This window comes from Rhododendron vialii, chromosome 7a (genome assembly GCF_030253575.1).
Source record: "Rhododendron vialii isolate Sample 1 chromosome 7a, ASM3025357v1".
Taxonomy (NCBI): domain Eukaryota; kingdom Viridiplantae; phylum Streptophyta; class Magnoliopsida; order Ericales; family Ericaceae; genus Rhododendron; species Rhododendron vialii.
This window is the reverse complement of record NC_080563.1, coordinates 32,055,549-32,199,016: the sequence shown is the minus strand read 5'-3', so window position 1 is coordinate 32,199,016 and position 143,468 is coordinate 32,055,549. Positions and strand designations below refer to the sequence as shown.

Sequence of the window (143,468 nt, the reverse complement as noted above, 5' to 3'; positions counted from 1 at the left end):
GATTGCGACCCTGATAAACTAGGTTATGACTTGTTAAAATGCAACATGGTACGTAACTAATCCCAATATATACCGTATTCCATTGTTTATGATGTGTGCCCCAATGTTATTTTGACTGAATGGTGGCCTATTATTTTGCAGCTTTTCTTGCCTGTGCTTGAAAGTGAACATTGGTTTTGCGTTTGCATATCCCTTGTTGAGTCACGCGTTTTTATTCTTGACTCAATGAAAAGCGCGGGACAAAACTTGGATCAATTGGACCAAGTTAAAATTTTAGTAAGTTGTCGCTCGACCTAATGGTTTATATCTTGATTGGCGCATTTTATGTTATACTTACAAACTTGTTTTCAATTTCGATTATAGCAAAAGAATCTTTTTGCACTCCTGAAGAAGAGACGTACGCGAAGTTCACGAAATGATTCCCGCATATTTGAAGTTCAATATGCGGATGTGCCACAACAGACAAACTTGTTAGTCATAACTTCCTTGACTTGTGCAACTTATTTTGTCATTCTTTTGGGCGTTGTAGTCATGTCTTTCAATTTTGTTTTTGTAGCCATGATTGTGGAATTTATGTCATGAAGTATGTGGACCGTTGGGATGGTCGAACTTATCCTTCGACTGAACTTCATGGAGGTCAAATTCCAACCATTCGTAAAAGGCTTTTGCTTCATCTTTTCATGGATGAAGCAAATACGGAAAGAGACTCCATATTAAAACTCATCCCAAGGCGATAAACGTAAGCATATTACTCTTACTTGTGTTTTTATAGTTAATGATATAATTGTTTGTAACTGTGAGTATATTGGGATGCTATTTTATTTCCATTTCTGAGGTCTCGATCTCGACTGGATTAAGAAAGTTTGAAGTCCTTACTGGTTCGAAGAATATGAAAAAAGGGTAGTTCAAACAAAAAGGGATCCTGAAGTAAATATGTTATTACCGTATTTGTTTTGAAGATGTTCACATTGTGTTCAAGAACCTCTGCATGGACATCTTATTTCTGCCCTTTTTCTGAATGCATTTTGCATGTTTGAAAGGTTGGAATATATGTGCGGATAGGATTTTTAGCTAGGAAGTACATAGGTTTTGAAACCTTTAAGGTAGCAGATTTCTATGTTGTTTTAAACAGCATGTAGGGTTGGGTTTTATATATGACACGCTCCATCAAAGTTGCTTTCTTAACGTGTTTGAAAATTAGAAATAAACTTGGAGGGTACGTAGATTGTCTACTATTCCTCGTACACAACCGTATCCCTTTGCAGTAGCACTCTGGGTGTCCCTTCCTTAGCTTTACGGTCGAATGGCCATTTACCTTTTATAAAATGATGAATCTAGATGGGATATCCATGTTACGTCGTCCTTTTACCAAACCCCCAATGTCTTAATGAAGATTTGTTTCGGGAGAATGAGCATTCCATTCTTGCTTAGTTCCATTGAACCAAAGGTTGGCAATATTTATGGACCGAGCTAGGACCTATGTTCGGAACTTACATGAATCCCTTAATTAGGTTTACTTGTGAATGATAGTAGTTGCTTTGTACAGCCAATTTGAGTTCAGCGAATGTCCATGCAGATCCTATGCTATACCATTAGTGAAGTGAAGGTTGAGTTCAATTTTCATATTCCTATTGCACGAAACAATAATGGCACTATTCGTTTGTGTCCATCACTTTTCACGGGTTTCTAATTTGTCACACTTTTTATGGTTTTCGTTTTGTGATATGTTATTCGACAATTTTCGTTTATGTTTTTTCTTTGTTTCCCTAGCTACATGGACTCTCAAAGATGTATCATTTAGCCTTGCCAATATGTCATTGTTGGAGATTATGGGGTATTGGTGGTCAAATTCATGTAGTTGATACTCCTGTGGATTGTGTGCAGGATACGTTGAAGTGATTTTATGGGTTCGTGGGTTCCTTATTGTCTATATGGTGTAACTGATTTGCTACCCAAACTGAGACTCGGTACTTCTCCTTTGTCAGTTACGTTAATGCACAAATACAAACCCCCCAAGCAAATGCAACAATTTTTTGAGTTGTAAGGTGGCAATACATGTGGATGTGGATGGGGACAAATACTACAGTTTCATATATTCTTTTGTTATGAATTGTGACATCTTATATAGCTATTGTCCCATTGTCTCTTGTTGCTAAGGTATTGATGGGTAAGTACTGTAAGGGGAAGGAGTTTTTGGAGTGTAAAGCTAGGCCGGGCTACCTTTGTTCGAGGTGTTGTTTCCGAAGGAACTGGTTCCTAAGATTTTATCCTTACATATTCCTAAAGTTAAAGAGTTGGACAAAATGTATTGGACGGGTTCCAAAGAGGGGAGTTTTAGTGTTAAATCAGCTTACTTCATGGCTGTTAACCTTAAATGGGGAAACCTAGAAAGGGCGAGAGGGGTTGTGAATTGGAAGAGTATTTGGGGTCTTAATTTGCCTCCCAAGTTTGCACTTTTTATTTGAAAGGTATTGCATAAAATTTTCCCAGTCAGGCAAATACTTGTTCATAGGGGTATAGGCATGAATGCAATGTGTCCGGTTTGTGGTTTGGGGGGAGGAATCCATTGAACACTTGTTTTTTATTTGTGAGAAATCCAAGACGTTTTGGAGGGCATCTAATTTGGGGCTGGATTTTTCTATTGGAAACCCTTTACCTTTTCATGTTTGGTTTGACCAATGGTGGAAGAGTACACCTCATAAATCTGTTATTATTGAGTCCATTATTATTATGTGGTTTATTTGGTGCAATCGAAATAATGTGGTTTTTGGACGCAATCAGGATTCGCAGCACAGTTTGGGGGAGGTGTATCGAACTATGGCGTTGGTGGAAAGGGCTATGGGTGGTTCTGGGTTCAAGGATGGAATGCGGAGACAGTGGGGTGTTGGCTTGGGCTATGGCAAACAGAGAGCTGTTTTGAAGAATAATATCGGTGAGGTAGGTGCTGTTAGGCGGTTGATTGTGTATGGGGCCTGGGATGTGAAGTCCTGGAAAGGTGCGGCTGCGTGGTGTTCCGTTGGTAATAGCGAAGAAGTTCAGAATGAAGGAAGAAAAGAAGTTTTTGCAAGCTCGGCGCTCATGGCGGAGGCTCTTGCCGTTTGGTATGCACTAGATTGGGCTTTTGATAGGGGATGGGGGTCTGTGGAGATTTGTTCGGACTGCTTGATTTTGGTGCAAGGTCTTCAGCAGACTAATCGTGTTCACCCTTTGGTTAGGATTATTTTGTCTGATATTACTCATTTGGCTTGTAAGTTTAATTATGTTATTATTTCTAAGGTTTCAAGGACTGAAGTTAGAGCAGCCCATGTTCTAGCTAAGAATGTAAACTATCAACTTTATTGTGTTTAATGTTATGTTTGTGGTTTGATCAAAAAAACAGAGCAGCTTTCTCTGACAACAAAACATAAAGTTCTTGCATAGATCCAACAATAATACTACCACAATTTATAATTACTAGAATCAATGTATGAATACAATTACTCCTATTCGTCATCAGAATAATCAGATACTTCGGGGTCGGATGCATACTGTGGATTCCTCTTAATTTCTCTAATAGACTCTCTGGGGTCGAAGCCGTCCCTTTCAGCTTCCCTCACTTTCTTTACTATCTGGACTTGACGGATTAGTCGTTTGGACATTGCGTTAATCTCGACCTGCAACCTTTCGCACACGTCGTTATGGAGACGGTTTGGCCTTCTTCCGGCCATCATCTGTGCTGACCGTGCTTTAGGCACCTTAAGTAGGTACTTACAACATTTTGCTTCCAACTTGTTCCTCTTTACAAACATGTTAGGCCAGTTAAGGAAATCAGCAGCTTCACCCTCAAATGAAGATTGGTTCCAGTCTAGTTTGAAAAAAGCATTTTCACTTGCACTGTATTGCAACAAAGGTTCAAAAAAATTTCGTTTGCCACTCCTGTCGTATATAGCAAGGGTATAGTCCAATCTAGGAAGGAGCCGTTGATCTTCACGTGGACTTACCGTTGGCGGTGGCGGTTCACTGCCTGTCCTCGGCCACTTGTGAAATGAATTGCGCGACACGACCCCTCGGTACCCACGCATATGGTTTACGGGCAAATCATCACGAGTCCTTGCTTTGTTGTCGGCCAACCAAGCATCCACAACAGAAAGCCGTGAATGTCGACGATCGTCCCCTTCTTCCATCTCACTTGGTACTCGAAAATGACGGAAACTGGAGTTGTTCGGTACATCAACAGGTGGGGGGTGTACTGGTGGCGACACTTCGATTGGTAATCCACCATATTCGTCTATCGATCGTTCCACAACTTCCCCGTTTGTGAGAACTCTCATAGTTCTTGTTTGAAGTAAACGATGCAGTTCGTGATCTTCTGCCGAACCAAAGGAAGGCCGGGTGTTTGGATGATGAACAGGTGGGGGTGTACGTGCCCGTGCCCCCCGTGTACGAGAACCAGAACTCTCTCCCTTTTCTAGTCTTCTTCCAAAATGACAGTTTGGATCCATATTGTAATTGTTTTGAATGCTTCATCAATGGCCGAGCAAGTGTGTATATAGACAGGTAAATTAAGTGATTTGACCATTCAATGGCCCTTCTTGTCGTGTATATGGTGTCACTAATTTTCATACACAGGGCAACATAATTTCCTGACAGGGCCACTTAATTTCATAAAAGGAGCCACATATGTGGACAGACAGAGCAAGGGTCACGGGTGAGAAAGCAATAAGCTGAAATGACCATTCACTGGCCCTGATAAGAGAGTTGTAGTCAGATTCTATGAGACCTATTCAATAGCTGCCATCGACCTTATTTCTCATAAATTGCAGACCTTGAACACACCAAATCGCAGAGCAACTGTGATGGCCCTAATGCAGAAAATGGGAAAGGAAAGGACCTTTGACTGCCCCCCTTGTCGTGATTATGCTGTAATTCATGGTCATGTACAGGGCAACTTCTTGCCAGAATGGGCAACATTATTCAACAGACAGAGCCACTTCAGTGAATTGACATAGCAACTTTGACGGGCCCCCTTGTTGTGAAAAGGAACGTTTGAATTATTACAAATTACATTATTTTATGTGGCCTTATGTCCTCTAGAAATGACAATACCACCTGGTTCAACAGTCCTTAGCCCCACATTAACTTGTTAAATTCCATCTACAGAACTCTTCCATATATTCAGAAGTTTGTAATGGAAGATTTAGAAGAAGCTATCAATGCATGTGTTGATGCTGAAAGGGTGTTTCGAGCTGATGTCATTAACAACATCCCTGCATGGTACATGATTTCCGTGGGGTACAAAGTCAAACAAGTTTCCATCAATGTGAAAGTGCCACCTTATCGGCTGGGGCATCTACATTGGGTGCCACAATATTATAAAGTAGGAGTCCATGCCGAAGGTTCAATAGAAGAACGAGAAAAAAAGAGTTGTTGTATAATGGGTTGGAACAATGATGCAATACTGCCTTACCATTCAACGAATGGAAGCTTTGTTGGTCATACTGTTTTGTTTTATATATTACCATACAAAATATAAATAACCAATAGTTAAATTTAAAGGGGTTTAGTACAATGAAGTCGACACAATTAGCAAAGGGGGCAACTTTATTTCAGAGATGGGGATTTTCATAAAAGGGCCATCTTAATTTCATAAAAGGGGGATATGAAAACAGAAAGGGGATATGACCATTCAATGGGCCCCCTTGTCGTGTATAAGGTGTAACTTTTTTTCCTGACAAAAGGCAACATATTTATCTGACAGGGCAACTTTATTTCATAAAAGGAGCTTTATAATTTCATAAAAAGGGCATCTTTATATCATAAAGGGGGGAACTTGATCTCATAACAAAGACACATATGTGGATCGATAGAGCGAAGGACATGGTTAAGAAATCAGCGAGGGGATATGACAATTCAATGGGCCCCCTTGTCGTGTATATGGTGTAACATTTTTTCCTGACAAGAGGCAACATATTTACCTGACAGGGCAACTTTAGTTCATTAAAGGAGCTTTATAATTTCATAAAAGGGGCATGTCCATATCATAAAAGGGGTAACTTAATCTCATAACAAAGCCACGTATGTGGATCGATAGAGCGAGGGACACGGTTAAGAAAACTTAAAGGGGATATGACCATTCAATGGGCCCCTTTGTCGTGTATAAGGTGTAACGTTTTTTCCTGACAAGAGGCAACATATTTACCTGACAGGGCAACTTTAGTTCATAAAAGGAGCTTTATAATTTCATAAAAGGGGCATTTCCATATCATAAAAAGGGGAACTTAATCTCATAACCAACCCACATATGTGGATCGATAGAGTGAAGGACACGGTTAAGAAAACATAAAGGGGATATGACCATTCAATGGGCCCCATTGTCGTGTATATGGTGTAAAATTTTCCCTGACAAGAGGCAACATATTTACCTTACAGGGCAACTTTATATCATAAAAGGAGCTTTATAATTTCATAAAAGGGGCATCTTCATATCAGAAAAGGGGGAACTTAATCTCATAACAAAGCCACGTATATGGATCGATAGAGCGAGGGACACGGTTAAGAAAACTTAAAGGGGATATGACCATTCAATGGGCCCCTTTGTCGTGTATAAGGTGTAACGTTTTTTCCTGACAAGAGACAACATATTTACCTGACAGGGCAACTTTAGTTCATAAAAGGAGCTTTATAATTTCATAAAAGGGGCATTTCCATATCATAAAAAGGGGAACTTAATCTCATAACCAACCCACATATGTGGATCGATAGAGTGAGGGACACGGTTAAGAAAACATAAAGGGGATATGACCATTCAAAGGGCCCCTTTGTCGTGTATAATGTGTAACGTTTTTTCTTGACAAGAGGCAACATATTTACCTGACAGGGCAACTTTAGTTCATAAAAGGAGCTTTATAATTTCATAAAAGGGGCATCTCCATATCATAAAAGGGGTAACTTAATCTCATAACCAACCCACATATGTGGATCGATAGAGTGAGGGACACGGTTAAGAAAACATAAAGGGGATATGACCATTCAATGGGCCCCATTGTCGTGTATATGGTGTAAAATTTTCCCTGACAAGCGGCAACATATTTACCTTACAGGGCAACTTTATTTCATAAAAGGAGCTTTATAATTTCATAAAAGGGGCATCTCCATATCATAAAAAGGGGAACTTAATCTCATAACAAAGCCACATATGTGGATCGATAGAGCGAGGGACACGGTTAAGAAAACTTAAAGGGGATATGACCATGCAACGGGCCCTCTTGTCGTGTCTATGGTGTAAATTTTTCCCTTACAAGAGGCAACATATTTACCTGACAGGGCAACTTTATTTCATTAAAGGAGCTTTATAATTTCATAAAAGGGGCATCTCCATATCATAAAAAGGGTAACTTAATCTCATAACAAAGCCACATATGTGGATCGATAGAGCGAGGGACACGGTTAAGAAAACTTAAAGGGGATATGACCATGCAACGGGCCCTCTTGTCGTGTCTATGGTGTAAATTTTTCCCTGACAAGAGGCAACATATTTACCTGACAGGGCAACTTTATTTCATTAAAGGAGCTTTATAATTTCATAAAAGGGGCATCTCCATATCATAAAAGGGGGAACTTAATCTCATAACAAAGCCACGTATGTGGATCGATAGAGCGAGGGACACGGTTAAGAAAACTTAAAGGGGATATGACCATTCAATGGGCCCCCTTGTCGTGTGTATGGTGTAACTATTTTCCTGACAAGTGGCAACATATTTACCTGACAGGGCAACTTTAGTTCATAAAAGGAGCTTTATAATTTCATAAAAGGGGCATCTCCATATCATAAAAGGGGGAACTTAATCTCATAACAAAGCCACATATGTGGATCGATAGAGCGAGGGTGGTTGCCATAATAAAGCTTGGTTTAACTACCCTTGGCCAACACCATCCCGAGCAAAATACCAGAGTCAAATTGCCGCACGCTAGCTGAACCAAACATTAACAGCAAAGCTACAAAGAAAGAAATAAAATAAACTACTGAGTTAAGTCCTAATATATTACTACGACTACCACCTCCCCCTCATCTACTCACTCTCACTCTCCTCATCATCCTCCTCTTCCGAGGCCACTCGAACCCATTTCTCTTTCCTTCTAGCATCCCTTAGAGGCTCAGTCGACCCAGCGGCCTCCTCATCTTCCTCCGAAGTGGTTGGCTGCTCATCCTCCGCAGTTGGGACATATGGCTCATTGGTGAACACCCCAAGCTTTGCAGCACAGTACTTGAGATACCTCATGAATTTCCCCTCTTTCCTCTTTCTCCGCCGAAGGTCTGCCTCAATCCGAACTTGAGCTGCCCGAATAGCCTCACAGTTGCTCACTATTATTTCATTCCATTGCTCTTTTCGCTCAGCGCCCTTCTTTGCCTTGGGTCGAGATGGTCCAGCTTTCAAAGAAGGACGAGACATTTTGGAACTTTTTCTCTCCGTGACCTTGGAAATGGCTTTAAAGCACCCGTGATGACCCAGATTATCCCCCTTCTCTTCTTTCACTCCAGCTTTCTCACACATCTTAGTTATCATGGCTGGAAACGGAATATTGGCATTTGACGGTCCCTTGTCCTTAAAATCAGCCATGACGTCCCAAATCTGAGATGCCCAATCTACTTTCTCCTCCGACCGGCTAAACACAAACAACAGAGTTCCATCATTAAGCGAGGGAGTTGGTTCCGAGCCGTGAGGGTTGAGGTTGAAGTGCACAAGCTTGTTAATTAAGCGAAATGCAGGTCTCAATTTACCGGAAACAAACTTATCATTTGTGTAGGAGTTAGGTTTATCAGTGAGTGCATCCCTAATTTCCTCAAGAGGGTGAAACCATGCCTGACTTGGGTATGTGACATCTTCGGAGGGTGGGCGTTGGTACTCGCTGCCCATATAAGTGGCTATTGCAGCAGGGTTCACGACTATTGTTTTTGAACCAATAGTAGAGGTAATGTGCTTTGATTCCCTATTGACCACCATATTTGCGTAAAAATTTCGAACTACACCATCACAAAAGCCAGCAATAGGTTTAAAGAAAAAGTGAAGGCCTTGAGCTTTAATTACCTCAATGAATGGGTCGCCAGTCAAATCGGCTTTACGAACCCATCACTCACAAGTTACCCCCTTCTTCTTCACTGATTTCACCCAGTCGCGCTTAGCACTCTCGGCCTCATCTAATTTCTGTTTCTTCTTTCCCTCCGCTACCCGTTCCTCCCGTTCCTCAACCTCACCCGTTGCTGGTTTGAGAATCGTTGGCCGGCTGCCATCCCCTCGGTAACTCTTGTGATACCCACGTTTCTTGCCCATGATTGCCTTAACTATAGAAATCATACAAAATGAAACACAACCCAAAACCACGAAATTCCAACACTGGGGGTTTGGGTTTCGAAATTTATGGAGAGAGGTTCTAGTTTACCTTGTTGGGAGAGAGAGAGAGAGAGAGAGAGAGAGAGAGAGAGAGAGAGAATTTCGGACTGATTTGAGAAAGCCCAACTTGAAACCTTGCATTTAATGTTTGGAACTTGCTGATTTAGAGTAGGGCTTCCAGATTGATGGGGTTTGGGGTGAGATTTGGAGGATTTTTAGATGAGAGAGAGCAGAGAGATCATTTGGGGTTCCATCGGGTGAAACAGGAAAAAAAAAAAGAAATAAGGGTTTTGGGTTAATAGTGGGGCTGGATCGTGGGGTTTCTATTTTTTATTTTTAAACTTTTCCAGCGGCTACGGGTAGCACATTTTTGGGCTACGGGTAGTAGTACCAAATTTTCCAAAATGCATAGGTTCTGATCCTCGGCTACAGGTAGCACGTTTTTGGGCTACGGGTAGTAGTACCAAATTTTCCAAAATGCATAGGTTCTGATCCTCGGCTACAGGTAGCACGTTTTTGGGCTACGGGTAGTAGTACCAAATTTTCCATAATGCATAGGTTCTGATCCTCGGCTACAGGTAGCACGTTTTTGGGCTACGGGTAGTGACTGGGCCGATTCTGGCTTTGTTCCTTCATATACCGGATCCACTTCGAACCACTTGTAGCACATTCACAACACTCCCAAATCACCTTACAACATTTAAGCACACCTTTCAACCACCATCCAAACATCCGGTTCCCTAATTTTTTTTCCTGACAAAAGGCAACATATTTATCTGACAGGGCAATGTAATTTCATAAAAGGAGCTTTATAATTTCATAAAAGGGGCATCTTCATATCATAAAAGGGGGAACTTAATCTCATAAAAAAGCCACATATGTGGATCGACAGAGCGAGGGACACGGTTAAGAAATCAGAAAGGGGATATGACCATTCAATGGGCCCCCTTGTCGTTTATATGGTGTAACTTTTTTTCATGACAAGAGGCAACATATTTATCTGACAGGGCAACTTAATTTCTCAAATAGGGCAATAAAATTTCATAAAAGGGGCATCTTCCTATCAGAAAAGGGGGAACTTAATCTCAAAAAAAAGCCACATATGTGGATGGACAGGGCGAGGGACACGGGTAAGAAAATAGAATGGGGATATGACCATTCAATGGGCCCCCTTGTCGTGTATGTGGTGTAACTTTTTTTCACACAAAAGGCAATATATTTTCCTCACAGGGAAACTTCATTTCATAAAAGGAGCCTTATATGTGGAGTGACAGAGCAAGTGTCACGGGTAAGAAAACATAATGGTGATTTGACCATTCACTGGTCCCAATAAGAGACTTGTAGTAAGATTTTCTGAGACCCATTGAATAGCTGCCACCGACCTTAATCTCATAAAACGAGCCACATATGCGGAGTGACAGAGCAAGGGTCACGGGTGAGAAAGCAATAAGTTGACATGGCCATTCACTAGCCCACCCTTGTCGTCTATATGGTGTAACTAATTTTCATGCACAGGGCAACATAATTTCCTGACAGGGCCATGTAATCCCATAAGAGGAGTCACATATGCCGAGTGACAGAGCAAGGGTCACGGGTGAGAAAGAAAGCAATAAGCTGACATGACCATTCACTGGCCCATCCTTGTCGTCTATATGGTGTAACTAATTTTCATGCACAGGGCAACATAATTTCCTGACAGGGCCACTTAATCTCATAAGAGGAGCCACATATGTGGACAGATAGAGCAAGGGTCACGGGTGAGAAAGCAATAAGCTGAAATGACCATTCACTGGGCCCAATAAGAGAGTTGTAGTCAGATTCTCTGAGACCTATTGAATAGCTGCCACCGACCTTATTTCTCATAAATTGCAGACCTTGAACACACCAAATTGCAGAGCAATTGTCATGGCCCTATTTTAGAAAGGGGAAAGGAAAGGACCTTTGACTGCCCCCCTTGTCGTGATTATGCTGTAACTCATGGTCATATACAGGGCAAGTTCTTGCCCTGTATGGGCAACATTATTCAAAAGACAGAGCGACTTAAGTGAATTGACATAGCAACTTTTACGGGCCCCCCTTGTTGTGAAAAGGAACGTTTGAATTATTACAAAATAAAAATTAATTATGTGGCCGTATGTCTTCTATAAATGACAATACCACCTGGTTGAGAAGTCCATAGCCCTTTTCTTTACCCACATTATTCACTGGCCCCCCTTGTGGTGTATATTGTGTTAAGTTATTTTCGTACACGTGGCCCACATATTTTCCAGTTGGGGCAACTTTATTTGACAGATGGGGCAGCTTTATTTCATAAAAGGGGCATGTATTTTCATAAACGGGGCAACTTAATTTCTTAAAAGCAAGCAGAAAATTTTCTTCACCTATATAAATTCATCACACCTTCTCATAACTCATCAAACAAAACAATGCCTAGACAAGGAAATCCTCCAATCCTCCAACACGACATTGCTACAAGTGCGCCATTAGAGTTTGAGGTATTTGCAGGGTGCAATCAAGCCCACCTTATTACCTTGAATTACACTTTCAATGAGCTCTACATGGTTCTACAAATTTCCCCGGAATGGAACGGAGCCAGATGGCATACAATGAAAATGGAGACTCGAAAATCAAAGGAGCAAGCCGATGCTGATGTCCGCTCGATGGTGCAGTGGGGACAACATCACAACTTGCCTGACATTCCAAACGATCCAAGTATGCAAATAATGGTATGGGAATGTTGTGGGAGTACAGAAGAGGAAATCATTCGCACGGTTCGTGCATTTGTAATTGTTCACGACCCAGACATTGTTGTGCTTGTAGGGGCACCTCACATTGAAAACTGCCAAAGGAAATTTGGTCCTTCAGGTGAGACGCTATTTACCAACGTTCACTCCATGCGCGGCGAATTCCATGGAGATGTTTTGATCCCCTATAAGAGCTACAAGTTTGAAGTGGAGCCTAATTGGCATGATGGCAATGGGTTCGATGTTGTTGTTAGTCACACGCGGTACGACTTGTTCATCAACCAAGTGCTATCTTAGGTTGACAATTGAAAGAGTCATGTCTAGTTATGATTGTAGGTTATGTTAAGTTGTTGTACCTTGTTGTTTTAACCATCGTGGTTCTCAATATAATAGTTGTTGTCTTAACTTGAAAGTTCAATTAAATGTCTGGTTAAAAGTGACAACGCAGTAGAAAACCCAGTTCTCCTTTTCAAATGTTTAGACTTTAAATTTGTGTTCATATGAAGATTGAAGGACTTCGGCGAAGAGTTCCAGCTTCGATTGAAGGAATGTCTTTACGTTTTTTTTTTTAATGGCATTACGTCCTTTTTTGGTAGTTGCAGAAGCCTTCTATATAACTATTATAGGTGTTACTACCAGACCAACAATTGCGGCAGAAACACTCATGGCTTTGCAGTGGAGCACATGCTGTAAGGAATATAGATATAGTCATTCTTGTATATTGTAATTTAAACTTGTTATGCTAATTTAAATCCTTCATCACAGGAATACCAACATGAAACTCCAACTAACAAAACCTAAAGAAAAAACTATTATGAAGAACACTGCACGTTTGGAAAAAATCGAAGGAGAAATCTGGGTCTAGAAATGAACTCCGTGCCAACTTCGCCATCTTTTCCTTCGACCGCCGGCAGCGCAATCGGCTCCAAAAACCCACCACCTCATACAACAGACTTTGCAGGATAGGTGGAAAGGCGAACATGAGCTGCCTTCATGAAGAATCTGGGGATTGTGATGACAAGTCAATATAAAAATGTAGATAGCCACATATAAACAACTTCACCTGAAATTCATACAGAAGGCAACATATTTTCCAGAAGGGGCAATTTAATTTCCAAACAATTTACCACATATGTAGACTGACAGAGCAAGTGTCAGGGGTAAGAAAGAAAACAAGAAGCTGAAATGACAATTCACTGGCCTGCTTGTCGTGTATATGGTGTTACATATTTTCATAGACAGGGCAACATATGTATCCAACAATCCAGGATCCAGAAACTGAAAAAGTTGCTCCAGTATAATGCTTTCAACACACCAGATAACAAACACCACATATTTATGATCTCGGTGAATGAACAAAATTCCTCAAAACACAATTTCATGGTTTAAAATAAAGTGTAAGCCGGAGAGTGTTGCTCTGCAAACTATGTTAGGGAGTGTATCATCTATCAGCTCACTCCTGCCCAAAGTCGAATAGAACTTCCTCCAACACATCAAGAAACTCTTCAACCTGGACTTCCTTTGCCTCATTTCTTCGTCACGGGCTTCTCCATCCCTAAGCCACTGGCAATCTGATTTCTCTTCTTCGTGTAATCGCTTCCACTCCAAAACCCATCTCTCCCATTCTTCCTTCAACGTCTTCCACTTCTCACGGTCCTGCTTGCTCAACAGCAGCGACACGTCCTCCGCTTCATACTTGTTGCTGTGGTTCTTCAAGTTCTTGGCAATTTCCTCCTCCTTCTCTGGGCTCAAGAAGGATGGTGGCCTTGGACGCCACAGGAACTGTAATGATATTGATATGCAGAGAGAAATAAAGTCTCTTGTAATCCTCGTAAAGTCTCGTTTCATGTAATAAATACAATTTCTTCACCGTGTGTGTGCGAAGGAAAGATGGAGGAAGGAATAGATGAAAAAAAGAGTTGCTTGTAACATATTTTGCAACCTATAACTGAATTTCATTTCTAATGTTGAAAAACGTGTTAATTTATAGTGAATAAACATGAAATCGGGTCCAATAGATCAAATAGTGATGGGGGTTTTCAATTGTTTACCCTTCATACAAGTATGTTGGAATAGAAATACAAAGCACGAAGCGAAAATCATACATGAGGATATTATATCAGACATCTAACGTGCATATAATGATGAACATGAATTTCCGTTTGATCGGGAAAAAAAAATATAATGATGGACATGAAAAAGAGAAAATCATGCGAATTTCGCAAACAAACGCAGAGCCAAGACAGAAACAATACAACACAAAAGGAAATTTTCCATACACCCAATTAATTCCAAATCCGAAAATCTGTAAAACGAACTCAACAGTCAATGTTGCAGTTTGGGCAGTTTAGGTATGGTGGTGTCCGTAAAAGATTAGGAGAAGAAGTAGATATGGAGAAAAAGAGGAGATAGAAGAGTGTTTTGCTAGTCCATCCTTGACCTCGCTCCCATGCCGATGGGAGACAAAGGAGAAGGGGAAATGGACCAGATGCACTCTGCACTCAAAGTATAAAAAAATTTGAAGTAATGACTGATTGTCTATGAAAGTCAATGTGGCACTCGATTTTCCATCCACAGCTTCCGGAATTACATTCAATGGTGTCAATCTGTACTTTTGAGTAATAAGGCCAATGATAAAAGAAACCAAAGCAAACTACGAAAAATGAAAAGTGAACTTGACATCTAAAATCTCTCAAAGAAATGAACCAATTGACTTACCTATTCAATGGTGTCCACACCATTTCTTTCTCCATTTCCTAAAGCGTGAGGATTCAAATTCCCATTGTCCTTGCTAAGAGAAGAAAACTGTATGCACAAACTGTCTCCCCCATGACCTCCAGCCAAAATCCAAGTTCCCCAATTTTCAAAAATACCAAACTGATGACGTAACCACGTCAGTTATTGTTTTGTTTTCGTCCATTATATAATGAGATCCATTTTTACCTAAGGTAAATCTACAGGGTCATGAAGACATCCAGGACCAATTGATTTTCACAATTAATATGTCATTACAAGCAGCAGCACATGCAACAATTAAATGAAACCATGACATGATAGAATGTTTCTTTCGCTACTGATCAATGTGAGAAGAAATTAATTCAACCAAAGCCAGCACAAACATTGGGGTTGGCTGCATGATCAAACCTATCAAATCAGCTTGCAAAGCCATATCAGTAAATATGGTAAAGCAATATCCTAGGGAAATCGAAGGCAGTCATGTATTACTAATTACTCTATCTACAACCCCAAAGGATAAACGTTGCATAAGCAGATCATTTTTTTTCCCCCCTAAAGCTTGAAATCTTACTTGAAAGAAGTGATCATTTAGTATGCGATATAGAAGCTTTCCATTAAAAGACCAGATGTTGAAACCATTTTCCATCTCGTGAACCGAAGCAACTGAAGTTGCAACATACCTGAAATCACAAGGAGATGACCTTAAAAAAGACAATTAGATGAATTTATTTTAGAAATAAAACAAATATTCTATCTCCACATGTGCGTCAAAAAAAAAGCAAGGATTCTTTGCAAATTAAAGAGAACTGTTTATTGAAAGCTAAGGACATACTAGGGCAGGGAACCGATAACCTTCTTTTCACTTCAAATCATAGGCAAGTTTTTGACCAAGCCCGAACTTGCCAATTGACTTTCATCACCTCCAACACAATCGTAAACAAATTGTTCCTAGAAATTACCTTTCAGTTTGATCCCATTCCATATCCGTTGCCATGAAATGCTCAGGTGTTGTCATGGTTTCAAGCTCAGCGACATTGTAGAACTCTAACTATCCATTGAAGCCCTTCAACACTGCAAGTAAGATGAAACGTCCAGCTGGTGACCAGTACAGACCATTAGCCTCCTTTCCACTAAGAGGAGTCAGCTTTGAAACCTGGCCAGAATTATGAGTGCTACGCATGGAGTAGAAACTAATGTCAGGCTTACGGATGTCGCCGTGAATGACACCGAATCTGTGGACCTTTGGTTCCCAAGCAAATACAATAATCTTGTCATTTTTTTTTGCTCTAGCTCCAAAACCTCAATGGGTATGTCCTGTTCCTTGATGCGGAAAAGCTCAATGCCAGTGTATGTGCTCTTCTTAGTTGTTGTATACCGGTCAACCTTCACAGCAAGGTACTCTCCACTGCTTTGCCAATACATTTTGCAATGACTAACACTAAAAATATTCTTCTTCCTCAACTCCTCTTTGCCAGGGATTTGAAGGACACTCACCTAAGAAAACCATGCCAAGTTAATAAACTTCCAGTATTCAAAGAAAGAAAAAAACAAGAAGAAGGGAATATGGAAATGAAACAGCTCGACTCACCCTTGCAAGTTGGTTTCCTCCTCCAAGTTTACGAACAAAGAATGCAAGAATTGGAACAGTAGGCGACCAACTAATGTCCATAACGTTTTCAACCTTTATGGATTTCTTGTCAATAAGAGTAAAGGTGTCTGTTGCATATACAGAGATAACACTTTTACCAATTCGGGCAAAATACTTATCCTCTTTTCCGCCACCCCATCTGCAAATGACAGTGATACTCATACATGAGACAAGTATGAATAACAATAGCCACAAAGCATCCATACAAATCAATGAAATTTGGAATGCACCTGAAAATCGACCAGGAAACGCCGCTTACTACACCTCCAACTGCAAACTGATTTGCACTTCCCTTGAAATCTCTCATAACATTTCCAGTTCTCGCATCAAAGATATTTATAACCACCCTCTAGAATATGAACTCAGATTAGGGGTGCCTCACGGAAACAATTCTTTGTAAAAATTAAAAAAAGAATAGTAGTGGAGGATAAAAAAATCTTACACGAGTATCAGGAGGATTGCTTGGTTCATGGTTGCTGTAAGTCACAAAAAATTTCTCAGAAGTATAGATAAGAAGACAAAACTAAGTGATTATAGCAACACAGTTGGCGTTTGTAGACAGGATCAGGCTTCAAGTGTCTTGCATCATTCCAAAAAACTTCAGTGTCTGAACCATAATGAATAACAAACTGCTCTCTAGCCTTCTCATCAGTAAGCCACTGCTGCAGATTTTATTGAAAAGCCATACAAGCATAAAAACAAGAGTTAAAAATAGAAAACTCGAAATACATTATGCAGGCCAGTATACAAGGGGAGAAACACAAGTGTGGGCAAGTTTAAGAGAAAATGGTGGATTGTGACTAGTTAGTACGAGTACCATCCGTTCTTCCACTAGTTCGAACATAATTCTAACCAAATTCTTCCTACAAATTACCTTCCAATTGGATCCCATTCAATATCCATTGCCATGACATGCTCAGGTGTTGCCATGGTTTCAAGCTCATCCACATTGTAGAACTCCAACTGTCCATTGAAGCCCTTCAACCCTGCAAGTAAGATGAAACATCCAGTTGGCGACCAATACAGAGCATTAGCCTGCTTTCCCTTCACAGTAGTCAGCTTTGAAACCCGGCCAGATTTATGAGTGCTACGCATGGAATAGAAACTAATGTCAGGCTTAGGGCTGTCGGCGTGAATGACAGCGAATCTGTGGCCCTTCGGTTCCCAAGTAAATGCAATAATCTTGTCATTTTTGTTCTCTAGCTCCAAAACCTCAATGGGTATGTCTCGTTCATTGATGCGGAAAAGCTCAACGGCAGTGTATGTGCTCTTCTTAGTTTTTGTATACCGGTAAACCTTCACAGCAAGGTACTCTCCACTGCTTTGCCAATACATTTTGCAATCACTAACACTGAAAAGAATCTTCTGCCTCAACTCCTCTTTGGTAGGGATTTTCATGAGACTCACCTGAGAAAAGCATGCCAAGTTAATAAACTTCCACTTTTCAAAGAAAGAAATAAAATAAGAAGGGAATATGTAAATGGAACAGCTCGACTCACCCTTGCAGGTTGGTTTCCTCCGCCAAGTTGAGGAACAAAGAGAGCAACATTGGGAACAGTAGGCGACCAACTAATGTCCATAACGTTTTCAACCTTTATGGATTTCTTGTCAATAAGAGCAAAGGTGTATGTTTCATAGATAGAGATAACACTTTTACCAATTCGGGCAAAATACTTATCATCTTTTCCCCAACCCCTTCTGCAAATGACAGTGATACTCATACATGAGACAAGTATGAATAACAATAGCCACAAAGCATCCATACAAATCTATGATATTTTGAATGCACCTGAAAAAAGACCAGGAAACGCCGCTTGCTTACTGCACCTCCAATTGCAAACTGATTTGCACTTCCCTTGAAATCTCTCATCACATTTCCAGTTGTCATATCGAAGATATTTATAACCAGCCTCTAGAATTTGAACTCACATTAGGGGTCCCTCACGGAAACAATTCTTTGTAAAAATTAAAAAAAGAATAGTAGTGGAGGATAAAAAAATGTTACATGAGTATCACGAGGATTGCTTGGTTCATGGCTGCTGTAAGTCACCAAAAATCTCCCACCAGGAGAGAAATCTATTAACTTTACCTACACTCAATAACACAAAAGGTACGCATCAATTCAAAACCTAGAATATAAAAGGCAGAGTATAGAATACTAAAACAATTATGGAAATTAACCTGGGGATGAGAATAACGCATAAGCCAATTAAAGCTAGCACCGGCCCAAACAACAGCTCCCTGTATATGAACTATAGCCAATTAAGTTCCTAAGAGGGGACCATTGCACAAAAGTTTCCATCGAAAACAGCCAAGAAAGGATGCACGATATCACTGTTTATAACCAAAAAACAAGATTTACAACAAGGAAAACAATGGTTAGGGCAGCCAACCAATTCCTTTAACTGTGGGATGAACTTGTTTTCTAGGAGACACGGTGGATCATTAAGATTTCATGAAGTCTGAGATAATAAGACAAAACTAGGATGATAGCAACTCACTTGGCGTTTGTAGATAGGATCAGGCTTCAAATGTCTTGCATCATTCCACAAAACTTCAGTGTCTGAACCTGAACGAATAACAAACTGATCTCTAGCCTTCTCATCAATCAACCAGTGGTGCAGATTTTCCTATAAAGCCATACAAGCATACAAAGAAGAGTTCAAAAACAGAAAACTCGAAATACATTCTACAAAAAACCGTTAGCTTAGCATTTTTGTTCGTAGGATACACGCTCCATTCCAATTAACCAACTAGAAAAAACACCAACAACATCTTACCCAATCAAAAAATGGACTAAACTAGGATATGAACAAACAAACCCTATGGAGCAAAGAAACTTGACAATTCAAAGGCTTTATTAGTTACATTGGCTATAATAGAAAGTTATGAACAAGAAACTGCTACAACCAGTCTTATGAATCTTACCTTATTATCTGCAGCCATCTTTATTACTATCCGCAAAATGCACCTGCACGAACACATCCATATAAGCATGTTAATTTCATTTCTACATCAAAGCACAAAAGCATAAATAAGTGTGTGCAAGCACCCTAAAATATCGATATGCTTCCAGTTGAACGCGATAATAATGGCTACACACATGGGGAGAAAATAGGATGAAGACCAGATTTCAATTAGGCACACATGAATTCACTCAAATAATTGGGAGGTGAGGCAGGATTCTATCGGGACCAAAGAAATTTATCAAAAATATCCAATGGAACATATCAGTGCACAGGGTACATGTATTACTCTCTGGTCCGCTGATCCAAATGAACTCCAAAGGACACATAAGCTCCATCAACGGAAATTACGATAATTTCGCAACTAAATTTCTTAGTCGAAGTAAATTGTAAAGGCCAAAACCCAACAAAATTATTGTGTGAGTGCACCTATCATCCGGGTATTGCAAAGTTGGTGTAATATCCAATGAAACAAAGTAAGAGTAGTTAGTAAGGATAAGGAAAAAGAGTTTGACATTTGTGTGAGTGTACCTATCATCCCGGTATTGCGGATTGGCATGTGCTACGGTTGTGCCCTGGTTCGCGACATCGGCTGCAAAAAACTGTGCCCTTTTCTTGTGTTTGTGACTCAATCCTTCTCTTTTTTGGTCGCCCTGCCGGCCTTTTCACAGCGGGGGGATGTAAAAAAGGATCAGTACAAGAAACACCGTTGTTGACGTTATTATCATTCAGCTCATTCACAGCCAAAAATGATGATGGACTAGGCATGTCATGCAACGGCACTGGGGACATGGTATTATCATATATCGCCATTTGCATCTCCTTTTTGAGGAAAGGATCCACCATGTCATAAATACAAAAACCAGAGCTTTGAATAGCACGAGCAGCATGAGCGCAAGGAATTCCGGACATCTGCCAAGCAAGACAACTGCAATGCCGAGGGATCAGCTTGATTGCATAAAGTTTTCTAGTGTCATTTGCGACAATGAACTCGGTAGGCGAAGAGTTTCGATGCGTAAATTTCCGAGCATATTCTTGAGACTTCTTAATTTCCTTCTCAATTTGTTTGCCAACCGGCAATTTCCATTTCCTAACCTCGGTATACTTACGGAGCAACAATTCAGTGGTCTTCGACACATGTCCCGTCATAAATTGTATGATGTCCAAATCCCTTAATGGCAATATCCAAGAATTGAAACATTCAGCAAGGTTCGTGTACATCTTGTCCCATCTCTTGTAAGGGAAAAAAGCATTAGACCAGTGCGTTGGATTGTTATCTTCCACCCATTTTGATAGATCTTCCGAAATTCCATACAACTTGGCTAAATGATACTTGAATGAGTCTTCCGTCCTTGCGTATGCAATATCATTAACCACCTTTAGAGCCGTGTTTCGTCTTTCAGCTTTCAACCCTTTTGAGCTGGCAAACTTGCTAAAGTTTTCCTTTAGGTGACAGAGACACCATGCATTACAATCCCCGCCAAAAACCTTTATTATACCATTGAGCAAAGAAGTATTCCGATCGGTGACCAAGACGACTTGACATCCTCCAAGAACTTCCTTAAGATTAACCAAGAACCATAACCAGTCTTCATCATTCTCACTAGACACAATGGCATATGCTAGGGGGTACAACCCATCATCTGCATCATGTGCACTAGCCGATAGAACGTGGCCCCGATAGTATCCGGTCAAGAAACATGCATCCAATTTCAAAACTGGCCTTAGATAACCTGATCGGAATGCTGCAATGGAGCAACCATAAGAAACAAAAAGTTGCTTGAACTTGGCTTCATTTGTTGACGTCCATATTGCCCTAGTGTTTGGTATGGCTTCAACAAGCCGCCGACACATCTATGGGACTAGGTGGAAAGTCATCGAAGGAGGTCCTGTGATGGCTTCCTTAGCCTTTTCTTTCGCCATCCAACCTTGACTGTAATTCAGACGACATTGGAACACATGCTCAAAGTCCTTGCAAATATCCCTCGGCAAATATTCAGGCTTGTCCACAATTCGGTTTTTGAAAAGCAACCCCACTTGTTTACTGCGAAAGGTCAACTTATAATTACTAGCATCTTCTGCATTGTGTAGGTGCTCATTCCTTAACATGATGACACGAATCAAATCACTTGAACCTTCACATTTTGCAGTTAGCTTCCAAGGACACCCTGGTACTTTACATACCAATCGATAGTAGGCTCTACTATTATCCAAATAAGTGAAGCTGAACTTGTTGGATGCAGCAAATAGTAACACTGATTGCTTGAAAAGGTCGGGGCTTTCAAATAGTTGACCCTTCCCAGTTAAAATCTCATTTGCATTGTCCGGCAAGTATGGCACCAACCCCATCTCTTGGCTACAACTATTGGTCACCTGACTGGGAGAAGGTATTGCCAGTATTCCTCCAGGCGAGCTACTATTGTCAATGACCATCGATTCCCTAACAAAATAAAATATATATGGTTATTCAAATGCACACAGATAAATAATAACTATAAATTAAAATGAAACATCCCATCTAACCTTGTAGAATTGTAAGCGGTATTGTGGATAGGGTCATTATTCTGGCCTAAATCTTCTACAAATAAGTCGACATCATCTTCGTTCAAGTGGAACAACATTGCAACACCATTGTCGTCATTCAATGTTACATACTTCGTCTTGTCCCTCTTCGTGTTGTAGAAAAACATTTTACCTTCGAAATTAATGTGAAGGGCACCACAAACCTTCTCACGTAACTCATTGAGTTGACTTCCTTCCTCAAGTAGAACTGCTACACACATCCCACCGTTGTACAAGAAGGTGCCATTGGCATTTACCTTCCGTTCTCCGCCCCAATAGCAAAAACTTGTCAATGTTTTATTTTCCCTATTCTCCATACCTAAAAAGACAAAATATAGAGCATACATTCTTAACAGTCTAGGGCATACATTCTTAAATAGAGAGCATCAAAAGTTCTTACAAGGAGTAACATTAGGTGACTTAAAGAGCAACTATTTTATTCCCAGGAAAAAACATGTTACCTAAAATGTAAAGGGACAGCCACATTTCATATAGAAATAAGAACCAGTGAGTTTAAGAAACCAGTGAGTTAACTGCCCTTAAGAAACAAGAACCACATTTCATATAGACCAACACACCCTTGTAAAGGGACAGCCAACCAGTGGGTTAAAATTGAATTAACTGCCCTTAACAGTCTAGGGCATACATTCTTACATAGAGAGCAGCAAAAATTCTTACAAGGAGTAACATTAGGTGACTTAAAGAGCAGCTATTTTATTTTCAGGAAAAAACACGTTACATGACTATCACAATAAGAATGAGAAAATACAAAGTACAACAGCAAGAGTACACCACCAGCCTCCATCCATTGCCCTCTCTCCCTTTCTGTGACTTCCCTCCCTTCTTGTGAACTCCCTCCATCCATCTCTAGCCATGCATTCCTCATCCTCTTCCTCTTGAAACACTCTAAATGAGTACCCTATTGATCATTTTTTCGTTGACAAGAGTGTAACTGCTAGAAATCTAAAGTATCTACCATGAAGTAGTGTCCATGTTTGAAGTGCTAAATCTGAAGTAATTATTGTGTCCTAAGTTGTGTCTGTGTATAAAATTTGTGGCTTAAATTGCAATGAAATGATTTCACCACTACCTTTCATTTTTTTGTGCAATGAAATGGTTTCAACACTCCAAAATTGGAAACAAAGCTGCATCTAAAAACTGGTACAATAAAGTGCATCAATCAAAGTGCAGCAAACTATAGCAATCATTGCAAATCAAAGATGAAACTCAAATACAGATTCATAGCCAAATACAGATTCAGTAGCTATCAAACAAAAGTAGGTTCAACTAGTTCAAATTCAACTGTCAATAGCCACAAAAAAACATACCACATTCTGGTTCTGCTATTAGTTACAAACTTCTACATTTGTGTGTGTAAGAATGGTGTGGATTCAACTGCCGTTAGCTACAAAAATTGTCCATTGCAGCCAACTCCTCTCTTTAAGCCTTCATCGATCAAAATTCGGGATTTGTGTGTGTAAGAATGGTGTGAATTCAACTGTCATTAGCTACAAAAATCGTCCATTGCAGCCAACTCCTCTCCTTAAGCCTTCATCGATCAAATTTCTGAATTTGTGTTTGTAACAATGCTGTGGACTGTGGAGTTATGAGTATACAGAGTATGACACATACAGAGAGAGAGAGGGGGGAGGGTTTTGTGCGTGGAATTGTGGATTCAGATTGACCAACACACCTTTGTAAAGGGACAACCATTAAAATATAGGTCACTGCCCTTAACAGTCTAGGGCATACATTCTTACATAGATAGCAACAAAAGTTCTTACAAGGAGTAACATTAGGTAACTTAAAGAGCAACAGTTTTATTTTTAGGAAAAACATGTTACATGAGTTAGAACGAATTATGGATGACAACACATTGTTTTTTTCTGTTGCAGTCATACTATTGTGCCTTGCACATTGTTAGACTTAGAAAGTTCCTAATTTGTTCCATTAGTTGGAACGAATTATGGTGCTAGGACATTGTCAATGGAAAAAATACTTGAGTGACGGCCCTCGAAATGGTTTGCTTGCATTGTTTTCACATCACTATAGAAAGGAGAAAACTTATCCCAAAAGCTAACAACTTGAACAAGAACCATATTTCATACAAACCAACACACCTTCATAAAGAGACAATCATTCAATGAGCTAAAATATAGGTCATTGCCCATTGCTGATAGGAGAATGAAACACCCACAATATCCTACGTCTAAAATATAGGTTATTTCTTTCTCTTCAACAATTTATCGAGCACATGTTATGCATGACAAAATAGGTACCTCCACAGTCTATCTTTCAGAGAGGCATTTTTCGCTTAAAGAAATTGTACTTTACTTTGTAATGAAATTGTTTCATTAATCCTATCAGTTTGCTGTTGGAAATTGGGGCTGGGCTCTATTTCGAAATTTGAGAAATTCCTCAAAGCCATTTTGGTTGCGTCGTTGTAAACAGGGAAATCTTGTTTCATATGGGTTGTATTCCGCCATCTTTAGAGTTTATCTTGTTTAAAGACTTGTCTTGAGCAGCTTGTTCGTGTATCGTGACACTTTCCCAAAAAAAAAAATTTGGTTTAATGGAAGAGAATTTGGGTATGAAATGAAGAGTGAAAATTGAAAATGTCAAAGTGTGTGTCATGATTCAGGAAGTATAAGCAATAATGGCTAGGAGAAATATGATGGGGTCCTGTGGGGTTTTAAGGACTCTTTTGATGGTACACTTTTCTCAATTAGGCCACATGGTCTTTGAGTTCTATTTTGTGGCATGGGGGCTAGTTTGACCCACCTGGAACAATCCCCTATCTTTTCTTGGGTCCTTGTAAATTTTACTCGGACGAATATCAACAGAATTTTTATCATGGGTAAAAATTTAAAAATGGCTGCAATTAACCAGACAAATTAACCAGACAAATGAGCATGGAAATTGTTATGTTGTTCCACAGAAAAGAGAGAAAACTGCAAAAATAATTGAAACACCCAAAACATATACGTACTAGATGTGTACGATGTCCCTTGCTCAAGGAGAAGAGATTGCTTCTCTGCGGTGGAATGGAGAGAGTACTGTTGCTACAGAGAGATAAAGTGAGAGAGGAAGAAGAGGTGAGGGAGAACGGTCTTGCAGCAGAACGGTCTTCTTCGGTGGAACGGAACCCTCCCCTGCCGTTCTCTCCTCTTCAGCAGCAGCGTACAAGGGAAGGATGGAATGAGAGAACAGTGGCTGGGATTCAAAATGGGGAAACTTATTAGGGTTTCTTTCATCAGGGGCATATTAGTCATTCTAGGTTGACCTCTCCATGTATGGGAAATTATTTTTGTCCTTCTCATGTCTAGATGAATTCAGCAAGAACTGGTCCATCACTTGGGCAATATTTGCCCTTTTGTCCACTGTCCAGCAATTTCCCCATAAGACTTGATGGGACAAAATTTATTCACATAGGACCGGCCGGAAAAATCCCTTCTTGATTTAATGAGATTCAATCATTTTTTAATTTAGTGAGATTCAATTATAATAATTATAAGATAATTACAAAAGAGGGTTTTAAAATTTTAAAAATTCATAATAACCAAATCTCACTAATTTAAATTCAAAAACCATATTTATTTTCCATATCTACCATGTATTATCATGAAATCTTTTGGAACATGGTAAACTCAACCATGTTTTTTATGAATTATTTTTGCAACATTATCATAAAAAAATATTTCAAAACATACATAATATTCAAATTGACCATGTTTTTGATGGATTACACCATGAAATCCACTTGAAAGAATACACCATAAAATACGCTTGATAAAATACACTATAAACGACAAAATACACCACGAAATCTACTTCATAAACACACCATATATGAAATCCACTTGATAAAATACACAACGAAATCTACTTGATAAATATACTACGAAATCTGCTTGATCAAATACACCATGAAATAGTTTGATAAAATGCACCATGTAAATGGCAGCCGTTAAGTAAATTTTGATGACCAACAGACCAAACAATACTTGAGATCTCTGAGCAACCATTTTGTATGGATTGCCAGATGATGAATTTTTGTCGAAGGATTTCTCTTTAATTGTTTCTTCTATTTATAGACGATGAGTCTGTCTTTAACCTGCATTCTTCACGTTTTCTTTTGATGCCCACATCTTCATTCAAATTTGATTCAAAACATTCTTCATTTCCTCCAAAAACGGATGTAAAGGCCTTCGAACGGTTGCTTGACTTGGTCTTCTAAGAAAACTCTTCTCCTTTCATGTTCGTTGATGCTGATCGTGGTTAACTGGGTTCCTGTTTTTATGCAAATATGGTTTAGTGCTTTGATACAAATTACTCAGATGATTCCCTGTAAACATAACCGATTTAATTATTCTTGTTGAAATCTTACGAGTAATTGTATATAAACTTGCTTTTAATTAATTCAAGCTTGTTTATGTTAAATTATATTTTCTGATTGAAGAGCGTCAATCTATTATTTGATTGATACCTTTAGGAAAATCCTCTTAATTGAAGTAATCGAATAGATAACACAATTGTCTGATTAAATTAACTATTTTGTCAAAAGTTAAGCTAATTTAGCCCAAACACCAACACAAAGTATATGGACCCACAAAGCACCAATTAGATTCACTCCCCGAGTGTTCAATAATTTTTTGGCATGAATGCTGTGAATTATAATCCCATTATTTCCCCCGTGACTTGTGTAAATTTGTATTGGTGTGTCCAACCTCTATATATAGAATGGTAAAAGGACTACCCATTGCCAATTTAAAAAAAAAAAAAAGAACTACCCGTTCCAGGGTATTACCCATGCTATTCCATTCTTTTTCTTCTTCTTCACTGTTCGTCTCAATTTAAATAGGTTTTGGACCAATCGTCTAAAATTCTAGAATTTTTTACCATTTTGATCAATAACTGCTAGAACTAAAAATCAACAAAGAGTGAATTTCTAGTACATTATGAATTTCACCAAAAATAAAAAATAAAGGTGTATAAATTTCAATACAAGTTCTTACTAATTGAAAACGAGTGGTGGATATCGTACCAACTCAAATTGGTAAAAATTCTCGAAGAACGCAGAGATCAGGACCATGAAAGTAGAGACAGACCCATAAATGAGGTTCAATCGATTGTTCCAAATGTAGATACCACACATATGCGGATATGCCAACATTGACCATCAGAGTGTGGTTGATTGGTTCGATCATTTGTAGGGTAAATAGGTTTTTTAAAGCAAGGGCCCTGTTTAAAGAACGCTTCAAACATCCCTGCAATTGTAGTTTAGTTTCTCTCACCTTTTCCCGGATGGATGATGGCAGCTTTGCTGCCTAAAAGAGTTGTAGCAGGTCCATATATAGGAGGGTTTAAGTTTCTGTTAAACCCTGGTGCATTTAGTATGAAAGAACACGCGCTGATTAGCATGTTTGACTTCTTTGGAAGAGTACGGCCAAATGTCCTACATATTATTTCCATTGTGAGATCATATTTCCATCAAGACATTTACTTCTAGGGGGTTTTGATGACGACGTTCTCATCCTATGTAAGTTAGCTCTTGTTTTAGTATTTGTGTTCGAATATACTAAAAGAAACACTAAGTTATTGGGATGAGAACGACGTTGTCTAAGCCCCCAGAAGTAGATGTCTTGACAGAATTATGATCTCGCAATGAAAATAGCATGTAAGACATTAGGCTGCACTCTTCCAAAGTATTCAAATAGGCTAATCAGCGTGTGCTCATTCATACTGAACGCCCCAGGGTTTAACAGAAAATTAAACCCTCCTATATGTGGAACTGCTACAACTCTTGTAGGCAAAAAAACTACCATCACCCATCCGGAAAAAAGGGAGAGAAAGTCAAAAGCATCTTCTTCAAACCGGGGCCTTGCTTTAAAAACGTATTTACCCCACAAATGATTGAATCAATCATCCACACTCATATGGTTAGTGCTGGCTATGTGGGGTATCTTCATCTCAAACAATCGACTAAACGTCGTATATGGGTGTGTCGTTATGTTCATGGTCCTGATCTACATTTTCTAAGAATTTAACCTATTGGAGTTGGTACGGTATCCACCACTCGCTTTTAATTCGTAAAAACTTCTATTGAAATTTATACTAACATTTTTTCGTGAAATTCATAATATACTAGAAATTTACTCATTGTCGATTTCTAGTTCTGGCAATTATTGATCAAAATGTTAAAAAGTTCTGGAATTTAGACAATTGACCCAAAAGCTATTTACACTGAGACAAAACAATGAAGAAGAAACAAGCGAATGAAATACTTTGGAATGCGTAGTCCTTATATCGAGGTTGGACACATTGATGCGTGTAGAAATCGAGTGTCTAGAATTACCTCTGAGATAAATGATATGTCCGGAAAAAAAAACATATATACGTAGAAAACACTAAACCGAGAAGGAATTGATATCCACAAGTTTACACAAGTCATGGGGGAAATCATGGGATTATAGATCGCAGGAATGGTAGGATTATGAGTCACAGCCATCATGCCGAAAAATTAGTGAACACTCGTGGAGTGAATCAAATTGATGCTCCAAATGTTATGTGTGTATGTTGTGGGTCCATATACTTTGTGTTGGTAATTAAGGGAACAAAACAACACTTGGCGTGCAATTGGCACGTTGTAAATGGTGTGGAGCAACGCTCCAAAACCACAAAATAACCTCTCCTTCTCGCCCCCCTCAAGCTGCAAGATGACTTAAGAGAGGTGATAGGTGGAAAGAGACACGAGACGGTCACGATGGCGTCTACTTTTTTATAATACCTAGGCGTTTGAATCAATTTACGTGTACCTCAATTAATTCTGGGGGACCAATCCTATTGTCACTAGCGGGGACCCCATTCTAATTGAGTTGATATCACCAGAGAAATTTCAAACCTGAAACCTTAGGAGGGAGTAAATTAAACACATACGCTCCAAGTCTAGCTTGACCTCTTGATCAACCCTTTGAAGTTAAGCCAAGGCGTCTTTGGTGAAGATCTTTGACGTCAAACAGTTGGCATAAGAAAATAACAAAAGGAAAAAATAGAGAATAAATTAAAAAATAAAACTTGCCTGAATGTTAATAATTCTCAATACTATCAAATTTACCCAGGGAGGACTATAAGGTCAATATTTTACCACAGTGTTTCCAAATACCAACAAATAAATAATTCTTAGATTCCTAGAAGAAAATAAAATAAATGAAAGACGAACTTAATAATTGTCCATCCACGTACCCCTCGGTCCGTGTGGATCTACTAATTGGCTAATTGACTATTTTCCTTATATATGCATAGTTGGCTGACCCTATCTGTTGTTATTGTTGTCATTCTTCGTGCCTCTGAAATGAAAGTATGAAACCAATTGAGCATTATATCATCCAATTGAGGATAGTTCAGTTAGCCTAAATTCACGTATCGTGTGCATGTTATGCTCTTTGAATCTGTTGAGATTATTCCATTTCTTAACGAGGCTATTAGTTGAATTGAGCTTATAGTGATTAAGACTTAATTCTAGTTTTATATACTTTTGATACTTGTATTCTCGTATCGGTTGTAATAAAAATGATTAAGCGTCATGTTTTGCTCAGGGAAGGGCTCATGCTCCTAAAAGATCTTTTCTTCAACTATGAGACCCTCTGCACTTTTTTTTTTTTTGATAGACAATAAAATTTTATTAAAAGCTCAACAAATGGTACATCGAGGGAAAGCCAATCATAGATTTCAAAAGATAAGTTTACTAACATATATCAAATCAACTTCCAAAAGACATAAATGGTTACAATACACAATCTTATTTGGGTGTGTACCATATACTCCACAATTACGTACCCTTGAATGCTTGGAACATAATCTATAACTTTTAAACCTCCTGATTGATTCAAACAGTGATTCTTGAGAAAAATCGATTTTAATTAATTACAGAGGCCAAACAGCACCTGGATTTTGAAATGGGGGATATTAATACAGCTCTTACAGTTGGGTTTCTACTTTATTCTCGATCTCCTTCCGCGACCCAAAAAAGCTCCTAATTCTGGTTGTTGCTCTCTTCTAATTTTATTTCATCATTAATTACACACACACAAAAAAATATCGATACTACAAGCAAGGCCACGATTTAGTAGGAGAGGACTAAACACTATGTTTTGCATCTTGAGAAAAGAGGGGAAAAATACATTCAGGCCAAAAAAAAATTAAAAAAATTATGTTTAATTTATTGCACAACAGCTTGAGTTACATAGTAAACGATAACAGAATAGTTTCACTAAGATACATCTAATTAATCAGTCTTATGTTTTTTTAACGGAAGTATTCTTGCTTACAAGAAGCCTATGGTTTCAACTTTGATTAATTTTTGTATAACCTAACCAAAATAATTCGTAACTAACAACAAATGTATTTCCATGGGTTTCGGAGTGTACGATTTCTTCCCAATTCAACTATTCGGTGAACTGAATTTAAGAGGATATCTCTCATTTGTATCAAATGGAAGCCGTTACCGACTCCTCTGATTATCGAGTCTTTGGTTTTGTGTATCATTTATCCAGAAAAATGAGTTGATCAGATTTCGATAAATGGTTGATGTCGAATCATAATTTTTAAGTAAATGTTCATATTCTAAATGCTAAGCAAATCGTGTAGGATTTCCTTTACAGAAATTGTTGGGAAAATTATGTGATTATGATATTTCTGCTAGCTAGAAATTAAATGCCTAAACAAGAATAATAAAAACCAAGTAAGGCAAATAACTATTAAACGAGAAAAGATAAGAATAGCCTGTGGGGTGGTGGTCAAGGCACGTGATGACGCTCTTCTAAGGAATGATACACCACCTTCTGAACGGGGTTGGATGGCGTTCTTTCCCAAGATACAACAACCTTCAAGCTTTTTAATTTCAATGCATTGAATGAAACTTAACAAACCGGTGTAGTTTCCCGACAATCGAAATCCAAATAAACTGTTGTACCTATATGTATATGAAAGATCGAGGATGGCTGAAAGTATTTAGTTCGGAACAGAAATCGGCGGGTCGGAAATAAGTGATGATCCAGTGTATATGTTGTAAAGCAGCAGAGAAAGAGAGATGTAGATAAGAGTTTGTGTACTTGTGCTTTCAGCCGAATGTTGAGCATTTTATAGTTAACCTTAGTTTGTTAGGCAAGTGGATAATAGCCTATTTTTAGGAAAAGAATTAGGAGATAACCAAGCATTAGTGGGTTAGTATATAACAGTATACTACTAATATTTAGGAGTAAAACAAGGAGACCAATTCAATGGGTTCTTCCACCCCTTTATCACTAATCTAACTTAAATATTACCTCCATTATAAACCCACATAATTAAAATTAAATTAAACTAAAATATTAAATTAAAACAACAAAATTCATAAGGAACATGGTTTTCATTCTTTCCTTACTTCCACTTCTGTTTCGTTTTTTTTTTTGTTTTTTTGTTTTGCTAAATAACAAATCTAAATTCCGGGTTTTTTGTTTCTAATTAATTTAAAGCTTCAAAAACAATTGACTTTTCGCAATGAAGCAGTTTTATCAGCTTTAATTCCTCACAAACTTTGACTCCTTCAAATTCTGTTCCGCTCCCATCAAACTCGCTCTACGAATTTGGTTAGTTAGTTTAAATACAATATATATATATAAAATTCTATTGGAAAAATCTCCTGTATGTGCACACTAGTTTTTCGGGTGTACCGTACATCCTTTTACGAATTTTCGTGGTGTTGTTAATGATTTCTTGTGGTGTTATTTATGAATTTTGTGGTAAAAAAAAAAATGACGGAAAGTTATGAGTTGTTTTTGAATTTTTTGTCATATTATTTACTAATTTTTTGACCCAATTTATAAATTTTGTGGTTAAAAATACAATTTTTTGGTGTTCAAATATGAATTTTCTGTATGAATTTACAAAATTTTTTTAGTTCAAAATACAAATTGCATATGATTGCCTAAAAAAGGGGGGTGTTTACTGTTTACCCTAAGGCCCTACCCAACTCAATTTGACTTGGCCCATTCACGGCTTCACCTACTCATAGACGTTCATAGATGAACTTTGAAATTAGAGGTTAAATCGTACATGTGTACACCACCCTATAGGAGAGTCACTAATTAGACCTACTCACAGAGTATAAACCCCCAGGCGACCTGAAGCATACCACTAATTCGCGGTACCAATCCTGGAGAGGAGTCGAACCTTACCCAATGCTATGCAAGGGCTCCTTCCGCTAGGGCAAGCCGCGCGAAGTGAAACATCACTATTGATTGAGAAAATTAAGAAAATTTGTTTACAATTACTATTTTGACCTAAACCTACTTTCCAATTATAAAGGTTCTTGTAACCTTGGTTAGTTATATAATAACTAGTGAATACCCGTGCAATAATAGGTATAAAAAAAAAAAGGAGGCTGGATTATGATAAAAATGGTTTATATGAGCACTAACACAATCATTTCATAATGAGAAGATTATTTCGTTCTGACAATGAAAAAATAAAGAATTCTGAATTAATAGAATATGCTGATGTGCAAGAACAATTGAATCACTGGACCATCCCTCCGGTACGTCCTTCAGCCATATATAGGCATGGGATGTTTGAATTAAAAAGTAGCATGGCAATAAAAACTGTTGAACGAACAGAAAGTTTGGAATCCAATGATAAGATAATAAATCTTATGGATCGTACTGATCTACTTGCTCATATGCGTAATTATAGGTATGTTCATATTGGTTTGGTGCAAATTGCCCTTAAACCTTTAACTTTACTTGGAATGGACACCTGTCTGCAAGTTACTTTGTGTGATGGTAGGTGTAATAATTGGAGATCCTCAATTATGGGGGCAAAAGAGACCAGTTTAAGTCATGGTCCTGTTTATTTTAATGCTTTTCCTGATTTATCTTTATCTCTTACTGATAGAAACATAGGAGAAACTTTGAATTGTAGAATCCAGACTAGAGGTTATGATTTCTTGCCTGGATCTGAAGTAATTGCTGTGATATATAGAATTTATTATAAAGTCATGAATACCATGAATCCTAGGGTGCGAATGATGCGTCCTGCAGATCAAACCGTTTTAATCGAATCCAATATGTTGACATCGAATGTTGCTACTAATAGGTTGATCAATTGGGAGGAAATTACTTTCCCTGACAGTTGGACTATACCTAATGCTGTTCCTCTTAGACCTATTATCAATAGAATTGAACAAATAGTTCAAGACAATGATGGTACCGTTTTCTTAAATTTTAGGAATTCACAGGATTCACAGACTAGTCGATTTACGAGAAGTCTGAGTTCTAGAAATAGTCAAACTCCTTATAGAGTTAGCATGCCAAATACTAGTCGACACTCAACATCTGAGATTCCAAAATCTCATCATCCAATGGAGGATAAGAATTTGGTTGGGATAAGAATATCCCAAAATCAAATACCACATGGAGTTTATACTCAAAATAATAATACAGTAGAATCACCTACTGCTAGTAAAATGGCATTTACTATTACTAATGATGGGACCTGAGCTTATAAAAGAGATTAATAAAGAATTCCAACAACCTAAATATCAAGAATTTAGGAGTTGGTATTTTGCTAAATATTGTCCTGATCAATTACAAAAATTCAAAAAAGAATTTTATGATTGGCTTGAATGTCAACAAAAAATTATACCTTTTACTCAATGGTTTTATGGAAGGTATTGGACAGAATTTGATAGGTCCATAAATGTAATACAAGATTATCATAGAAATTGGAGGTCTATGACGGGTACTATTATTCGAGCTGTACATCCTCCAACAATACCTTTGTCCATCGAGGGCAATTCTAAATCTGATCCACCATTGGAAACTGCTGCTTTTGTTAAACCTACAAACACAGATCCAAATGGAAAAGTTTATAAACAAAACAATCATACTAATGTTTGTCTTAATACAATTGGTGACCAATTGGTTAGAATGGAAGAGCAAATAGCTCAAACTAGGGAAGAAATTAGACATATCAATCCCAAGACCAATAATACAGAGGATGGTATATCACCATCGAATATTCGGCCACCATTACCAATAACTGGTTTCAATCTCACTGATCCTAATAAAAATTTTGAATTACTCAAAGAATTACAAAAGAGATTTAAGGGTTTAACCCTTAATGCTCTCACTGAGGAACAAGAGATGTCCTCTCAAGAAGTTGCAGAATTAGAAAATTCTTTTCTTCAGTCTCAAACTGAGACTATTAATAAAATCAAATATCCCCAAAAATTTCCTTATGGAGGAGCCGATAGGTATTATTATCCTAGACCAACTCTTCAAGATATGTTATATGAAGAATCTGGTTTTCAAAAACAGATGTCTTATAGTGGTAGGACTATCTATGAATGGAATATAGATGGTATGATTGAATATCAATTTTTTGGATTAGTACATCAAATAATGATGTATAGCACAATATGTACTAATAATAAAAATGAAGATAAAGAAGTTGCCAGATGGATCACAGTTGGATTCACTGGTATGATCAAAGGTTGGTGGGACAATGTTCTTACCTCAAACCAACGACAAGAAATATTAAATGCAGTAAAAACTAGTGAAACTGGTGAGGTAAAACAAGATGCGGTTTATACTCTTGTCCAGTCCATAATTTTACATTTTGTTGGTCACTGGGATAACCAACGAGAAAGAAGTAGGGAACTACTTCAAAATCTAAAATGTCCAACGTTAACTCATTTTCGTTGGTATAAAGATGTATTCCTAGCCAAGGTAATGCAAAGGATTGATGCTAACAGTGAGCATTGGAAGTCAAAATTTGTTGATGGGTTACCTTATTTCTTTGCTGAGAAAATAAGGAAAAAATTGCGAGACCAAAATAACGGTTTAACTATTAACTATGAAAGATATACCTATGGTCAACTTATATCCATAATAATACAGGAAGGTTTGACTTTATGTAATGACATAAAGTTGCATAACCAATTGGAAAAACAAAACCTAACTGGAAAACAAGAGTTAGGACGGTTTTGTGATCAATTTGGCTATGATTTATCCCAACATTCAAAACCTCACAAGAATAAGAGTAGTAATAAGACTACTCGAAAATATTCCAAAAAGAAATATGGAAAAAAGAAACATAAAGATCGAGATGAACAATCAAGTTCAAAAAATACGAAAGATGCTAAGAAACAGAAAAATAAAAAGAGTGATAAGAAGAACACTGCCAAATGTTTTAAATATGGCAAAATAGGTCATTATGCTAATAAATGCAAGACCAAAAAGAAGTTAGAAGAACTTCAATTAGATGAAGAGTTAAAACAAACTCTTTACAAAATTTTGATTGATTCTAGTGATTCTGATTCAGAAGAACAAATAAATGATCTCTCTGAAAATGAAGATACCTCTACTACTTCAGAAGAGGAAGAAATCACTAATAATTGTAGCTGTAATGAGATTGAGTGTTCAACTTCCGATGATTATTGGAAGGCAATAGTTGAAATGAATGGTCTCAGTATTAATGTTTTTACTGAGAAACAGCAGGGTCTTTTAGAAGTCATTGATCAAGTAGAAGATCCTCATCTTAAAATGAGAATCATCGAAACTTGTATATCTTCAATGAAAGAAGAAGAGGAAGAAAAACCCCAGCTTCCTAATGAAAATTACAGTTTAAAAATTGTCCTTGACAGATTAGAGCAGGTGGATAATTTTAAACCTGTTACTATTCCTGAATTAAAGAATGAAATAAACACTCTGAAAGCAGAAATTAAGTTGTTAAAAACTTTTCAAAATAAGGCTGCTCAAGAATTTTATGATATAAAGACAAGATTGGTTGTCTTAGAAAATAGAGGCGAATCAAGCAAAGTAGATGATTTGGCCTATTTGAATTCTATCAATAAGGTGGTTTACCAAAAATGGCACATAAAGGTCAATTTGGTGATCCATAGAGAATATATAATCAATAATATTATAGCACTAGTAGATAGTGGAGCCGACATGAATTGTATTCAAGAAGGAATAATTCCGACCCAATACTTTGAGAAAACTTCTCAAAGCCTCACTAATGCTAGTAGAGCAAAAATGATAATCAAATACAAACTTAATAATGTTTACATCTGTAATAAAGGTGTTTGCTTAGAAACAACTTTTCTTTGTATAAGAAATCTTCAACAGGAGTTAATCTTTGGAACTCCTTTCTTGGCAATGTTGCTACCAATGAAGACCAGTACTGCTGGAATATCTGCCCAGGTGGATGGTCATGAAATATTCTTTGAATTTGTCTCCCCACCTGTTTACAAAGAAATCAATGATATTATGAGAAAAATTTCTCATAAAGATAAACAGATAAATTTTCTTAAAAAAGAAATTCAAATAATGAATATTGAAGAAATGCTACAGACACCTACTTTAAAAGAAAAAATTTCTCAAATAGAGAATAATTTCAAAAAAGAAATATGTAGTGATATCCCCAATGCTTTTTGGGATAGGAAAAAATATATTGTTTCATTACCTTATGAGAAGAGTTTTGATGAAAAAAGAATTCCAACAAAAGCTAGACCTTCTCAGATGAAACAAGAATATTTAAAATTATGTCAAAATGAGATTGACAGTTTGCTCAAGAAGCAATTAATTAGAAAAAGCTGTGTTTAGAAAAAGCTATTCTCCCTGGAGTTGCACAGCTTTTTATGTTAATAAAAATGTTGAAAAAGAACGAGGTGTTCCTAGATTGGTTATTAATTATAAACCATTAAATGAAGTGTTAATGTGGATTAGATATCTTATTCCTAATAAAAAAGACTTGCTAGATCGACTGAATAAAGCAGTTATCTTTTCTAAATTTGACTTAAAGTCTGGATACTAGCAGATTCAAATACAGGAATCCGATCGTTATAAAACGGCTTTTGCTGTTCCTTTTGGTCATTATGAATGGAATGTAATGCCTTTTGGTCTGAAGAATGCACCTTCAGAATTCCAAAATATTATGAATGATATCTTTTATCCATATGCTGATTTTGCAATTTGTTACATTGATGATGTTCTAATATTTTCTGAGAACATAGACCAGCATGTTAAACATCTTAGAGTTTTCAAAGATGTAATTAAAAGAAATGGTTTGGTTGTCTCTGCTCCTAAGATGAAATTATTCCAAACTAAAGTTAGATTCTTAGGGCACAATATTACCAAGGGAAAATTATCCCTATTGATAGAAGTATAGAATTTGCTTCTAAATTTCCAGATGAAATTAAGGATAAAACTCAATTACAGAGATTTCTTGGGAGTCTCATTATATAGGAGACTATTATAAAGAACTGGCACAAGATTCTGTACTTTTATATGATAGACTTGAGAAGAATCCTCCTCCTTGGTCTGAACAGCATACTATGGCTGTTCGAAAAATTAAATTAAAAGCAAAACAATTGCCTTGCTTGGCAATTGCTAATCCAGAATGGAAGAAAATTGTAGAGACAGATGCCTCAAACAAAGGTTATGGAGGTATATTGAAACAATACAATATCAATTCTAATAAAGAAGAATTGGTAAGATTTACTTCTGGTTTGTTTAAAAATGCTCAAACTAATTACAGTACGATAAAGAAAGAAATTCTTTCTATTATTAAATGCATAAATAAATTTCAAGATGATTTACTCAATCAACAATTTTTACTTCGAGTTGATTGCAGTGCAGCTAAACAAGTGTTGAAACAGGATATTAAAAATCTTGCTTCAAAACAAATTTTTGCCAGATGGCAGTCTGAATTATCTGCCTTTGATTTTGAGATTGAATATATCAAAGGAGAGAATAATTCTCTACCTGACTTTTTTACCCGTGAATTTTTGCAGGGATGAATCATAATAATTTTGTTCAACAAAGAACAATATTTCAGCAATGGCTGAAATTGAAGAGAGCTGTTTTCAATACTCATATTGAAATGATAATATTTAAATGGCCCCAAACTCGTGTCAATTTAATACGTTGGATACATGCTAGAGAAGCACTGCTTCGGCATTATCAACATTATGGAACTGATGAGGATCAAGACTGGGATGTTGAGTGTCTCCAGTTGTCAATACAAAGACTTCAAATGAAGTTAACTATTTTGTCTACTGCTTAATTTTGCAGAATGAACAGACCACCAGATAGAGGACGTGGTCGAGGGAATTCTCCTCGAGGCAGGGGTCGCCCAAGAGTGACCCAAGCAGATGTGGAGGCCTACTTGAAGGCACAAAAATTACAATTTCCATCTTTGCAGGAGGCCAATTCAGCCTCAACATCATCACCTTCAATGGCGGAGGTAGTTCAATCTGAAGAAGTTTTCAGAACTTCAGAAATGACTGAAACAATTATGATCCTGGAATCTCAGGATGATCAATGGAAAGATGATCCTTGGGAAATTAAGTCCCGATATATGGATATAATGGGATATCCAGTTCCTGAAGGCAAATATCGGTCTTTTTATGAAGCAATGCTTTCGCAATCTGATTCAGTAGAATTTTCTCATACTTATGAGAAAACTGGTCCAAAAAATGGACCAATAAGTTATAGCAAAGCTATAATAAAGAAAATTATTCCAGTACATAAATGGGGAATTCACCCACAAATGGCAAAATCTCTGTCCATAAAAAATGAACATGGTATTTCGACTATCCAATATAATTATTGGGATTATATTGAGGCATGGTCCAAAGCTTTCTATTATCAAAATCCAAAAAGAAAGCATTCATGGTTTTTCAAGATATGTCCGAATGTTATTGGACAAAATGAATTCCCAAATTGGTTTATTTCTTAGTGGAACAAATTTGGTCCACAACCTGGTTATTTACCACCCGAATTTCGAAAGGAAATTGAGTCCTTTATGCAATTACAATCTTAATTATGGCGTCCAAATATTCCCAAAGGAAAATTGTTTCTTCAAGTCATGGCAATCTGTGGCACCCCATGGATTTGGAGATGGGATATTCAGGTTGCTACGGATAATGCAGGATTTCCAATATTGGAAAGATTTTTCCAACACAAATGGTGGAAGGGGATCCAATTGGATGAGCAAATGTTAACAATCAAATTGAAGAATCAAGAATTAACAAAGCAAGTCCAGCAGAAAGGACAGCCCTCAGTCAAGAATCCTTTCTTGGAAATTTCAGCTCAAATAAGGGCAAAAAATCCAGATTTAACAGACAATGAAGTTGTAATAAAGACTATGGACTTCATGAAAGATCAATTCCTACAATCAGTCCAGGCTCCTCAATTAGCTGATGATGAATCAATGACATCAGCAAAGAGTATTGAAGAAGACAGCAATCCATTCACATGTCTAGCAGGAGAATCACAGGATCCCTATGAGGATGATGGAACTACACAAATACCTACTTTAGGTGACTTTTGGGACAGTATGACGGAAATGATGGCCGAACAGCTGTCTTCTCGCAAAGGCAAGGAAAAGCATCAATAATGCTTGCTTTCGGTTGAGAAACTTAAAAGAAAAGGGGAAGGGGGGAAATAATAATGCCAAAACTATTTTTGTTTGTACCAAGACTCTAGTGCATATATTTCATCAATTCTTACACATATATTTCATCAATACATATATTTCATCTTCTTTTTTTTGTCAAAGTGGAATGATATTAATATTCTGAGGGGCGAACACCCTAAACATTAGAAAGTACGAAACCCCATGGGGGCAGAGCAGTAGTCCACAAATCGGACATACCACTAGAGAAGGCTTTCTTTGCACACAAATGTGCAGCCCGATCACAATCACGTTTAACAAACTGAAACTCACACAGAAGGATAGAATCCTTAATAGTCAAACAATCATGAATCAACACCGCAATGTCTGAGGAAGCCGGGATTTTAGAAGCAGAACTGCTCTTAATAATTGTCTCCACATCTGACTCAATAATCACCTTTGGAAAATTAATTTAAAGTAATACCCAATTGTAACCCTTCCCGAATGGCCAAAGCCTCAGAAATCCGGACTCATCCTGGGCGAGTTGAAACCATTGTGTACTTTAACTGCAAGGCCCATCACCTCACCATTATCTCCTCGAGCAATAGCACCAGTCTCAACCATATTGTTCTCCTTTGAGACAGCCGCATCCACATTAATCTTAATTAGTCCCACCTCTGGCCGAGTCCAAGAACTAGCAGTTGTAGGGGAATTGCTGAATTTAGAGGTTGAGGCCTTCTTATTCGCATCCAGAAATTCATGGAAATCCGCTTGCGCTTTCCCACTGACTGCCTCTGTAATGCCCCGATTTTTCGAACACGTTAATTAAATCATTTTCAATTAATTTAATAATTCATAAAACTGATATATAAGAAATGAAATTTTATTAAACAGAATTTAGCAGCGAAAACCTCAAGTATTAAATTCAAACCTACTTAATTGTCTTATGCTTAGCTCCGGAACCTCGCCTTCAAATATAAGGTTAGAAAACCCCAAGCGTAGGGCTAGATCGTAGGTAGCATAATAAACCGGTAAGACCGGGATCGTACCATAGAGAATCAAAGATAGCTTAATCGGATTGAAGGTTTTATACTGTGGATTTCGGCGTTTAAGACAGCCAACTTTGTTTTGCTTTTAACGGTGAAAATGCTAAATAAAAGACTACGAATGTACTTAATGAACTTAAAAGAGGCAAGTCTGGGGATCGTCTATCCCTTGAAGAAGGCCGCTATCGGTTCTCAATTATAACTCAAGTGAGAGTCACGACCGCGTGCTCACGCCCGAAAGTTTTAACTTTAACGACTTCGGTTATCAAAAGATGTGATTAAACAAAAAGAAACTAACCTATTTTCGCTAATCTGTCTAACACGTAGGAGGCCACGAGCCCTCAATATGTAGCTTGTCAAGACTGCTTGACTAAACAACATACCAAGGAGTTAACACCACTCGTTTAGACCAAAATGGCTAGGTTAACTTCATTCCGAAAATCATAATTTTAAGTTTGAAGGTTCGAGAATCAAATAACAACTTAAGTTATCGGAAAAGAGTATATCCCGAGACTTAGCCCATAAAACTACTTACACATATTGAAAAGACTAGAAATTATGCTAGGAAATGAAAACATGATTAACCGATAAAAACGGAAATAAACTTGATATTAGTGAAGATCAAAAGAGTAGCTACAACTTTAATAAACGAGAAAACATCAAACTAGAAATTAAACTTACAAGTATTGAAGATTGAAACTAAGAACAACAATGGAGAAAAAATAGAGAGAAAACTAACCTAGAGCATAAAGTAGATAATGAAGCCTGAAATTACATAAGTGAGAGAGAAAGACTTCCAACCTATTTATACAAACAAATCACTCTCTACAAAAATATCTTAAAAAACATACCAAAAGTAGCAAATATTTCATAAATGGAAGATTGAAAAAGCAACAAATATCTGACCGAAAGCCTGTGGTATTGATACTTATTATGGAGTGTATCGATACCACACTGTTACGCTGAAATGGCCATTTTTCCCGTAGTGCTCCCGTATTGATACGTCCTTAATCCGTATCGATACAACAAAACCTGCCTTCCCACTAATCTAATGTGTGGCTATATCGATACGGAGAGTTTATCTCCAGGTCTTCCTTCAACTTCAGTAGGCTCCCAACAGCTTCCACAGCATCTTATTTTCATTCTCTAAACTTAAGTAAAGACTTCATTTTAAACATTTCTTTTACCTTTTATTTACTTTAATTTATTTAATGAAAATAAGAAAGTACCTCCCATTTGAAAACAATGGCATTACCAGAATTTTAAGATTTCAATTAAATCAAAATGTCAACCCCCCACTTTTAGTGTAAAATAAAAAACTGCACGTTTTTCTCTAGAGGGAATGGCTCAAAACATGACCTTACTCTTCAAATAAAACCTTGCAACTTTGTAGTTACTTTTAGAAAAATTCAAGGATCAATTACCGCCATTTTTAATCTCGAAAATCGATACTTTTTCGGAAAGTTGTCATTTTTCCATACTTAGACAGATTTTAAGGGGCCAACAGAGTCTTTGGGTATTTGAAAGCACTTGGGTCATCCATGGCATTAAAATGCGCCTTATTTGCATATTTTACCTGAAAATACTAAAAACACACCTTACCGGCAATATCGCTATAAAAGCTAAATAAACGCGATATAAAATAACATAAAATGAGACTAGTCGCACCAAATATCTACAATATTGGGTGCTCATCATCTTACAAACCAACAAAATGAAATAGAGTTTGACAAATGTGATAACACTTACAAAAATTTAATTAAAAGTACACCAAATTTAATTTAATTTAAAGTATATCAAATTAACAGAGCTTCTAAGGGCAGGACATCCAAGGCTCAACAAACTCCTCTTCCTTAGTAGGGAGGTCCTCACTCTAGTACGGATCCTCTTGCAGCGGATTTTGTCATTCGATCTCTTGATTACCTAGCATGAAACACAAGTCCAACGACACTATAATGAGTTTTGAAACTTAGTATAGTAGATAATCTCAACCCTACTTATCCCTTACCTTACAATTAACCAGATCAACAATATAACAATTCACAGGAGGTACAGAATAACAGCACATTGTCCTTTTTTTATTATCCATTATTTTACATGAAATCTAAGGATACTCTCCCCAAGGTTCTTTCCTCTCATATCTACCAACTTTGACCGTCCCATGGAATACAATTGCTTGATTAAATTAGCTATTTTGAGTTAATCTAAAAAAAATAAATTATATTATTTTCTGACACGCCCGCGTACAATCATTTTGTCAAAAGTTAAGCTAATTTAGCCCAAACACCAACACAAAGTATATGGACCCACAAAATGGACCCACAAAGCAAGCACCAATTAGATTCACTCCACGAGTGTTCAATAATTTTTCGGCATGAAGGCTGTGAATTATAATCCCATTATTTCCCCCCTGACTTGTGTAAATTTGTAATATTGGTGTGTCCAACCTCTATATATAGAATGGTATAAAAGGACTATCCGTTCCGGGGGAGTTGGGGAGCTGCTATCCCTTTAAGGGAGGGACAGCAGCCTGCTGTCTCGGCCAAGGGGGTCGTGCTCTGGTCTCGCTCCGGTCGAGTTAAACAAGTATATAAAAAATTAGCTCGATCGGATATCATTAAGTGCCTAATTGAAACATTTTTGTCTTGAAAAGAATGGATCCGAAACACTGGATCAAATCTACTAGAACCCATTGTGCGTAAGTAATATGTGTTCCGGTCAAGCACTTAATGATCTCCGATCAAACTGATTTTTTGCATACTTGTTCAATTCGACGAGCTCTACGATTGACTGGGGGGAGCTGATGTCCCATTGTAGGGACAACAACGTGCTGTTCCGGCCGAGAGGACCCCGCTCTGGTCTTGCTCCGATGATCGAAAACGTTCACTTCGTAGAGTTCGTCGAGTTGAACAAATATGCAAAAAATCAATTTGATCGGATTACCCATACTATTCCATTCTTTTTTTCTTCTTCACTGTTTGTCTCAATTTAAATAGGTTTTGGACCAATCATCTAAAATTCTAGAACTTTTTACTATTTTGATCAATAACTACTAGAACTAGAAATCAACAAAGAGTGAATTTCTAGTACATTATTAATTTCACCCAAAAAAAAGGTGTATAAATTTCAGTACAAGTTCATACGAATTGAAAGCGAGTGGTGGATATCGTACCAACTCAAATTGGTAAAAATTCTCGGAGAACGCAAATCAGGACCATGAAAGTAGTGACAGACCCATATATGAGGTTCAGTCGATTGTTTCAAACATAGATACCACACATATGCGGATATGCCAACACTGACCACAAGAGTGTGGTTGATTGGTTCGATCATTTGTGGGGTAAATACTTTTTTTAAAGCAAGGGCCCAATTTGAAGAAGACACTTTTGACTTTCTCTCACTTTTTCCAGGATGGGTGATGATAGCTTTTTTGCCTAAAAGAGTTGTAGCAGGTCCACATGGGGTGGTTTAAGTTTCTATTAAACCCTGTTGCATTTAGTATGAAAGAACACGTGCTGATTAGCATGTTTGACTACTTTGGAAGAGTGCGGCCTAATGTCCTACATACTATTTCCATCAAGACATTTACTTCTGGGGGGTTTTGACGACGACATTCTCGTCCTATGTAAGTTAGCTCTTGTTTTAGTATTAATTTGTGTTCGAATATACTAAAAGAAACACTAAGTTACGTGGGACGAGAACGACGTCGTCTAAGCCCCCAGAAGTAGATGTCTTGACAGAATTATGATCTCGCAATGAAAACAGCATGTAAGACATTAGGCTGCACTCTTCCAAAGTATTCGAACAGGCTAATCAGCATGTGCTCATTCATACTGAACGCCCCAGGGTTTAAAAGAAAATTAAACCCTCCTGTATGTGGAACTGCTGCAGCTCTTTTAGGCAAAAAAGCTACCATCACCCATGCAAAAAAAAGTGAGAGAAAGTCAAAAGCGTCTTCTTCAAACCGGGCCCTTGCTTTAAAAAACTTATTTACCCCACAAATGATCAAATCAATCACCCACACTCATATGGTCAGTGCTGGCATATGTGGGGTATCTTCATCTCAAACAATCGACTAAACCTCGTATATGGGTGTATCTCTATGTTCATGGTCCTGATCTACGTTCTCTGAGAATTTAACCTATTGGAATTGGTACGGTATCCACCACTCGCTTTTAATTCGTAAAAACTTCTATTGAAATTTATACTAACATTTTTTTGGTGAAATTCATAATATACTAGAAATTTACTCATTGTCGATTTCTAGTTCTGGCACTTATTGATCAAAACGGTAAAAAGTTTTGGAATTTTAGACAATTGACCCAAAAGATATTTATATTGAGACGAACAGTGAAGAAGAAACAAGGGAATGGAATACCCTGGAATGTGTAGTCCTTATACCATTCTATATATCGAGGTTGGACACATTGATGTGTGTAGAAGTCGAGTATCTAGAATAACAAGGGAATGGAATACCCTGGAATGCGTAGTCCTTACACCATTCTATATATCGAGGTTGGACACATTGATGTGTGTAGAAGTCGAGTTTCTAGAATTACATCGAGATAAATGACATGTACGAAAAAAACAACATATAAACGTAGAAAACACTAAACCGAGAAGGAATTGATATCCACTATTGATTGGAACGCAATAATTAAATACTACAAATTTACACAAGTCATGGGGGAAATCATGGGATTATAGATCGCAGGAGGAATGGTTGGATTATGAGTCACAGCCTTCATGCCGAAAAATTAGTGAACACTCGCGGAGTGAATCTAATTGACGCTCCAAATGTTATGATGTACGTATGTTGTGGGTCCATATATTTTGTGTTGGTAATTAAGGGAACAAAACAACACTTGGCACGTTCCAAGAGCACAAAATTAATAACCTCTCCTTCTCGCCCCCTCAAGCAAGATGACTTAGAGGGATCCGGGGACCCTGCCGAGCGGCACCTCTGTCGAGCGGGTGCCGAGCGGCCAATCCGGCTGTTCATGTCAAAATCGACGGTCCAGATCGAAACATCTTTTCCTTTTCCTTTTCTTTTTTTTTTAAATCCATTCGATATCTTTGCATCCGAGCCGTCCAAAATACTTTTGGACGGTCGAGATGCGCTTGGCACCCCTGCCGAGCACCCTTGCTTGGCAGGGTCTCCCAGTCCGACTTTTTTAGAGAGGTGATAGGTGGGAAGAGACATGAGACGGTCACGATGGTGTCTACTTCTTTATAATACCTAGGTGTTCGGAGAAGTTTACGCGCACATCAACTAATTCTTGAGGACCAATCCTATGGTCACTAGTAGGGACCCCATTCTAATGGAGTTGATATCACCAGAGAGATTTCAAACCTGAAACCTTAGAAGGGAGTAAATTAAACGCGTATGCTCCAAGTCTAACTTGACCACCTGGTCAACCCTTTGGAGTTAAGCCAAGGCGTCTTTGGTGAAGATCTTTGACGTCAAACAGTTGGCATAAGAAAATAACAAAAGGAAAAAATAGAGAATAGATTAAAAAAATAAAACTTGCCTGAATGTTAATTCTCAATACTATCAAATTTACCCAGGGAAGACTATAAGCTCAATATTTTACCAGAGTGTTTCCAAATACCAACAAATAAATAATTCTTAGATTCCTAGAAGAAAATAAAATAAATGAAAGACGAACTTAATAATTGTCCATCCACGTGTACCCCTCGGTTCGTGTAGATCTACTAATTGGCTAATTGACTATTTTCCTTATATATGCATAGTTGGCTGACCATATCTGTTGTTATTGTTGTCATTCTTCGTGCCTCTGAAATGAAAGTATGAAACCAATTGAGCATTATATCATCCAATTGAGGATAGTTCAGTTAGCCTACATTCACGTATCGTGTGCATGTTATGCTCCTTGAATCTGTTGAGATTATTTCTTTTCTTAACAAGACTATTAGTTGAATTGAGCTTACAGTGATTAAGACTTAATTCTCATTTTATATACTTCTGATACTTGTATTCTCGTATCGGTTGTAATAAAATTATTAAGCATCATGTTTTGCTTGGGGAAGGGCTCATGCTCCTAAAAGATCTTCTCTTCAACTATGAGATCCTCAGCACTTTTTTTTTTTGATAGGCAATAAAATTTTATTAAAAGCTCGACAAATGGTACATCGAGGGAAAGCCAATCATAGATTTCAAAAGATAAGTTTACTAACATATATCAAATCAACTTCCAAAAGACATAAATGGTTACAATACACAACCTTATTTGGGTATGTACCATATGCACCCCAATTACGTACCCTTGAATGCTTGGAACATAATCTAGAACTTTTAAACCTTCTGATTGATTCAAACAGTGATTTTCTTGAGAAAAATCGATTCCAATTAATTACAGAGGCCAAACAGCACATGGATTTTGAAATAGGGGATATTGATACAGCTCTTACAGTTGGGTTTCTACTTTATTCTCTCCTTCCACGACCCAAAAAAGCTCCTAATTCTGGTTGTCGCTCTCTTCTAGTTTTATTTCATCATTAATTACACACACACACACACACAAAAATATCGATACTACAAGCAAGGCCACGGTTTAGTAGGAGAGGATTAAACACTATGTTTTGCATCTTGAGAAAAGAGGGGGAAAATACATTCTGGGCAAAAAAAAAAAAAAAATTTAAAATTATGTTTAATTTATTGCACAACAGCTAGAGTTACATAGTAAACGATAACAGAATAATTTCACTAAGATGCATCTAATTAATCGAGTCTTTGGTCTTTTAGGCCTTATTTTGTGTATCATTTATCCAGAAAAATGAGTCGATCAGAGTTTGATAAATGGTTGATGTCGAACCATATTTTAAGTAAATGTTCATATTCTAAATGTTAAGTAAATCGTGTAGGATTTCCTTTGACAAAAATTATTGGGAAAATTATATGATTAGGATTTTTTGCTAGAAATTAAATGCCTAAACAAGAATAATAACAACCAGGTAAGGCAAATAACTATTAAACGAGAAAAGATAAGAATAGCCTGTGGAGGTGGTCGAGGCACATAATGACGCTCTTCTAAGGAAGGATACACTGCCTTTTGCATGGGATTGGATGGCATTCTTTTCCAAGATACAACAACCTTCAAGCTCTTTAATTTCGATGCAGTGAACGAAACTCAACAAACCGTGTAGTTTCCCGACAATCGAAATCCAAATAAACTGTTGTGTAGTTTCCCGACAATCGAAATCCAAATAAACTGTTGTACCATATATCTATATGTATATGAAAGATCGAGGATGGCTGAGAGTATTTAGTTCGGAAACAGAAATCAGCGGGTCGGAAATAAGTGATGATCAGTGTATATGTTGTAAAGCAGGAGAGAAAGAGATGTAGATAGAGTTTGTGTACTTGTGCTTTCGGCCCAATGTAGGGCATTTTATAGTAAACCTTCGTTTGTTAGGCAAGTAGATAATAGCATATTCTTAGGAAAAGAATTAGGAGATAACCAAGCATTAGTGGGTTTATTCTGACGTTAATTAGTATATAGCAGTATACTACTAATATTTAGGAGTAAAACAAGGAGACCAATTCAATGGGTTCTTCCACCCCTTTATCATTAATAATCTAACTTAAATATTACCTCCATTATAAACCCACATAATTAAAATTAAATTAGAGTAAAATATTAAATTAAAACAACAAAAATCATAAGGAACATGGTTTTCATTCTTTCCTTACTTCCACTTCTGTTTTGTTTTTTTGTTTTTTTTTTTGCTAAATAACAAATCTAAATTCCGGGTTTTTTGTTTCTAATTAATTTAAAGCTTCAAAAACAATTAACTTTTCGCAATGAAGCAGTCTTATCAGCTTTAATTCCTCACAACCTTAGTTAAGTCACTCCTACATCGATGGTTTGACTCCATCAAATTCTGTTCGGCTCTACTAATCTGGTTAGTAAGTTTAAATACAACAAAAGTCCTTTTCGAATTTAATTGGAAAAATCTCTTGGGCGTGCACACTAGTATTTTGGGTGTACCGTACCTCCTTTTCGAATTTTTGACTCCTTTTACGAATTTTGTGGACCGCTATATGAGATTTTGGGTAGTTTATTTTAACGAATTTTTGTGACTCCTTTGATGAATTTTTGTGGTTCGTATAATGAGATTTTGTGATCAAATTCATATGAACTTTTATGAATTTTCGTTGTGTTGTTAATGATTTCTTGTGGTGTTATTTATGAATTTTGTGGTAAAAAAAATGATGGAAAGTTATGAGATGTTTAGTGTTGTTTACACATTTTTGTCATATTATTTATGAATTTTCGTGACCCAATTTATAAATTTTGTGGTTCAAAATACAACTTTTTTGGTGTTCAAATATGAATTTTCTGTAGTGATTTACAAAAAAAAAAAAAAAAGATCAAAATACTTTTTTTTTTTATTGGCAAAAAGTTTATTAAGAAATCGTGACAAAGGGTACATCAAAATACAAATTGCATATGATACGTCTAATGGGAACCGAAGGTACTGTAGTGTACCCCAGTGTAGTGCGTGTGTAGTGCAGCACACAGACCGTCGATCTCATCAATCAACGATTACGATGTATTTTTAACTTCAACTAGTAATAATATCTTTTTCCGGTAAAAGATTATTTTTAATTTGGACTGTTGATTGATAAGATCGACAATTGTGTGCCACTTTACACGCACACCACACAGGAGTGCCCTATAGGACCCCCGGCCCATTCAACCCAACTCAATTTGATTTGGCCCATTCACCTCTTCACCTACTCATAGGCGTTCATAGATGAACTTTGTAATTAGAGATTAAATTGTATACCAATGTAATTTTTATTTTTTTTATTTTTATGATGAATGAAGGAAACCACCGTATAGGAGAGCCAGTAATTGGACCCACCCATAGAGCATAAAACCTCCTAACGACTTAAAGCATACCATTGCCCCGATCCACTAGGTATTTCACGGTACCAACCCTGAAGAGGAGTCAAACCTTACCCAATGCTATGCAAGGGCCCTTCTCCTTCCGCTGGGGCAAGCCCGCAAAGCGAAACATCACTATTGATTTAGAAAATTAGGAAAATTTGTTTACAATTACTATATTTTGGAACTAAACCTATTTTAATGGGCTTATTTATCATGTTAGTTCAGTTGTTGGATTTGGTTATTTTGTGTATTCTCACACAATGGATCTAGTGTCCCGTAATTTGTACTTTGTACCTCATACATGATGTAATGATCTCTCCTACGGATTAAGGGGGAAAAAACCTTTCAATTACTCCATAAAGGTTCTTGTAACCTTGGTTAGTTATACAATAATAGTTAGAACAAATTAACTGTTATTAGTTGGGGTTAAACTAAAAATGAAAAAAAAAAAAAAAAAAGGAATAATAATGCAAAAACTATTTTTGTTTGTGCTAAAACTCTAGTGCATAAAAAACCTTGTATGTGATACATATATTTCATCGATACTTTAGATAAGTGGTCACACGTTTCAAGATGGATTGTTTGAACAAGAATTGACATCTCGAAAAGTAATTGTAAATCTCTTTGCGCGCCCCCTGACACACCCCCGCCCGACCCCACCCCCCAGACCAAACTACCCCCGGCAATAATACCCACTCAATCCACGGCAATTTCTTATTTTTTTATTTATTTACTTAATAACTTTTATATCTTTTTTCATTTTTATTTATTTAATATTATTTAAGTGTTCCAATTTTCAATCCGATTGAATCGATGCAAAGATCTTGTTTTTTTTTATCATTTTGTCTTCAATGATCATAATGAATTTTTTGGCTCGAAGGCCTTTCAACAAGTACCCTAAGACTTATTATTTAGTTTCAGGTTTCTCTTAGGGTGCTCATTGAAAGGCCTTAGAGCCAAAAATTCATTACGACCATTTAGAATGAAATGATAAGAAAAATAAGATCTTCGCACCGGTTCAAACGAATTAAAAATCGGAACACTTATTTTTTTACTCTTTATATGTATTTTTAAATTATTTAATATTATATACGTGAATAAATTTCTTTATGTTATTGAAATTTTACTCTTATTTTTTTACTCACTTTGTGCAACTTTTACTCACTTCCCATTGAGATCCCCTCCAGTTCCAGCCCAAGAGCGCATTGAAATAGCTATTGCCCGTGTTGGGAACAATCACTTTGTGCAACTTTTCTTGCAGCCTCATTACCCTGTACCACCCTTCCCAATATGGTGGTGGAACAATTCATCAGACGAAGCTAAAATATGGGCTGCTCGTTATGCAACACGAATTAGTTTGTGGGAAGAAATAATGGATACAAGACCAAGAGGGACAAGAGAAGAATTTGGTGGAAACATTGATTAGAAATTGAATTTTCATGTATTTTCATGTATTTTCACTCTTCGATGAAATTCGTACAAGTTATGTTTGGTTTGATTAATTAACATTAGTACAAGTTATGTTAGTATAAGTTATATTTTAATTAATTATTTATTAATTAAAATTATAGTAAGAAATTTTTTAAAAGTAAAATAAAAAACTACTAAAAGTAAAACAAAACAAAAGCTGGTAAAAGTTAAAAAAAAAAAATAGTAATTAAAGTTTTTTATAAGTAAATAAAAAAATTAAAACAGTAATTAAAGTCTTTTAAAAGTATAAAAAAAATTAGTAAAAGTAAAAAAAATAAAACAGTAATTATTTACTTTTAAAAGTAAAACAAAAAAAAAACTAGTCAAAGTAAAACAAAAAAAAAAACCGAAAAAGAAGGGGCAAGGGTGGAAAGGCAGTGGGGCCGGGGGAGGGGGGGTGTCAGGGGGGTGCGAGAAGAGGGTCTCAAGTAATTTTGGTTAGGTACTGAAGACGTTCGGGTCAGTTTACACGCAAATCAACTAACCACCCCTAATTGATTGATTAACCCCACTATCCACGAGAAGTGTGCATTTTGACTCTACCCCACAGATCCCACACGACACACACGCGTAAGCGACACGGTTTTCTTATTTTTAAATTTTGCTTTCATGACGAAATAGCCACCCAAAAGAAACTGTGAAATAGCCACCCAAATACCCACTAACCATCTAAGACACACGAATCGTTTGCTAAACACAGTGAGTCTAATTTCTAGATTGAACAAATACAGCAACTATAAACGGATTATCCAGCTACCCTTTCAAGGCTTGTGCCCAAATCTCTCTAAATACTAAATTTAGAAAATCCCACTTATATAAATAGAGAGGACTTGATTATATGCGAATCCAAAATCAAACATTTAATCAACACAAAAAAAGGCTTCTCTGTCTCTCATCTCGTGAGGTAGATCTAAATCGTCGTTATTTATCTCAGGTATGTTTAAATTAAAAATTTTCTCAACCCGAATTTTGTTTTCGCGATTAATTTTGTTGTGATTTGATTGAAATTTACAGATTTTGCAATCAAGTTATCATTAACACAATTTTTTTTTTCAATTTTAGGTTTTCAAACGTATATCGAAAAGGCAAAGACAAATTCGGAGTTGCAAATAGCCAACCCCATTAGTAAATTGGGAAGGATGGAACTTTTCCAAAAAGCAATCACGGTCAAATTAAGCCACAAAGACAAGTATCTTGTGGCGGAGGACAACCAAGAATCAGTGTATTTAGACCGGGATGGCTCGTTGAAGAATGCGGTGTGGGCCGTTGAAATAATCGAAAATGGACCGAAATATTTGCGCTTCAAAAGTTATTACGGAAAGTATCTCACGGCGTCGAACGTGCCGTTTCCTATTCCGGGTTCAACGGGGAGGAAAGTGCTTCAAATGGTCGCCGAGAAACCCGGTTCTTCCACCGAGTGGGAGCCAATAAGGGACGGCTTCTCGGTGCGGTTCAAGACCCCGAGCAGCACTTTTTTACGACCTAATGGAGGGTTGCCGCCGTGGAGGAACTCGGTGACTCACGACATTCCTCATCGGAGGGGCACGCAAGAGAAGATTCTGTGGGACATTCACATTGTTTGGACGATCCCGAAAACGCCGGTTCCGTTGGCAAAACATCTTCGGGACTTGTCGGGTAAGAAGTTTTACACTGCAAGGACACCGCCTACCCTCGGGGCTCCCAAATTGGCAAGGTGAATCATTGATTCAAGTGCGAAATGTTAGGTGGCCGGGTACGTAGATTTTGAAAAATTAGTAATTGCTCCTGCAGTACTGTATTGCTTGAGGAGCGTTGAATAATCATTCGCAAAACTTTTGTTGAATGAATAATTAATTGCCTTTGATCGTCAGGAAATGTGATTGGATGGGAGATAATTAATTATTAGGTAAATGCATTGAGTAACGAAGATTTTATGAGGAGATTTGGTGAGCAGGTTGAAATTATTGGATGTGAAATTTGGAGATAATTTTACTTGGAAGGCTATGTTTGGATTGTCCCAAAACAAAAAAAACAAAAAGGCTACATTTTTGAAGACTTTTTTTGTGTGTGCTGGGATTGGACTTTTTTCATCTCGTGGTCCATATGTTTCTACTTTTGCGAATCATCACGTTTAGAGTATGAGGGTCATTATTTAGCCTCCGGCCAGCGCCCCACTTGAAGCGTGGTCGGCCCATCAGGCTATTGCCCGGCCAAAGACCGTCAAGCAAGCGGAATAGCCCAGCTTGAATTGCTCGTGGGCTAGACTTGGCCGGGCCCGCTTGCGAGTTTGCCAGCAAAACCCGCCCTGTAGCCCGTATAAACTCCTATATATTTGTAATTTGTAGTTTGTTTAGTCTTGTGTTAATCAATATTGTTGCCTCTTGGAACTTTACACACTTGCAGTTGATTATTTTCCAAGTGCACAACTCCAAGCTATTCGAATCAAACAAAGGAAAGTCCAGTTGATTGCTTAAAATTTTTCTCTAAGATAAGAGAATCTCCAACAGGCTCGTCTCCTTCCCCATTTCGGTTCGGGGAAACCCTCAGCCAACAATCTTGTCCCACCTCGTCGAACCCGTAACTGCTTCAACCTACAGTACGACGCCTGCCCTAGCGTGCTATTGTAGCCTCTCTCTCTCTCTCTCTCTCTCTCTCTCTCTCTCTCTCTCTCTCTCTCTCTCTCTCTCTCTCTCTCTCTCTCTGCTTTGGCTCTGGCATTGTCGTCGTCATTAGCTACAGCGAGCTGTGGGGTCGGATTCCGGCCGGGTTTGATTTCAGCCATCGTTGGCTACGGATTTGTGGGATTACTAATTTCGATTGGTGGGATTTCTATTCAGTCGGTCGGAATCGAAGTTTTCCAATTTGTGAAATGAGTTTTGGGAATTTGTGGATGGGTTTTTCTATTTGTGGATGGGTTTTCTGATTTGTGATGGCCTGAATCGTCGATTTTTCGATTTGTGGATGGGTTTTCTGATTTGTGATGGCCTGAATCGTCGATGGGTTTTGTATATATATATTTTTTTAAATAGAGTTTTGAGATTTTAATAGGCATTTGCCTAGGTTGGGTGGTGAAGTTATTTGGTGGCCAGAAAAAGCAGAAATTTGCACTTTTTGCAAAACATTTTGCTTAGGAGGGGCTTAAGGCTGTTGGAGATGCACTAATAGCCTAACAGAAAGTGTCTTGACGCATCACTAGCTGCTATGTATACAACCCAAGAACAGTTGATTGCCAAATGCCATGCAAGTGCGATAGTGGACCTGTGAAATTTAAAATTAGATAAGAAAAAAGAGTCTTTCTAACCGTTGGTATTTGTAAAATGGGTGCAAGAATTCGTTAATTTTCTTAGACAATTGTCGCAACAATATAAATACTATGGATGTTTGATTAAGTTAATTTTGGCATGGATAATCTTCTTCACTTCGTTGAGAGGATAACGATTTCTTACGAGAAAATGCATTCAAATGGGCCGTTTGGGCCCAAACTGAAAGGTGGTGCCTCTGTAAGATAGAAAATTTGGAGCTACTCCCCCTTTTTTAATTTGGTTGTTCGGTTAAATAAACTAAGTGGCTTATTTTTCTTGGGGTTGTAGTTTTTTGGTTTGGACTTCTCGGCATCCATGGTCCGGACCAGCATGTGTTCCACGTTTCTGGTGCACACTTGGTCCAGACCAGCGTGGACGGGACAGATTACTATATAAGCATATTTTAGGGATTTTTGCTTATTGTATTGCATTCACAGCAGTTTTTCTGTGAGAGGCAAAGAGAGAAACTCTGAGAGATCTCATATGTAGCCCTTTGGGCATCCGATTACTTCCATATAGTGAAACCCTCGATCGTCTGACTGCCCGTGGAGTTGGTATTCATTACCGAACCACGTATATCTATGTGTTCTTTGTGACCGCCTCGTCTTTGTCGCTGGACGTTCTGGGTGTTTGCTTAGCGGCCAAGTGGATCTTTTCAACCGGAGGTTGGTCGTGGAGGCTAGGGGTGGTGGTGGTTGGCCGGTGATCTGCTTCGTCAGGCAGCGCGACGGCAATTCGAGACTGGCATATGGAAGTGCTCAGCCTCTGGTTTCCCTTTCCGTTTGTGAGGACCAAATCGCTGGCTCCTCGGCGGTTTTCCTCAGGATCCAGTTGCTCGTGGGGTTCACGTCGGGTCTGGATTTGCGTGCTTTGTTTTGTTTGGTACGGCAGATCGATTGGTGGTGGTGTTGGTGGTCCGGTGGTTGGAGGGTGTGTTGGTGGTGGTGTTGGTGGCGGCTTAGGTTGGTGGTTGGGTTGCGGTGGCAGGGTTGGGGTTTGGTTGTTGGTAGCGGCTTGGGATGGTGGAGGAGGTTGTGTTGTGGCGGCAAAGGTGGTTTTGGATTCCAGTGACCGGAAGATTTTAGGGCTTAAGGTTTGTTTTGGTTCTTGATTTGGGCCAGGCCCCATGTGGCTTATTAGTTCTTACAGTTTGGGGCCTGGCTCTTTGGGTGTTGGTGGGCTTTGATCCATCTTTTTTTACTCCAATCCTTGGTTGGACTCCCCTTTCCTTTTTCCTCACTTGATGTACCATTTATTAAGTTTTCTTAATAAAATTTTTATTGCCTACAAAAAAACAGGGGTCATGCGGTAAGAAGATCAGCACCTCTCCCCACTCCTTTTCTTGCGCTTTTACAGACTTCGCCCCCCTTACATGATTTTCCAAACTTGTTCTGTGTGTTTATACTACATATGTAGCAATTTTTTTTATTGTAAATGACTATTTCTTACAAAACTTGTGTTTTTAGAATCAAGTCAATTAGAAAAATTATATTCACATTGAATACTATAAGATTATAAATAAAGAATTTTTTTCCTTTTTGGCCACTGTGACTTTACCCTCTGTTGGTACCTAATTATTTTTCAAGAGAATAAGTTATTCACGGCTCCACTTTTGGACGGCTGAGATTGTGCGCCGTAAACCTTATTCGCGGTTCCTCCGCGAATCAGATTTTCTATTAATTTTCCATCTTTTGAATTTAGATCTTGAATCTTTTTCTCATAATTCCTTTGGGAGAATACAAGCAGAATGTTATATTAATGAAATCGTGTTGAATGAAGCGTGGAGGTATGATGACACTTTGATTTCAAAATTCCCTGTATTGATCTCTGCCTACATGGAGTACAGAAATGGTGAAAAAGAAAAAGAAAAATAAATGTTTAAAAATTAGGTAAATTGATATTACGGGGATTACTTTCATTTTTGGATTCCTTTCCTTCCAGCAGTGGATCTGAATTTGAGTGAATTGGGCAAGGCATTGGTAAATTCATCACCTCTGTGTACGTCAATCTGCTTTGAAAATTGGGAGCCAATTTTATTATTATCACTAGCGAGGGTGCACACGCAAATGCATGTACACGCTTTGCCATTGCCTGGTAAAAACTTGCAATTTTTTTTTGGTAATAAGTCTACAGTCACCGCACACATGTGGGGCTCACTCTGGGTCCCGTATGAATGGTACGAGCCGTTCAATAATTTTAAAAATAAAAACCGAATAGGCACCTTGAAAATTCAGTTTAATCCGATATGTGTAGGTGCTCGATTCAATCTTTCATTTTTGAACGGCTCAGATCATCTGATTTTTGGAGTTTTCGGATGATTTTTGGAGTTTTCAGTCTTGTATGAAGGAAGGAATGAACCCGTAAACAGGGAAACTCGCGGCGGCCATTCAAAATGGGACGCAACTGTTGATGAGAGCAGCTGGCATGAACCGGCACATCCTTCGGGCGAATTGTGTTGAACGAACAGTCACGATGGAAACGTATGAGGCCTTTTGCGACGATAAATTTGACTTTTAGAGTTCAAATACTGAATTTATTTATTTTTTTCTCTTCAAAGATAGAGTCCATAGGGCAAAGGCTATTTTCTACCAACCCATCATTTAATTATCAGAAAGTCTACTGGCACAACAAATTTGTGCACAGATTTCTATGTGGAATCCACTAAGGGTCTCACACAAGTGATCCGAACCGTTCATTATGTTTAAAATATTTTTTTAAGGGCTCCCATGAAAAATCATCTTAATCTGATACTTATAAGTACTTGATCTAATCGTCTAACTTTTCATTCTTTAAAAACTTGAATGAAAAGTTAGATGATTAAATCAAGCACTTATAGGTATCGGATTGAGCTGATATTTTGCGAATGCCCTTGAAAAAATGTTTTAAACATAATGAACGGCTCGGATCACTTGTGTGGAACCCATAGTGGGCCCCACATAGAAATCTGTGCACAGATTTGCTGTGCCAGTAGACTGGTTCTTTAATTATCTTTTATGATTTTTACCAACCGAACTATGATTTTATTCTGCCCTATGTAAACTATCCACAATGTAATACTCCCTCCGTCCCAAATTCTTTGTGCGGTCCGCAAAACATAGTGTTAAAAATAATACAATTTTTACAAGAAAAATAAAAAAAATCAACTTAATTACTAGATATCAATAAGTATTTTTAATTTGTGAAAAAAGTTCAAATTTTTTCTTGAAAAAATTGCATTATTTTTAACACTCCTTTTGCGGACCGAACAAAGAATTTAGGACGGAAGGGGTACTAATTAAAATTGGATAACCAAAAATTGCCGCATTATCTTTTGATTATTTATTTAGAAGTTGTTAAAGTTAGCAATGTCAAGTCTCAATCTAATGGTCTACATTGAATGGCGTTCGACTAATAACTGAAAGTGTAGAGCATTTGTTAAGATTCATAAAATGATCAATAATGTTAAATGCACAACCACTTGCCAAAGTTGAGAGTAAGTTTCACTTACTAATAAAGCAAATTTGCTTTATGGTGAGTGAGTTTTACTCTCCCATGAAGGTTGTACTTGATTGAGAAAATGTGAGATCCAATAAATTTGGTTATTGACAAAAGGTTACTAGTTTTAATTATCCAAATGTCCAAATTTGATGAGTTGCTAAGAGGTTGCTAAGTTTGATTATTACAATATGAGCACTTTTTTGAATATACATTGTTAACTTTGACAATCTTTTGATTTTGATATTATATTGTGGATGCTCTAAGAGCTAATATGAGAATCTACTTAGATTCACTCAAATGGTTGTAGGCACAAGCCATCTTCTGAGGGTTTTGCTGTGGGTTTAACAACACACCAATGAGGAAATCTAATGGTCCACAACATTCTTCTTTATTTTTTAAGAAAAATGTTGTTGTTTTACGTGTTAAAAATCTAACGTTTCTTTTTCCGTTTACTTCTTCCGTTATCTTCTACTTCTTTGTTTTTTTTACAAGTTTTCTTCTCTTTTATCTCAAACTTGAACATTATCAAACTTGTTTGGATAGCGGTTCAAAAAAAAAACTTGTTTGGATCAAAAACCAAGGTCTAGCTTGGATAAATAAGCCAATTAGTTTTTTTTTTTTCCTCAATCTTTTTTCGCATTTGTTAGTTTCGTGTCTATTTGTGGATTATTAAAACATCTTGACAATGGATAAAATATGTAAAGAATCTTGATGGAAACTCAATTTTTTAATAAAAACGAAAAAACTCAGAAGATTTGTCCTTTTGACTTATAATTGTCCTCATTCAAAACAAATTCTATTTCGAGCATAATTTTTTACTTGTTCGATTCTTCTCGTCAAGATGAATATCTTTTTTTTTTGGTGAACTCAAATATTATAAAGCAAACCAACTACAATCATAAAAAGCATAACGACAAGAAAAACGCGAAAAAAATTTGCATAGCATAACACTTCAGAATGAAATACCAAAAATAATATTATTGAACCTCAAATTATATAAAACACCATAAAACTCACCGAATATATACTACTATTAAAACCATCACATGCACACAAATAGAGAAGAAGAAGAAGATAATGGAAGAAGAAAACGGAAGAAGAAAATGTTGGATTTTTATCCAGTAAAACGGCGCCGTTTTTTTTTGAAAAACAAAGAAAGTTGTTGTGGGCCATTAAATCTCCTCATTAGTGTGTTGTCAAGCCCACAACAAAACCTTAACAAGATCCTCACGAGGATTCAGATCCCAAGCCATCGGATCCTCAATTTTACATGAATGAAAGTAGATTCGACACTTATTGGTATCCAAACAACTTTGATTTTTTTTTTTTAAATAATGAAAAATAGCAATTTAAAAGATGAACAGATCATTAGAATACTACTATCTCACAGCTTTCGTGTAAAGACCACGAGAGAGTTAAATCAAGCCTTTACTACTACTATTATTTTTCAACTGAAAATAATGTTTTAGGACAAAGCCTGACTTTAACATAAATTTTCTCTTTGAATACCAATTGTGAAATACAGGTGGACCACAATCAAATAGGGTCACATCTCAATCTAAATTTTAGATCCGCCATTGAACGATTGTATGGACCATACTGGAATATTATTGATTCGAAGTTCATCAAAAAAACCTCATTTAGTCAAAAACCAATATTAATTACTTGGACCGCCTGCCTTTCCAATTTGACTTGGGTAGCGTATTTTTCAACCTCCATGCGACACAAAGCAATGTGTAATTACACGCATTAATTCTTGCCCAATTATATTCACTTAATTCACACCCATTTCTTGAAAGGAACGATCAAAAAATAAATAAAAGTAATCCAATATATCCATTCACCCAATTTTTTAAAACTTTTTTTCTACCATTTCTATACTCCTTGAAGGCGTTCCGTGTCAGCGGTACAGTCAATACACGAATCGTGCAAGTTCATTCCTTGTGAATTTCAAGACATCTTTAGCTTATATTTTACCCCGAGAAATGTAAGGTGCAAAGAAAATAGGCAAAGAAAATACCCTTAAAGTATACATGAACGGCACAGATGCAGAGAGAGAGAGAGAGAGAGAGAGAGAGAGAGAGAGAGAGAGAGAGAGTTTTTCCATCTTTTTTTGTTGTTGTTCAAAATGGAAGAAAAAGATGAATGAGAGATTAGCTCTTATTTAATAGATTTCAATTTATTCTATAGTATAAAATTATCGAAATCATGAAAAATATTATCAATTGAAAGATATAGACAATAAACACAAAAAGATAAAAAGAATAATTGACAAACAAAATGGGATGGATGGAGTACAAAAATAGGAGTGACTCAATAAATATCCCAAATATGTGTGATCTTCTCTTGCATCTTTTCACCAATCATTGGTACATTTAGTATTTTTGTGCAAGTATAGAAGCTTTTTTTTTTTCCCAATTTTTATTATTTTGGAGTGTCATGAGCTTAAGTTTAGGCTTGATAACTCAAAATTTCACGAGTTTAAGCTTAGAATTGAAAGCTCGAGACTATCTTGCATATTATACGAGCCAAGCCAAACTTATTATGATCATAAAAAGTCAAAATTGAACAATTAGTTTTTAAAATTCTCAAAGCTTGAGCACATGTAATAAGAAGTTGAGCTAAGCCTAAGCAGTACTCTGTTCAACTTTTTTTTTTTTTGTTAGACAAACGAATTTTTATAAAACTCGAAAGGGTTGCATTGAGGGGGAACACTGAAAGCAAACAAACGCTTACGAGTTCAGACAAAAGAGCAAAGGAAATTAAGTAGAAAGATTGCAAATGAACATCCAACAGATAATTGGATGGATCTACTCCTCAAATACACATTACAACTTCACTTTTTTAATTCCATCAAGAAAGCTCTTAAACTCCTTCACAGTGTATACCTTAATATCGAACTTTACCTTAATTCACAAAATTGTGACTTTGTTGGGCTTGATTAGCACGCCTACTCCAAATAATATCCTCAAAACTTGCATTGAAGTCTCGAACATCAAAAGTAGACTAAGTAGTTCTCTAAATAACACTCATCCTTTAATAGCTTCAATGCAGCTAGCTAGCTCCAACTTAATTTCCTCCGCATGTGAAAAATAAAGGGCGCTACTATTCACAGCCCTTTATTTTCTTCCATAGCCCGTTAAAAATTTTCAATTATACTCGACAGTTAGTTACCGAAATTGAGATATATTTTCAGCATCCAATTACCAAAATATAATATTTTTTTCAACAGCTATTTATCGAAAATGTATGTTCGGCAGTTGTTTACCAAAAGTTGAACATATTTTCGACATGTAGTTACCGAAATATAATCTTATTTTCAACAGCTATTTACCGAAATGTTATGTATGATTTTCAACAACCATTTACCGAAATGTAGTGGACTATGGAAGAAAATAAAGGGCTGCGAATAACAGCGCCTAAAATAAATTTAAATCAAAAAGCACACGACACTACATGCACGTATGACAAGAACAAATGGTCGGTCGCAAAGATAACGTCCCTGTAAGTCATTGACCCAATAATTTGTTGGAGCCTAACACCACAGCCCAAAATGCTTAGGCTCAACTCACTAGTAGTAGCTTACATAGTTTGATATATATAAACTCGGGATCACTCATGCATTTAGACTTTTGATGTAAGACAGGATAATACAAACTCTGAAAATTTTAAACCACGCATCCTCATGAGATTGAGCACCAATGTCACCACGACTTTATTCTGGTCTTTTTCCTTATTGCCAGAATCACATACACGCAAAGACATAATTTCTCAGTCAAAAGACATAATTTCTCAAGACTGAGCTCGGATTAGCTAGCTGCAGTGGTCGGGCTACTTAACTTTCTCTAAGTCCACACTTTATCGAGTCCACTACAGTTCAAGGAGCCAATCTGGTTAGATATCTTCTTTGAAGAAATCAAAGCTGAGGAGTGGGGGCAGTGGATGAATGCCAAAGTTGGAAATTCTCCATATATAGATGAAACAAACAAATATGTTGAAAGGCTTTAAACAAATTAAAGTACCTAGTACTAACATTTTTTGACTGACCTTTTTTGATATACTATATCACAGTAAGGGGTTGGAAATGCCCCTGGTGCAAATATAAAACGCCCCATTAGGCCACTGATTCAGTATAACATGTTGGAGCTTAACCACACGTGACATGTCCCAAAATAATTAAGCATTTAAGCCCAAGTAATTACTAGTAATAATAGCTTACACGTTTGCTATGTATCCATGATCACCCATTTAAACTTCTGATGTGGGATGGACTGTTACATGCATGAAACAGAAATTTTAGAAGATACATGATGCTAGTTAGCGACTGCCAAGAGATTTTTGACACAACGGTATCAATAGTGCACTTAGGTGCAACGAAAAAGAAGGTCCAAAATTTAAACTCCTATTTCAAGGTGCTATCTAACTATTCTATTGACTTTCAACCATTAAAAAAGAATGACAGGTTAGCGATGTGAATGATATAGCCAACTTCCACAGAACTTTTGTATTCCAAATTTCTGCCAATTTGGATAAACTCTTGTAATCACTCACCCGTTCAGGACATGCAAACGCTTCTAGTTGCCTATAAATTTGGGACTTAAAGACTCATTCTCTCTCTCTCTCTCTCTCTCTCTCTCTCTCTCTCTCTCTCTCTCTCACATGCACACACATAGCTAGAGAGAGACAGCCATGTATTCCATCTCTTCTTCTCCGGCAAACACTATGTGGCCCCAAAACGTAGAAATAAAGAACGGACCACCGATAGCTCGGCCACGGAGCTTCCACAGACCCCCTTTCAAGGTTGTGTTTCAATCCCCCCAAAAAGGAAAATTAATACCACCCTCTTCACTCTCTCGCTCAACTGGTTCTCCCCAGTGCAGCTCAACCGTCCCAGAAAAACCCACAAATCCGACAAACGCTTTAGTCTCTTTCCTTACCACTTTAGCCAATAAGCTGATCACCAGCCCGCCACTCCACCCCTCCGTTGACCCCGAATTCGTGCTGACCGGGAACTTCTCCCCGGTCGACGAAATGCCTCCCACGGAGTGCTTGGTGGTGGAGGGAGAGCTCCCGCGCTCCCTCAACGGGGTTTACATCCGTAACGGCCCGAACCCTCAACATCAACCTCGAGGGCCTTACCACCTCTTTGAAGGTGACGGCATGCTCCATTCAATTTTGTTGTCCCAAGGCCGTGCCACTTTCGGTAGTCGGTATGTCAAGACTTACAAATATAAGCTTGAGCGCGACACCGGTTCTCCTATGATACCAAATTTCTTCTCGGGTTTTTACGGCCTCCGCGACCTTTGTCCTGGAGTCGTCGCCCTCGGAAGGGCTATGACGGGCCAAATAAGTCTAACGCAAGGCATGGGTGTGGCCAATACGAGTTTGAACTTTTTCTGCAATACCCTTTTTGCCATGGTCGAAAACGATCTTCCATACGCGATTAGAATAACCCGAGAAGGCGATATCGAGACGATAGGGAGACATGATTTTGACGGGAGGGCGCCGGTGAACATGACTGCTCATCCCAAGATGGATGAAGAAACCGGGGAAGTGTTCGCGTTTCGATGCTTCCCCGTAGTCCCTTACTTGACGTACTTTCGATTCGATTCCAATGGCCATAAGGAAAAGGATGTTCCCATATTTTCCATTAATAGCCCAACTTTTGTCCATGATTTTGGGATCACTGAGCATTATGCAATATTTCCGGATACTGCTTTGGAGATGGCTCCGATGAAAATGATCGCGTTACGGGGTATGCCAGTGAGGTGTCGGCCCTCCAAGGTGCCTCGTATCGGAATCATTAACCGGTAATGCCAGGTTTGGTTAATTTACAAATACAGATGCAAAAGTGTTACGGACTGTGTGGGTCCACATACATCGGACTGTTTTGAAGAACATGGATTTTATGAATAAAACAAAACTTAATTGCCTTAAGTTATAGATCTTTGAAAAAAAATTACCAAAGTTAAGGCAAAAATGAGTCAAAATATGCAATTTTCAGCCAAATTTTTTCCTTTTTTTATTTACAGTTCATATTTTTGCAGTTTTTGTAACTTTTTCTCATAAGGAAGTGATTGGAAAAATCAAATGTTTAGATTAACACTTAAAAATATTAGTAACACAAAATCTATTATTTTAAGGTATCGTTACATTTTGTAGACTATTTTAAAGCTTGGTCCATATATCTTCTGATTAATTTCTCTTGTTGGGACGGGATTTGACAAAACCAAATATTCTGACCAATAGCTAAAATAAAATCAATCCAATCACAGATAACCCAATTAATTCAAGAAAATGTTTATCGCACTGTTAATTTAAAGATTCAAATAGTTGTTTGATGTCGAAACAGGTATGCGACCTCCGATTCGGAAATGAGATGGTTCGAAGTGCCTGGGTTTAATGCTTTGCACATCATCAAGGCATGGGAAGATGATCAAAGCGGCATCACCATTGTCGCAACCAATATGTTAAAGATTGAGAACTTCTTCCACAACTTGGACAAAGTTCACTTCTCTTTGGAAAAACTAAGGATTGACATGAAAACAGGCGAAATTGCAAGGACAGTTCTCTCGGAGAGAAGTCTAGAATTCGGATCCACCAACCCTTCATATGCTGGCAAAAAGAACCGGTACGTTTACATGGCGGTAGGTCCACAGGGTCCGAAGATGTCAGGTGTGGTGAAGATTGACCTCGAATTGGGATGTGAAGTCGCGTTCCGGAGCTATGGAGACGGTTGCTTTGGAGGGGAGGTAATGTTCGCTAGGAGGGACGCCGGCGATGAGGAGGAGCGTGACGAAGATGATGGTTTTGTGGTATCGTATGTGCACAACGAGAGAGAAAACGAGACACGGTTTGTGGTGATGGATGCTAAGTCTCCAACACTTGACATTGTGGCAGCAGTGAAGTTACCTGGAAGAGTGCCGTATGGTATTCATGGGATATTCTTGGAAGAAAAAGAGCTTCAAATGATGTAGGTTTTACAGTCATTCCGAACGCTAGCTCTTCTGATTAAATTGGGTTTGTTGAAAGTGTTCAAAAAAACTTGTTTAATTAGTTGAGGATTTTAGATTTTGTTTTGGAAAGGAGTCCGAAATTAACAAGATGTTTTAATGTCCAAAAAAACCTTATTGTGAAAAGGGATAAGCTAGAAAATATACGTGTGATATATTTGTTTAAATCGCTTTCCATTACTTTCTACTACTCCATAAATTAGTGCAAGTATTTACAGATCGCGCCATGGATAAATTGGACCAAATTTATTTTCGTGGTTATATTGAAGGACATTGTTTATACAAAAATCAACAGGGCCTTAGAACTCAACAACAATGACTAGTTAAGTACTTAAGTGTACCCAACAAGATTAAAACCAAGAATCTATCGCATTAAGGGAGCTAAAACAGCGAACTTGCAAGGCCCAAGAAGCTGCCGCCTAAGGCTTTCAATTTTAAGGCTCAAAAAAGGGCTCCCAATTGTGATTAAGTAATACATATTTAATAGCCCAAGGTTTATTGATTATCTGAACCATTCATCTCGTAGGACACACAGAGTAACATATTCATGAAAAAAATTAGCTTAATCGGATATCAACAGACTTATCAAAAGTTGAATTTTAGTTTATAAAATGAACGGTTTGATTCTGTCAAGTTAAACTGTTCATGACCTTCCATTTCATAAACTAAAATTTAATTTTTGATACTCATTGGGCCCTACAAGATGAAAGGTTGAAATTATAACATTAAACGTGCGATAGGGCCCATAACGACAGTGGTGGAAAACTTGTCATTTTTACTGCTAGTGGAAAAAATTTAATCTCGAAAAAAAAATGATATCTTTTCAAGTGACCAATTACAAGCCCTGGCTAAAAATTTGTGAGCCCGGGCTAAATGGATCAGTGAACATGAGGCGCGGGAGCCCAGGCCTAAGCTAATGAGAGTCTGGGCTCAAAAACACAGTGTGGTTCAATTATATTACAAACGTGCCCGGGCTAGAGTTTTCACAGCCTGGGCTAAATGGATCGTTCCGGAGGTAAGAGTGGAGAACAAGACAAAAGAGCCTGGGCTTGACATGAGGAAGCCTGGACTAGCATTGATGAACATCACCCCAGTCCCCACCATAACATAAAACCAAAAATCAAGAAAACAATAAACACACTCCAAGAACAAAAGAAGACCCCCTACAACTGTTCGGTTTCATCCCAAGAAAAGCTAATTTTAATGTCTTCAACTAGACAATATAAGAACCCATTAGGCAATGGTATGATTGTTGGTTGATCTCTCCTTGATGTTACGGCGCAATACATCTCCCCCCTCAACTTCCCTTCTAGAAATTGAATTCGACCCTTTCACGATATCACATACTTTGAGTATGTTCATTGATTTACTTGCTCCCAAAATTTTAGCTCCACAATGTGTCCGACCCAAAGTATGTAAATGATTTTCATGCAATTGACTAGATCCACAAGACATGGGTGAAAAATCAAATTAAAATTAGCAAAACCAGCACAATCACTTCGTTCTAATAGATAAATAAACTAACTACATCCCATATTAAATAGGCTCCTCTTCCACTCAAAAACTTTGATGCATGAAAGGTTCTTGTTCCTCAATGACAACCTGAATGATCTCCAAACCCGTTTGGGTTAGTCATCAACTCGTTGACATAACCCTTATCATCCTCAGACTTGATGAGTCATCATAGCTATCATTTTCCTTGTAATATAAAGTACGGTGTGTATGTTATAAGCTAGTGCGTGTTTGGGGGGGGGGGGGGGGGGGGGTGGTTTGTGGTGGGGGTGGTGGTGGTGGTTTGTGTGTGTGTCCATGCCATTTGATGTCTTGTGTTATAAAGGTGTGTCTCCATATGGTGGCTGTGGGTATGTGTGTGACAAAGGTATATGTGCTCTTAATTATGAAGTTCTTTTGTGTTTGATTGTTTTGGAGTTTGAGTGTTCAAGGTGTATGTCGAGGTACTACTTGTTTTAATTTTGTGTAGGGGATTTGGGTCAAGGTTATGCCATTGGGGTATGTTTAGGATTATGCCATTGAAGTTTTGGGTTATTAACTATTGTAGGTTATACATGGTTGGTCATGGTCAGGAACAGAGTTTGGATTTAGAATGTAAAAAATATTTGTATAGAAATGCTTGCAAAAATTAAACCAACATTTGATGTTAGTAATTCATTTATAACAAATGTGAAATGAGATGGATACTTTGGTTTTACCTCCAACTTTTTCTGAGATAGAGCTTTGCTTGCTTTTAGATTTTGTGGTGTGAGTTTGTATTTATAGCAAAGGAGAGTAAGGGTGCGGGTAATACAGGTATATTTGAAGTTTATGTATACTACCATCATATTTCCATCCACTTTCTAACGTTAGTCTAACGGAAAGGGGTGATTTGTTATTGTCAGCTAAAGGAAGGGAGAGCAGTGTTATTTTAGAAACCTCTCAGGGGAGGTCAGTGAAATTTGCCCAAATCTAAGCCATCAGATTGGGCGCCCAGCTGGACCTTTGTCTTTCAAGAGTTTTACACGTGCACCACGCATTACAATCTTATTTAACGTGTACTACAATCTTACTATATTTAACAATCTTGTTTAACGTGCACTCCGCATTTTTTCTCTTTTAAATTAAGAAATTAGGTTTCTCAGTTTCTGCTTGGACTGTGGTGCGTAATCTTATCTGTCCAAAAGTGGTTTTAATTATTAAATTTCGTTGAAAGTTTCTTCTCGGAAAAAAACTATTCTTTCCTGGAAAAGTTGATCTTTTTAAAATCTAGACCATCAATTGTTAAGATGAACGATTGAGGTGAGACTATAGAAACTTTTTTGTAATTAGACTGCAGAGAAGCCGGATCCTAATTTAACATCACTTGTTTTGGAAAATTGATATGTCGGTTGTTGATAAATAAATCCTTTTCATATCTGATAACTATATCCATGCGCGTGACAATTCTCTGTTCATATATACCAAAGTATTTGAATCATAAACTTTTTCTCCATTTACACGAAACCACGTAAAAAAAATTATCAGATCAAATTTATCTTTTCTTAAATCATTTGTTTTTCTTTTGGCTTGTATTTTTTTTTTTTATGACTTAATAGTAAGTAGGCAACGAAACCTAAAGTCGGACTTGGACAACCTAAACACCAGAGCCAGCACTATGTATTACACGCAGTAGAAGAATGCAAGTATATGACTTGCATCATAATAGGACATAGTAGTATATAGTACACGATCATAATAAACACCCCTGAAATACTATTAAGGTCCCGTTCTACCAAAGTTTTTACTCTCTCCGTCCCAAAAAGAATGATAATTTTTGAAACTCGTGTCATTTTGCATCGCTTATATCTTTCAATCTATAACGTTTTTCATGAGTTTGAAAACTTTGTATAATAGAACTAATCGAGAACTATTAAATAAGATCCATATTGCATATTTTTTGAGATCCATATTAAAAGATATAAGGAATTGAAATTGGCACAGATATCAAAAATTTACATCCAATTTGGGACAGAGGGAATATTTTTTAGGGAAATGATATTGGCACTCTAAAAATTGATGCAGACACTCCAAAATTAGTGTAACTTCAAAGCCACTTCCCTTTATTTTTTGGAGTGCCTGCATCAATTTTTGGAGTACCAATATTATTTCCCATTTTTTAAGTACTTATTTTCTGTTTTACGAAACATATCATTTTCTTACAATATACTATCATCTTTAATTCAAAAAATAACTAGTACTTATTTTAGTTAGTGTAACACACCCTAAGAGAACAAACTACTAAACAAATAACCTCCATCCAAAGGAAGATAATCAATCTTTGCTTTTGGCAATAATCGATCTACTGACCACCCTTATAAAAATGTACAATGGTGGCCGACTGAACTAGCTCATGTCAGTTCCATAAATATATTAAACGAATTAATGCATAATCATGTTACATCAATAATGGGGATATTCATGTTTTAGATCTTGTTGACAACATCAGTCTGCGAAAATTATATTGTCAAGGCATTGTTTGGTGGGTAAGTTACACAAATTGTCCCTCTAATTTCATCCAAGTCTCAATTTAGTCCCTCTAATATCAGTCGCTCTGATTTTATCAACAGTATCCTTCAATGATACTATGAAATTGAATTTGGTGCAATTTTACACATCGAAGAAACTAATGGAAAGGCCCGTAAATGGAAAATTTATGAAGTAGCGACTCAAGATGTTTATATAAGCATAACGTAGCTTGTATACCTAAATGAGAGAATTGTTATGTTCTCTGTTTCGTTGCTTCCCATGTATATACTACTTTGTTTCCAATTTCCAGTAATTTATTGGGAAAAAAACATTTGTGACAAAAAGAACAGACATTTAATTTATGTCTTATCCCTTTGACAATAATGTTTTGGGGAACATTAAAACATCTTGTTGATTTTGAGTTCCTTTCCAAAATGATGTCAAAATCGTTGGTTAAACACGTTTTTTTGATCTCTCAGAAAATCTACTTAAAAAAGCATTTGCCTATTCTGAAATTTATTTTGATCAATAAAGAAAAGATTTTATTAATATTTGGAATGAAATATACAAAGCCGAGGCAAATATGACGCCTTGACGGCAACCAAACATTTCTTACATTATTTGAAGCTCCTTTTCTCGCAAAAATATCCCATGAAAACCATAAGGCACTCTTCCAGGTAACTTCGCTGCTGCCACAATGTCAAGTGTTGAAGACTTAGCATCCATCACTACAAACCGTGACTCATTTTCTCTCTCATTGTGTACATATGATACCACAAAACCATCATCTTCGTCACACTCGGCATCCCTCCCAACGAACAATACCTCCCCTCCAAAGCAACCGCCTCCATAGCTCCGGAATGCTACTTCGCAGCCCAATTCGAGGTCAATCTTCACCACACCTGACATCTTCGGAACTTGTTCACATACCGCCATGTAAACGTACCGGCTCTTTTTACCAGCATATGAAGGGTTGATGGATCCTAATTCTAGACTTCTCTTTGAGAGGACACCCCTAGTAATTTTGCCCGTTTTCATGTCGATTCTTAGTTTCTCTAAGGAGAAGTGAACCTTGCCCAAGTTGTGGAAGAAGTTCTCAATGTTTAAAGCATTGGTGGCAACAATGATGATGCCACTTTGATCATCCTCCCATGCCTTGATGATGTGCAAAGCATTAAACCCAGGCACTTCGAACCATCTCATTTCTGAATCGGATGTCGCATACCTGTTGCAATATCAAATTAACCACTGTTAGAAATTAGAATTGAGAAAAAAAAACAATGCGATGTGGACTCTGACCTTTGGAATTAGCCATGAATCTCATTTCTAACAGCAATGCTGTAAACATAAGTAGAAGTACACAAATGCACATGGATTATGTGAAACCGTCCCATGTACAACAGTACATGGACCCCATACCGGTAAACTGAGGTCCAGACATATCAAACGGTGCAGGACGCATCTATGTGTGCAATTCTATTTGTGCCTTCAACATTTTTACATTGGTAAATCAAACTTAGTTGATTTATTTTACCAATGAAATAAATATTGAGCCAATAAATCAAACCATAGTCAAACCACGAGAACACACTGATTTTTACATGGTTTGGATAAATTTGGTTTTTAGCCAAATTCGTCTACTCTACGGCAGCCTCATTCATTCTCTATTAATAAATTTCAATGAATATACATACCCACTTATATCAGTTAAATCATAGCGGATATTAAGCAATTATCCATATTATAAATAGATTACACAAATAGTGGGCTGAGCCGCGCATGTCGAAACAGCAATGGTGAGAATAGACTGTGGGAGAATGAGTAGATATGACAACTTTCTATGTTTCGGAGGGATGTTGCATGACTCTAGAATTTTTTTGAATAGAGCTTTAGACGTCAGGGTTAGGTGAAGGCGGAGGGTATTTTGCCGATAGGAAGGTGACGAGAAAGATGGGGTATGTGGTCGAGGTGGATGGCTGGCAGAGGTTATGGTTGTGCATGGCTAGGGATAGGATTATTCGCCCAAAACATTCTTGCAGCAACCCATCTTGTTCAGTGATCTGGGTTACAAGGATGGAGCCAGGAAGGGGCTAGTAGGGGCGGTTGCCCCTGCAAGAAGAAAAAGAAATACTATTATTATATGTAAAAAAATAATAATTCGTATAAAAGTATATAGGCTCGCCCCTGTGTAGAATTTTGAAAAAAAATATAGAATTGTAATCTTTGAACTACGAGGATACCAACATTAATTACTAAAGACTAAGAGCTAAAATATAACAAAAAAATAAAACTAAAGGGTTAATATTGTGAATATTCAAGTAATAAACTTCCACCTTTCGTTAGATGGGTTTAGTGTTTTATAGTTTTATTTCTTTTTATCCTAAAATCTAAATACCAAACACCCCCCCCCCCCGGCACAAACATTTCCAATTGTTAAGATTTCAAAGGCAATTTCGAAAGAATAAAGACGGAGGAGAAGAGATTTTGAAAACCCTAAGTAATTTTGGTGAAATTTAAGTTGTAGGTATGTCTTTTCCCAATTGTTATTCTAGACTTCTCCTAATTCTTTGTTTTTTGACCGGTAAAATCAAGTAACATGAAAACCCATGTACCGAATTCGTCCAGTTGTGACGAATGAAAAAGAAGAAGATGACCAATAAAGAAAAACAAGACACATGCATGCATCAAGATCGATCTCATTAGTTAAACCGATTTATGTATTTATGTTATTTTGAATTTTAATGTATTTATGTGATTATGCATGTGTATTTATATTTTTTTTTCTTGCATGCACGGTCGCCCCTGCGTGGTGAAATTCCTGGCTCCGTCCCTACTGGGTTAGTTTATGTATGGTCAAAACGTGAGACTCGGTTAGTATATTGATAACCAAATTGACATCTCACTAATACTTTGGGAACCATTGATAAAAATTAGCCAAAGTTTAATTTAAAGATACAAAGCTTCAAAAATACCCCTGCACTGGACGATGAACACAGACATAGTTAGTTTCAGGGACCATTTAAACGTCATTGTAAATGTGGGGATGCAATAAACACGATTAATTTGTATATTAAAAACCAAGTTGATAATTTGCTAATACTTCGAGGATCATTCGTAAAAACAAGCCAATATTATCTCCTTCCACAACTACTTCACTGTGCATGGCATGGAAATTGGCCATGCCATGTTAATAAACTATGCCTCTTTAAAAATCTGCCCGATAACAAGGGCTCCAGAAGTGAAACCAAATTTGCAAATTATAAGAGTAAATCTTAGCATCAAAATACTTAAACACCAACAAAAACTCGGCATTACCTGTCAATGATTCCGATACGAGGCACCTTGTCAGGCCGGCACCTCACCGGCATACCCTGCAACGTGATCATATCCATCGGAGCCATCTCCAAAACAATATCCGGAAATATTGCATAATGCTCAGTGATCCCAAAATCATGGACATAAGTTGGGCTATTGATGGAAAATATGGGAATATCCTTTTCCTTGCAGCCATTGGAATCAAATCGAAAGTATGTCAAGTAAGGGACTACGGGGAAGCATCGAAACGCGAACACTTCCCCGGTTTCTTCATCCATCTTGGGATGAGCGGTCATGTTCACCGGCGCCTTGCCGTCAAAATCATGTCTCCCTATCGTCTCGATATCGCCTTCTTCGGTTATCCTAATCGCGTACGGAAGATCGGTTTCGACCATGGCAAAAAGAGTATTGCAAAAGAAGTTCAAACTCGTATTGGCCAAACCAAATCCTTTAGTTATACTTATTTGGCCCGTCATAGCCCTTCCAAGGGCAACAATTCCACGACCAACGTCGCCGAGGCCATAGAAGCCAGACAAGAAATTCGGGATCATAGGAAAACCGGTGTCATGCTCAAGATTATACTTGTATGTTTTGACATACCGACTACAAAATATGGCACGCCCTTGTGATAACAAAATAGAATGGAGCATGCCATCGCCTTCAAAGAGGTGGTGAGGCCCCAGAGGTTGATGTTGCGGGTTTGGGCCATTGCGAATGTAAACTCCGTGGAGGGAGCACGGGAGCTCTCCCTCCACCACCAAGCACTCCGTGGGGGGCGTTTCGTCGACTGGGGCGAAATTCCCAGTTAGCACGAAGTTGGGGTCAACCGATGGGTGGAGTGGTGGTGACTTGGTAAGATAAGAGGCTAAAGTGGTAAGAAAAGGGAGCAACATGTTGGAGAGAGGAGAGATGGGGAAGAGAGAGGATGCAAGTGATTTGAATGTTTCACCTGATCCATTGTTTGTGTGTAAAAATGAAGATGGTGGTATTAATTTCCTTGATTGGGGCCGTTGCGCCACCACCTTCAAAGCAGGTTTGTGGAAGTTCTGTGGCCGAATTATTGGTGGTGGGTTCTTAGTTTCTACATCCTGGGGCCACAAAGTCTTTGCTGGAGAAGAAGAGACGGAATACATGACTCTCTCTCTCTCTCTCTCTCTCTCTCTCTCTCTCTCTCTCTCTCTCTCTCTCTCTCTCTGTGAGAGAGTGAGTTTTCTGATTGATGAAATAAGGCTTTAAGGCCCAATATATAGGCTGCTAGAAAAGTTTGTCCCCTGCTAGCCGGTACCATGTTTATATAAACTTTAGGCATATCATTCTCCTCGTATACATCAACTAAAATATCATTTAGTGGAAACAACTTGACTGCATGTGGTCAATATATAACGGCACCCTAAGCGAGTCTTATAAAAGAATTTGTGCCCACGTTTATCCAAACTCGCACACAAATACACGAGGAATTTGTGAGGTTCCCCAAAGAATGACATTCACAGGAGAGGAGAAATTAATTTCATTATACAATGTGGAGAAGATGCAAATATAATGGAGGAGGAAACACTTGGCTCACTCCACTCAACTCAGCTCTCTTGCTCTCATCCTCACCGGAGCTCCGGCTCACTTGACTCCCTCCTGGAGTAAGAGCATCCCTTGCTCACTTCTCTTGAGTTTTTGGTCGATATGACCACTTTTTTTAAATGAATTCGACAAATGTCCATTTTCTTAAACATATTTTAAAAATAGTCCTTCGCACACTTTCAAAATGCGTTAACATAACCGCGCATGTACCAAAAGCGTTTTAACAGAGCTTTGCGTGATAGCAAAATCCGCGTGAGCAAGTAACGCGTTCTGAAAATGTTTTTTTAGTTACATAACGCATGTTGAAGTTGCGTTTTCAAAGTTTTGCTGGGAATAACACCGTCAATGTGTAGGAAGTTTAAGTCGGAGCCAAAAAATGTTTAATTAGTTTTTTTAATCGGCAAATAACTTTACAAACAAAATTTTCAGTTTACGTGTAGTTCGAACTCACATTTTGGCAATTCTTCTTCAGCAACGACACAAGAAAGTTTACACTCATCTCAACATTCTTGAAGATCTTCTTGTCCTCCCTACCGCAGTTGCCGATCAACAGCAACACCCATACACAGATGACAGAACCTTCTTGATCGAGTCGAAACCTTTTTTTGAACGGCAAAAAAATTTCATTAAACTTTTTCTTGCATTGAAACTTTATAGTTGATGTTGTTTCATTCAAAGACAGAACTGTATAAGGGCATGTGGGGCCACAGCTCCCGCGTTGTTTAGGGGTTTGTTTTTTATTTTGCAAATTTCAATATTAATATTAGATTTATTTTTTTTTTGGTTAAGATCACCTAAATATTGTATTTTGTGTTGCATGTTATTTAGACATTTAAATGCTTTAAAAATATGTTCGTTTTGGGTCCCAAAACTCAATTTCTTTCTTTGCACACGGTCTGCCATAAGTTTTCTTTCAATTATTAATCTCATTTCTCTTTCTATCTTTCTCCACTCATTACTCAAAAAACTTCCTTCAAAACCTAAACCAAACAAACTATTAGATTTTTGAACCTTAAATTTTCAAAAAAAAAATTGTTCATAGTTCGGCCCCACATTTATGAAATCCTGGTTTCATCCCTGCTTTCATTAACTTTTGACTAGAGAGATTCCTGATGAGCCACCAACGTTGGAAACTTTCCTGAAATGCAGAATCAGAATGCCAACAAATTGCAATACGTAATTGTACAAATTTGCTGAAATGCAGAATCAAGCCAAAGTTCAAATTTGCTAGCTACTTAATCATCAATCAGAATAAAACAGATACAGCCATCAAATAAAGCTTAATTTTCTCCAAGAGAGAAGGAACTTGGAAGTGGGATTGTGTGACAGCGCGCGAATTCATATCCAACTTAACTACGCAAGTAATATGTCGACGTTTTCAGACACTTTTGAGCGTAGGAGGAAGAGTAATAACACATCTCCAACGCCTGCAAACACCCTCACAATGACAAAACACATATTTCAACCATCCACCGAACTGCCGATACATGAAAATACACATACATCCATACAACCACATTAATGAAGACACAACTTAAATTCAAAATACGATCTTCCGCTTTAAATAAATAACTGGACAAAATATAAATAATAAATGGGTCTTTACAAGTTGAGAAGGTGAAAAGTCACCTAGTCCCACATTTGTTAGAGAATGAACCATTGATGGGCATATAAGTGCAAAAAAATGCCCAAAGGGTTGGACCCTTTGAGGGTACCCTTTGGTGAGAAGGCGAATTTGACTTAAGGGCATCATGCATGTCTCGGTTTGGTTTCCTTAATCTTTTACAATTTATATCTTGTAATTTTCGTATTTCTGTAATTCTTGTTGATTTCTAGAAATTAGTAAATTGTGCCATTGTTTTTCCGCACTGTTTTTCCTATACAATATACGTGTGTGTGTGTGTAAGAGAGAGAGATAGTGTGTGTGTTTGTTCGCACACTAGGAGGATATCATAGTAAAAGGATAATAATTCACACACTAAGATAATGAAAACGTAAGCCAGAAAAATGGATGGGATGAAAACTTATGTGGTATGACTAATTAGGAAGAATATTTAATTTCTTTTCAGATCGAGAGAAAAGAGACAGTAAAGGCATATGGCGTTTTTGAGTCTACCCTCAGTTCGTGAAAGGCAAAGAGTGAATACATCCGAAATTATAAGGTGCCATCGAATTCAATCTCATGCTTGAATATTTGTGTTTGATCAATCAACGGTTTAGTTCGTGATTCATGAAAGAACTTTTCCCGAACCAAAGCTTTGGTTTCCCTTGTGGTGGCACTCTTGCATGTGGTGTCATTTGCCATGTCAAGGGTTCGAGCCATGGTACCCACACTCACACTCAAAAAGAACGAACTTTTCCTGCCAAATCCACCAACCAGTCCCCAAAAGGTGAAATAAAACAGAACCAATTTCCATCCTGCGCAAAATATATGTACATTTATTAGTATTTGACTCTTACCTGTACAAATTGAGATCACTAGTTTACATCTTAGAAGCCAGATTTCCCTTTCCATAAAATATCATTCCCATGACCAATGCGCATCTGGATTCATTCAGGGGTACTTCAAAAAATCCCAAGCATACTTCTGATACAAAGAAAACACTGGGTTTTGTCAGAGTTTTGTACTTCCCCAAACCACTAAACTACCTTCATATCACCTTCTTATAACTATGTCCCTCATCGCGCTGTGTTATGAATTAATATCTTCGAAGCATACTCCTAACACGAAGACAATACCAGGTTTTGAACAGGGTTTTATACCTCCCCCAGCCATTAAAATACTTTCCAACCACCTTCTTATAACTTGGCCGCTGCTGAACCACTTCCCAATACTTGGCAATATTTGGTCTGCTATGTATATACTCATCTTGCAAATTCAACAGCTCTAATCGAGCCAAAACAGGAACGAGAAAAACATCTGCCATAGTGAACTCTTCCCCCACTAAAAACGGTGTTTCACCCAGTTTTGTCTCCACTTCATCAAGAAGACTTACCAGATATTCCCCACTTCGTCTCAAAACTTCAGGGTTTCTTAAATTGTCTTGTGTCTCATATTCCTCTCTCAGCTTACAGTGATATGCACTAGCCAGATCGGGATATTCAGCCATCCGGGCAATTGCTACTCTCCTTGTGAATTTAGAAACAAAATGACAGTACTTGTCTGGAATGTGGGAAAGTGTAAAATACTTTGGGTTCCACTCTTGTATCTTATTGATCCATTCAACAACTTCGCCACTGCTGATTTCACCGCCACCAGACGAGACAATTGCTATTTGTTCTATATACCTGTAACAAAGCAATAAGGTTACTGTTAATGGAAACGCTGGAGAGCAATGCCTAATTAATATGGAGGTTGTGGTTAAAAAACATATGGCTTCATTGGATTTAACTAAAGACATAGGCACAGCCCTTTTCTTGATAGAGCAAAGTGGTGTAAAACAGTTGATGTAGCCAACCCCAATTGAGTGGGTGTCAATGCTTAGTTTGGTTTGGTTTGGCTGTACTTGAAGAATTGTAAACCACTCAAGATTTTTGCCTTATCTACATCATGTGTAAAGTAGTGGAAATGAAAAGAGGGTTGCTTTCCAAGAGGAAACACAGAACTGGAACTTTCAGGCCGACAAGAATTTGTGACTCAAATTTCATTGTTGCGCTCTTTGTTACCAAAAACTTTTAAATGATACTGAAAATCATTGGGAAAATATCATAATTCATTGACAACTGGAGTTGCTTCCAAGAACAAGATCAAATATTTCAGTGAGAAGTAACAAAAGAAATATTGAGTAGCCATCTGGAACTAAAAAGGAAACAGCAAAAAAAAAATTAAAAAAGTATGACTGAAAGATGAGGCATACTGGATTATCTCTACTGTGTCGTATATAATGTGTGCACCATTCTGTAAAACAGGAAGTTTGGCACTTGTGTTCATACGGAAGAATAAGGAGTCCATGTTCTTGCCCGTGATAGGATTGACATGAAACGATGTGTAATCGATGCCCCTTTCTTCCAAAGCAAGCCTCACTTTTTGGCTATCCATGGAAAACGGGTGATGATATAGTTGCATGACTTCATCAACATCAGCTCTTGGAATGTTTGGGTCAGTATGAAAAGTTCAAACACTTGTCAACAATCAAGCTCTAACACTTGGGGATTAAGAAGAGAGATTCTCAAAGAGTGCACCTGAATTACAGAAAGGGCTTGTAAGTACTACTCAGAATCATTGAAAAAAGCCTGAAATCAACACATGTCAGATACACAATTTAAACAATACGCATTCTGTCTACACTAATGGCTAAGTGCAAAAGCAGTAAAGGAACAATAGGCCAAATACCTATGGTAGTGTCTGGAGAATCGCAGGTGATGTGACTCATCCAAAATTAATCTCATGATAATAAGTTTGCTTGCATTTGAGTTCAGTACTTGATTAATGTCACCAGATCAGTTAACGCCAAAAAAGCAATATCATTCACAAATGCATCACAAACCTATGGTATAGTTTGACGTAAGGTCCAGGTTACAACATACTGGATGTCATCACCATAGTCCTAATTAAGCAGCCTTTTTTTTTTTTTATCACCAAAAGACTTCTATTGAAGTTGTAACTACAAGAAGATTCAGGAAATAGGTAAAATACATCATTGCTTAAATAACAAAAGTGTATCCCAACTAGGTTCGCAGAAACCACCGAGAAGACATTGTTTTTTTTTGTTTCTTTCTGTTTTTCTTTGGCAATCTTAAGCCTGGTGTTGTAAATAAAGTGATAGAATCGGGATTCATTTATCACTGAAAAAGATTGCTACACACCAAAGGAAACCAAGATTAGAAACTTACTGGACCAATTTCAGGCATCTGGAAATTGGCAATCGGGGCTAGTATTACGATACTATATTCTTAAAGCAAATTCATCCCCCACACTGGTGCTCTTGGATCTCTTGAACGTTTACCTCCTAGGAATACCCAATTTTCAAAGAACAAATGTATGTAATGTGCAGAAAGTATGCAAGGATTTTTTTTTTTTTTTCCCATGTTTGAATGGGGAGGAATCGGGTCCTATTTATAAATAAATAGGCACCCGCCCAGAAGAGACAATGGTGATTGAACCGAACAGCCACCGGACACGTCTAATCAGATCGGACAGGCGTGGGGCACGTTCGTTGGCCGGGGAACCTGTTCGACGAAAAGGCGCAAGGAAAGGGAAAACAAAATGTTAGGGAGAGGAAAAATAAAAGGTTTGATCCCAAATTTATTTTCTGCAAAAAAAAAAAAATATAAAGCTAATTGGCCCAAATTTTGGCTTACAACATCCTCGATGATGTTTATTGAGTGGCCACTTGTTGGTCTTTATCTTTGGCGATAGCATAGTTGTGCATTTTCTGTTTTACAGATCAGTACGCTCTATGTTCTGTTCCTTAGGACCTAATTTGGTCTTCTCTTGTCGCTGACGTAGCTTCAATATTGTAACGGCGACAGCACAGTTGTACTTTTCTTACAATATAATGGAGTTTCTTACTCTGTTCCTCCAAAAAAAAAAAAAAAAACACTCCTTAGAGCCCTATATAAACAATTCCCCCACTATATGGTCCTGGCTAGGGCTGTAAATGAATCGAGCCGTTCGCGAACTGTTTGAGGCTCGATTCGGCAAGAGTTCGTTCGAGTTCGATTCGTCTGCTAAACGAACTGAACCTGAATCTCAATTCTAGGCTCGTTCCGTAAATAAGCCGAACCTGAGCTTAGCGGTATTCGGCTCGGTTAGGCTTGATAACTAGTAATTAAATATAATTAAGTAATTTTTTAGGGGTCTATTTGTAAATATAAAATTTTTTAAAGTTATATGTATGTATGTATATATATATATACGGGGCGATTCCGAGGACCCTTAAAAAAACCCCCCCAAGTTCCCGATAGAATTTTGATGATCCGAACCGCTCAATGTAATCAGAACGTGATTTTAAATGTGCTTGTGAGAAATCAGCAAAAAAAATGACCGAGAAGGGCTTCATCCGAACAGTTTTTTATTGAACTTTATTGAACGGTTCAATAAAAAACTGCTCAAATCAAGTCCTTCCAGATTAGTTTTTTTGCCAGTTTCTCACGGGCACCCTTAAAATCACGTTCTAAACACATTGAGCAGCTCGGATCATCAAAATTCTATCGGGAACTATGAGGTGTTTTTTAGGTGTTTTTTTAGACCCTTAAAAAAATCCTCCAAATCTTAATCTCATAGTTCCCGATCAAATTTTGATGATCCGATCCGCTCAATGTGATCAGAACGTGATTTTAAGGGTACCCATGAGAAATCAGCAAAAAAAATGACCGGGAAGGGCTTGATCTGAACAGTTTTGAACAGTTTTTTTATTGAACAGTACAAATAAAAACTGCTCAAATCAAGCCTTTCCCGATCATTTTTTTTTTGTTAATTTCTCTTGGGCATCTTTAAAATCACATTCTGCACACATTGAACAGTTCGGATCATAAAAATTTGATCGGGAACTATGAGTTTAAGATTTGGGGTGTTTTTTTAGGTGTTTTTTTGGGTGTCTCCGGAACCGCCCCGATATACATATACATATACATACATACATATATATATATGTATAGTCCTTCCCGGTCATCTTTTTTGCTGATATCTAGCAGGTACCTTTAAAATCACGTTTTGATCACATTGAGCAACTCAGATCATCAAAATTTGTTCGAGAACTATAAGGTATTTTTTTGGGTATTCTTTGAACCGCCCCAAATTCTATACGAAGAGAGAGTTTGGGTTCGGTTAAGTTTAATGAGTCGAACTGAACCAAACCCGAGTCTTGATGAGTTCAATTCGAGCTTAGATTCGGCTCAGCTCGCTTCGTTTGAGTTTAATGAGCTGAACTCAAGTCAAACTAGTACCTTAACGAACTCGAGCCAAGCTGTTCAGGCTCAAATCGAACTCGAGCCAAATTAGTACTTTAACGAACCCGAGCCAAACTTAACAGGGTTCAGCTTGATTCGGTTCCCAAAGTTCCCCCGGATGAGCAATCAGCCGGATATGTAATACCCCGTAGCCGGAGTAAATAACGACACCCCTGAACCTATCGTTAGCTTATCCGGGGTGAGTAAAAGACCATTCTACCCCACCCCCAACCACGTCCCTGCCTGCAACCCTCCCCAAATTTTTCCCAGAAAACATGGGATATTCCCCAAAATGCCAAAAAAATTAAATAAATATCTGAACAAGAACACAAACATTGAGTTCAAGCATACCACTTCAACCATCGTATCTGAACATCCACCGTCTTCGTAATCAGACCACAACCATCGTTATCATTCAACCAGGGGCGCAGCTGCGCAATCTCAACCGTCCGCGATCACAGCACCCCCCGTTCCGTCATCATTGTGTACCCAAAGTTTTGATCTTCGTCGCCGTCTGCGATTTCTTCGATTGCTACTGTTTCTTCGCGTACACTTTACTCCTAATAATTGAAACAGGGAATAAACCCCAGGCCAGGCCAAAAACTAAAAGGGAATAAATAATGTGGATGTGTTGGACGGTGATGGATGATACCCCACTACTCAATTCTTATCTTTTACTCCCATTACAGTAATTTTACTCCGACCACGTAAGCCTAGTTTGATTCGCATATTAAAAATGATGAGATTAATAGTTCCGAGATTAATGATCCATCGATTATCTATTCTGTATTAATTTCATTCCTAATTTCACCAAATTTCATATTTTATTCACGTGGGATTAATTATGGAATAATGAAAAGTATTGTTTTGAAAAACATTTTTCGAAAAAAGAAAGTTTTGAAAAAGAAACATTTTTAAGAAAATACTTTTGGGAAACATTTTTATTACAAAACAATTTGGGAAAAGTTTTTTTCTAACTAATAAAAAAACAAATTTTCTTTACAAAGTTGAAAATCGATTTTTGGAAAGAAAACAAAAACTAGTTTTTGAAAAAGAAAGGTTTTTTCAAAACATTTTTCAAACAAAATAGTTTTTGAAATCATTTTTTGAGAAAAGAAAGTTTTAAAAAACATTTTTTCATATTTTTTAACAAAAAAATTTTTTGAAAAATAAGAAAGTTTTGAAAATATATATTTTTCACAAACAAAAAGTTTTTTTAAAACATTTTCTGAAATTAATATTAAAGAAAATAATTTTGAAAATACTTTTTGAAATCAATCTCAATATCAACGAAATATTTTTGAAAACAATCCATTCTTCGTTAATCTTACGTAATCCCACCTCCCCTTGGGATAATATAGTACCCTTCATATAGGGATAAAATTAATCTTGAGATTAATAATCCCGACAGTCATTTCGGAAACCAAATATGGGATAACTTGGAATTACGTACAATTAGTCATATCCCAGATAGTTAATCCGCGAATCAAGCGAGGCTTAATTTTACTCCTATAAGGACAATCAAATAATTTGAATTCTTATCTACCCATATCAACAACCAAACAAATCAAGTATAAGTTAATCAAAAAGTCTATGAGTACATAGGAGAGGAACGGATGTTGCACGTACTCACACCTGACCCATAAGTCACATTAATTGGTTGACCAACAGTATCTCGACTTTGACCTACCATAACGTTATAAATATTAGGCATCTTCCCTGACGGAAAGGCGACATCTAGGACCGGACCAATGATTTGAACAATACGTCCCATCTTTTTTTTTCAAGCCCATAATCCTCAAGATCAGAAGTAGTAGGATCTATTCTCATAATTATAAATATTAAAAAAAGTCAATATTTGGGCGAATTTTTTTCGCTGAAATTATCGAATTCAAAAATAAATGTCCAATAGCAAGTTGATCGGTTAATTCAATAAGAAATAGGAATCCACATGGCATTCCAGTTGGAAAATGGGGCCCAATCTCTCCCAAATCCAACTTTTCATCTCCCTTTTCCCTCTCTCTCTCAAATGAGCGAGTGAAGTTAAAATTCAAGATATTTTGTTCAAACAAATCAAACTCATCTTTGAGAACTTATTTTTCACGCTAACGTTTTTCAATAATTTTTTCTATCTATCTTTCTTGATCCATTATTACTCATTACATCAAAAATATGTTTCAAAAATAGGAACCGAATAAAGGCCCCTCTCTCTCTCTTTCTTTCAAACACATGAACGCCGCACTGTTTGTTCACACCCTCCTGGCCTCCTCCCTCCGTTCACACCATCCTCCCTCTGCTTTTCCGGCGACACTTTTCTCTCTCTCTCTCCTCTCCGAATTTCTCGTGAGTCACGACTTCGGAGCTTCTGATGTAGGACAAAAATGGAGAGTTTTTGTATTTTTTTTATTGTTTTAGAATAAGATTTTGGCTAGGAATATTTTCGTTTAGGTTAGAATTTTTAACTTTCCGTATTCGGTTTGATTTTGATTTTTACCTTTATTAGGATTCTTGGTCTACAAGAATTAGGATTTTATTTTAATTAATTAGGAAATACTCCCTCCGTCCCATTTTTATTGTCCATTTTCGTTTTTCGTGCCGTTCTTTCAACGCTTATATCTTCTAATATGAATCTTCAAAAATATGCAATATGGATCTTGTTTGATAGTTATCGATTAGATCTATAATACAAAGTTTTCAAAATTATGAAAAACATTGTAGATTGGGAGATATAAGCGTTGAAAGAATGACACGAAAAACGAAAATGGACAATAAAAATAGGACGGATGGAGTATCTTTTATTTAAACCGCTTGTTTTGGCATGATTTATTATTTCTTTTACTGTAAGATTTCTAGGGTTAGGGTCTTATAAAAAGGGGTGTAACCTATTCAATTATTCAACTTTTAAAGCTTTTAATCGATAATATTCAGACTTTATCTATTTTTCTTGTGGCTTCAAGAACTGCTCATGTCTACGAGTACCTATCTCGTTTTGATTAGTACGCAACTAATCTTTTCGTAAATTCTACTGCGTCAAGTGGTATCAAAGTCACGCTTTTTCCTAGTTCGATGGCATTCGTCCGTGGAAGATACACAAACCCTATTGACGATGATCGTAGGGAAGGATTTAACAGGACTCGCGTCAAGGGATTTGCCCATGGTCAACCTGTTAAATACAAAGTTGATAGGAGCCGCGTTGAGGGATTTGTCCGCAGCCAACCTATTAACCCAAACGTCTTTGGAGGATATTCTTATTATCAACTTGATAGTGAGGATGAATCTGAAGACGAGTTATTTGAAGATTATTATGGATATCAGTCGAAGAAGCGACATTCAAGGTTTGAAGGGTTTTATCGTACAAATGACGACTTTTCAACTTTTCAGATACAACCAATAATTCCTAGTTTTAATGGGTATTGTCATCCTGAGAATTTAATTTATTGGTTTCGTAAAGTTGACAAGTTTCTTGAGTATATGGGAATTCTGGAAGAAAAGGAAGTTAGAAATGTGGCTCGTAAATTACAAGGCTATGCTTCTAGATGGTGGGAGCAATTGTAATCTTATCGGAGGAGCTAGTATAAACAGCCAGTGAGGGCCTGGCTGAAGATGAGACAATTGATGAGTGATAGATTTCTTCAATCGCATCATGGTCAGGCGTTGTATGAAGAGTACCGAAGAAATCTCGAGTCCAAGCGATTGTCTCGAGATAATCTTGACTTGTCTTATTCTTTTCCAAGTAATTCCAATTATACCGATGCGGCTACTGAAACAAGGGACACATCACTAAGACTGTTAGGTTCGAGTAGATCAAGCCTTGAAGGTCGAAAAACCAATAAAGATCTTTTAATCACAGATTCATCACGTTCCATCTATTATGATGGATATGAGGTCGTAGAAGAGGAAGGAGATCGGGTTGAATTCAGTGACAAAGATGAAGTTGGTGATGAAGAAGAAATTGGCAGCGCAGAGGATTGTTTGAGAGTCCCTACAGTCGAACAACAGTTTGATCTAGATGGAGGTGCAACCAATGAGGTAATTGTACGGGAGGATGAAAATATCGCAATATTGTACCAAGTACAAGAACCGAAGGGAGAGGAAAGTCATGAATCGGGGCCTATAAATTCTCGACATTATGATGCCTACCCCAATTCTGAGCCATGTGAGACACTCAGAAGTGCGATTGGTCCTATCGGTAAATTTGGCACACAATTTTATAATGCTACATCATTCCTACTTGATGTACCAATTAATTCTGTGATGGATCAACATAAAGATAAATTGGAATTTCAACATGACATTCAATTTGTTGATTTTCTTGGGTTGGAATAGTTTGAGTTTTCACTCAATTCTTGTACCGTAGATACTGTCAATCAGTTGAAGTGCGCAGAAAAACCATCTTGGCGAGTATACTTTCTATATTTTTTTGGGAAGACGAGCGAGAGGTTGAAGTATTCCAAATATCTATTTCTTTGGAAGGGAAGGTGGCAAGTTTCTAATAAGAACTCGAGGGCGAGTTCTTTTAAAGAAAATGAGACTGATATAGGATAAAAATGGAGAGTTTTTGTATTTTATTTTTATTGTTTTAGAATAACATTTTGGCTAGGAATATTTTCGTTTAGGTTAGAATTTTTAACTTTTCGGATTCGGTTTGATTTTGATTTCTACCTTTATTAGGATTCTTGGTTTACAAGAATTAGGATTTTATTTTAATTAATTAAGAAATATCTTTTATTTAATGCCGCTTGTTTTGACATGATTTATTTTTTTTTTTCCTGTAGGATTTCTAGGGTTGGGGTCTTATAAAAAGGGTCGTAACCTATTCAATTATTCAACTTTTAAAGCTTTTAATCAATAATATTCAGACTTTGTCTATTTTTGTTGTGGATTCAAGAACTGCACGTGACTACAAGTACCTATCTCGTTTTGATTAGTACGCAACTAATCTCTTCGTAAATTCCGCCGTGTTAGCTTCTCTAGATTCCTCTCCGTTCGTAGTGGAGCATTTCTGTTTCTTTCTCTGATTTCGGAAAATCCACTGTAGAAGCACATAGGAAAAAGCACGAAATCGTTTTTGTATTGTTGCTGTTGGATCTAAAGAAGCTGCTAAGTATGTGTGTATGTATCTCAGGACTCAGGCGATCTGATACTTCACTGTGATCTCTCCATGTGTGTGTTGATTATTTTGGTCGGAATCGCTGTGGCTCGATTGATGCCGTTATTTTGAAAGACAATTAGTCAATTACTACAGAAATAGAAACCGCCATGGCCTCCCAACCGAGTCCCAAGTCAACAGCAACAAGCTTTGCTTCGTATTAGGGTAGACCATGTCATGAATCGAGACATGTGGCCCATTTAGCAACTGGAAACAAGAACAAAAAAAAAAAAACAGCTAAAAAATGATTCTAGCTGGATTGAAACGAAATGGGACCTTCAATACTCTAGCCATTATAATACAGCGAATTTCCCACAAAAAAAAAAGAAAGAAAAGAAAGAGTAATTAATCACAAATCAAATAAAGTTGTTGAACCACCAACCAGATAGTATATTCATTCAGGCAAATCTACAAGAACTTGCAGTGCATTGTAAGCCCGATCTCTAATCAATTACTGTTTCGTTTAATCATTGTAAAGATTATTGATAAAAATAAAAAATAAAAAGCAAAAGAAACTCAGAAATGAAACAGAGAAGGCTAACTTGTCTCCATATATGCCTCTTCGTGATAATCGATATAAAGTGTTTTTCCGGCTGGACTACCACGTGAATGGCCAGGTGTGGATACGTGCAACATCCGTTCCTCTCGTACGTACGCAGAGATTTTCTGTAAGCTAATCTCCTCTTTCTAAGAAACCAAACAAACACAGTCTTAGCTAATCCACCCTTCTTAACTAATCCCCCGTACCATATCAACCTCTTTATCCCTGCTTATTCATTACCCTCGAAACCCTTATCCATCCGATAAACGGGCTCTCACTATTTCCAGCTTCAGCCTGAAGCCCAAAAACTATGGGGATGTTTGAAAGCTTATTTTTTGGCTTTTTATTTTTAATTTTTTGACTTTTTGACTTTTTGATCAAAATGTAGTTTAAATTTGGTAGAGTGTTTGGAAGCTTACTTTTTTACTTTTCATTTTTAATTTTTTGCCTTTTGGCTTTTAAAATTATGGTCAGAATGTATTTTAAATTCTGGTAAGTGTTTGAATGAATATGTGTAGAATATATTTTGCAAAAGGAGTAGAGTTTGAGAGAAGCCAAAAATGCAAAAGCTCCTCCGGACCACTTTCTTACTTCACCTTGAGCAAATGAGCAAATGTGTTTTCCCAAAACCCATTTTTGTAATGGGGTGGCAAACAACCAAAATAGGAAAAGGCAATAATGAGAATCAAGTGCCAGAACTCGCTGATCGAAAAAAAAGTGCCAGAACTCATTTTCTGAAACCCATTTTGAGAATTAATAACATCCAAAATGTCAAAAAGGGAAAATGAGAAGTTGAAAAAGAAGGTGACAAACACCCCCTATATGTATGCATGGAGACAAATAGCAAGCAAGCAGTGAGTTGCGCCGGTCTGAGTTTTTTAATTCCAGCCTATATTGAACTCATTTTCAATCTATCTAAACTCATCTAAATATGGGTTCATATGGGTTCAACCCATATCAATCTATTATACAATATGGACGGATTGGATTGAATTGGATTATCCATTCATCGAATAAATTTGTGTATGTATTACACGCAGTAGAAAAATGCAAGTATTGACTTGCATCATATTGGGACATAGGTACACGATCATAATAAACACAACTGAAAGTGCCATTTAGAGAACAAACAACTAATCAAATAACCTCCATCCAAAGGAAATAATCAATTTTTGCTTTTGATAATAATCGACCTACTAACTTCTCCTATAAAAGTGTACAATTGTGGCCAACTGAGCTAGAACATATTCGTTCCATAAATATAAACAAGTCACTGCACATAATCATGTTACATCAAATATGTTTATTTTAAAATGTGTAAGAGCCACTCCAATCTCCCAAAGGAACTCGACTAGACCCGGGGGTGCTGTAGTGCACCCCTGCACAGGGCACCTGTAGGGCGGCCGATAGCCGTTGATCTCATCAACTAAGGGTTTAGATTAAAAACAAACTCTTTTCTGGATGAGTTAAACTCTTCCAGAAAAGAGTTTGTTTTTAATCTGAACCGTTGAAAACACTTTTGGACGGATGTAAAGTTGCACTACAGCATCTCCGAATCCCTCTCGACTAGACTGGCCCGTTCGTGATCCTTCTACGCCACACTTCATTAATGGAGATATTCATGTTTTAGATCTCCTTGACAACATTAGTCGTGCTGAAAATCATATTGTTAGGGCATTGTTTGATGGATAAATTACACAAATCGTCCCATGTCTCCATTTAGTCCCTCTCACATCGATTGTAATGGTTTTGTCAACAGTATCCTTCAATGATACTATGAAAAATTTGGTGCAATTTAACCCATCGAAAAGATGAATGGAAATGCCTGTAAATAGAAAACCTATGAAGTAGCCACTCAAGATGTTTATACATAGGTAGCTTGTAAATGAGTTATGTTCTCTGTTTCTTTTCTTGCTATGTATAAACTACTTTGTTTCCAATTTCCACTAATTTATTGGGAAAAAAAAAAAACACAAATTTCTATCAAAAAAACAGGCATTTATTTCATGTCTTATCCCTTTGACAATAATTTTTTGGGAACATTAAAACATCGTAATGATTTTGAGTTCCTTTCCAAAAAGACGTAAAAATCGTTGACTAAACATATCTTTCGATCACTGTCGGAAAACTAATTTCAAAAAGCATTTGCATATTCTGAAATTTCTTTTGATCAGCAAAGAAAAGATTTTATTAATACCTGAAATTAGGTCTATGCAAAATCCCAGACTACTCGACCCAAAGGGTTTCGGGCGGGTTCGAACAAGTGCTTTGGTTGGGTACGGGTTGGGTTCTGTAAAAAAAAAAAAAGGTTTCGGTTTGGTGCATTCCTTACCCGTGGGGTCGGAACTGACCCGACCCGACCCACCCGAAGGGTAAACCCAAACAACCCGACCCAACGTAAAAAATGGGGCTCGCAGGCGGTTTTTACTCCTATTCGGTTTGGTTTGCGGGTCCTAAAATGCTCTACCCGACATCGTCGGGTCGGGATCGGGATCGGGGTCGGGGTCAAACCCGATCGACCCGCCCGTCCCATGCACACCCCTACCTGAAATGGATTGTACAAAGAGTAAAGGACTCCGAGGCATGATGGCAACCAAACATCTCTTACATCATTTGAAGCTCCTTTTCTCCCAAAAATATCCCATGAAAACCATACAGCACTGTTCCAGGTAACTTCACTGCTGCCACAATGTCGAGTGTTGGAGACTTAGCATCCATCACTACAAACCGGGACTCATTTTCTCTCTCATTGTGCACATATGATACCACAAAACCATCATCTTCGTCGCAGTCTATCTCATCGCCAGTGTCTCTCCCAACGAACAAGACCTCCCCTCCAAAGCACCCACCTCCATAGCTCCGGAATGCAACTTCACGGCCCAATTCGAGGTCAATCTTCACCACACCTGACATCTTCGGAACTTGTTCACATACGGCCATGTAAACGTACCGGTTCTTTTTACCAGCATATGAAACGTTGGTGGATCCTAATTCTAGACTTCTCTTTGAGAGGACACTCCTAGTAATTTCACCTGTTTTCATGTCTATTCTCAGTTTCTCCATGGAAAAGTGAACCTTGTCCAAGTTGTGGGAGAAGTTCTCAATCTTTAAAGCATTGGTTGCAACAACGATGATGCCACTTTGATCATCCTCCCATGCATTGATCATGTGGAATGCATTAAACCCAGGCACTTCGAACCATCTCATTTCTGAATCAGATGTCGCATACCTGTTTCGACATCAAACCGCTATTAAAATCGAGAAATTAACAGTGCGATATGTGTGACGTCCCTGAGCTTAAAGCCGGACCTTTGGAATTAGCCATGCATCTCATTTCTAAGAGCAATTCTATAAACAAAGATAGAAAGACACAAATTCAAACAAATTATTTGTAACCGCCCGATGTGGACCATAAGGTAAATCGGGCCCATACATATCAGAGGGCGCAAGATGCATTTGTGTCTCGATCTATGCACTTTTATCTGTGTCCGTATCATTTTTGCACTTGTAAATCAAACCTGATATTACCGGTTAATGATTCCGATACAAGGAACCTTGTTGGGCCGGCACCTCACCGGCATACCCTGCAACATGATCATATCCATCGGAGCCATCTCCAAAACAATATCCGGAAATATTGCATAATGCTCAGTGATCCCAAAATCATGAACATAAGTTGGGCTATTGATGGAAAATATGGGAACATCCTTTTCCTTATAGCCATTGGAATCAAATCGAAAGTATGTCAAGTAAGGGACTACGGGGAAGCATCGAAACGCGAACACTTCCCCGGTTTCTTCATCCATCTTGGGATGAGCAGTCATGTTCACCGGCGCCTTCCCATCAAAATCATGTCTCCCTATCGTCTCGATATCGCCTTCTTCGGTTATTCTAATCGTGTACGGAAGATCGGTTTCAACCATGGCAAAAAGAGTATCGCAAATGAATTTCAAACTCGTATGGGCCAAACAAAATCCTTTAGTTAGACTAATTTGGCCCGTCATAGCCCTTCCAAGGGCGACAATTCCACGGCCAACGTCACCGAGGCCATTGAAGCCAGAAAAGAAATTCGGGATCATAGGAAAGCCGGCATCGTGCTCAAGCTTATATTTGTATGTTTTGACATACCGACTACAAAATATGGCACGCCCGGCCAATGTCACCAAGGCCATTGAAGCCAGACAAGAAATTCGGGATCATAGGAAAGCCGGCATCGTGCTTAAGCTTATATTTGTATGTTTTGACATACCGACTACAAAATATGGCACGCCCGGCCAACGTCACCAAGGCCATTGAAGCCAGACAAGAAATTCGGGATCATAGGAAAGCCGGCTTTGTTTTGACATACCGACTACAAAATATGGCACGCCCTTGTGATAACAAAACAGAATGGAGCATGCCATCGCCTTCAAAGAGGTGGTGAGGCCCCAGAGTTTGATGTTGCGGGTTAGGGCCGTTGCGAATGTAAACTCCATGGAGGGAGCGTGGAAGCTCTCCCTCCACCACCAAGCACTCTGTGGGGGGCGTTTCGTCGACCGGGGCAAAGTTCTCGCTCAGCACAAAGTTGGGATCGACCGATGGGTGGAGTGGTGGTGACTTGGTAAGGAAAGGGAGCAACATAGGAAAGATGGGGAAGAGAGAGGATGCAAGTGATTTGAATGTTTCAACTCCATTGTTTGTGTGAAAAAATGAAGAGGGTGGTATTAATTTCCTTGATTGGGGCCATTGCGCCACCTCCTTCAAAGTAGGTTTGTGGAAGTTCCGTGGCCTAACTATTGGTGGTGTGTTCATTGTTTCCACATCCTGTGGCCACAAAGTCTTTGCTGGAGAAGACGAGACGGAATACATGACTCTTCTCTGTGTGACAGAGAAGAGAAGAGAAGAGAGAGAGAGAGAGAGAGAGAGAGAGAGAGAGAGAGAGAGAGAGAGAGATTTGAATGATGAAATGAGGCTTTAAGGCACAATATAGAGGCAATTAGATTAAATCGCTAAAGCCCATGTTTTTACAGATTTTTTGGCAAATTATTCTCCTCAGATACATTAACTAAAATACTATTTAGCAGAAACAACTTAACTGCATGCGGTCAATATAGTTTAGCGGCACCCTAAGTGAGTGTTTTAAAAATTGTTGTGCTCATGTTTGCCCAGAACTGATCACGCGTGCACACAATGACACAAATGCACAAGAAATTTATAAAGTTTCACAAAGATGTATACATCTACGGGAGAGGAGAAATTTCATTATGTACGATAGAGAAGATGCAAATACAAAGGAGTAGGAGGAGACGTTCGGCTCACTCCACTCAATTCACCTCTCTTGCTCTCTTCTACATCTCTCACTCTCTTCTACATCTCTCAACTCTCTTGCTCTAACCTTACCAAAAGCATCCAGTCGTTTTTTTTTTAACAGCAAAAAAAGCAATATTTCATTAATAATAACTAAATATTACAAGAGGAGGAATATATAAAACAATCCAAAAGAACACCAACAATTGTTGGGAAGGTACCGAACTCCCCAAAATTACTCCCACAATAGTTTCCCACATGAATCTACCACTACACCTGAAATATCAAATTTCTTATGCGAATGCTCTCACATCTCCTTTGTGCTCAAAAAAGATCCAAACTATTCAAAAACCAAAATCGTCCCTTTAACATTTTTTTGGCCCTTAATCTCTTAAGATGCGCCTCACTCTCACCTCCATTTAGGGCTCCCTCATCTATCACACTCTCATGATCCAAGGGAGATGAAGGGATAATAACACCTCCTTTATTCTTAGGCCATGTTTCTACTAACAATTTTTGGCAACAAGTTATGGCATTTGAGATTGTTGTTCACACTAAGCAACAAGTTTGCATCTCATCTACAACTTATTAGTTAGTGGAAACAACTTGACATTTTTCAATAATTCTCTCTCAACAACCTTAAAATTTTTCAACAACTTATTGTGTGAGAACCCACTAGGGCTGGAATCCCATATCAGCTTGGTAATGGAAGTTGATGTGGTATATAATAAATCGCGAGCAACTACTGTATAACTTGAAGTTAACCTTTAGAGCCACGTAGTTAGGCGAATGGTTAGCAGGTCAACTGGCGCGGATCATTACAGGTGGTATCAGAGTTTGCACTAACTGGAAGTGTGGGGCGGCTCCTGCTAGGAGACGTGCTTGGATGGGCCTGACAAATGAGGAGCTTGAGGTGCTGGTCGTGTTTGGGCAGGTCCCACATGAAACAAGCTTGAGGGTGCTTGTCATGCTTAAGCGGGACTTGTCACACATTGCTTGGTGAGTGAAAGTGATGGACATTGGGGCGCAACGAGGACATTGCAGTCCAAGTGGGGGAGATTGTGAGAAACCACTTGGGATGGAATCCCACATCGGCATGGTAATGGAAGTTGATGTGGTATATAATGAATCACGAGCAACTACTGTATAACTTGAGGTTAACCTTTTGAGCCACGTGGTTAGACGAATATTTAGCAGGTCAGCTGGAGCGGGTCATTACATATTGGTTAATGGAAACAACTAATGACTTGTCAACAACAGCAGAATCTCCTTAACTTATTCTCTACCGGAAACACCCTATTAGCCCATCAACATCTCTTTACATTCCACAACTGCTTCTCCATCCTCTTCCAAGCCAGCTATAGCCCACCAACGATTATTATATGCAACCTAGCAACCCCACTCTTAATACTATGAGAGTGGGGTGCACTATTAATTTTAACCCTATGCTTGGTGACTTTTTTCTCCCAGCCATTACTCCACTCATGCTTTGAACGATGGCTTAAGCTGCAGCAAATTTAAACCCATTTAATGCTTCTCAAACTTCTTGGTCGTTGATATCACCAATTTTACGATTAGCACTTTTGGGGGGGGGGGGGGGGTGGGGGGGGGGGGGGGGGGGGGGGTAAGTTAAATTTTATTGACAAAAAACCATTACAAAAGCCAAGGGGCACTCCAGAAACAATACTATCAGCTCAAAGAGCACATTGAAACACCCTAACTACTCATGCATACAACTGCCTAGAAAGAAACAATCAATCAGACAAGCAACACTCATATCCTACTTACGCACTCTAGGGTGGTGGGCACTTCCTAATCCCTATTTTCCTACTTACCCACTCCAGATTAATGGAATAGGAAAAAAAAGAGTAGTTTTACGGCCTTGTTCGTTTTGGGGTCTCAAAATCCTTGGACGTGGTTTCCAATAAATTTTTTCTATCCATCTTTCTCCACTCATTATTCTCAAAAACCTCTTTCAAAACCCTAACCAAACAGGGTTATGGAGAAGTACTTAGTGGAGAAATAATTTTTAATAAGCAAAAAAAAAAAAAAAACATTGGTGGTTTATGACATCTTTTCGGTTGAGAGTCAATTGGGCAGCCAAAAAGTTACTGCGATTTTCAAGCTAGATAATTAGTACATTAATTACCGTCAATATTGTTTATCTGACATGTGGAGTATGATACCCGTGGAAACTTTATATCCAACACAAAACTAATTGACAACAAGTAGAGAGGTCTCAAATATTATTAAGTGATCACTCATTCCCAAGCAATATGGGACTATATTTTCTAAACATCCCCCTCATGTGCAGCCACATTTGATGTCTATCACGTATAGCCTCTTTTTTGGTCTATCATCGTGCAGACTTTTTCCTAGTCTGTCATCATAGGGTGTGAATTGTAAATTTTTAAAGTGTGGGGTAGAATGGGGCTCGCTCTGACATGTGAAAACTTTATATCCAACTCAAAACTAATTGGCAATGAGTAGAGAAGTTCCAAATGTTATTCGAATCGGAGCCGAATTAGGTTGACAGATATTTTGGAGTAAGGCCCAAGGGTGGTGGCCCAAGATAGTGCAGCAAGTGGCGGTCAAGAGTTGGCAGAGTTCAATGCCATAGAAGCTGAGGGAGTTCAATGCCATAGAAGCTGAGGCTAAAGGCACAAACAGAAATGATAAGGTAGTGGTTAGAAAAATGTAGCTATGGGAGGAATAGATGGGTTAGAAGATAATGTGGAAGCATTAAAAGGAGGTAATATAAGAAATAAGCAGCCCAAACAAGCCATTTTTCGTTCAGCTACAGATGTTGTATCTCTATCACTCTCCCGTGATGGAATGAGAAATAGGAACAGGATCATTCTGAATGAGGCACAGACCGCATGGTCTCTGGCAAAAACTAAGAATGTAGAACGTGAGGGGCCCGAGGAAGGGGTAGTAAGTATACCTTACGATGTTGAAGATATGCAGCAGAAAAGGAGAGAGGAGGAGGTTAATGGCCTGTAAATTTACAGCCCAAAGTTGACAGGAGTGTGGGTGTTCAAGTCTGTTTAATGAGTTAATATATGTCGTGTCTTGGAATGTAAGAGGTTTGCATAAAACGGCAAAGAGAGGGAGACTGACAGAAGATTTCATGTGAATGTACTTTCAAAGTTTCCCTATGGACCTCTACAATCGAGTGAATAAAGCATTACTAGAAGTCAAAAGTCGATAAAATAGAAGTCAACAAGAAATTTGACTTGCATGTTCTACTCAACAGACAACTCAAAATTCGTTTGTTACCATCTGATTGCCAAATATTTATCATTAACCGCTTGTTCCGCATGGCCATCTGTACAAAGTTTTCAATATACAACTCATTTCTGGGATAGAAGTATAAGTCATTTCTTGGAGACATAAGCATAGTATTGTGCCATGGGAACAACGAAGGCAATCACTAACAAACCTCCAACTACAAGAGTGAACTGTCCACGCTTCTCTTCTGTCTCTTGCTTGGTTTTGAAGTTAGATTCCCTTTTGCTGTCTTTGACCTGAGGCCCACCGGGATCTGGAAGTCCGTCAATGGCAGCAACTAGCCGTTTCGCACTGCTGTAAATGGCTTCGTTGTACTTCTCTTCTGTTGCCAAGACTGCAATATCAAAGAAAGTAACTTCATTAACGAAGTTGCAAGATTCGAAGAGTATGGCTTACAAATTTGCCTAATCTGTTACCCTATAGCATCGATGGGTAGATGATAGATCAAAACCCAAAGACTTTAACTTGTTCTATCATAATGTGACATCGGTTATGCAAACTAATTGATGAGGGAAGCAAAAGTAAGGATCATGTTGGGTAGTTTATTCGCAGTATTCAACTTCCTCTGGAAAAGGCTGTGAAAAAGTGTTCTTGATAGTATAGAAGAGCGCATAGCTTTCAAATTTTTCTTAAATTCACTTGTATGCTATGAAGCACGGACACTCCAAAAGACACGGGAACACGGCGGAGACATGAAAGGGCACATATTGAACACGCCACGCGGTGTGTCCAATAATTTTTATTTTTTTTGATTGGGGACACGTCAGGGACACAGCTGGGGACATGCCGGGGACCCGGCTGTGGTCAAAATGTAAAATTTTTAATTTTGGGGGGTTAATATGAAATTATTCAAAAAATTGGGTTAAACTGTAATTATGCCTTTGAAAAAAATTTATACAATTTGTGAAATTATTTTTGTACAATGGTTCATAAAAAATATTTATATATATACATATTTAGTTATTTTTTATATATTTATACACGTGGTGTGTCCCCCGCCATGTCCATATCCCCATTTTTTCAGAATTGCCGTGTCTCGTGTCTGTATCCGTGCTACATAGCTTATATGTCTCATTTGGTTCTTTTTACAGAAGGCAAGGTACACTGGTCACTTAAATACACCAAATTCAAGCTTGTATGTATTGAAACTTGATATTCACAGCTGAGGCAGAATCCTTCATACACCAAAAGAAGGATTATATGGGTCTTTTTTTTCAGTCGGACATAACGTATAATGTCAAAAATATACTTGTTTGTCATTCAAAAAGTGACTGTGCAACAAATTATCCACATAATCAAAGTGTTAAGTGCAATTAGTCAACTGTCAACGAGCATCCGGTTAAAATTCTCATAGAGATATCTCACACCTTGTCCACATGCCAAGAGTCCGACCTTGGTACTTGATTTATTTTGACTCCACCTCATATGGGTTCATTCTACATAGACCTAACACTAAAAGGCCCTGACAAGAGCTGACCCCAAGAAGGTACGCTGGTACCACAGAAGTTCACCGAAGGCAGTCTTGTGTGGATTACTGCTCAAAAGAATCTCAGAATTAGAGCTTGCAGTGGACTTGATACCTTACAGAACACACAAACAGTAGCTTCATACGTGCACAAACACACACACAAAAGAAATGAAAATGTGCTTTGAACTTTTGGATTTCAATGGGCCTAAACTGGAGGATGATGAACGGATAGTGAGAGGGTTGCCTCTATATTTGGAAGCAGGAGCTGCCAAAATCATTCCATTCTTGCACATTGCTGTTTTGTTCTTCTTATTGGTTATCAGCCATGTGAAATGCTACACCTTTTTTTACCCTGTTCAAGCAGAAGTTTTAAGTTTTGTTTGGATTAAGTTGAATATCTTTTCATCTGGAACTCAGTTTAATAATGTATGGGATTGGTACAATTCTGTAGTTCGTTATTGCTACAGTATGAACTATCTAATGAATTTAGTATATTGTAATTTGTAACATACGATATGCTCTATTTTTGTGTGTGTTCAAGGTCTATTCCTAAATCCCAAGTGATTCCTCGGCGTTGGGATTCAATCTCCATGGCTTTCTATTGCAAAGATATGGCTTTCCAGATTCTATGCAGTAAGAAATCCAACCTACCCATCCCAACTAAGAGAGGAAAATGTTCCCAATTTGGGGGAAAGAATGATGTGAACAATTACCGGGAAGGTTCTCTGACACAGTGGCATCAAGAATTCCATCGCCGACTGCCTTGATAAAAGCAGGGCCACCGGTGATTGCCCCTTCTTTTTGGCTGGTAACAAGAACTACAATCCCCTTGTTGTTGCCTTCTTCAACACTGGGATACCAGCGCTCCAATACTTGGTCAGCATACTCAAATGCATCAGCTTTGCTCTGCAACAATGTGCAACAATTAATTTCAAACCAAAGAAATCGCATGAAAGGAAAAGATTACCCTTCTCTACTTGAACAAGTCTTACTGAGTAATTTAAAGTTTTGAAGTGAACTGTATGACAGAAGTTACAAGATTTTTAGTGGACCGAAATTGCTTGGTTGTAAAACTCAACATTCTCAAATTGAGGAATTCAAGGCCTTAGAATTACCAAGATTTTCATAACAGTCAGACATTCGATCTATCCAAAGTTTGCTGGCAGTGGTGGATTGGAAGCCTTAAGTATTAGATTCACAAGTTTTAGCACAAATTGCATGACATATTCAAAAGATTTATATAGGAAAGCTATCACAAGATTTAGCTATCCAAGTTGGGAATTGGTTCTCCTAGCCACTTGATGGCTTTCTGCATATATTTGTATTGCAGCTTAATCATAATCTTCAGCTACATCAAACACGTTTATCCGCTTCCACTATACTATAATATGAATTAGAATCTAAAGCTATAATATGAATTTGTCTACACAACTCTCGCAAGCACTCCCAAAGTCCGAAACTTCCCAGATTTTGATATAAGCACTTCCAATGGAACAATTGTTCCATCCAAACCTTGTTACTTTACTACTTAGAACTGACCATACAACTTCACTAAAGCATCAATCGAAGTATGGAGTCATCAAGACTGCGTTTGGTTCTTCAATTAGTGAAAAGAAAAGAAATAAACCCGGAAAATGCAAGCATATGCTTGAATACGGTTTCCCCTACTCTCTAGCCCCAACAAACTACTGTATCAGTCCAAGATCAAAGCACAACATAGCGAGGATATTTTTCATGAAAAAGTGGCAGAAATGGCAACAAAACTACCAATGAATGCAATAGTGTCACTAGCACTTGACAACGCATATAAGCTCTACCAACTGAAATAAACTGGACTCACAGTGAGCTTGCGAACAGTGATGAAGTTAATGTGGAAGTTCTTCCTCGACTCCAAGTCCGACAGCAACCGCTTTAAATCGGACTTTGTAACCCGGCTGAGCACACCGGCATCATCCACGAGGTACGATTCCTGCGGCGGGCCATCGTTTATCACATCAAATTCAGAAGCCAATGCAGGAACACTGTGCAGAACTGGGCAGAAGTTGAGTGCCAGAGAAATGGAGAGGGCGGCCAATCCATGCTGCACATGAGAAAACCAACTTCTGGGTGTTGCAAAAGATTGCTCAAATGATTGTTTGGAATGTTTTTTGAGGCTACAATTGATGGGTTTTGTGAAAAATGGAGATTTTGATCTGGGTTGGAGAGAGGGGAGAAGGAGGGGTTTTGAAGAGGAGGATTTGGGGGTGAGGAGAGGACAGAAAGGGTGAGGAGAGAGAATGGTTTCCATGAGAGAGAAGAATTCACCAGTACAGAGAATTTTCCTCTCTCTGGTCTGCTTCTAGTTTGGTTCATAGTACTACTAATATTTTTGGGTGGTTTGGATTTGTTCATCTGGATTGGTTGAATCTCAAAGAGGATAACGTCTCCGTGGGCCCATATAAGGGCATTTTGGTCTGAGAAATTCTGTTTGCACCCATTTTTATTATTTATTCTTTCTTTACTACAATCTACCCCCTCCGCCCTCAACGCAACCAATACTGTCACCACCCAAAAACCTTTGCTAATTTCCCATTCACCACCACCTCCCACTTAGACCACAACATCAATACCCCAAAATCCTCATTTTGTCATATGTACAATTTTATTTGTTAATCTTGCACCAATTGAATCAACCCAATTTATTTTTTCGGAGCGCTAAAGGTATGAATGTCGGAAGGATTTCAAACTATTTTTCAAATTGTACGGATCTCAATGTCCGACCAATTTTAGATTATTCGGATCTCAATGTCCAAATAATTTCATATTGTTCGGATCTCAATGTTTGGACGAATTAATATAGTTTGAATCTTAGCATCAAACCCTTATTCGAATCTCTATGTATGAAATAATTTACATTGTTTGGATCTCAATGTCTCAACTCCGAACTCTTTTTGGTTGTTCTATTTTGTCATTCGAACAGTTTTACTTTGTTGGTAATTACAAAGCCAAAAAAAACATTGTCTTGTAATGGGGAACAAAGTCAACCTTTGATCACATGGTGTGGGCAGTGAGAAAAAATAGTGTAGTTTGAAAATTACGAAGAATTGTTGAATATGATGTGGGTACTAAAAAAGAGAGTCGTGCGAATAATTTCCCAAAGGGTATTGATACTCATACTCCTTTTTCTTTTTTTTTGTTATCTACACTCTCTTTTTTGTTTTTTAACAAAAAAAAATACATACACTTTCAATATTTCAAAAAAAAAAAAAAGGTGGACAACAAAAGGGAGCTGTGAATATCAATTTTCTTTCTCAAAACTCAGCATTTTGTTGAAAGACCAAAACCACCCTCTTGATCAAATTAGATGGACCATATAAAACCACACCCTCCTGTCCCACATTATCTCCTCCTCCAATACCAGTCATGAATGTTTTCTCTACTCTCTCATGGTCATGGCCATACTTCTCTCCCTCTCCCCCCATCCACCAAAACCCCCCCGAAACCCTAACCCTAATACCCTCAAACCCATCTCTCCATCTACCTTCGACCCAAATACTCTTCTCAACTCATCCAGGCGACATTTCATCCTCAACTCCATTTCACTCTGTTTCCTTTCCTCAACTTTCAATTGCTTATTAATTCCCATATGCACAGCTGAAACATTGCCTTCCAAGTCAATACTTTCGGCCATTGCCAACACCAAGTCTTGGTTTCAGTTCTATGGCGACGGTTTCGCCATTCGCGTCCCCCCTCAGTTTGAAGACTTGACGGAGCCTGAGGTATTAGAATTTAGATGTATTGTCTCACACTATGTTTCACTTTACGTCGTCGGGTTTTTTTTTTCCCCAGCACTTGAGAATACGAGTTTCGGTTGGTTGATTTCTATAGAATAAGGAGTAGATTGCAGAGCCGGCCCTGGGCTAAGGCCCAAGAGGCGCTGTTGTAGGCCCCTTAAAAGTGAAAAAATTAGGGCCTCCAACTATTTCTAGTACCCAACATATATGCTCAAAAGAAAGATAATTAGTATCCAGCATATAAGTTCAGAAGGAAAAATTAGGACCCTTTCTTCGAAATTCTGCAAAGGGCCCCAAAATGTCATGGCTGATCTTGGAGCAGAGGTGGGTGAGTTTTGTATGGCTATGGGGGATGTGGTTAGTTGCGACCCCAGGAAATCATAAGCATGGGGTCATTTATAAGATAAATACTACTATCAATATTTACCTAAGAAAACAACATCTACATTGGTAATGACAATTGGAGTCCTTTGAGCTCTCTTTTAATTGTCTTTTGGCGTCGTCTTTTTTCTTGTTTTATTTTAATTTTTATTCGATTTGGATCAATTTTTTGACATCACATCGTTCGGTGCAAAATTACCCTGGAAAATTCGCCCAAAGGGTCCCTTGATGATCTATTTTCAACAAACAACTCATCAAAACCTTAATGCCACAACGACAACCTGAGACTCCAAGGAACACCGATGGTGCAAGCCCGCAAGAGAGAAACACATATGTTGATTAAGAAAAGAGCAATTCAACAGAGGCCGTGTTTTGCTCTTTTTATTTACTCAATCTACCTCTTAAGTATACAAGCCAGAGCAGTGGATAGGAAATGTAGGGTGGTGTCAACACTGAAAATATTATGGAGTCGTTTGCTAATTAAAATGAAATTTCAAAATAACAATAGTAAATTATTTTTTTCCCCTGGGGTCGCCCGACCCCACCCTTATAACTGTGCCATCGCCTCTGGATGTGGTTCTTACTTGGTTAAAATGAATCATTTTGGAAATTGGGAAGAATGAATTGGTTAAAAGTATGGTGCTATGACGAATCTTGAGGTTTTCAGGTGAAATGAAATCGAAGTAGAATGAAGTTACTTAGGATCACCATTTTTCTGTGTGTAAGGTTTCTTGTACAAATTCTAGGCCCAAAAATAGGTTGCGAGGTCAATAAAGCTTCCCCCTGTACTGAAAGATGAAAGTTAGAAAGGTGTATGGGTGTTTTGGCAGTTGTTTATGAATGCGAAATAGCTGATGGTGGTTCAAGAGAAATAGATGTACAGAGTGAACAAACTTGTAAAGCAAATAATGAAGAATCAGACAGCTTATATAAATTGAGATGAATGCCAACTTGTTAGGGGAGAAGCTTAGAATGTCGTTATGATACAATTTGGTCTTTTTGGTTAGTTGTCTAGTCAACTGATCCGGACACTCTGCTTATGCATAAATGTGTATGAGTTCAAGACTACCTGAAATACACTCATATAGTCCGCCACATATCAGCTATGGAAAGCAACCGATACTAGAAATGAAGATCGCAAACCTGAACAATGGCATGCATGAAAATAAGAGAAAACCCTCCATCCTGTAGAAAGGGAATGGATAAAAGCTCACGCTTTGAAATCTCATTAACAAGGTGAAAACTTTTTCCGAAGTTTTCAGAAACTAACTTAATCTTCTACACCTTGTTACAGTTCAGAATATAGTAATCCTTTTTTTTTAATTGGATATATCCATAAATTTCTATGATATTTGAGCTTCAAATTTTTGGTGCTTTGGGAACTTTTCTACAGATAATGTTTGTTTTCGTAGCATTATTGAATTATGTAACTAAGTTTGCTCATTTACCAAATGTGGTTGTCTGATCTTTCTAGGATTATAATGCTGGATTATCCCTTTACGGAGATAAGGCTAAGCCAAAGACATTCGCAGCCCGATTTGCATCTCCCGATGGGTAAAATTTGTTAAGCTAGTTTCCTTTACTCTATTGTCTCTATTTTTTATTTATCCATAGAATCAGTTGCATAAGAACTTATTCTTTCAACTTATAGCCTTCTCCTATATTAACTTGTTTATGTTTGTATGCTCAGAATCAAATCAATAAAGCATCTCAATTCCTGTAATAAATCTGTTGCCAATAAATAAAAAAAATTAAAAAGCAACTCAATTCCTAATACATTTTAAAAACTGCGTGCTCCTAGTCTTTTGATATCTGTTTTCCCTTCACCTGCTTATTCAACTCAAATTTGGACATCCTTGCTGGGTAGATCTTTGAAGTTGAGGGTTTTTGACATAATTGAGGGTAATGGGGTTGGAAAGAGAGTTAATGTCTAGAAATTCCTCCTTCTTGGCAACAACACTCTTTGCTTCCATGACGGATAGAAGCTATATTACATGGACATTTCAACATAAATCAAATTCCCGTCACACATTTCACACCTGGACAATGGTGTGTCATTTGCATCGACTTCCCAGTAGGCACTTCCATAGTTGCATATAATGGTATATGTCATTTTCATTTTCTTTTGATGCATACTATGTTGCAGTATCGATATTAGGTGTCTACCATGTCTTTTGTGATGCACTATATTCATAAGGCACCCTTTTACTCAATCAAATAGTTTAATATGTTGAAAAATATGATCCCTTTTTGCTGAGTCTCATACTCAGTCAGAGGTTTGACAGGCCTGACCCTAGATTCACATTTGCACGCTAATCTTGTACTTAATCAGGTAATGTAGAGTAGGAATTTTCAAACTCATTATTCTTAGTTTAGTTGAGGGATCTATGAACTTGAAATTAATTTCAGAAGAGTTCAGGCAGTCAGCCATACCTTGTACAAGGCTTATAATCTGCGAAGGTTTTTTTTTTTCTTTCTTACAATGTCACACGTTTATGGGAGCTTGGGAGGGAAAGATTTCAAGCATTTAGACAAATGGATGTCGTCTACTTTTATCTCTGCACATAAGTTGGTTGTAGTTCAGAGTATGGCTGCTACTCTCCTTTTCGTTTTTTTTTTTTTTTTTTGTGTGCGCGTCTAGCTACCATTTTCACCTCCTACGGTCATACCTCTCATTGTTAAGTTGCATAGCAGATTTATGAAATAAGAGGAGATACTTTGAAATTGAGTTGATGGAGTGTCTGTGGGGACTTGTTTTCCACTTTTATAAGGAAGTGAAATTAGGTCTGAGATGTGACTCGAGATTGTGAAAGCTTGATAGGGATGTGGTTGCCATTGTTTTTAAAATAAAATGAGAAAGATACATTGTAGCATCTGGTTATCAAAAGCAAGGTATCAGAAAGACGATTAGGAGGCTAATGATTTTGTGGGCTACGTTAGTTTGAGCCAACCGCTAGCTCATCATTGGTCAATAGACTCGATACTAAAGTGATTTATCACAAACCAAACTAGACCAAGCAGAGCCTCAAGTCCTAATCAATGGAGGTCGGCTACATGAATCTATTTTTTACATTGAGCTTTGTCAAGGGCATTGTGTTCCATGATATTCAAAAAACCTAGATCCTTTCGAATGACCGACTTTAATGTCAATTTTGGTCTCCTCCTCCCCCTAGTGTTACCCTCAACCGTAACCATATCACTTTTCTAACGGTCGGATTTAGCTATTTAGGTCATTTATTAATTACTATTTCACAATAACAAGAAATAGGACAGTAACTCCTTTAATCTAGTTGGTACCTTTATGGTATAGAGTGCAATCCTGGGTCCATCCTGTTCTTTGGTTGAGGCTGATTCTGGTTGTGTTAAGAGGAATCAATCAAGGTTCTTGGGCATTGGTGCTATGCTCTGAGTTTCATAAGTTTGGTGTTTTTCTAGGATATTACTAAAATTTGTGATCGGTCTTTCTCCACACTCCTACCAACCAAGATATACATTATACCCATTTCTCGACTTTCCCCTTCAAATTCTTTGGGCAATCAGGCAAGCAGCCCGGCCCCCAGGTCACTCTTAGTTCAGATTGACTGGTATTCCACCATTGATAACCCAAGTTTCCTGACATTTATTAAATGAGAGAAATCCACCAGGGTGAAAATACTATAGAATTGCTCTCCCAAAACCCTGTTTTCGAGGTTTAGTGGGCTGGTTTCTTGGCTGACGAGGGTTGATTATTAAGACATCCTAGTAGAACTGAAGTTATCATCATTTTGTGATTGAATGGGTGTTGGTCCAAAAGCAACCCTAGAGGGGGGTGAATTGGGTATCTCAAATACAATGCGGAATTCAAAAACTAATTGCGAGAATAGAATAAATAAACAATAATCGCAATAGATTGAGCAAGCTCCAAACAGATCAACACAGCAGATTGAGCAACAAAGATTAAGAGCCACAATAAGGTAGATACCAAACTTCTTCAATTGTAAGGTACAAAATTCAATGCAATGATTAGTCAATCAATTAGTCCACTTAACTATAGATATAGAAGTGATCAAACCAGATTAGTCATGCAATTTAAATATGCCAACATAAAATAAAGAGAGTAGGGAAGAGAGAAATCGAACGCGAGGTTTATAGTGGTTCCTCCGCAACTTTATGGCCTAGTCCACTCCCCAAGTGTCCAACTCGGGATTTGTTGTACTATCTACAATAGTGACAATTCTTCTAGCTTCGAGGGAGCTAGGCAACCTTTACAACGAGCAATCTATCCCTAATCGCTCCGACTAATTTTGACTCTGGTGCTAGTCACATCAAACCCAACTAGTTTTGACTCTAGGGCTAGTAACACCTAACCCTCAAGTGATTTCTCTTCAAAAGCACTCACAAATCGATAAACTCTCACAAGAGTATGAATAAGGGTGTACAATCCCTTTTACAATGAAGATCAAAATAAGAACTCTCTCCCACACGAGAGTATAGATATCAAGATGAAGAATAGAGTATGAAGAGATTGATCACTATATGCCTTAAGAGTATTTTGGTGAAGCTCACTTGTGTATCTCTATTTTGTTCTTCAATGGCCATGTATATATTCTTCAATGTATGAACGTTGGACCGCTTCATATTTGGAATTAAGCCAATACAAGATGGCCTTGATTGAATAAATCCTTGACAGCAAAAATCCATTCTTTTCTCTCTCTTTTTTCACTAGCCGTTTGAACCATTTTGGTAGCCATAGCAGTCAATGATTCTTGAATTTGCCAAACTTTCCTTGTCCATTAATACTCCAATATTTTTCTTCCATTGAGAGCCTTTGCATCCAATAAAATATGGGGAAAAGATTTGTCCTTAATCTTTTCCCTCCTTATGTATAACTTGACTTTTGGAGCTACGAATTTGATGTGCAAATCTTCCATGTGTATCTCAATCAAATCCTACAAAATTAACCATTTATTTAAATGTGTATCAAATATTGCAATATTAATTATATTTCTCTTTTAATAATTTATGCTTTGTTATCATCAAAATCACTAAGGCATTCTAAGGAAGCCTTTGGCCTAACAAGGGGTCTCATTTTTTCGCTTCTTTATCTACCTATATTTCTATTTCCTAATGCTATATTGGCTTGTTAATTTTTTTATTTTGTCTTGATGTATTTCTCATTCTTCTGGGCTTTGAATCACTCAACTTTCGATTTGTTGTCTCAAAGAACTACTTAAATTGATATTGCAAGGTGGAAAAAATTATAAATCTGCTTTTGTAGTTTCATTCTATGTTACATATTTTAGGTTATTATCCATTCTTATATCAGATGGCCCTTGATGCAGATCTGAGGTTGTAAGCGTTTTAATTCGCCCATCTAATCAACTAAAGATCACTTTCTTAGAGGTTTGTGCAGTGAACTGTGTTGTATATTTGCTTTTATTTTTTACATGGGTGCAATCCCATCAATGCAGTTTCTTATTGTTATTACTTATGTGGAAAAAATAATGGTTATGGTGTTTATCAACATTTTGCTAAGGTTTAAAAAAAAAAAAACATTTTGCTAAGGATAACAATTTGCATTTTTAGTACACTACTCCACAAAAGGAGATTATTTGAAATGAAATCGAAGGAGCTGGAATTTGTATGAAAGTAATAGTAAACTGGATCCAATGTGCTTTACTCCAAAGTTCGCGAAATATAGGTGCATATCTGGAGGGTTTGTCCCCGGCACCTTGCTAAAAAGACAAAAATGACTCTTTCAGTTGTAAATAGACTAATGGCTGTCTTTAGAGGGCCTTTTATTCCTTTTCCCACAAATACACTACACATGTATGAAGAACCCACCATCTGAGCTATGAAAAGATGAAAATGAATATCCCAATGCTACAAGGAAAGGCCCTCCCCAGAGCCAGCAACCCAAAATGTAATGCCCCAAGCAGACCACTGGCCAGTACCTTGATTTTTGATCCACAAGCCACACCACATGGCCCAAAAGCTTAAGCCCAATGTACTAGTAGTAGCTCACAAGGTTTGTTATATGCCCAAGATCATCCATGTAGACTTCCGATGTGGGATGGGATGTTACAATCTCCCCAACTTTATAGCCTCGCGCCCTCATGAGGGGTTGAGCACTATAATCACCAATACTAATCAAACCAACGACCAAATCCAACCAAACTCCAAGGCCCACATGGTTGTGTACATGGATACCTCTGATACCACCTTTAATGCCCCAGGCTTACCACTAACCCATTACCTTGATTTTTTATCCACAAGCCACACCACACGACCCAAAAACTTAAGCCCAAGGTACTAGTAGTAGCCCACAAGGTTTGTTATATGCCCAAGATCATCCATGTAGACTTACGATGTGGGATGGGGTGTTACACAAGCTCTCCAGTAAAATCCCGATGAATAAGGTGATTGTCTGATTTCTGATCCTGCATGTACAATCAATATCTACTTATAGGAGATGAAGCCTAGGAGTTGTATTATCACTACCAAATATCCCAATGCGGCCAATGAAAGAATTATCGGCTACCCTCTACGTGGGGCAATTTTGATAATATATTGCCTTTTAGTCTTGATTTAACTATTTATGTCCGTAAGGGTGTTAAAATTTGAAGGTCCAATTATATTGATTAAAGACTTTACTTGCCTGATTGATTTTGTCTGATGTTAGTTGCATGGTAATGTTTCATGGTATCCATTCTTGATTTCCATATTTATTTGACACAACCGAGAATTACTATTTTTAGGATATCTATAGTCTGCTTATATGCCCTTCCCAAATTCTGATGTAGCAATAAACAACTACTTGCCTTATCACCCAATTAGTGACTGTGTGCAATATGTTGCTTCCTTCTGATCTGTGCAATTGGTTTTTTGGGGTTCGAATTCAAGTTTGAGCAGCATATGCTGCCAAAAATCTTCCCATATCAAGCCTGTCTCTTGTTTTATGGAGTTGGTTGTGGTATAATTGGATTCTCTTTTTGATCTAGTACTTTAGTTTGTAGCATTGCACATAATGTTTTCCATGCACACGTTTTACAATTAGGTTAATAACTCATTTCCCCAGAACTAAAATCTTGCAGTCGCAGGTTTGTATTCACTAAGGATCTGCTATAACAATATTACTGTTAACATTAACGTCAGACATGTATAACTTCTACTCCAAATGAGCAATAAGTTGAAGGTTGTGGGCCTGTGGCCATTATATAAATAGTTTGAGATCAATTGGAAAGTGTGAGTGTGTGACCAAAAAAAAACCTTCATGCTGCAACTGAAGAGTAATATTCGAAATGGGATCTGGTGTACCATACATAAAGAACATTTTATCTTTGTTTTTTGTTTGTGTATTGTATATAGTTGCCTGTCTGAGTAACTTTCCTGAGTTTTACCAACTTTACCAGGCCAAAGATATTACAGATTTGGGTACGTTGAAGGAGGCAGCAAAAATATTTGTTCCTGGTATTACCTATGTTCATTAGTCTATGTGCAAATAAACCGTCAACTTATTTTGTTTCACCTAATCTTTTCTTCCCGTATAACTATTATTATAATTTATAAACGACACCTTAACTTGTTGTGGATTCATGTTCAGCTGAATTCAGTCCTCATAATGTCTTTCCTGCCGTGCAGGTGGTTCAACTATATACTCTGCTCGCACAATCAAAGTTAGAGAAGACGAAAGTTTCAAGTAAGTAAACCTTCAGGTTGACACTAGGGGTTGCTACTACAAATGACGGGGCTCCGCTCCATTTGCCTTTACTATTACTCCATCATCTTTTTTTCCAACTTCACTTTTGTAGATCTTTTGAAAAAGTCATTTAAATGTAATGACTCATATTTTGGTGTTTAAAATTATTATTAATTTTAGATTTTGAAACAAAAAAAAAAAAGTATTAGTAAAAAATTGAGGCAGTACAATGGTATATATGGAACAAAAAAAGAAAAAGAAGACGTGTAGTGATCGTGTGTAGTGTGGATCTATGAGGTTTGTGAATATCATAGGTGTATTTGCCGTTTTGGGAGAAGGAAAAAAAAAAAGAGTTCAACTAAAAGCATATGACATGGTCACCAACTCCTCTCAAGTCACGTCCAAACCAAAAAAATGTGGGACCATCTCTTTTTTTTTCTCCCAAAACAACAAATACACCTATGATATTCACAAACCTCAACCAAAAATAATATGGGACCATCTCTTTTCCTCCTCTCTTCTTTTTTTTTTTCCCAAAACGGCAAATACACCTATGATATTCACAAACCTCAGAGATCCACACTACACACGATCACTACACGTTTTCTTTTTCATTTTTTGTTCCATATAAATCATTGTACCACCTCAAATTTTTAACTAATACTTTTTTTTTGTTTCGAAATCTAAAAATAATGATAATTTTAAACACCAAAATATGGGTCGTTACATAAATTTTGCAATTTATTTTGTTCTTGCTGATTTTGAAATCGAGAATGATTTCACACTCTGCTTTTATCCATTGGCACTCCCTTTTTTGTCTTTTACTCATGTGAAATTACTAATTTCTCTTTCCTCTTGAATCACTTTTTCATTTGAAGGGCAAATTGGTACTTTCACTGGAATAAAAAAAAAAAAAGGAGTGTCAATTGATAAAAGGGAAGTGTTAAAATCATTTCCTTTTTGAAAACTGGTGGAAAAAATCTCAATTTTTTTGAAAATTAAATTATTTCTTGACCCGATTAGATGGGACCATGGCAAAAAAAAATGGAGGTGTAGGGAGTACTTTTTTGGATAGGCATCAGTTCGCATTTCTGTATCCTCTGCCTCACTGGGAAAGGGGGAAAACAATTTTAAAGATGAAGAATAGAGCTGAAATGCCATTAACCATGTACGTTATTGCTCATATGCTAGTTAGCAACTATACAATCTATGTCAAATAACTCAGTGGCATTGCCGAACATGCTTGCTGAGGGGTCATAAAGTAATAATTGTTTCAACTCCCTATATGATAAAAGCAAATGAGATATCTGGCTCGATGTACGTTTCATCTATTAATCATTTGATGTTTTATGCTATTATCGACAAAAAATTCTAACATTGGTTTTTGGTTAAAAAAACTTGAGCTACTTTTTTTCAGGACTTATTACTTTTATGAGTTTGGTAGAGATGGACAGCATGTTGCGCTCGTAGCTGCTGTTAATAGCGGAAAGGTATGTTGATTATCAAAAAGAGAAATAGTGGAAAGGGATGTCATGTGCCTTTTAGTGTTAAATGACCATATTGCTTTGTCAAGAACTTTGGTTATTGCGATTCGCTCTATACACGGTGCAATACAAAATTGAAAACTATTTGAGCACAATTGTAGATTTAATATATTTACATGTTTCCAATCATTTGTAACATTACTATGTTGGAGTTCTTTCTCATATGCACTTTGTTGTAGCGTGCCTACTGCCTAGGTTTTATTTTCTTGATGGCTACCTTGCTCCTGGAGCCGCCACTAGATCTACTTCATGGTCCTATTACTTGTGAAAACCCACTTGGCGTCCCACATTGGAAATTTGAGAGAATTTGATGTGGTATATAAATGTTCGCGACCAGCTACTGTATAACTTGAGGTTAATCTTTTGAGCCTCATGGTTAGGTGAATGGTTAGCAGGTCAGCTGAGGCGGGTCGTTACATGTGGTATTAGAGCCGACACCAACCGGAAGTGTGGGGCGGGTCCCTCTAAGAGACGTGTTTAGGTGGACCCGACAAGAGAGGAGCTTGTCATGCTTGGGCGGGTCCCACATGAGACGAGCTTGAGGAGCTTGATGTGCTTAAAGTGGGTATTGGTCTCACATCGCTTGGTGGGTGGCTGTGATGGACCATGTGGTGCAACGAGGACGTTGCAGCCACGGTGGGGAGATTGTGAAAACCCATTTGGAGTCCCACATTGGAAATTTGAGAGAATTTGATGTGGTATATAAATGTTTGCAGCCAGCTACTATATGACTTAAGGTTAACCTTTTGAGCCTCGTGGTTAGGTAAATGGTTAGCAGGTCAGCTAGGGCGGGTCGTTACATTACTGAAGGGATATGTAATCACATTGGGTAAGTATGTTACACAGTCTTGGGTAGAACCGTAGAACTCAACCCTAAAGCTAGCTATTGAATGGAGGGTGCCCTCATGCTTATGTACTTCACATTTTGGTGCACAGTCGATGTGGGCCTTTCTTTCACACCCTCCCTCACTCACAACGTGCTCACTAAAAAGCATATGCCACGTGCAGGTCAGACACGAATCCTACCCATCCCTGGGACCCAGCTCTAAAACCATTTACACAGTCTTGAGTTGTACACAACCACAAAAGATAGCTATTGAAGTGAGGGTGCCCTTACGCTCATATACTTCATTTTTTCTTTGTACCTAGACGATGGACTTTGCTTCACAAAGTGATCACGTTGGATAAATAGTGAAGGGATTAATAGTATTGTATGATTCACACCCTCATATCTCATATTGTAGGGTATAATATCCGATGCATATTTACTTTTACGCATTTGGATAAAGCAAGGGATTCGTCCATACCATCGGTAAAGTTTGGAAGACGCATGATTCACACCCTCATATCTCATATTGTAGGGTATAATATCCGATGCATATTTAATCTTGACTGCAAAAGTTTCAACCAAAAGCAAAATATGTAGTCCTCCTCCTATCTACAGTCCAATCCAATGGACTGTTCGGCTCGTTTATGAGCCCTACACTTATTCAATTCTATGGACTGGTCCTTGTTAAATTTGCTGACTCAAATAGCTCAGGATCCTATCTTTCCATTTCAGATATATTGATGGATTCTTCTTCTTATTATGACGTGTAGACATAAACTTGTGCGCTATATCTTATAGGCAATTGTAGCTGGAGCAAGTGCCCCCCACTCAAAGTGGGAGGATGATGGTGTGAAGCTTCGTTCTGCTGCCGTATCCCTGACTGTTTTATGAATTGTGATCCGCCATGGGATTCTAACAGGTTTTTGAATCGCATTTTTTGCACTACAAAAGAAACCCTTTTGATGATCACAAAACAGATCACATTTTTATTTTCTCTTTCATACCACCAAAGGACCTTTTCTATAAAAATTTGATCAAGGAACCACTTCATATCCTCGACACTGCCCATTTTTCCTTTTTAGATCACTTCCAGAATAAAATTTCATGTGCTTAACTTTTCTGTAGATCCATAACTATTCCCCCCTTTTTTTTTCAGGTGGATAACATCATTTGCAAATTCATGCTCTAGTGCAACGTGTCGATGAAATCAAGAAATCTGGAGCCCCTTTTCTGCAAATTTTAGGTCAAGTTTGTCAGATTTGATGCCAAAAGATGAAACTTTCCCAGATTTCAGGTTGTAGTGAGTTGGAAGTTGCGAACATGAGCCAAATTCTGCCACAGGTGTTGATTGTTTGGCAAAATTCGGACTCAGATCTGTGATACCATCTCGGCCACCAGATTTTGGGCATTCTTCTTACTTCACACTCTGCTTCAAATATTGCACCAATTGCACATTGGATTCCTTAGTAACCTATGGTAGAAAAAGTACCCTTCATTGTTAGGTAATGGTTTAGACCGTTTAGTTGTAAGAACTGCCAATATGCAAGTTTGTGTTCATGATGTCATTGTTGACCTTATTGGAGTGGAAGTCAACTGATTTTGGGGTTAATTTTGAGGATTGCAGATGTATGCGGCACAAAATCATTTCCCAATTTTGATTTGCTAGCTGTAGTCTCTTCAGTAATTTGTTCCCTCGTATAGGAAATGAACATGGCAATTTTTTGGCCCAGGATGCATGAACATGGCACTGTTTTTTTGCTCAGCATGAACGTGGCACTGTTGACTTAATATCTGAGATCTACTAATAGTATTTAGAAGAATGAACTACACATGTTTGGATCTTGGATTTATTTCGAGTAATTATTCAGTAGTCCGGGAGCAGTCACGTGGTGCTCCGGACCATTTCAGTTTCACATATTTATGTGGGGTCTATACGTTTAGTCATGGACCTCACGGGAATGTGTTGCTATGGGGTGGTCCGGAGCATCATATGACGGTGCTCCCGGACTACTAAATAATCGGGAAAGACGATTGGGTGGAAATAATATTAATTTAATGGTCTATTTACTTTTTTGTTTTTGTTTTTTTTGTGAGTTTGAACTTTCCTTCAACAGTTCGTCGCCAAAGCTGTTTTTGATTGTTTTCAAATGGTCACTGCTTTAGCTGCTTCATGAATTGCTTCCACTTGTGAATGAACCAAATAAAACCAGCTGTAATATGCAAACGAATCATGTTTCTAAGATGACTCAAGCATGATTTTGATGTCTAAAAAGTCACGTTTCGGATGAAGAGAATGAAATTTGTAAAATCTAACAAATGTTGAATGTAGGAATATTTGATGAAAGACTTATTTCCGAAGCAGCTGCAAACAACCTATTTACGGAGCCGTGCAATGTCAGTCATCCGTTTCGACAATCAGTGATTCGGATTTTAAAAAAACTATTCGCGCGAATAGTTCGCACAAATAGTTTTTTAAAAATTCAGACCGTTCAAAACACTTCTGGATGGCCGAGATTGAGCTCTGTAATTTGTTTACAACTTCTCTGTAAACAAGATTTCGTCGTATTTGATAAGCAGCTTCTATAAGCTGGTACAAGTATCATTCAATAGATGGACCCTTATCAAAATAGGGACAAATATTTCACTTTCTTCCAGTTGTATCAATTCAGAATTGTACCATGACTGCCATCTAGGGATGACAATTTCTGATCCATCCATATCCGATTCTGATTCCTGCCTCGAATAGACTAGCAATTTGAAGATCTATTTGGAGATTGGGTAGGATATGGAAATTATTTTTAAAAAATTTCTGGGGATCGGGTATGAGGTGGGAACAGACATATCTCTGACCAAAATCCATTCCCCGTTTGTTACCCGCCCCTTCCCTGATTCCCCGAAATATTTTTATAGGGTTATAATACTATACCTTATTTCCAGCGCCAGTAAAGAACTAGTGAAAGCTCTTCTGTCTATTTTGCTTTGATGTTTTCTTGACTTCTATGAACTTTGATGCCACTGTCTTTGCACTTAATGATGTGTTGTGGAGTATAATTTTGTTGCTTGGAGATATTAATTAGTGGCCTATTTTGCATTTTTTGTGTACGCAAGTCCATATATGGCATCTAGCATTTCGGATTATGTATTATGCCAGTCTCTGTTTTTGAAATTTGTTTTTTTCTTTTTCTTTTTTAAGTGAAAACTTTGAATTCCCGTGGAAATCCCCATTCTTCGTTTGGGACAAGGATGGAGGGAAAAAACAAATCCCTGCTGGAGATCGAGTTGGGGACGGGAATAGTACCCTCCGACCCCGACCCCGACCCCTCCCAATTGCCAATCCTACTGCCATCCCATCCACAAAATAAGAGCACAACTCTTGTGTGCGTATTTCTTGAGTAATTATTCGGTGGTTGTAGCGGTGCCGCAACACTCTTATTTATCACACATTTGCGTGAATAAGAATGATGGGACACCACGTGTCCAAAGATCACCAAATAATTTTTCGATTTTCTGACCCACCAAACCGGACCCCACTTGAGAAATTAAAGCCTTCGTGAATGAACAAATCATACATCAACCTTTGTGTTATATCCTATCAAATAAGCACATGTTAATTGAATATATTTTCATTTAGCGAATTGAACTTTCGCACTCCCTTATTTACCATCCACACTCTTCTTTTTATTTTTATTCATATGAATTTACTATATGATCCCTTGAAGCGTGAAAATTTGAACTAATGAAATGGTAAAAGGATAATTTCACGTGAATTAAAAAAGAAGAAGGTATGCGGATGCTAGAAGGAGGAGTGCAAAATCATTACCTTTTTCATTTGATTTGGTGTTTCGGATTCATTTTTTTCAAAATAAAAAGTTTTGATGAGGCACTTATTGATATTCGATCGAGCTGATTTTTTGCATAGTTATTCTTCTCGATGAACTCTACTAAGTGAATGTTTTCGATCATCATAGCAAGACCAGAGCGGCCCCCGCAAGGCCAGGACAGCAACGTGCTGGAGGGCACAGCACGGCCCCTCATTCCGCCAAAGAGGGTTAGCAGAACTTCCGAAACGAGACAAGCAAAAAGAAAAGTCACGAGAGCAAATACTACCAATTTCAATTTAGCTTCTTTGTGGCTGATGTTTACCTAATGTTAGGCATTAACAAAAGTGCTACATGCAACAGTTCTGTAAAACACAACACACAACCAATCTCTATCCGTCCATTATTATAATAAACAGTCAGGATTCGCTCAAACTTTTTTCTGAAAGAGTTTTTTTAAAATCAATTGGTTCGACTCAAAATTGGCCCCAACCAATTAGAAGCATTCGAAGTATCTGATTTCACTTCTAACTTCAATTAAGAACAATAGATTATAGTTTACGGATTTTTGTTCCAACAAAAATGGATTCAAGTTTATCATTTTGAATTTTTTTTAATTGAACATAGAGATGTAATTACGTACCCTGTAGGCTTTTTATAAATGTAACTACTCGTGTAATATTTCGTTACAATTCGTGCACTGTGACAAAGTATGATTATTTTTTAGGTTGCGGGCCTTGCGGCTAAAAGCGTTCAAACCCAGCTTAGACCATCCACAGTGGTATAATCAAATGCCAAATGTTTTTAAAGTTAACAATGTTGGTGTAAAAGATTACTCACAATGGTATAATCAAACTTAGCAACATCCTTAGAAATAATCAAATTTTGGGCTTTGGATAACCAAAACTAACAACCTTTTTCAATAATCAAAATTTGTGGATCCTACACCACATAAATTAACTAGTTCCAAAATTTGTATACACACGTGTTTCAACTAGTATTTTCTTCTTTCCTTCTTCGCCCACTCTTTTTGTTTTTTGGTTAAAAAAATAAAATTGAAGAATAAAAATTTTATGTAGCCAAGCTTTTTCGCTACTCTATATCTTTTTTACTTCGCCAACAAACTATTTCTTTTTCTTTTCCTCCAAAAGTGAAACTCATATCTCTCGATCATCTACAATTCAATCCATCGTCGCCGGATTAAGGTGTTTCACTCTTCTTTCCTGTTTCTACTATCCATCCCCGAAAACAAAAAGAAGGAAAAAATCATAATAGGAGGGAAGGAAGTCACCGATTTTTTTTTCAAAATTAAGAGAGGGAATCGATATATTTTAACTCATAAAAAACGTAAATGGAGGAAGTGAATGTCGGGAAACAGGGGGGAGAGAGAATGAAATTGTAGTGGACCCCATATTTTGATTATGGACTAGAAGTGACCATAGTGAAGCTTAATATTGTTAAGCTTAGCAACTTCTTAAGTGAATAATCAAAAGCTGATGTGTCAACTTTTGGTTATCATTTTTTGATTATACCACTGTGGATGGCCTTAGGCTAAGTTTCGCTAAGATTTTTAGGCTTTTTTTTTTTTTTTTGTCTTTATTCATTTTTTTTTTTTTTTTTGCGCTTATTACTTTTGTGCCTAACTTTTATGGATAATTGATTCGTCTCAAGATGTATAAGAAAGGTAAAAAAATTATGACGTTTACCCAATTTATTTTTTGAAATATCCAAAAAACTCTTAACAGAACTTAGCCTTAATAATCTGAAAAAGGAAATGATATAAAAGTTTCATTGGTATCGACTATGTTTATATGTTCGTGCCTAAATCAAAACGTTTGGTTGAAGAAGATTTTAACTGCACGTATAATAACATTTCAATGGATGGTCTTATAAAAAAAACAAGAGAGCGCTCTTATATAATTGATCAGGGTTCAATTTTTCGGGTTAGGTTACAAGAAAGAACTTTCATATGAATACTCTAGTTTTGATGTGGATGACCTGCTTTCGACCGGATCGGAAAAGAATTTAGTCGAGGTATGCGTAAACTAATCCGAAGATCTCTAACCGTCGGGGAGAGAGAGAGAATCAGTTGCTTGCCTTATAAAGCTTGGCAGCCTAATCAAGTTTATCTTCTTTGCCATGATATTTTGATACCGATAATTTTCATACACTGGCATCATTTGCTAGGGTACAAAAATTGTGGAACTTGTAAATCGACCCGAATTGATTTTTTTTTTTTTCCCCAAAAACGATAACACGTGATATTATACATTAAAGAAATAATACATTAAGAAGAAACTCCATCCCTAAAAACAGGAACGGACTCAGTTCATAGACTACACCAAACTCTAACAAAACCCACTTCTTCAAACAGACAGAGCACTGTAGAAAACAACCAAAAACATCCATATAGGGGTGAAAAAAGCCTCACAAACGGAGAGAAATCCCACACAGGGGACACCAAAAAAGAGAACCAGCAAAAAGAGAAAAAAGAGAACCAGCAAAAAGAGAAAAAACTGTAACTGAATCGGATGGAGTCTATCGTACCAGAGCAGACTTCATTCACCAACCTAGATCTCCCACTCCGACGGGGGAGGACGCCTCCAGCGATCACAATCTTCAAAGCATTACTTCGAACAACCATTGGACTACACAATGGAAGAGGCGGAGGAGGGGCCACAGATGGTGGTTTGGGGAGGAGTAGGATGGGTATGAAGGGAGACGAAGAGAAAACCTCCGAGGTCTAAGATCGAGAGATGGAAAAACCCCATGAGGGGGAGAAATTCCTCCCTTCCCGTCACCCATTGGGACATAAAACCCTGAGGGAGGGGAAAGAGAGAGATAGGCGGCGGCTAGGGGTGTGCACGGGTCGGACAGGTCGGGTATCAATTTTTTTGGCCTCGAACCCGAACCGAACGAGTGGGAATAACCGTCCTTGTGCCCGCTTTTTTTGGTCGGGTCGGGTCAGGTCGAGTAAGAAAAACAGCACCCCGAGCCCCGAACCGAAAACTAATTTTTTTCAAAAAATGGACCCGTACCCGATCGAACCACATGTTCGGCCCCGCCCGAAACCCTTCGGGTCAGGTCGGGTCCGTCGGGCCACAGGTTTTTTGCACACCCCTAGTGGCAGCGGCGGCTTCTTTAGGGTTACAGAGAGAGAGATTTTGAAGGGCGGGATCTGCAAAATTCACAACCCAAATTGATTTTAACCGTCGCAATTTGTTGTGGTATTCCAGGAGAGACAATTTGCTTACGACATATATATGGGCTCTTATAGGTCATCCACAGTGGTATAATCAAAAACCAATTATTTCTAAAGTTAATAATATTGGTGCAAAAAATGGCTCACAATGATATAATCAAACTTAGCAACATCCTTAAAAATAATCAAATTTTGGGTTTTGGATAACCAAAACTAGCAACCTTTTTCAATAATCAAAATTTATGGACCCCCCACACCACATAAGTTAACAAGTTCTAAAATTTATATGCACGCGTGTTTCAATTGGTATTTTCTTCTTCTCATCTTCACCTACTCTATATCTTATTCACTTCACCCACAAATTATTTCTTTTTTTTTCCTCAAAAAGTGAAACTCATATCTCTCGATCATCTATAATTCAACTCATCGTCGCCAGATTACGGTATTTCACTCTTCTTTCCCGTTTCTATTCCCCAAAAAAAAAATCATAATAAGAGGGAAAAAAGTCACCAATTGTTCCCTAAAATTAAAAGAGGGAATCGATATATTTTTGCCCAAAAAAACATAAATGGAGAGAAGTGAATGGCGAGAAACATGAGAGAGAGAGATAGAGAGAATGTGTGAAATTGTAGTGGATTCCTTATTTTAGTTATGAATTAGAAGTGACCATTGTAAAGCTCAATATTGTTAAGCTTAGCAACATTTTAAGTAAATAATTAAAAGCTGATGTGTCAATTTTTGAACCTTAACTCTTAAGAGCAAGTGCATCAGAGTAGGTATATGTTGGTTTGTAGGTAAAATGGAGAGTGGAAATGAGAAAACTCACCTGCACCAGATTAGCAATCTCCTTCGGTAAACTACATTTGCTACAAAACCTCTGTATATTTATCTAGCAACTGTAGCAGAGGTATGATTAAACAACTATTGTTTCTTTCTCCTCTATCCTCCTCCATTATCATTTATCTTCTCTCTCTGCAATTGAATACTAATATTTTATGGTATTTTAAAAGAATAGAGATAATAATAGAGAGAATTGGTGTGGGATTGAGAAAGATTTGAGTAGATAAAATAAAAAAAATAGACTATTGAATAGCTAAAATGCATATTCCTTGGTGTACATACTCTAAAGGAGCCTCACGATTCAACTTAATAATTTGGTGTTGTTCGATAAAATAGAAAATACATAGTTGGAAATTGTAACTTTATAGTACTGAAAAAGATGTGGTAAATCTTTAATTCAACATTGTTTTTTAAACATCTATAATTCAACGTGTAGAATCTATAAATCATTACTTATTTGCATTTTCCAAGTAAAAAGTTTTGGCGTACAAACAGTAGAATAGTAACCCGAGGGTTGGCCCAGTGGTTATTATTGGGATTTTAGAGATTTGCCTCTCCTAAGTTTTTATGTTCGAAACTTCTCAGACGTTATCAACTTATTTAGGACCAAATTCATACAGAGCATTTGTTCCTGCTTCAAGTGTGGCTTCCGTTAGTGAACAATGAGCTTATGATCTCCTAAGATATGTCGAGTTGTGCGTAAATTTTACCGGACACCTAGGCCCCGTTTGATAACCGGACTATGCCTTGGGATTGGACTACCAATCCCAAGGGCTTCCCAAACCCTTGTTTGATAACCGGATTATTACTTCGTTGGGATGAGCAATGAGCTCCATATGGGGTATTAGCAATACCCCGTGAGACTTGGTATTCATAGTCCAATCTCAACCCCTTCTCATTATCAATCCCTTCTTATTACCAATTTCTTCTATTAATTCAATCTCATCATCTAATCTAATCTCATCTCAAACAAACATGATATTAATAATTTCATCCCAAACAAATATACTCATTATCAATTTTTTTCTCATTATCAATCTCAATCTTAATTTTATCTCATTACGAATCTCATCTATCTAGCACTGTTATTAAACGGGTGCTAAAGTTGAAAAAAACAGAGTGGATAGATCCAATTTGCTGTCAATCTATCTTGTACAGTATGATGTTATAATCATGTACAGCCGTCTGTAAATACTAGTACTTCTACCAAAAAGTAATGCAACTTTTCCTAATCTTTAGCTTTGGTTTGAAACACGTGACTCTCACGAGACCCTCGGCATTAGCGTAGCGTCACGACCGTATCTGATTTTGTGCAAAAAAGTTGAGAGAGACAAGGTGGGTCCTACACCTCATTAAATGGAAAAAAAATTGTCAATGGCCCAGAGCTTACTAAATTGACATTTTTTAGCCCCGTTCCAGAACGATAAATAAGTATTTATTTTTTAAGAAGATAATTTCAAGCTAAAAAATTATGTGCTTATACAAATAATTTTTCTATCACTATGGATCTTATTTAATAGATCTTATTGAGATCTTTAATACGGTACAAAAAAATTTGAAAAATTATTTTTTATTTATATTATTTTTGAGTTTGAAAATGTGAAATAAGTACTTATTTTTTAAAAAGGTGTTCTGGAACAGAGCCGTAGTCCTTCTTGTGTAGTAAGAGGTCAGGATTCGAGTTCTGTTGTTGACAATTATGATTCAGAGTTATGGTAAATGCCTGAAATTTACTGTGAACTACTCCCTCCGTCCCAATTTGTTTGTCCAATTGTCGAAATACGTGTCTTTTAAAAATATACGTATATCTTACATTTTATAATATTTTTTATGATTTTGAAGATTTTGTATAATAAAACTAACTGATATCTATCAAACAAAATTCATATTGCATATTAAAAACATTACGAATTAAAAAATATAGACAATTTTTTGAGAGGTCAAACGCTCTCAAAAAGTCAAAAAGGAGACAAACAAATCGGTACGGAGAGAGTAATCTACTACCATCCTACTAATCCCCGTTGATAGTGATATATAAAAAATTTAAGAAAAAATTTGGTCCAGGACTGTGACATTTTTCTCCCCTTTCTTTTTGGGCCGTTAATTATGTGGACACGTATCGCATCCTTTTAGAGCTAATCAATTCATGAGCAAGCAGTCATAAAAGCTGCTACTGGTACAGCAGCGGCGTGCAAAGATAACGCATGCAACTCGCTTTTGGGTCCATCTCGAATTCAACAAAGATAATCGAAATTGTTCATTTCGTCTAATATATTTCGTTTAAAATACCTGTGAGAAATCAATTTCATCCGACATCGATAAGTGCATTTAAGAAACATCCAAAATTGCTTTAGAATTTAGCCTAAACTCTGAAGTAATGTTTGATGTTTGGTAAAATTGTATACGAACTTCAACTAATAATTTTTGTGACCCTGTCGATTTTGTAGTTCAATTTTATGTAGTACTAGAAGTTATTTTTGGATGGTTCGTAGAATTCTTTTATTATTGGATTTGGATTGGATCGGAGTATATTTGACTGCAAGTAGACGTGGTCCAAATGAGACCTGCGAAATATTCTCTTTATTTTATTTTATTTTATTTTATTTTTGAAGATTTTGAGGTTTCTTATTGCGTGAAACCCGAAAAAAAAAATGATTGAACCAATGTACGGAACCAGATCCCACTTATGAGTTGGTCTAGCTTCGATCTACTAAATTTTCTCAAGTTTTCAGATGCTGCTACGCACACCGACGGGCGCTCAGGACCCACTCTGGCCCGTATAGATGATCTAAGCCGTTAAATAATTTTTTTTTAAAAAATACGATTGGGCTAGTGAAAATCAACTCAATCTGATATGTGTAGGTTATAACGCTCCGAATTTTGAGAACGTTAAAAGGACATTTTTATTGAAATTTCAAAATAGAGTTTGGCTCATTATTACAACACAATCTCCATAAGAGTACTTTCATTACAAAATGGAGGGAAACTAGAGTTCCTAATTACAGCTCTGTCTGCTCCTCCATCCTAGTCAGCTCTTCAACTCCAAAGGTCTCCAAGGTGTACAGCTTACCTTGATCATCTACAAAGTCTGACACATTATACCAACGTCGTCACTAGTATAATATGTCAGGGTCACCAAAGGTAACACCATAAGCTACGAGAGCTCAATAAAATAATCAATACCCACTAACTATTAATTTACCAATAATAGATCACATAGTACATGCATAATTGACGAAACAGTTAACAATGACACATCCGCAAATATTGGTGTCCATAATTTTTTGAGTTTTTTCTACGCGACTTCTCGTAGACCGTTTCACTGATTTCACCTTTCATTAACCAAATCAACATTTCAAAATCGTCATCTTAACACACTCAACCTCTGTTCTGCCGTTCCGGTCTCCCGAGTATCCTCACAATGATTCCGCCGCACCGGGTTCCCATTGGCGCACAAAACTTTGCATTGGCTCCTCTCCGCGGATAACCAAGCCATATTACCAATGAAGCTACCACGTCCGGCCCCATTGGCAATCTTCACAATGGGCTACCAAGTTCGGCCACATTATGGTTTTCATAATCCACGCAATGAGCTACCAAGTCCTGCCATATTGAGAGTTTTCATTCACACAACGGGCTACCAAGTCCGGCCACGTTGCGATTTCCACAAATCCACACAATGGCTACCAAGTCCAGCCACATTGCAGATTTTCTTACACACAATGGGCTACCACGTCCGGCCACATTGCGGTTTCAAAACATACCTTGCCATTAACACACCTTAGGTGCCATGTTTCTACTTTTTCGATTTTTGTGTCTCGTTTTCATGCAACGATTCCGCGGTAGGACTTTTCACATACGTAATCATAAATCATTGAGTACTGCTATATATACCGACCAAAGCATACCGACGGTGTACCGACGGCCGCGCGCGGCCGTCTCTGGCCACCGGACGGCCGATCCGAGCCGTCCAAAAATTTAAAAAAAAAAACCGAGGGGCCCAGCGCGGGAATCAACGGCATCCGATGTGTGTAGGGTGCTTGATCTAAACACCCTATACACGAAAATAGGGTGTTTAGATCAAGCACCCTACACACATCGGATGCCGTTGATTCCCGCGTTAGGCCCTTCGGTTTTTTTTTTTAAATTTTTGGACGGCTCGGATCGGGCGTCCGGTGGCCGGAGACGGCCGCGCGCGGCCGTCGGTACGGTTTCCCTACAAAAATGGTCGGTACATATAGGATTTTTCTAAATCATTCATTATAATCTTGAAACTAAACTAACAAGATCATCCAGCTCTATATTAATCATCATGCTCAAATCACAACTTAAAGCATAACGCCACATGTACGGACGCATTTGGAGTGAAAATCATTTATGCTTTACAGCAAGACAAGTAATGCAAGCAATTCATGTATACATGCTCATAAACATCCTAAAGATCAAAATACGAATACTTCTATCAAACGATAAAGTCTTATCTTTCAAAAAAATCGTTCTTTCTTCCTTGGTGGGAAGTTCAAAACAACATATGTTTATTAGAATAAATGTCAATTATTCCAACATGCTCATACTTCTATTAGCGAAAACAAATTTGTGAATTATCATGCATTCCAAATCTTATAGGTGAAAGATAACCTTATATACTTAAGGAAAACGGTTAAGGACATTCTACGTATACTTAGAGATAGGGGATAAGGATAATCTATCGTTCTTCTTGGCGGTAGGCCGGCTACGGAAAAGTAAGTCGGCGGTCGAACGGAGTAATTTCTTACGGTAAGCTTCCGGTAGCTCCGAAAGAGAAAGGTTTCTTTTGAAACTTGTTCTTGACTAAACTACTTAAACTTTTTGGATCGAAAGGGTGGTCGAGTGGTGGTTTAGTGGCGGTCTAGGATGAATTTCTTAAAGAACACAAGAACAACTCAAAAACAAGAAGAACAAAGAACAATTGCAAAGATTTTAGAGAGAGAAGTTGAATGGGTGAATGTATGAGCTGAATGGCAAAGATGATGTGCTATTTATAGCCAAACTAACTTCTATTACCCAATGAATAAAATTATCCCTAGCAATTATTATCTAATGGTTAAAAGAGTAAATCATGATTGAAAGCCTTCCATGACTTGTCTAATCCAATCTTTAGGCATAAGGCTATAAAATCAAGTAGGATCTTAGGCTTTCTAGGTAAATCTAGGTGATCATAGTCTAGATTGGCAAGTCTTACAAGTCTAGGGTAGGGTTTGATTAGGCTAAGGCATAGCCTTCCATGTTTAGTCATTCATAAGTCTAGATTGTAGTCAATTTTTAGGATGATTAAAGGCTACTTTGGAATCAAATCTAGGATGATTAGGGATAGGATTCTATGCTAGAAATTGACTAGAATGAGTTGCCTAGTCAATTGGACTTAAGGCTAAAATAGGGCTAAAGAGGTAGCTTGTGCAAGTGTACAAACCTCAAAGTACAAACATGCACCTCTCTCTCTCTCTCTCTCTCTCTCTCTCTCTCTCTCTCTCTCTCTCTCGGCCTCTTTCTCCCTCTCTCTCTCTCTCATTTCTCCCATGTGCCTAATATATATAAGTACATATATACATATATCTAGGAAAGTAAAACCTAAATAATTAGACTTAAGGCTATGACTTAGGTGTGCATGCATGACATAATTAATCTTGCTTCTTTTGGAAGCAAAATGATGGCTATGACTTGTCTTATCAAGTTGTATATATATATATATATATATATATATATATATATATATATATATATATATATGTGTGTGTATATAGACTTGGCAAGTCTAATCTCTATTAACCAAGGGATAATAATTTTCCTACCCAATGGGTAAGGAAAAAGTAAGATTGACATGACATGACCCAAGATTTTTTTTTGACTTGTCACATCAAAGCTTTATTGACCATTAAAACTCTATTACCCAACGGTTACAAGTTTTCCTAGCGGTTATTAACCAAATGATGAAAGAGAAAGGAACTAGGTAGTTTGGTTTCTCCAACTAACCGGTTAAAAACTAATTTTACTTGCCATGTAGAATTTCTAGTCAAGAAAATGAAATTTAAAGATTTTTTTTAACTTGTTAGGAAAATATATAAGTGTTTTTATAAGCATACTTGTCTTTAGAAAAGGCTTAAATTGTCCAGGACGAAAAGATATAATTTTATAAATCTCAAATCTAATTATGACGGATTATTAGAAACAAAAACAGAATTTTTAAAGAAATTCAAGTAATTTAAATAAAATTTAAATATTTAACGAAATTTTTATTTACCAAAAATCAGGGTCATTACATAGGTGCTCGATCCAATCTTTTATTTTTTCTTTTTATTTTTTCGAATTCGTGAAAAAAATAGAAGATTGAATAGAGCACATACACATATCGGATTGAGCTGATTTTTCACTGGCCCACTCATATATTTTTTTAAATTATTAAACGGCTCGGATCATCCGTGTGAGACCCGGAGTGGGCTCTGCATGCCTGTTGGTGGCTCCCGTTGGTGTGCCTCGTCGGTTTCTTTAGACTTTCCGTTTTCTCAAACTGAAATTTCTACTCGGTGAAGGATTGTACAAACCCAACCAAATCGAACCATTTTAACCCTACTTTTGTGGTGTTTACGACGACGCACGCATAGCTCACCCATCTACCTCAGTTTATTTTCCTTTCTATTTAATTGCGTCTTCTAATTTATACTAGTACTAGTGCATGCCCGTGCCTGAAGGCACGGGTCAAACAATTGGTACACGCCAATGCACACAGAACTCACGTGCAATATATCATTCACTATCCAACGAATTCAACTATGCAAAAAAACAATAACCCAAACATATTCGAGTGACCTTAGTTATGTGTGAACAAACTGATTGTGCCCAAAGGCACATACCAACATAATGTTATCACCATGAAAAACTAATCAATTACTCGTGCCGACAACACTACCTACAAATTTAGAGTGTATTTACTATTTAAGATAGGAATGTATTACAATTGATTGGATTTCTACATGAATTCATATTGTGCATCAACTCACTTGCTCTTCCATTTTGATTGAAGCCAACAACCAAAGCAATACAACACACAACACATGACCATAAGAGGAAATGACCAAAACAAAAACATAAAAGATAGGAAGAAAACAAAAACAAAACAGAGAAGGCGACATGGCCTCTCAAAAATAACCCATGCACTATCAGTTGCAATGAGATTTTTTCTTGTGAACAAAGAGCTGTGGGGTTTCAAAGGAAACCATTTCTTTCCGTTCAATTCTTATATCTTCCGAGACATCAGTCACTTTGTTGCCCTCTCATGTAGTTTTTTTTTAGAGTTGTTAGACTGTTACTACAATACATCATGATCTTGCATTCCTTGATCAGATTGCTATGAAGCTGGTTTTCTTTGATCAGATTCACCGCTTTCAGCCCCCTATTTCTACTTGAGTCGGTCCTTGTCCCCAAATGTATCCAAGTCTTGGGGCTAACCCCCCCCCCCCCCCCCCCCAAGTTCAGCCTCCATGCTCACGCAGTCATGCAACTGTCATCCCTATGTACTCCACTAAAGCAAGCAATTAATTTCGAAGGAGTCAGTATCATGGTAAACTGCATTATGCAAGAAAATTGTAAGTCACTCAATGGCAAGTATATTGACCAAAGACACCAAGTTTGAGAACATAACAGGCTGATGGCTCTAACTGGAAGTTATTCCTAAGCAAACCTTAAAAAAGTAAATAAACCTAAGACCATCATTTCCATGAAACTATATCCAATATCTTAGTCCCTGGACAATACAACCAATATACAAACCGTTCATAAAGATGACGAACAATTGAAACTCAAATTTAGTGTACAAATAAAACTTAATAAGCTTGTTGTTGCAGCCTTCTCAATTAGCTTAATGTACCATTCATAATGACCAATGACCATGGACAGACGAATAGGAAAAAGCATCAAATCTAATATGGAGCACCCCAACTGTGTCACATGACTACGGTGAGGGTTAATCTAAGTCTTATTTTTACACATTTTGCATATTAGATGTTGTTGGACAATTTTTTTGTTTTTCCAAGATCTAACAGTCAAGGGTTCCAAGCTGAAACCACCACCAACTAAACCTTTTGCATAAATAATTTTTTTAGTTTTGTCTGGCGTGATCTATTAAACTGTGCATTCCAGACCAGCTAGAAATTGGCGACAACATTATATCTATTCATGTGTATAATAAAAATAGATGCAAGAGATGTTTTACCAGATAGAAATTAGCCACATCATTATACTATTTATGTGTATATTAAAAATAGATGCAAGTGGCATTGTACCATTACACACCCACCAAGTCACGGCGCAAGCGAGATAATTTGTTGCATATGACGCTACTTTTACTTTCATGAAACATAATACATTCTCGTAACTTAAATTATCACGAAGTTTAAATTGGTCGTCATACCTTTAAATAACATGCAAAATCAATTGTATTAACATTTCTAAAATTAAAGTAAATGAAGGAGAGTCAGCACGATGCACGTGATCTAAGACGACGTCCTATAATATCCTCTGCAAAAGAGTAGAAAAGGACAGAGTTACACAGAAGGAAAAAATGATAAATTGAAGGAATTTGTTAACCTATTATTGGTAGAGAAACAAAAAGAAAATAACGTATGATATGGTTTTTCACATTTTCCCTTTGGTTGCTCTTGATCGATATGATGATTTCTCTTGCAAAAAGAAAATATCAGAGGAAAGTATAAAAGAAAATCCAACCAATCGAATCTATCTACAAAACAAATGTCAAAATAAAACATAGAAATGAAACCAAGGATCAAACTACTCACATTAATATATAGTTTTTCAAAGATTCAATCTCATCAGAAAGTTGAACCACTCCTGCATAATACGAAAAATTCAAAGAAAAGAAACAAAATTCAAGAGATTGAGAATCAGTGTATCAAACCTGCCTATACATTTTCGGGGGGAAAATAGGAGAAACCATCATCGAAGAGAAAGCAATAGCTGGGGCGGCCAAAAAAAAAAAAAAAAAGAATGTCTTCCGAGAGGTAATATACAGGAAAAAATAATATATATGGAAAGTGTTTCCTTCAATTTTAAATTTTGAAATGGAAGTCGGCAATTTCCCAAAATCAATTGTTACGTAGATGGCAAATCTTGCTCAAATTATATATGGGAAGTGTTTTATTTTTTTTTCCTACTCAGCTGAGAGTTCCTTTTGAACGAAGATTACCATATATATCTTTGTCCAAACAATGTAAGTTATTTACTAAATTGCCATTGGTTTGTATGTGAAAGGTGGAGAAATTTGGACCTTTGGATTTGTTTGTATGAGTAGATAAAATTTGTGTTAGAGAGAAATCTGAACCGTTGAGAAGGAATATTCCTAAAGATACCCGTCCTGTTTTATAATATAGATTTCCATATACTTCCTTGAACCATATGGTTTTTAATTTCATTCGAGTTGACGTGGTTGAGAGCTACTTGTAGAGTATCCATCAACAAGTTAAATCAGCTAAAGAAATGAGATCCAAATGAAGATTAAATACTCGTGAAATTGCATTCAAATTAGTGAAGGTTTGATCTTAATGATCACGGATCAAAAAAATAAAGAAGATCTTAATGATCATGAAATTCCAATGAGATGAGGAACACATGAAATGATACTTTCTATTTTAGTCAGAGTGCCATTTATTGCAATAGGCTCTCCATATCTTCCTATATTTTTATTAATTATGGATCTCAACTCTAAAATGTCAAATAAGATTCATAAATACGGCCCAAGATTCTCTGTGTTGAAAAATAATGTGCTCCTGTGTCGAGTGCATTTGGACTGTTAGATTGTGTGAGCTCTTTTTTTTTAATGTTTTGAAATTTTTGTGTGATCCAATGGCCCAAAATACACTCGGCACAGGGGCACACAATTTTTCGACACAGAGGATCTCAGGCATATTTAAATGAAATTTATTCCAAATCCCAATGCTCATCGTTAGAATCGTCATTGTTTTGCAAAGACGCTCTCCTTTGCGACCAACGAGAAGAATGTTGGAATCGTAATTGTGATGCCTAAATTTTTTTACTCCTAGTAGTTTGAGAATTTAGATCGCTTGTACCAATGACGTCGGTATACCTTTGATCTCCTGCGATTTCAGTATCTATCACATAAAAAACTCTTACCGGCCGGAGTACTTTTGTGCGATCCTGCGACAGAAATTTTACGAAAACAAATGTACATAGGCAGAATTGTACACGAACAGTAGGTACATTGAAAAATGGGTACACGAGTAGTGTTGCCATAGTTTGGATGTTTAAGGAGAGATGACGTATAGGAGTAATTATTCAGTGATCGGTGCCCAACACCTTTCGGACATTTATGTGGGGTCTAGTGTTGAATCTTGCAAAAATAAAAAATTCTTATCGGCCGGAGTACTTTTGTGCGATCCTGCGACAGAAATTTTACGAAAACAAATGTACATAGGCAGAATTGTACACGAACAGTAAGTACATTGAAAAATGGGTACACGAGTAGTGTTGCCATAGTTTGGATGTTTAAGGAGAGATGATGTATTGGAGTAATTATTCAGTGATCGGTGCCCAACACCTTTCGGACATTTATGTGGGGTCTAGTGTTGAATCTTGCAAAAATGTATGGTGATAAGGGTTTTGGGCACCTTAACACCACTGAATAATTATTTGAGGCATAGAGAGGAGTTCTTGTGTTTCTTAGCTTGGTTTTGTTCGTTTTGGAGTCTTAAAGTTCCTAGGTATGATTTTCGATAATTTTTTTTTTATCTATTTCACTCCACTTAATATCCTAAAAAATGGTTGTGGATTTTGTCACTCCCTTTTTTGTTAACGTCGCTCTCCTGCAAGTGTATTTTTGCACTAAAAATACACTTCAAAAATACACTTATAAGGAAGTGGCGTTAACAAAAAAGCAAAAATACATCTGCAAGGGAGTGAAGTTAATAAAGAAGGGAGTGGTAAAATCATTTCCCTGAAAAATCTTCCTCAATATCCAAATTGAAGATGGCATCGGCCACGTGTCACAATAAGTTTTGTAAAAATTTAAGCGCCAACTAACGGCCGGCCACACCCGCTACCCACGAACTGTACAGTGTCTTAATAGCCTCCGTATAAGTGCGACCACAACCATCCAACTCCTACCTCCAATTAAAAGTCCCCAACACTACCACTCGAAGGATATTTCTGTCTTCTTACACGATAACTTAAGGATAATACAGTAACTTCACTGATGACCCCATCCACTTGTCGCGATAATCCAACCGAAACATTGAGTTCCACGCATCCAAAAATGGTCTTGTTTGTAGAGAATCCAACACAACTCCCCAACAACCATTCTTCCCTCCACCTTGAGTCTCAAGACTCTCAACTCTTTCTTTTCATAACTCATTGTCAATTGCGGGACAAATTTCATCGTCCATCAGCGGATCCAACTAAAGTTAGAGCGCAAAAGTCTTGATAAACCGGCCTAAAAGTTTTTTGAAAACTCATGTGTTCAAGTTAATTTACGCTAAAATAACCAAAAAGTTAATAGCATCGGAGAAAATTGGTTAAAGAACACAACTTTATTTGGAGCCGTCACTTGTATATGAGACCATGTGCATTGAATGATTTTTAACGAAATTTATATCTGGAGTTGTATTTTAAAATTGTGTTCGTAGCATTACTATAACCCAGAAGTCTGAACCTTAAAATCCCATTCCCAAGTCAAGAAATACTCAGAAGCCGTGGGTTATATTTTATAGCAGCCACTGGAATTCCTGATTTCCATTTTCCTGATTCAAAACTTCTCTCCAGTACCTTCCTTTTCTTCCCTATCTCTGTACACCCAATTTGTGAATGCCAAATTCTACAAAAACCACCTCAACAACAAGTAGTAGTCACAAAAAATGGGCATCTCTGATTCAATTCCGGTCCACTTCTCACTATCCTCCTCCTCTTCAATTCTCGATGTAAGCACTGTCGTTGCCATCACTGTGTTTGTCGCCCTCCTCTGTGCTTGCATCGTGATTGGTCACCTCATCGAGGAGCATCGGTGGGCCAATGAATCGATCACTGCCCTTCTTCTGGTTTGTATAGTTGTAATTATGGTTGTTTGTGAACTGGGTTTTTGGTTTTATGAAATGTGTTTCGATCAGTTTGGCTAGTAATTCGTGTTTTCGGTATTTGTTGTTAGGGTTTGGTGGCTGGGTTAGTGGTGTTATTGATCAGCAAAGGCCACAGCTCGCAAATACTTACTTTCAGTGAAGAACTGTTCTTCATCTATCTGCTGCCCCCAATCATTTTCAACGCTGGGTAAGATATCTCTCTGAGCCGGTTCTGAGCTAAAGCCGAAGAGGCAGCCACTTTACGCCCAAAAAATTTTCAAATTTTAGGGGTCTCTCCTATTTTTGTATCCTTTGTAATAGTCTAGCAAAAAAGGTCCAATCTTTAATTTTTGCTTTAAGCTCCTGAAAAGTCAGGTCGGCTCTCTCTCTATCCCTCCCTCCCTCCGTGTATGAGCGAGAGCGCGCGTGCATGTGTGTATGAACATAAGTCTATATGTTTGTGGGAGTAAAAAACATGTATGAAGAAATTGTGCAGTGAGAGCTCCTTGACTCAGACCTTACCAAATTGAGGTTGTTCGGAGACCTCGGATCCTTAATTTTTTTTATTAAGGCCATTTTGCTTCTTAACTGTTTGAATTATGCCATTAATCGGGCTTTTCCGCTTGGATTTGGGTTTCCCATTTGAGTGCCTCATATGAAGTGAAGTTTTTATTGGTTTTTTTTACTCAAACTAAGTAAAGATTTGAGTAATGGACTAATGTGGGATTCGTTTTGAGTCAATTCTATAGCACTGGGGAATTTGGTTCTGCAAGAAAATTTGTTTAAATCTCTAGGTATTTTCGTATTTTGTAATTGGATCTGTTTTCATGTGTTGGGATGGTTTTCCTTCTCAATCTAGTTAGATACTTAGATGCATAACCTTTTTTTGTTTTTGACCTTGAGTTCTGATTTACTGAATGGATTTTTTATTGTAGTTTCCAGGTCAAGAAAAAGCAATTCTTCAAGAACATCTCGATAATATTGATGTTCGGAATAATTGGCACAATTATATCGTTCTGTCTCATATCACTCGGTAAGATGAGTAATTGCTTGTGCCTTCTGCGTGTTTGTGTTTCTTTCAGATTTCCAAAACACGATTTCTTCTGTTGCCTAGAAATCATTTTTTTTCAATCATGTCTTTAGCATCAATAAATTGATTAACTAGTGAGTATAGAATATCCATTGGTAAACCCATATCACCAATTGCAATACTATTAGTACGAGTCAGTACTGACGGAATTGCTATTTACATGAAATGTTCATATACAATATCGAATCAAAGGAGCCTAACGTAATTGTGTTATTATTTTCCCTTGCAGGGGTCGGTTTGCTATTCAAAAGGATTGGTGTGACAACCCTGGATATTAAAGATTACTTAGGTGACCTTTACTCACACTTATTTTGGATTCTTTGCTTTGATCCCTTTTCATCCCCATGTATTGATTGTCAGAGCTTCATTTACGTGCAGCTATTGGTGCCATACTATCAGCCACAGATTCCGTTTGCACGTTGCAGGTACATCCCGAAAATTAATCGAAAAGATGGTGAGTGGATTTGTACTCAATAATTGAAACACGCCATTAATTTGCAAATTCTTTTTTCTCATGTCGAAGGTCCTCAATCAAGATGATACACCCTTCCTTTACAGTGCCATCTTTGGGGAGGGAGTAGTGAATGATGCTACCTCGATTGTGCTTTTCAATTCAGTCCAATCGCTTAATATCAGCAACATTGATGCTTTGACAGCCTTGAAATTATTGGGAACCTTCCTTTACCTCTTCTTCAGTAGTACTGCACTTGGAATAGCAGTAAGTTATCAGCTGTTTTTCAACCTGTTTTGGTTACAGAATGAACAGTTAAAATTATGCAGACTATTTTAAAGTTTGGTGGTGTTCTGATTCTGCAACTGTGGATCATGTATTTGGATACGACCATCCTTGTTTTGGAGTTTCAATAATCTTTTTCTTTGTTCTTGGTTTTCTTTTGGATGTGTTTATATTAACGCCAGCAGAGATTTGAACTGGACATTTCCTTTCTCTCATGTTCATGCCGCTGTGGCCATGAACACAACAGTTTGTCATACCAAATATAATAATTTCGCTCAAATATCCAAATAAATGCATAGCAAGTGGGAATTTCCTTATCTTGACATACTGTTATTTACCTTTCCCAGCCAGATAAAAGATCACGTTCATGCTTCCATTTTATTATTTTGATAGTCCCCTTTCTATGTGACACTAAGCAACCCTATATTTGTTCAATGGATTACAAATCACTCAAAACTTTTGATCAAAATTATGTGTTACCGAATGTAGATTTGTGTTAACGGTAATCGTTGTCCTCTAACAGCTTTCCATGGCATTTCAGGTGGGGCTTTTAAGTGCATTTGGCATAAAGACACTTTACTTTGGAAGGTAAAAATGAACAGCTTTAGCTTTTTCTTCTCATTCCGAAACTTTATATGGGCTCCCCTGTAGTCTTTTCATTTTTATTCTTATACTTTCAGGATTTGCTTCTTAAATAGTTCTCTGTATCTACAGTAACCCCACCTGATTTCTCCCTAATGTTTCCAATGATTTTGGATCTCTATCCTTTTCTTGGGCTCCAATTACAAAACTCTCATAAAGTCAGAAGTCAAGAAAATTATAACTAGAACTTTCCACAGAATTGATGACTAAAGTACGATAAGGATTCGCATGAAAAGGGTTTTATAGGGCAGTGGTAACAGATGTGTCAAGTCACAAAAGGATTTTTCATTATTTCCTTTCTGCTTATATATTTGAACCAATTAACATGGCTGGCAGCCCGGCAGGCCTAGCCAAAGCTTAAACTTCATGAGTTATGACCTAAGTCACATAATGCGCGTGCATGAGCGAAAGGGCCCTTTGAAAGCATCCCAAACTACTAAATTTCGTGAGGGCGAGTATTGGGAGAGGGAGCTTTTAAAGTAAGGCTTGAGAGCGGAAAGGAGTCCTGTTATGTGACCTACGTTATGACACTTAAACATTGCTCAATTTTTATTTTTTGTAAGTTAATTCATTGAAACAAAACCAATTACAGGTGCAAAGGGGCAGTCCCCAAAGAAAGAGATCAAACAAACTAAGGCACCAGGCCCACAAAACAGCAAAACAAGGAAAATGAAGCTCAGTCTCAAACATAGAGGAGACCTCCTAACAAAATCTAAACATATCCAATTCACTCAAGTTGAAGCAAACACCCTAGGGGAAATATGCCAATCTGTGCAGATAAATCTATTTACGTCAGTTGTCTTCAGATTTCTCCAAGACCTAATATAGGCTCTCACATCCGATTCAACTCCCAAACTGATTTTGGTCCAACGGCTACTTTTTCTGAAAAATCCTTCATTTCTTTCGCCCCATATAAGGCATGGAACAGCTGCTACGGGGAATATTTATGCACAAGTTAGCAGCCAAAGGGGGAGAACTGCATTACGCTTGAGTGTAGAAAGAATGATGAGATGGATCTTGAAACGTATATACTAATCTCTTTACATCCATAGACAAGAAACAAAATGGATGCAATAAAGAATTATAAAAGTGTTTTGCACACTTACACATTGGAAAACTGAAAATTTAGCATGTGGGTTTCCTTAGTGAAAACAGAAGCAAAATAACTCAATCCAAAAAATTACTTGTAGTAATACTCAAAGGCATATGTTCCTAGTGTTTCTGGATTGAAATTTCGTTATCATCATTTAAGCTAATTGTTTTTCTAGTATGGTTGTACTTATATGTTGACATTATTCTACCTTAACAGACATTCCACAGATCGTGAAGTTGCAATCATGATGCTTCTGGCCTATTTGTCATACATGGTGGCTGAGGTACCATAGCTTTCCAGAGGACATTTTCAGACTGTCTACCTCCTTAAAATTGCAATAGAATATGCGAGAAGAACAATAAGTTCGATATTAGTGTTTTGTTCACTACCTATACATGTGTATCACATTTAGGTGGGGTTTTCTACAGCTTAGGCCCTCTGAAGATTATTAAATTACCCGTCTTTTTTATTGTTATTTATAGTGCATTCTTAGCTCCCTATACAGAAGGAATTAGTGATGCAAAGATGGGTCTTCTGTATACTTTATAATGTTATACTTAGTGCTGAAAAGATGCAATCACGTGCTAGTTTTGTTCCTGTCTATTCATTTCTTGTTTAAGACTTCAGGCAAATAAAGAAGCTATCAAAGCTATGCAAGTCAAACGAGTGGCAGATTTTAGATTATCCCTTGGGCTTCTTGGTTGTTTACTCTCCTTCAAACAGTAGACTTTTCAACCTTTGTCACTTGTTCTAATGTCCCTAGAAGTTGTTGAATCTTTTCCAATATGAGATTGGATGCCAGAAGTCTTGTTTGTATTTCACTTTTTTGGTGCCGCTGGAAAATCTGCACAAATAGGATTCATGATTAGCAAAGATCCTAGATCAGAGTTCTGCTTTTGAATAACAGTTGAAAGCAAACTTGATATTTCTCTTAATTTTTTAGACATCCGCTGGCTAAAAAGTTCGAATGTTCTGAACGTACGTCCTATCATGGTAATTCTATAAAGTTGGAAGGAAGGGAAATTTCCTTTTAAGGGTCCCTTGATTGTGTAGAAGGACAACAATATTTTCCCTTGCTATGACGTAAATCAATTGAACTTTGTTAAAGAAATCAACCTCATCAGGGAAAAAAATAAACTGTTGTGCCCTTTGCAAGAAATGTGTCGATTTTGATAGTATTGATTCCTTCTGCACTGGTAACTTCAGAAATGGTTTGTGGATTCTGTTACGGATTTCTTGAAAAACGGTATAGTGGAACACGTCCCATGCACGTCCAATGTCTTTTAAACCAAAGTCCTAACATATTTGTTTCATCTTGCAGGTGCTCAATCTTAGTGGGATTTTGACTGTTTTCTTTTGTGGCATTGTCATGTCTCACTACACATGGCACAATGTTACTGAAAGCTCAAGGGTAACAACCAAGTAAGTATAACTTTCATTTTTAACGTTGTTACATTTTTTAACATCTGATACATTATACATGATTGATGATTCCCTTGAGAGTTAATACATGATTCCCTCGGAAGTTAGTCAAATCCACCCAATAAAAGAACCAAAAAAGTGCCAATGCAACGAAGTGGTACATAAGTGATTTGCTAAAGTTACTGGCCAGGTGACAGCTTCAGTGATTTGATCAAACACTAGGTCAACAAAAGCAAAGGCCGAAATAAAGGAAGAATCACATGCTCTATCAATCTTAGAAAACATGAGGATTGCAACAATACATTTAGGATTGTGATGGGTTGATGTCATTATTGTCATAGGATACGACTTCATTGTTGTAATGTAATCTGAAGCGCTCTTCTATAGAGGGTCAGATGCCCCGGACAATATTCTGGTAAATACGTCCCCATAAAGAACACAGCTCAGTTTGATCAACCTGTTTAAGATTTACAGAAGCCCAACAAATGCACTTCAAAAAGAATTCAACTGCCAGTGAATATCAGATTTGACATATTAGAAAAGAATAGCGTAATAGTAGAACAGGGTAAACCTTTCTTTATGACTTTTTGACCAAGAGATGAAGTAGCTCTAAAAAATACTTTCAATCTCCAGCTTCACATGGATATCTTCTCTTGTACGGGGCTTCATTCCCATGTTGCACTTTATTCCATGTTGTTAGGCTTGTGTGTGTTCCCTTTTGTTTGTTGTCTGTTCGAGTTTCTGGTCCAATAGAGAAAGAGATGATTTATCCTTGTCAATGTATGAGAGACAAAATTGTTCCAGCAGGATACCTAAACCATGAGTTCTGAAACATAGGTCTAACTCAACTTTGTTTGACCCTATCAGGCATGGATTCGCTACAATTTCATTCATTTGCGAAACCTTCATATTCTTGTATGTGGGTATGGATGCATTAGACGTAGACAAATGGACAGCCAGCGAAGCAAGGTAAAATATCTATTTCTGTTTGGACCTAAATCCTGTAGTTGATTGCCAATTATGATTCCTCAACATGACAAAAGAATAATTTGAAACCAGCTCAACCAAGCAAAAACTATTTTGGTAGCCAATTATGTAAGCCTCAGAAAAAGATGCATTGAGATTAAAGCCACATCCCAGTTAAATAACCTAAGTAGTATCTTGAGACAAGTTCGTAATTTACTTAAAATGGTGCCAAAGAGTGAATTGTAGCTGTATACTACTTGTCTTCAAAACTTTGTTATTCCCTTACAATAACAAAAAGACAAATTCCTTCGGTATGAAATTTTGCCAAATTGACTCCAATTCTTCTAACTTGGGTTCGTATTCTTTCATCAGTCCCCTAACTTCAGTTGCTGTCAGCTCAACTCTCTTTGGACTGGTGTTGGTTGGGAGGGCAGCATTTGTGTACCCTCTTGTGAATATTTATAATTGCTTCGCTAAAAAAGACAGTGACAAGATTATTTTCAAGCAACAGGTAATATTTTGGGCATCTATGCAACGATTTCTTTCATTTGACTAGATATTTTTGCTGATTATCCGGAAATGTCAGTTTATCATGTGGTGGGCAGGCCTAATGAGAGGTGCAGTTACCATTGCTTTATCTTACAACCAGGTACAATAATGTGTCTACTGATTCCTACCTTTTCCTATTATTTTGTTTTACGTAAAGCTTTTTACTCAGTATTGATTTCCACATTCTAACTTTTACAGTTCTCGGATGATTCTTCCTCTGAGTCAGCATTAATGATCACAAGTACGATAATTGTTGTTCTGTTTAGCACAGTGGTAAGTAATCCAAATGATACCTCTAGAAGTTCCAGCATAATTAATCACTACTGTGTACATGTGAATGTAGTGGTAGGCTTGTGTAAGCTTACACTAATACAATTTTCGAACAGTTTTAGATCATTAGATGCGAGTAGACTTATTTTTAAATAAGTAGACATCCGAACGTAACTTAATCATTATTGGAATCTCCAGAAAAATCTATAAGCATTACGCCTCCTGTTATTGACATTTTGTATTGGTAAAACTCTACTCCTCGATGAATTTCATTACGTTTGATTTTTCCAATCCTATGTAAAACCGTAAAGAAACACATATGAAAGAAATTTGGATTAATTTTAATCACTAAATTTACTTTTTGTAATGGAAGTATACCATGTCTTGGAATGTACCCTCCAACAGGTAAACGTATTACTGCTTTCTGGTAACATTGTTTGCTAAAGCCCTGAACCGCTCCTTAACTTTCAGTTCCTTGTTGAAAAATCAAGATAACACGGTATATCTAATGTCTGCTATGGATAAAACCAAATTTTATGATTTCAGTGTGTATCAAACAGGTGTTCGGTTCAGTGACAAAGCCTCTGATCGAAGCAGTGCTGTTAAGAAATGCAAAGCCAACGGTCTCAGATGCAACTGATTCTCCAAGCCTAGAAGATCTTAGACTTCTGTTCCTCGAAAATGGTGATCCAGTTGATGAGAGTAGCAACCAACCGGTCCGTAAGAGAAGTAGTCTAAGGTTGTTAATGGCAAACCCCACGTCTACTGCTCACTACTTTTGGAGAAAATTTGATGACAGATTCATGAGACCAGTTTTCGGTGGAAGGGGCTTTGTTCCATTTGTTCCAGGTTCACCAACTGGTGCAGCAGATGAAACTTCTTAAGAAGTGTAAAGGTGAACAACATGTTTACCGTTGATTTTGCTTCTGTAAAATAGAAAAGTATGAGTAAGATATGAGTAGCAACTCGCAATCGTGTACATTAGAGCTGATTTAATTTATTGAATACTTTGCGAAATGTTCAGTTCATTATACCATGGAATAAAAGTGCATGTTGTTACTAGTATCGTAGTTTGTTATTACTAGCAATGAGATATGCGTTCCGAATCAGCTCTGCTAAGAATGTATGTATCCATCAAGCCCGTGTGTTGCTGTTGCAGAAGCCCTCTTCGGAAAAGCACTTTTATGACCTTCAAGAAAACTCCCCCACCGCGTAACTCTTCTTGTTCCCCCTTGACTCTCTTTGCTGCTATCTATAATTTCGCTTTGTTTCTTTTTATTTTGATATCAATAATATCAAAAAAGGACAATATAGAAGGAAGGGGAGAACATTAAATTTCAGAAAGGTCATGGTATAATGCATACAAATTAATATAAGTAGCCTGTGAAAGAGAGGCAATAGAACAAAAGCAAACATGCACAAGTGTATCCGCTTTTGTGAAAAGACTACATATAGAAGAAGTTGGTTAACACACCCACTGTATGGCATACTTGGCACTTCATAAGATGGAGAATAGATATTTGCCCGTGACTCTCTTGTTACGAGTATTCGAAAAGACGACTACTGCTGAAGAATTTAATAAAGACGTTTTTCGTATGATAAAAAGGAAGGGGGGGAGAGGGGGGGATGTTTAAAGATGGTTGAAGTTGCCGCCTTGTGATCGTATCTTGATGTGATTTGATTGGTTAAGCTGATATGAAATAAAGAACTTCCATGGTTTAGTAGTTTGATGGGTTTTTTTTGTCAACGAACGAGAACACTTTCATGATAAATAAGGCTTGATCAAGAGCATCCAATGAACCACTTAGCGATGGCCAGGCCAACTACTTGAACAATCCAGAATACCGATTTTGTCGTTGAATTAGGTGAGTATCACTTGACCGTATTCACACATATCAATATTTGAGAGTTCGACCCAAAAAAAAAAAAAAAGTATTGAATATCATTTTCCTCTAGAAAAGTGTCATGTTATTAAATTCACATAAAATTTTGTAAATAACGTCAATTCTTAAAAAATAAATAATTGTGTCCAAAAAAGTTACGTAGTATTCCTACATCACATAACACATTTTTTTTGGGGTAAATACATTACATAACGCATGTGTAGAGACTCGTATATTTCTAATTATTGAAATGTTTATTAAATGCCAAATTGGGAAAATATGATTTATATGGTGGATATTTGAATTGGGGCTTTGTAATGCCCCAATTTTTGGGAACATTATTTATAACTATTTTATTCAAATCTAAACATTTAATAAATAAAAGTAGAATAATAAGTCATTACATCCCAAATTATTCTCAAATCAAGATTACATTTATTCAAGGATAGGGAGTGGTACTATGGGAAATTTCTACTCTTCAGGGTGGCCGTCTTCCTCAGCGATATTCTGCTCGGCTCCATACTGCTCCAGATTATAGTACGTCTCCTGTTCACCTCTAAGTCTGGCATAAAATGCCAGGACCACAAAAGTAACACCGTGAGCTATTAAGCTCAGTAGCTAACTTCTACCCCTATGTCCCATACTTTATCAAAAATAATATCTACTTTACAAGGCATCAAACATAACATTCAAATCAACAAATAGAGATATCATAAAAATAAAAGTGTCGAGTTCAGAATAGTGTATCGTAAAAGTGTCGAGTGTCGAGTTCAGAATAGTTCAGAAAAGTGTCGAGTGTCAAAACGCCAATTTCACTTATTATCAATTCTTTTCCTTTAGTACTGGTTCCGTTTACTCCCTCTTTCAGAATGACGATCGACCATGCATTTACAAACTCTGGTTCTGCCGTTCCGGTCTCCCAGGTTTACTCACACATTTCCAAACATTGGTTCCGCCGTTCCGGTCACTTATTATCAATTCTTTTCCTTTAGTACTGGTTCCGTTTACTCCCTCTTTCAAAATGACGGCCGACCATGCATTTACAAATTCTGGTTCCACCGTTCCGGTCTCCCAGGTTTACTCACACATTTCCAAACATTGGTTCCGCCGTTCCGGTCTTCCAGGTTTACACATGTCAAATTCTCTTTTGCTCTTTTCATTTTCGAATATCGTTTTCTCGGTTCTCGTGTCTCGTACACATGCATCATTTTCTCGCGAACGCATTATTCTTTCAAGGCTTGCTAAAATCATGTAAAAGAATAATAACAAATAAATAAATAAGTCCTACTTTAATGCTCTTCAAAAGTTAACATGGCACATCGTACATTGGCAATATTCCTAGCATTTGTCGATTTCTATACCTCTCTTTCTTTCTTTCTTTTTTCTTTTTCTTTTCATCTCAACAGTAAGTTAATTTGTCATGCAAAAACAATTAAGTACTAATTTCATTAATCAAGTCCTAAGCATGCCTTTTAATATTAACCACAAACGTAACAGTAGGCTAGTGACTTCTTTTTCCATGACTTCCTTTTTTTTATATAAAGATAATTGAGAGCTAACTTTTCACATCAACACTAATACAACAGTAACGAACAACAAAAATTTAATCGTAATTAACTAACATTTCCAGATTTTCCAGTAAGCATACTAGTAGTGTTTTATTATTATTATTATTATTATTATTATTATTATGTTATATGCGTCCGTTAGTAAAGCTTCGTTTCGGCATTTTAACAAAAATTATATTGGTGATATACTTAGGTAAGTAAATAGGAGGTTTCTACCTTATTTCTTGGCGGTAGCGGTTTGACTACGATAGCGTTGAATCGGGTCGCAAACGGTACGTCTCCGTTAAGCCTCAGTTTGACTAGACACTTAGCTTTTCCTTCTCAAGAAAATGAAAAGTGAAAAGAAAATGGAGTGGACTAACTGGAGGGTGGTTTCTAAGTGCTGAAAATGCAACCCAACTCTTTCGGTTCTCTCTCTGTCTATTTCTCCCAGGATTTTCCAAAATAGGAAAAGAAGTTGGTGGGGTTGGTGAGTTTGGAATTCGAAGTATTTATATAGGCAAAGACTTGCTCTCTCTCATCCCCTCCGCGGCACACCCCTCTCTCTCAGCCTTAAATTTCTAGCTGGGCAAGGCTAAAGGTAAGGTGACATGATCATGATGGTGCATGAGCCTGACAAAGCCATTTTTTAATTTATTGAATAAGGTGATATGATGTGCATGTGGAGGAAATTGTGGTGATCTCACTCTCCCTCTCCCTCCCTCTCTCTCTCTCTCAAGCTATTATAGGATGACATAGGTAGGTAGATGATGGGTGTCTCCCTCTCTACCCTTCTCGGCAATCTCTCTCTCTCTCTCTCTCTCTCCTATCCCTTGTCAACTCAAGGGAACCAAGCACTTAATGGTTGTGTAAGAAATCTCACAGAATCACTCTTTCCTCTCCCTCGGTCAGCACACACTCACATTCTTAAGTTTGTGTTTTTATTAAAAGCATGTGATCACATAGCCAGAAATCTAGGGAATTGTAAGTGAAGTGGGTGTGTAAGGGGGTGTTCCAACTCTAAAAAAAGAAGGTTTTGGAAAAAGAAAGGTAATTTCAAGCCCAAAAATTATATGTTTATGCAAATAATTTTCCTACCAATATGGATCTTGTTTGATAGATTTTATTGAGATCTTTTATACGGTGCAAGAAAAATCAAAAAATTATTTTTCATTTTCATTATATTTGAGTTTGAAAATTGAAAAAAAAGAAATTTTCAAAAAAGAAGGTTAGTTGGAACGGGGCCTAAGAGAACACTGTATTCTCTCCCTCTCATCCGAATTGCTCACTCTACAAGACTCAATAGGATGACAAAGGGCGATGAGTTGATATGACGGGTTTTTTGGATAGAAAACTTATTCTCGGTTCTTTCCCCATGTATGCGTATGTATAAATAATTTTAAGGCCTCCAGGTTTATGTTAATAATATCATTACTCAAGAAAATAAAAAAAAAAGACAATCGAGTAATAGGAATTTTATTAAACTTAAATTTTTTTGTAGATAAAAATTAGGATCGTTACAGGCTTAAAGTGAAAATAATAGAAACTAGAAGAAGTAAATGTGTGATTTGCTTTTGTGGGGGTATATATAGTGTATTTGTGTGTGTGTGTAGGGAATTATTTTCATCTCCTATTATCTCTCTCTCTCACCCCTTTTCTCTCTCTCTCTCTCCCTCTCTCTCTCTCTCTTGCTCTTCCACTCAAAACTCCACTCCATCTCACAAAAGCCTTAAGGATCCATCTCTATTTCATCTCTAGAACGCAACCTCGGGCTCGTATCGTGTTGGGTGAGGCTCGGGCAGAAGATCTCGGTTGATTTCAAAGAGTTTGGAGCTAGGTCTCGTTCGAATCTCTTGGGTTTCGCTCATTGACTCGGGGTAAAGACTTCTTTGCCTCTTTTATGTGTTAATATGTTGTTTGGTGTAGAAATCGAGCTTGGTTCGTCATCCTTCGCACCATTAAAATCTATCAAAAATCTGTAGAAATCGTCCCGAACTGCTTGAGGATCAATCCCTTTTCAATATGGATTTTCACCCTTAAGGAATCGATGCCCACTTAATGAGAGATCAATCCCCCGTGTCTCTGGATAGCTTTTTGCCACTTCGTGTTATCTTGATTGTTTTGATCCCCGGTTACTTCTAATCACTTTTGGACACCTCATAACCTATTTCAAGCATGCTTAATTGAATTCCTTTGGTTAATCTATGTTATCCTCGTCCTGTTTAATCTATGTTATCCTCGTCCTGTTGGTCTTTCCTTTAGTAGGGAAAGAGTAGTAATTAGTAATTTACTTGATTAAAACGTCGTCGGAATGCTTATTATGTGATTGATTATACTTGGGAATGAATGTGACATGTTTATGGTGAATTTGGCATATCATGTGATGATACGTATACGAATGTGAACATGGGAGAGTCTTGGCATGCATATTGATTAGTAATGTAAGTGTGTGTGAGTCAGAGTTGGAGTAGGGAGTCTCGTAACGCAAGGGGTGGTAATACGATGATCCAAGTTGTTAGGGTTCACCGTAACGCAAGGGCTGACAATACAGTAACTCTCAAGGTGATATACTATAACGGAAGAGGTGGAAATACAGTCGGTGGAAGTTTGGGATAGGGCATCGCGTCGAAATCATTAGAGTTGCTTGTGTCTCAAGTACTATATGGCTAATTGTGATAATGGCACACTTTAGATTGGTTGTAGTCAATGTTCGCATACTTATGAGTTGATTGTTATCCATCCTGTTGATCTACATTCTCTTGTCTTCATTCCTTGCACTTGATCATATTTGCAAATAGAATTGGTAGAAGATTTTCTTACTGGACTAGTGTAGCTCAACCTATTATTATTTTCAGGTTCAAATGCTGGACATTAGCTTGCATGCATCGTGTGCTTGAATGTGAAAGACTTTTGGA

The 143,468-nt window shown here is 37.6% G+C and overlaps 12 protein-coding genes and 2 pseudogenes across 18 annotated transcripts in view; 5 read left to right on the top strand and 9 right to left on the bottom strand.

Moving 5' to 3' along the window:
• Positions 1–737, top strand: part of LOC131332918 (uncharacterized) — a 2,676-nt gene extending 1,939 nt beyond the window's left edge. Inside the window, exons 6-9 of the mRNA XM_058367227.1 lie at positions 1–48; positions 142–276; positions 364–470; positions 557–737. The exon at positions 1–48 is cut by the window's left edge and continues 51 nt beyond it. Coding sequence (XP_058223210.1) covers positions 1–48; positions 142–276; positions 364–470; positions 557–737 — 471 coding nt within the window. The remainder of the gene's footprint in view (positions 49–141; positions 277–363; positions 471–556) is intronic.
• A 12,828-nt stretch (positions 738–13,565) lies between these two features.
• On the bottom strand, positions 13,566–17,167 carry LOC131332917 (eukaryotic translation initiation factor 3 subunit B-like; annotated as a pseudogene).
• Positions 17,168–17,366: 199 nt separating this feature from the next.
• Positions 17,367–19,442, bottom strand: LOC131332916 (eukaryotic translation initiation factor 3 subunit B-like; annotated as a pseudogene).
• Positions 19,443–19,996: 554 nt separating this feature from the next.
• Positions 19,997–21,316, bottom strand: LOC131332915 (uncharacterized). The gene has a single exon (XM_058367226.1). It carries the CDS (start codon positions 21,314–21,316, stop codon positions 19,997–19,999), a length of 1,320 nt encoding a protein of 439 aa, XP_058223209.1.
• LOC131332914 (uncharacterized) lies at positions 21,317–22,341 on the bottom strand. Its single transcript, XM_058367224.1, has 2 exons — positions 21,986–22,341; positions 21,317–21,902 (listed from the first exon to the last, which is right to left on the bottom strand). The coding sequence occupies exons 1-2, from the start codon at positions 22,339–22,341 to the stop codon at positions 21,317–21,319; spliced, it is 942 nt and encodes a 313-aa protein (XP_058223207.1).
• Positions 22,342–51,685: 29,344 nt separating this feature from the next.
• On the top strand, positions 51,686–52,723 carry LOC131333336 (uncharacterized). 2 transcript variants are annotated; one of them, XM_058367798.1, is made up of 2 exons: positions 51,686–51,828; positions 51,957–52,723. In XM_058367798.1, the coding sequence occupies exon 2, from the start codon at positions 52,034–52,036 to the stop codon at positions 52,589–52,591; it is 558 nt and encodes a 185-aa protein (XP_058223781.1). In that variant the 5' UTR covers positions 51,686–51,828; positions 51,957–52,033; the 3' UTR covers positions 52,592–52,723. The 2 variants fall into 2 exon arrangements, with proteins under 2 accessions (XP_058223781.1, XP_058223782.1); XM_058367799.1 differs by having other exon boundaries at positions 51,732–51,798.
• A 2,031-nt stretch (positions 52,724–54,754) lies between these two features.
• LOC131332913 (proline-rich receptor-like protein kinase PERK9) lies at positions 54,755–55,303 on the bottom strand. Its single transcript, XM_058367223.1, has one exon. The coding sequence runs from the start codon at positions 55,301–55,303 to the stop codon at positions 54,755–54,757; it is 549 nt and encodes a 182-aa protein (XP_058223206.1).
• Positions 55,304–62,089: 6,786 nt separating this feature from the next.
• On the top strand, positions 62,090–64,829 carry LOC131333365 (probable carotenoid cleavage dioxygenase 4, chloroplastic). Its single transcript, XM_058367850.1, has 2 exons — positions 62,090–63,462; positions 64,005–64,829. The coding sequence occupies exons 1-2, from the start codon at positions 62,342–62,344 to the stop codon at positions 64,627–64,629; spliced, it is 1,746 nt and encodes a 581-aa protein (XP_058223833.1). The 5' UTR covers positions 62,090–62,341; the 3' UTR covers positions 64,630–64,829.
• Positions 64,830–69,179: 4,350 nt separating this feature from the next.
• On the bottom strand, positions 69,180–73,191 carry LOC131333181 (probable carotenoid cleavage dioxygenase 4, chloroplastic). Its single transcript, XM_058367549.1, has 2 exons — positions 71,980–73,191; positions 69,180–69,889 (listed from the first exon to the last, which is right to left on the bottom strand). The coding sequence occupies exons 1-2, from the start codon at positions 73,110–73,112 to the stop codon at positions 69,277–69,279; spliced, it is 1,746 nt and encodes a 581-aa protein (XP_058223532.1). The 5' UTR covers positions 73,113–73,191; the 3' UTR covers positions 69,180–69,276.
• A 2,751-nt stretch (positions 73,192–75,942) lies between these two features.
• Positions 75,943–81,106, bottom strand: LOC131333856 (glutathione S-transferase TCHQD). 4 transcript variants are annotated; one of them, XM_058368636.1, is made up of 4 exons: positions 80,794–81,077; positions 78,385–78,720; positions 77,409–77,733; positions 75,943–76,839 (listed from the first exon to the last, which is right to left on the bottom strand). In XM_058368636.1, exons 3-4 carry the CDS (start codon positions 77,615–77,617, stop codon positions 76,251–76,253), a joined length of 798 nt encoding a protein of 265 aa, XP_058224619.1. In that variant the 5' UTR covers positions 77,618–77,733; positions 78,385–78,720; positions 80,794–81,077; the 3' UTR covers positions 75,943–76,250. The 4 variants fall into 4 exon arrangements, with proteins under 4 accessions (XP_058224619.1, XP_058224620.1, XP_058224622.1 ...); XM_058368637.1 differs by having other exon boundaries at positions 78,385–78,500; positions 80,794–81,058; XM_058368639.1 differs by lacking the exon at positions 78,385–78,720 and having other exon boundaries at positions 80,794–81,106.
• Positions 81,107–88,690: 7,584 nt separating this feature from the next.
• LOC131332912 (probable carotenoid cleavage dioxygenase 4, chloroplastic) lies at positions 88,691–90,304 on the bottom strand. Its single transcript, XM_058367222.1, has 2 exons — positions 89,661–90,304; positions 88,691–89,361 (listed from the first exon to the last, which is right to left on the bottom strand). Exons 1-2 carry the CDS (start codon positions 90,302–90,304, stop codon positions 88,737–88,739), a joined length of 1,269 nt encoding a protein of 422 aa, XP_058223205.1. The 3' UTR covers positions 88,691–88,736.
• Positions 90,305–94,677: 4,373 nt separating this feature from the next.
• On the bottom strand, positions 94,678–98,561 carry LOC131333481 (UPF0603 protein At1g54780, chloroplastic). The gene is made up of 3 exons (XM_058368022.1): positions 98,018–98,561; positions 96,891–97,083; positions 94,678–95,043 (listed from the first exon to the last, which is right to left on the bottom strand). Exons 1-3 carry the CDS (start codon positions 98,462–98,464, stop codon positions 94,796–94,798), a joined length of 888 nt encoding a protein of 295 aa, XP_058224005.1. The 5' UTR covers positions 98,465–98,561; the 3' UTR covers positions 94,678–94,795.
• Positions 98,562–99,565: 1,004 nt separating this feature from the next.
• Positions 99,566–112,062, top strand: LOC131333272 (uncharacterized). Of its 2 annotated transcripts, XR_009201760.1 has the most exons (9): positions 99,568–99,935; positions 101,806–101,885; positions 105,653–105,713; positions 107,723–107,780; positions 107,952–108,009; positions 109,427–109,499; positions 111,181–111,301; positions 111,539–111,616; positions 111,649–112,062. XR_009201760.1 is itself a non-coding variant. In XM_058367723.1 (8 exons), the coding sequence occupies exons 1-7, from the start codon at positions 99,603–99,605 to the stop codon at positions 111,271–111,273; spliced, it is 756 nt and encodes a 251-aa protein (XP_058223706.1). In that variant the 5' UTR covers positions 99,566–99,602; the 3' UTR covers positions 111,274–111,301; positions 111,539–112,062. The 2 variants fall into 2 exon arrangements, 1 of the variants encoding a protein (XP_058223706.1); XM_058367723.1 differs by having other exon boundaries at positions 99,566–99,935; positions 111,539–112,062.
• Positions 112,063–129,790: 17,728 nt separating this feature from the next.
• Positions 129,791–138,185, top strand: LOC131334643 (sodium/hydrogen exchanger 1-like). Of its 2 annotated transcripts, none has more exons than XM_058369771.1 (14): positions 129,791–130,337; positions 130,445–130,563; positions 131,291–131,388; positions 131,675–131,734; positions 131,824–131,870; positions 131,969–132,163; positions 132,723–132,769; positions 134,133–134,199; positions 135,238–135,338; positions 136,206–136,307; positions 136,677–136,815; positions 136,891–136,953; positions 137,052–137,126; positions 137,670–138,185. In XM_058369771.1, the coding sequence occupies exons 1-14, from the start codon at positions 130,158–130,160 to the stop codon at positions 137,697–137,699; spliced, it is 1,323 nt and encodes a 440-aa protein (XP_058225754.1). In that variant the 5' UTR covers positions 129,791–130,157; the 3' UTR covers positions 137,700–138,185. The 2 variants fall into 2 exon arrangements, with proteins under 2 accessions (XP_058225754.1, XP_058225753.1); XM_058369770.1 differs by having other exon boundaries at positions 129,799–130,337; positions 137,684–138,185.
• Positions 138,186–143,468: the final 5,283 nt, after the last annotated feature.

What these genes read in the sequence shown, in the direction of transcription:
- LOC131332915 (XM_058367226.1), bottom strand. Translation starts at nt 21,316, where the DNA reads ATGTGTCGGCGGCTTGTTGAAGCCATACCAAACACTAGGGCAATATGG.
- LOC131332914 (XM_058367224.1), bottom strand. Translation starts at nt 22,341, where the DNA reads ATGGAGAATAGGGAAAATAAAACATTGACAAGTTTTTGCTATTGGGGC. An exon ending in ACCGCTTACAATTCTACAAG is followed by an intron (nt 21,903 to 21,985) that starts GTTAGATGGGAT and finishes TTATTTTGTTAG; the next exon opens with GGAATCGATGGTCATTGACA.
- LOC131333336 (XM_058367798.1), top strand. Translation starts at nt 52,034, where the DNA reads ATGGAACTTTTCCAAAAAGCAATCACGGTCAAATTAAGCCACAAAGAC.
- LOC131332913 (XM_058367223.1), bottom strand. Translation starts at nt 55,303, where the DNA reads ATGGGGCCTGGCCCAAATCAAGAACCAAAACAAACCTTAAGCCCTAAA.
- LOC131333365 (XM_058367850.1), top strand. Translation starts at nt 62,342, where the DNA reads ATGTATTCCATCTCTTCTTCTCCGGCAAACACTATGTGGCCCCAAAAC. An exon ending in CGTATCGGAATCATTAACCG is followed by an intron (nt 63,463 to 64,004) that starts GTAATGCCAGGT and finishes ATGTCGAAACAG; the next exon opens with GTATGCGACCTCCGATTCGG.
- LOC131333181 (XM_058367549.1), bottom strand. Translation starts at nt 73,112, where the DNA reads ATGTATTCCGTCTCTTCTTCTCCAGCAAAGACTTTGTGGCCCCAGGAT. An exon ending in CGTATCGGAATCATTGACAG is followed by an intron (nt 69,890 to 71,979) that starts GTAATGCCGAGT and finishes ATATTGCAACAG; the next exon opens with GTATGCGACATCCGATTCAG.
- LOC131333856 (XM_058368639.1), bottom strand. Translation starts at nt 77,617, where the DNA reads ATGCAACTATATCATCACCCGTTTTCCATGGATAGCCAAAAAGTGAGG. An exon ending in GACACAGTAGAGATAATCCA is followed by an intron (nt 76,840 to 77,408) that starts GTATGCCTCATC and finishes GCTTTGTTACAG; the next exon opens with GTATATAGAACAAATAGCAA.
- LOC131332912 (XM_058367222.1), bottom strand. Translation starts at nt 90,304, where the DNA reads ATGGCCTTGGTGACATTGGCCGGGCGTGCCATATTTTGTAGTCGGTAT. An exon ending in TGTATCGGAATCATTAACCG is followed by an intron (nt 89,362 to 89,660) that starts GTAATATCAGGT and finishes ATGTCGAAACAG; the next exon opens with GTATGCGACATCTGATTCAG.
- LOC131333481 (XM_058368022.1), bottom strand. Translation starts at nt 98,464, where the DNA reads ATGGAAACCATTCTCTCTCCTCACCCTTTCTGTCCTCTCCTCACCCCC. An exon ending in TCACTGTTCGCAAGCTCACT is followed by an intron (nt 97,084 to 98,017) that starts GTGAGTCCAGTT and finishes ACATTGTTGCAG; the next exon opens with AGCAAAGCTGATGCATTTGA. An exon ending in TGTGTCAGAGAACCTTCCCG is followed by an intron (nt 95,044 to 96,890) that starts GTAATTGTTCAC and finishes TTGATATTGCAG; the next exon opens with TCTTGGCAACAGAAGAGAAG.
- LOC131333272 (XM_058367723.1), top strand. Translation starts at nt 99,603, where the DNA reads ATGGTCATGGCCATACTTCTCTCCCTCTCCCCCCATCCACCAAAACCC. An exon ending in CGATTTGCATCTCCCGATGG is followed by an intron (nt 101,886 to 105,652) that starts GTAAAATTTGTT and finishes CCCTTGATGCAG; the next exon opens with ATCTGAGGTTGTAAGCGTTT. An exon ending in AGAGAAGACGAAAGTTTCAA is followed by an intron (nt 108,010 to 109,426) that starts GTAAGTAAACCT and finishes ACTTTTTTTCAG; the next exon opens with GACTTATTACTTTTATGAGT.
- LOC131334643 (XM_058369770.1), top strand. Translation starts at nt 130,158, where the DNA reads ATGGGCATCTCTGATTCAATTCCGGTCCACTTCTCACTATCCTCCTCC. An exon ending in CGATCACTGCCCTTCTTCTG is followed by an intron (nt 130,338 to 130,444) that starts GTTTGTATAGTT and finishes ATTTGTTGTTAG; the next exon opens with GGTTTGGTGGCTGGGTTAGT. An exon ending in GTTCTGTCTCATATCACTCG is followed by an intron (nt 131,389 to 131,674) that starts GTAAGATGAGTA and finishes TTTCCCTTGCAG; the next exon opens with GGGTCGGTTTGCTATTCAAA.